Consider the following 144,179-nt stretch of genomic DNA (forward strand, 5'->3'; position numbering starts at 1 on the left):
AGAGGCTCTCTTCCTCTTTTCTTTCTTCTTCTCTAGTGGATGGTAATATCCCACTGGACAATCAAGCTAGTAGACCGTTTCTGGCCTGATAGGAGACTGGAGCACAAAGATAGGAACTGTGACTTTCCTCCCCTTTACCTTTTCTGGGCGAGCATGTATATGGAATATCACTGTATTCGAAATTGGATCAAGTGGAAAGGGTTTCTTGATCCAATTCTTTTTCATTCTGATGACATGTCTTGCTCGATGATTAATATCATCTCCTTCCTCTCTATCAATTTCTGCATTCAGAATGGACCTCTCGCCAACTTTATCTGTATTGAATAAGGGATCTAGTAGCTCCTGTGAATCTTGTAGCCTTATCTCATCTGAGATGGTCAAATGGAGAGCCTTCTCTGCTAAATACAAAGTCATTCTACAATAGTCCCTGATATGGACATCATAGTCATTTGTGGAATTCATCCAATGATCTTCAATGGCATCCTCGTGGTAGAACTCTTTTCCTACCAAATTTTCCACTTTACCAACACTGTCAAAGAATGGTCAGGGAGAGTTATATTCCTCAAGAGGATAGTTCCCCCACTGCCACTCGAAAGTCAGGATATCCTGCTTTCTCTTTGCTTGGTATGCCCCTATTACAAAAGGCCAATCCCAACAAGGCCTTCACTATTTCTTGATCCTCTCATAGGCTGACTCAACCTGTCAAGAAATTTCCATCAAAACCAACTTGTCACTTGGGTACCTTGGGAGCTTCTTTGGATGGATAGATGCACCACCAACCCGAATGTATGTGAATGTCCGAAACTGGATAAAATATGCACCGAGAGTTGTGATCTGTGCCTTGGCCTCATCAGACAATCTCTTTCCATAGTCGCCTTCAATGAATCAAATGATGGCAAAGATAAAGGCATCATTCACAATCCTATACTCTTTGCTTTACGGTGAGAGCTTTTTCTTAACTAGCTGAGGATAAACTATATACGGCCATGCATTAGGATCCTACATACTACCCTTTTTGTACAACCCGAGATAGTCGGTGGCTCTTGCTGCAAGTAGATATATCACATAAGAAGTCATATAGAACTTCTTCTTGTCCTTTATTGTCCGCAACTGATCACACAAGTTCTCACTAAGTGTGGTAGCCCAATCCAGTGGCATCTTTGCATGTCTGATGGTTTCAATGAAGTTAACCATGAATGGAGCGAGATGACCTGCTACAGGCAATCCCATAACTCTGCTCAGGAGAATGATTGAATATCCAATGTCATCCCTCATATATCCTCGAGCCATATCTACTTTTCTGATTGTCTTTCCTCGAGATGGCTTCTTAATGAGGTATGAGGAATATATGATGTCCATGGCCTCTTGGTGATGATCCTTATGCCACCTCTCAGCTGCTTCATATGAAAGCCTGATAAACTGATCAGCTCTAGCTAAGTGAAAGACTCTCTCGATATTATCAAGTCGTAGATCCAAGACTACTTCCCCAATGACACTCTTGACCACCCTTTCCTCGGGAACAAAATGTCGGGATAAGGTCATAATCAATTCAGCTGACTGAACAGTCCCAGGATGTGATGCTGCATTTACCAATCCAGACCGTATTAAGGCGGATCTCAAAGAAGATCTTTCAGTTGGATTGTTACAAACCCTCAACAATTCTCCCAAGTCCGTGTGTCCAAGTTCTGTGTCTTTGATCTCACAGTGTTCATTGTGCAATCGTGACTTTGGGGTTATGCTTTGGAACTTGTATACAACTGGCTTTGCTATTGATCCGGAAGTGGACGCCATTTGATTATATTACCTGCACGTCACAAAAAAAAAAAAAAACAATTAATTACTAGATACATAAAACACATTAAAAAAATGATACTCAAAAACCAATTTTATTTTACTTATGATTTTTTAATCTTCTTCTTTTCTTTTTTTTTTGGATTTTCTTTTTCAAATATAAATTTTTTTTTAAAAAAGAAGAAAATGAGGGTGAAAAGGGCGCCTCGACGGAGTGCCATGCGTGTGTAGCCTCAAAGGCTTCGCAACGCCATGCACGCGCAGCCTCAAAGGCACGCGCAGCCTCAAAGGCACGCGCAGCCTTAAAGGCGCGCGCAGTGCTGCAGCGGCGCGGTGCGCGCATAGCCTTAAGGCAGGCGCGGCGGCGCGCGCAGCGTGAATGGAGAGAGAGAGAGAGAGGGGGGGGGGGGGGGGGGAGGGGATTTCTCCTCACCTTCCTCCCTTAGCCAAAAAACAAGGTAGTGGAAAAATGAAATGAGTAGGAGGAAGGAGGGGGTTTTATAACCCCCTCTCCTTGTTTGTTCTTACAAAGCGCGGGTGCCTCGGTATGCGCGTGCGAATTTATTTATTTTTAAAAATTTTTTTTTCCTGATTTAAACGAGAATTTCTCCTTCTTCCAATTTTCAAACTATGAGCCGGGGAGTCGAAAGAAGGTAGGGGGTCCCCATTCCTAGTGAGGAATAGGGCGTGTGTTGTGGATACCACAACAGGAAACTAGATTTTTTCTTTTGAAGAATGTGAGTGAGTTCGTCAATCTTCTTATGGAAACATTTATGCTCATCATGTCCTGGCTTTTTGCAATAAGCACATTTATCTCTCTTTATTCTAGATGTTTCCTCTCTTGAAGAGGACTTGGATTCAATATTATATTGTAAAGGAGAGTCATCATCTTTGTCATGTTGCTTAGGATTCTTGTATTTTTTCTTTTCCTTTCCTTTGGGAACCTTTCAAGAGGAGTCATTTGCAACCAACGCTTAATACTTGGAAGGCTTCAATTGACCCATGTGTGCTAACTTTGCTCGTTCCCTTGTGAGCTGAGCTAGAAATTCATCAAGAGAAGGCATTTTACATGCACTACCAAGAGCATTCATAGTAGCATAGAATGTGGAAACAAATATTGAATATTTAGGACATAGGTTGGAAAGAATAGATAATATCAGTTACTCATCATCTTTAGTAATGCCACAATTAGAAAGCTCCAATCTAATAGAATTAAACTTAGAGAACAAGTCTTGAATATTGTCAAAATCACATGTACTTAGACTTATAATCTCATTTTCCAATTTGAATTTTCTCATTCTATCAGGTTTACAAAAGATTCCTTCCAATGTTGTCGAAGCATCATGAGGATGTGTGCAAGATACAATATGATATAGAAAATCATAAGATATGGTGGATCTAAGAGAGCTAAGTGCTTTATCCCTTCTATCAAACCATTTCCTTCTTTCTACAACACCTATAGCTGGTTCTAGATCCTATCCAAGAATCATTCTAAGCAATCCAATACTCATCAACTAATTAGAAACTACTTGTTTCCATTCGTGATAATTATATGGAGTGAGTAGTGAAACTTTTGAAAAGTTCCTAATGAAATCAAATGATAAGTAAAATAAACTGATGACTCCTTCAAATTATTGATTTAATTAAGAAAATTGAAATCCAAGTATTCACCAAGTGCAAATATAACCAAAAAAGACCTATTTTTAAAAGTGATATGTCCACTCCAAATCACTAAAATCTAATTACAGATCTAGAAATTAGAGGAAAAATCATGCACTTTAAAAAAAAATTGCACCTGCAAATGTTACCAGATGTGCCCAAACAAAACCTAAAAAGTTGCAAAAAATGGGATTTGTGATTTTCAGAGCAAATCAAAGACAAAGGTCCGAAATCACTTGCACCATTGTGTGGCTTGCAAAATTCTACCCCAAAACAAAACAAAAAAATTGCTCAAAAAAAGGAGTTCGTATGAGGGAGATATCGTTGTTTGAAAATCGCCTCTGAAATTATTTTTTATAAATCTCCACTGTCACACCTTCAAAAATAAAATGGCTCTAAATTTGGTCTCACATGTTCAATTTGGATGAAACAAAATTTGATTTAGGGGTTTTTGAACCTCCTCTATATGATGCCAACCTTTGATTTGCACTAGAAAGCTCTTATTTTCACTTGCAATAGAAGGTCACAAAATACGACTCCCAAAATCTCCTCCAAATTGTGATGTCCAAATTGTCAATGTTGTATAAACAATGAGTCAAGCCAAGATTGCACTTCTTGAGAAGAGTTCTTCACACCATGAGAGCTCTGATACCATGTTAGAGTTTTAGGTGACTCTACAACACCCCTAGGATCAAATGAAAGACCGAGATAACTTCCACAAGAAAATGGCAAGACAATTGCATGAAAATGCAACAATGTTATTATTGATAATGGACTTGATTGAAATCTAATGAATTGATTTTTAAATGTACATAATAGGCCTCCTTATATAGGAGAGGTGATAAGAGATAATGATAAGGAGAAGATAAGCTATCACCCACACAAGGTGGAATCACATGTCCACCAAAGGTGGATCATCCTCCATTATGCAATGAAGTATGTGCAATGATGAGGATGATAATGTGCTAAATGCACTAAAGGTGAAATGAGATAACAACTATGACCACCTAGAGTGGAATTATCCTATGCCACATGTTTAATTGAGTTGCAAACTCCTAAGTGTCTTAATCACAAACTACTATATAATGCATTATCCTAAGGAAGCTTAAGTGTAATTAGTGAATATTTAATTACACCAACAATATTGGCATCACAAATGAATTATCCCATATCCATAAACAACATCTAATCTTCTGTAAGTCTCTCTCCTCTAAAGACCCAATAAATGGAGCCATTGTCATCATGAGTACACTCACTCTCCTCAATCGAATTCAATCAAAACTATTCATACCAAAGTAAGTATGCATAAATTTGTACTTATAGATTATATTATCTCTTGGTGATTGAGTAAAGATCAAATACAATTTTCCAAGGTTATAAAATTGCATATGTAGATGCAAATGTATGTATGCATGTATGTATGTATCTCTACATCACGTCGTCGTGCCCTGGTGATCTTTGTATATGTATAGATGTGTATATATACATGTGTACATACATACATAGACACACATATGTGTGTGTATGTATATATACACATACATGTACATAAAGAGAAGATTCTCTATATATACATACATAAATACATAATCACACACACACACACACATGTGTGTGTATGTGTGTGAATGTATGTATATATACACATAGATATACATAAAGAGAAGCTTTTCTAATCACCTATTGGGGGAAATATAAAGAGATAAATTTTTAGAAGGAAAAGAAAAGAACATTTACATAGGTACCTCTTCTCCCCTTGAAGAAAATTGCAAAGCACTACTACATTTGTGCCGCTATTGCAAATTGTCATCGCAATTTGGCTGCAAATGTTGTAGTGCAAAGGGTACAAAGATCACAAGGGCACAACATGACAATGAAATTTTAGAGCAAGGGCACATAGATCACAAGGGCATGGCAATGAAATGTAGAGATCAAAAGGGCATGACAATGAAATGCAACGATCACAAGGGCACAACAACAAAATTGTAGATCTCCACTTATCTCCACCAAGGGCACAACAACAAAATATAGAGATCACATCAATGAAATGCACCAATGACAAGGGCATGACAATGTTCAAAGCTCTCCACCCTCTTTCGCACGTAGCTCTCCATAATCAAAATAAATTGGGAATGATGTGCTTGATCCTTGATAGCTTTTATTTCAGCATTTCAACATTCAAGTTTTCAAGTTCCATCTTCATTATATAGTCCTTTCCACCATAAAAACCACTTTGTTACTTCATTAAAATCAGGACTTGAACAAAGTCAATGATACAAAACCTACTACCACTTTGGAAAAAATGTTGCCTCCAACATTGTATCCATATGATAAATGGGAATAACACATGCCTGAGCCACAACCCAATTAAACTAGTCTAGTTGTTGATTAGCTAGGTTGATTATAACTTCTTGTAGAACTATCATCAAATTAGGTATGATAAAATGAACAATCAACTATTCCCAACTAGCAAGATCAAATATAGTTCTCCAAGGTGATAAAATTGCATATGCAGATGCATCACTTGAATGTCACACATGAAGAACATTCCCAACCTTGAAACACTCTTATAATCAATGGAAAAGTAGATACAAATGCAATACATGAAAAATTGCACAACTTGTTATGTTTATATACATAAAGAGATATTTTCAAAGGTGCTTATTACATATTAGCCACAATAGAAAAATTGATCTAGCTACATATATACTCCAGAATCCAACTAATTAAACAATAAAACTCACTCAACTCGTGCTAAGTGACTTAGCTCAAGATCCTGCACAAAAAAAATGCAGACCAAGAAAAATGAGCAGAGTTAGAAAGAAATTTTAGAAAAACATATGATAGTAGATATTTTTAGAAAGAAACAAGCCATAACCTAGTTAAATTGGTCTAGTTGTTGATTAGTTAGGTCGATTACAAATTCTTGTAGAATTATGATCAGATTAGGTACAGTAAAATGAATAATCAATTGTTCCCAGCTACCAAGATTAAATACAATTTTCCAAGGTGATAAAATTGCATATGCAGATGTATGTATGTATGTATGTATGTGTATATGTATGTGTATATGTATGTATATATGTATGTACATATATATACATATGTATATGTATATGTATATGTATATATATATGTGTGTGTGTGTGTGTGTGTACATATATACATATACACATTTGTGTGTGTCTATGTATCTATGTATGTATATATAGAGAGATCGTGTGGATTGTGGAGATTAGTGGAGATCTAGGATTTCATTTTCATGCCCTTGTGATAGCTACATTTTGTTGTCATGTCCTTGTGGTCTCTGCATCTCGTTGTCATGCCCTTGTGATCTCTATATATATATATGTATGTATGTATGTATGTATTTACATATATATACATATGTATATGTATGTATATAAACATAGACATCTTGGCACAACAAAAATAAATAAAACTCACTCAACAGGTAGCATGGCCACAAATGCAATGGAAACGCCTATTGGTAAGTAGATTCCTCTTTTTCTGTCTCATTTTTCATGTGTTTATTTCACTTGAACTATTGTTTATTAGGGGAGAATTTTCTAATATAGGATTCATTTTATGCAAGACGTAATGAGGACATTCTTGGATCAAGCTTACATTTAATAAAAGGAATATGTGCTTCAAAACCAGCTTTTAAACATAACTATATAAGGAGTGAGTTAGGATGTATATAGGTTAACCTTACATTAACTATGAACTACAACACAAAGGTTGCACTACGGTATTACAGTATTGTAATTATAGAAAATTGCCTAATTCACTTGAGTGGGTGTATGATGGCAAATAATTTTATTAGGTGAGTAAAGCTCACCAATGGTTATAGGAATATAGCTATATCAAAACAATTAGAAACCATAACTACATATTCATTAGAGTGAGTAGTTCCAAGGGTCTTGATCTTGTGGATATGGGTATGTAGCCAACCTCGGAGGTGAAGTATGCCTCCAGTGTGCAAACACCTTGGACATAGTTATGTAGCACTTAACTATTTTAAGACATTATATGTTAACTCACCTGGCTCATTCCCTTGCAAAAGCCTCTGCCATAATGGCATTACCTCTAAACCATGCAAAGGATGTTGAAGTGGTTCCCAACCTTGAAACACTCTTATAAGCAATGACAAAGCAAATGCAAATACAATACATATATTACAATTATTTATGTATATATATGTATATGCATAGGTATATGTATATGTATATATACATAGAGAGATCTTGGCACAATAGAAAAATTGATCCAATTGCATACATATTACAGAATCCAAATAATAAAACATTCTTAAGTAGACATTTCTGAGCACTAGGTGTGTGAAGGCTCCATGCAAAAAGATGTAGAAGCAAAAAAGGTCATGAACATTTTTCGATGACATGTTTGCCAAGAGCATAAACAAGTTCCTCAAGATGACTTCCATTATTAAATTTCCATATACATTTTGCTTGTTATCATTCATTTCTTTATTAATTTTATTATAAGAATCCATCACATTTTGTATTAGGTGATGAAACCTATGGGTATGGTTATATGTTTAGAAAATGGGAGTATTATCATTTGGTGTTGTGGGTTATAAACGAAAATCTCTTTATTGTCTAACTATGGAACTAATTTTGAATTGGTGGGTATGTTGCATTTCATTTGTAGATTCAATAAAGCTTTTGGTAGTGTGGGTTGTAAATGGATTTCATGTGTATGATTTGCTAATGGAGGTGAGTTTCTTAATTGCAACTTTAATTGGTACATATGTGTGCTAGTTATGAAAGGATTAGAAGTTCCTGATGATCTAACAATGGAGATGAGTTTCATAAAAGTTGAAATGGTTCATATGTAAATTATAAATCTTTTGGCACAGTGAAGTAGATAGAGATTTCATTTTATGATTTGTTGTGTATGTTGTAAATTATCTTTTGAATTTTGTTTTTGTGGTCTCATTATGGGTCTGACTTTCATATATGTTGGATTGTTACTGGAAATCATCTTTAGACTTGAATATAGATCTTTTGGTATTGTTTATGTGGACTACTCTAGCAATAACCTTAATTAAAACTAGTCATCACCCTTAGTTTGCATCCTACAAGGGAATATTTCTTGTATTCTACCATGAGATTCTCCCTTTTTCAACCGACCAGAAAGTGGATAGAAATGCACAAAAACTGATAAAAATAAATCATGTGCTCTATAAATGAAGAGTATTCAATTAGAGGATTATATCTATCCACTAATGGCAGATGATTAAACTTCGTTACTTCAAGCTTTCATTTCAACATTTCAGCATTCAAGTTTTCAAGTGTTCTCTTCATTATGTGTTTGGTTTATCATTGATTTCCTTCAGTTTGATTACATTGCATCTCAACTAGCTACTCCAATGATGCAATCACCCATCTATCTCCAGATTGTGCAAGCACTTGCTGTTTTACAGAATCTGTTGCCACTTTGGTCTACTTGTTGATCGATTGGGTTGATTACAAATTCTTGTAGAACTATCATCAACATCAGGTGGAGCTAAAAAAACCCAAAAAGTTTGCATTTTTGTTAGAGGTTTGCATAGACCTATTAAATAAATGTAAATGTGTTGGATTTTTTCAGCTCCTTCTATTGTCCATGCACATAGAACGTAGTTGCATGTACAGTCTCTATTTGAAGTGGCAAAATCTTATTTTTGATGTGACAAAAAAATGACGTGCACCAGAAGATGGGAAAATGATGTCACTTTTGCAGTCTGGAACTTTTTTGTACTTTAAAGATTGATCCTTAAGTATTTTAGATATTAATGGTGAATCTAGATGTTAGGGGAGGGAGTGGGGCCAAATGAGCTTCCACCTTCACCTAGTTGGCCCTGATTAGTAGAGAATATTAAACTATTCTTGAAACCAAGTGTAGCTCAATATAAACCTATGATTTTATGACAACTAACTATGTGAATCTATTGTGAGCTATGAGAGCATCATAGCTATTCAATGTTTGTCACGATTTTTTTAAATTAATATAGCATGCTATTGCAATTGAGACAACCACTTTCAATGGCTAGTCGTCAATTGCACAACATTCTTCCCACATGCCTGTCACTATTGGGATGGACATTTCTGATGGCTTACCATGGGTTCCATAGCATTTCTATCACAAAAACATTGCCACTGTGATGGTGTCTTCAACAACTTTTCATCACAATTGGGACAATGAAAATGAACTCTTTGCTAGTGACTTGGCCCAATTTATGATAATTGTGTCTATCGCAATTGTGACAATCGCCCTTGCCATTGCAAATTGTGATGGTAAAAGTCTGATGCCCATTTGACGAGATCCAATTGCTCTTTCTATCAGTTGGGTGATGTGCACTTGTCACAATTGCAATGGCTTTCCATCGCAATTTTGTTCCAAATGTAGTAGTGGGTGTTGTAAATTCTTGAGCACTCTTGACAAGCCACTCGCTTATTCTATCTTTGACAAGTGGTCATTCTTGACCATACAAAATCTAAATCTAAAAATCTTTATTTCATCCTATTAGACTAAGACATATCCTTACATGTTGGTTGCAACTAGGTTCCAAGTTGGTCAAGGAAGTCGTCCTTCATTCACCTTTGAACAATTGGTAACTCCAACTAGACATCCTCGTAGACAACCTTGTGAGGAGGATCTTGTCTCTAATAAGATGGAAGAGGCCAAAACTTGGAATAATCCACACTACAGCTTTGAGAATCATTTTGGTACTCCCTTTGATGCACCTAAGGCTAAAGACAACATGTCACTCACCATGCATCCTAAAGAGAGGAAACGCCACCTAGAAGAACAAGCACACCTAGAAAAAGAAAGACTACAAGAGGCTATATGCATGGCCACTAGAGAGAGATCTTATCATCAAGCTAAGGCTAATGCTCATGCACATAACACTAAAAATAGGCATGCACATCATTACTATAGAAATCCTTTTGATAACAATCCTCTTGGTGGCAATGATGGAAACAACATACCACCTAGATCTCCTAGAATAAACACGGAAGCATGTCCATCACCACCTAGACACTCACAATTACATCATGAAATTGAGGTCAATAATGAAATCACTAGTGAAGATCTTATGAGATTTCACCAAGATGAGGTTTCCCAAAGGATGATGCTAAAAGCCTTAGAATAAAATGGTGACCAATATTTTCAATATATGACAGCTAAGGGATGGAAACTCCCTCATGAATTTGATGTACAAAGAATCATCCAAAAACAAGAACCTACTAAGGTTGAAATTGTGAGAAATGTGAGAGCTCAAAAACCAACTTGCACAACAGCAAGTCTCCAAAGATCAACCTAAGACTTCTTTTGTAGAATCTATATGTGCTCTTCCATTTGATATAAGTCTATACATGATCCCATTTCCTAGGGATATAGAGGTTCCTAAATATGACAAATAAGATGGAAATGGAAATCATTGTGATCACGTAAGATACTTGTATGCTCCTAGTATGGATTTTACATACACAGACACTTATCTCATGAGGTTGTTTCCTAGGAGCTTGAGGGGCCAAGCTATGGAATGGTTCACAAAATTGTCACCTACCCTCAATTCATTTGACGAGCTTGTACAATGATTCATTCAACAATATTCAACATACTATCATTGTGCTAGACTTGTGCAACAATACACAAAAACAAGGTGAGAATTCTGCTACATACCTCTGATGTTGGAGATCTTTACACTCAAGGTACCCTTGGTAGATTCTTGAAACTAAGAAGATTGACATATTTGTCCACACGCTTATACATGAACTATACTTTGACCTTAGAAAACAATTGTTCACATCCTTCAATGACATGATTGAAAGTGTTTACAATATTGAGGATTTTGTCATTAAGAAGGGTGACATTGTGCTAAACAAAGACAAAAAAGACAATGGAAATGACAAGGACAAGAATAAACCATGGAACAAGAACAAGTATGTTGTCAATGATGGAGTACTAGATGCTCCTAAAACTAAGGAATCAACCTTCAATCTCTCGAATGCTATCTATGCTACCAAACAGCAAGAGACTTCAAAGTCTCAAACCTTTGACAAAACCAAAGGTCTTCTAAACCAAAGTGTTTCTATACACCAATAGTAGAATCTTATGAGATGGTCATAAAGACCTTGCTTGCAAACAATCTAACAATGCTACCAAACAACTCTTGACCCTATGACCCACTTTTTTAGCCTACTTGGTGGAGGGATGACTGCTTTTTCGATTATTATAGTAGTAAGGGGCATAACACCAACAATTGTTTCAAGCTCAAGGATGTTATTCAAGACCTCATTGATGGATGCAAGGATGTAATGGATGGCTTATTTAAAAATTCTAATCATAAAGCCTTCAAAAAATAGTTACCTGATTATGAAAAAGGGGAATCATCTCATGCTAATAATAAAAATCATGATGCAAAGGTCAATTACACTTACACTTATGCAGACAATGTCTTGCTAGAACCTGTTGAGCATGTTTGCATGATGGGTCCTAAATTTGACAAGAAACCCAACTATGACAATGATAATAAAAAACCTAAGGTAGTCTTAAGAAGTCAGAATGCTCAACAAAACCATAGAGACACTAGGCCTAGAGTAAATCTTAAGGTGGCGGAACCATCCTCTTCACATGGTGAGACACTTAATGTTGTCACTAGGGAAAATCTAAGGTTGTCCTCAAAGTAGAAAATGACCCTGAGAACACCTCCTCATCCAAATAGGTAGCTACTCCAACCATATCCATTTATGATCTTGTTAGTTAGTTGAAACAAACCCCTGAGCAAATCTTCATCTTTGAGTTGTTAGAATTATCTCCTTTGCACAAGGAGATTCTTGAAAAATCTTTACGCACTACCAACATTCCTACGAATATTGATGTCAAGTGATTCCAAGCTATGGTCAACCATATTTCCTCACTTCACTATCTCACATTCTATGAATAAGATGACAAGGCCCTTAGTCATCCCCACATTCTATCCCTCTACATCGAAGCCCAAATCTTTTGTACTCGCATTTGTCGATTCCTAGTAGACAATGGTGTTGGGTTAAGTATTATCTCCTTTAATGTCATCCAACATCTTGGCATGTCTAAATTTTCTATTGATCCTCGATGGAAGATCACCATAAAGGAATATGATGAAGTTGAATAGTCTTCCAAAGGCCTAATTGTGCTGCCTATCTGTGTGGGTCTCATAGAAAAAGATGTGGTCTTTCAATTCTTAGACATCCCACTCACATATAATATGTTTCTAGGAATACTATGGATCCATGATATGCAAGTTGTGCCATCAACATACCATCAGTGTATAAAGTTCCCATTCAATGGTGTCAAGATCATTATTCTAGGGGATGATTCAATGTCTATCAATATGCTCATTGATTTTGAAATGTTAGTTCCTCATAATCACTCTTCTTGTGAGCTCAAACCATCCCTCAGGGCATGTGAATAGAAACTTAAAATGATGAGCCTTGGCAAGGGAGAATACACTCTATATTCTATTGTTTCCTTGTCGGCTTCCCCAAAATCTTATGGGAAAACCCTTGAGAGAATAAATCCCTCAACTTCTACCATGACCATCTTTAGGACCTTTGTTCAGTCTTTTATTCCTTTAGAAGCAAAAAAATAAGATCAAGCTATAAGAGACTAGATTTATAGGGAAGAATAATATGTTGAGGAGGTTACTCTCATTTCTCCCAAGTGTTATGGAAAAGCTTATAAACTCTTGAAAAACATGGGTTACCATGACCAAGGATCCCTAACGGGTGACAAAAAGGCTCTCGTAGAACACCTAAGTCATACTTAGGGACCAACAAAATATAGATACTACCAACTTAGGCTTTGAGGTAGAGGACGGATTACCAAGGTTTGATAGAAGGGCTCCCATGACTAGTGAATCAGAGGATGATGATCCACACCTTATTACGTCTGCTACTTTAGAAGAAGACTTTATATCTCCTCATTTCCTCCTTTGGGGAGAAGAACTAATGATCACAAATAATGATGTTGAAGCTTCTAAATCTAGGCAACATGACTATAATGAATCTAGCCATAAAGATCCTAACAAAGGAAGGATAAGTGAAAACATTGCTCAACTGCTAGCTCAAAATCAGAGCATAGATTCTGGTGGATATGAATGGGAATATCTTTCAGTCACTCTTTGTGAATTAGGGGTGGATGTCATACATACCTATGTCACCTAATCAAATGTAGTCAATGATTCAAGTCTAGGGTCTGACAATTTTGGCTCACAATTTTCTCTAGTGGATCATGTTGATCCCTCTAGATCTCTTCCTAATTTGGATCCCTTTAAAGAGTTCTTTATAGGCTTGACTTCTTGTGTCACAAGAGATAATTCCTTCCACATCAACAATCTCAAAGCTTCCACTTCCCTCTCATTAATACACCTCGATCACATAGACTAGTCTGTTAAACATCAAAGACCAGAGCTACCATCTTTTCAAAATGAATATGTGATTTCCTACTACCTAAATATCATCGAACCCATGATATCTTCCACTAGTGAACCAATGATTAACATGACAAAAACAAATATCAAGCACCTTAGTCAAAAAATCAAGAGAGAAATGAAAAGTAAGTGTTCAAATGATGAAAACCACCTTGTAGCAGTGTCTAAACCCCAAAATAGTAAAAATAAAGATGCATCCAAGGGTAAAACCTCTTCGAGGCACTTGAGGATGATGTGCTTGGTAGTCTTTTGAGCTATTTTTGGGACATATCTTCAATTCTCATTGAACCTACATAGCCTATCAATCTTGGTATATAAGAGTCTCCTAAGATTATTCATGTTGTTCAATCATTATTAACTAAGAAAAAGAAGAAATTCACTAAATTTTTCCAAGAAAAGAAGATCAAATTTATATGGTCTTATTTAGATATGCCTAGATTAGACACTGATCTTATCATGGGTCACTTATCTATTTCTCCTGGTGTCAAACCCATCAAGAAAAAATTGAGAAAAATGCACCCTTATGTAACATTGCTAGTAAAAGTTGAGCTCAAAAGACTATTAAGTACAAACTTCATCCGAGCTATTGACTATGTTAAATGGATCTCAAACATTGTACCTATCACAAAACATGATAAGTCCATTCATGTATGCACAAATTTCAGAGATCTGAACAAGACATGCCCTAAGGATGGTTTTCCACTTCCTAACATAGACATGATAGTGGACATGACTACGGGTTATGAAATGTACTCCTTAATGGATGGCTTTTATGGATATAATCAAATTAAAAATTGCCATGGGATCAAGATAAAATGTCTTTCACATGTGCATGGTACTTTCTATTGGAATGTCATGCCCTTTGGGTTAAAGAATGTAAGATCCACTTACTAAAGATCCATGACTACTATCTTCCACAACATGATGCATAAGAATATGGAATATTATGTTGATGACACATTAGCTAAATCCAAGAAAATATATATGCATCTTAATGACTTGAGTTTGACATTGGACCACATGGAACAATTTCAACTTAGGTTAAATCCCAAGAAGTGCACTTTTGGTGTCACCTTATGAAAGTCTATAGGCTACATCATATATACAAAAAGGCAACGTAGTTGAACATCGGTCAACTAAGAAGTCTTTAAGGATGTCTTCAATCTATTAGGAGGTTTATATCACAGTTAGTTGATAGAGCACAATCATTCAACAAAAACTTGCACAAAGATTCCACATGTATTTGGAATGAAGAATGTCAGAAGAGCTTAGATCAAATAAAAGAATACTTGGCCAAACCTCCAATATTGATGCCACCTATACCAAGGAAACCTTTGATTTTATACATATCAGCTATAGATTCTTCCTTAGGAGCATTACTGGCAAAAAGTGATGAGAATGGAAAGAAACATGCTATATACTACATTAGTCACACTTTGGTGGATTATGAAGTCAATTACAGCAACATTGAGAAATATTTCCTTGAAATGGTATTTTCATCCCAAAAACTTAGACACTACATGCTTGCCCACATAGTGCATCTTATTGCAAAAATTGATCATCTCAAGTATCTACTAAGTAAAGTTGAACTTACTAGATGACTTGCTAAATGGATGATGATTCTCTTAGAATTTGACGTGTAGTATGTTGAATGTAAAGCCATTAAGGGACAAGCTATATCTGATCAACTCGCTAAGTTTCCATTACAAGACCACACTCCAATGCAAATTGATTTTCTTGATGCTTCTATTATGTATGTCACTAAGAGGACATGGAAGATGCTCTTTTATGGCTCATACACCTAGAATGGAGCTGGTGTGGGGATCTTGTTTGTCACAACTCATGGTTATACAATTCTGAAGTCTTACAAACTCTTGTTTCCATGCACCAACAATATAGAAAAGTATGATTCTTTGACCAATGAGATTAAAATGGCTCTAGAATGGAGGATTACATAACTACACATCTATGGGAAGTCTTATCTTATCATTAATCAAGTAAATAATGTTTATCAAACTAAAGATGACATGGCAACCTAATTCATGCTCTTGGGTGAGAGATTATCCCCTCTGTCACGTATTGGCCTTTTCAACAATGGGCCTTTGATTTGATGGGTAAAATTCATCCAAGCTCATCCAATGGACACAAGTTCATCATTACAATAATTGAGTATTTCATGAAATGGGTTGAAGTTATTCCTTTATCTACTGCTCTAGGAAAATAAGTTGCCTTGTTCATACTTAACCATATCATTTGTCACTGTGTTATCCATTCCTCTATTGTCACTGATAATGGAGGACAGTTCAAGAATAAGAACCTCGAGCAACTCTACAAGAAATTCAAGATAAAACAACATTGGTCCTCTATATATTACCCTCAAGGGAATGGCCAAGTTGAGGCCTCTAACAAAACACTTCTAAAGATCCTGCATAGAACAGTCCACAAATCAGGTAAAGATTGGCATTTGCAAATCAATCCAGCATTATGGGCTTATAAGACCACTATACGTACTCCTACAGGGGCTAAACCTTTTTCACTAGTATATGGTTCTAAAGTTGTCCTACCTCTAGAAATTGAGACTCCCTCCTTGTGAGTCTCTCTACATGGATTAATCACTAATGAAGACCATAGAGCTATGAGGATACATGAGTTAGAAACCCTAGATGAGGGTCACAAAGCTCCTTTTGATCACATGAGGGCTTATCAAAAAAGGATATTTACTAGCTATAGCAAAAAGCTCAATTCTTAGGAGTTCCAAGTGGGTGAGCTCGTTCTTTGAGAGAATGCCAAGAATTAATAGAACAAGGAACATAAGGGAAAATTTGAGTCTAATTGATTGGGTCCTTACATCATCACAACAACATATGGCTCTGGTGCCTATCAACTTTCTACTCATGAGGGGGAACAATTTGAGCCCATTAACATCCTACATCTAAAGAAATTATATGCTTAAGGCTCTCATGACTCAATTATTTGTACGTACCTTATGATCCTAAAAAATCCTAAAAATCAAATATGATGCTGAAAAAATCCTAATAAGTAGAAAAAGTCCTTAAATTTTGATCATCTTAGTGAAAACCTAGCAATAGGCACTTTAGTGCATCACCCAAAAAAAAATCTCGAAAAAAAACAAAAAGTGCCAAAAAAAAATTCCCAATGGTGAAAACCTAGAAATAGACACTACTTGAGACACTTACACCTATATTGTCTATCAGTCTTGCTTTGCACTTATTTGCTCCATTTTTTGTTTTTCCTTGCCTAGCTTGGAATTGACTGTCGCATATAGGTCTAGGGGGCATAATCTATTTTGCTTATCATGGTCTCCTTGTGCATTGGTGTTTCTTTAGCAACTTGTCTAACAATGTTTCTCAACACTTTCCCTCTTGACATCGATGTTTCTTAACACTTCTCAAATATCTTACCTATAGTTTAGGATGCTATGATATTTCTCACTATCAGATGTGAGTCCTAAAGAAATGGCCATGTGACTTACACATACACACTTAAACATTAAAGTTGTTGAGACATGATGAACTTTATCTTCTTTATGTGTCGTCTATAACATTTTCTTTGCTAAATGTTCCCTCCCTAATAAGTCTTTCAAGGATGTCATGGACTAGAAGAATGAGGGAATGGAGCATGTTTTACTTATTTTCTACTTGTGGGTATACTTTGTTGGTCTAAGGTTTTGAGAGCCTTTGTGCTTGTCCTACTTGACACTTTAGGCCTACAATGTACCATCCTTGTATTTTTTCGCAAGACTACACTCAGGGGTTATCCTGGTACTTATGCCTTGATACAAGTGTAATCTTGCTCTACTAAACTTAGGGGATCTAACTGCATTAGTCATCTTTACCTACATGTCTTTAATGCTTAGATTGGATTCCCACATACCTATCTGACATAGATCATATTCATATCCTCATAGTTATACTAGTGAGCATTTTATGATCCTTGATGTCCCTAATAATGCTCAATGATGAAATTAGAGTGTAAATGTTTTTCATCCCTTGAAAGTAAACCATTTTGCATACTAGCTTTCATTATAGGCTCATTCTAGCTTAGTCTTTCATTTTGCATATGGAGAGAGCTCTCTCTTAATCTTTCACGAACATGTCAGCTAACTGCCTTCACACCTTCTAACTCTTTCTCTCGATCATGTCTTTCATTACTTTTCAATCACAGTCACTTTCTTGCTTCTTCTATACATGTCATAACAAGGGATTAATCTAATCATCATATCTAATCTATCCAAGTATCACATTTTCAAAACATGAGTCTACATCACAAACATGAGAGCTAAAACATCTATGAGAGAGATCCATGAGCATATAAACATGAACACAAAATTGAGCATACATAAACATGAGCAAAATATCACATAGAAATATAAACATAAAGTGCTAAAACATTCATGTAAAACATCAATCACACGAGCATAAAACTAAGACAAGTACACAATGAAGATTGATCAAATCTAGTATCTCACATATATATATATGTATATCAAATGAATCATAGTACATGTGCCATATGAGATCCAAAATAAAATACATATGATACACCAAACAGTGTCGCAAGGACATCAACCTAGACCTAAGACTGACTCCCACCTCCTAGGATGGAGGTGGTCATGGTGGCGGAGCTTGTCTCCTATCTAGCAGTTGTATCGCGCCCTTTAATTGCCCTGCTCACTCTAAGTAATCAAGGAGTCCCTATCCTGGTAGTACCACATGCCTGTATGTAGCATAGCAATAAGTTTTTTGTGCTCCATGGTGCTTCACCTCACACCTCACTCCATCCTACTCCCTACAAAGCTCCTCGTTGTGTGCTTGCTCATCAATGAGTTGTTGATCCCACATGGCTATGGTGATATGTGTTTCCTCCACCTCTACCTCTAGTGCTCAGATCTGCACATCCCTAGGATCCTCTCCATCTCCTCCTATAGGCTACTCCTACTGTGGCTCTTCCCTCACCACTCTCATGTGCCTCAGCGGTCACTCTGCCTCCTCGAGATCCTCCTCCTCCTCCCTCTTGGATGAGGCCCACATCCATCTCCCCATATTCCTTTGGGAACTACTCCTTACCTTCATCCATCTCCCACTTCTGCCTCTATCATCTTTTCCATCACCTCCTTGTCCATCTACTTGAAGAAGTGCATTTGAGCATGTAAATCATGGGAATCGATGACTCTGCATCTCATATAGATACATCAGATCTACACCTGCATCTTCCAAATTAGGCTGATAGTCCCAAGGCTCTAAATTCAACGTCATTATATCTCTAAGCATTGTCTAATAGTCTACCATAGGAAACCAACCCTGATCCTCCTCCTCCTTAGAAGCAGTCGTATGTGGTGGTCTCAGTAAATATCACCTGCCTCTGACCAAATTGCCTCCACACTTGGTTGATAGCAAAGTGCTCTACTATATCAGAGTACCTCTCGACAAGTGGCCTACTATAACACATGTACTCCAACTCCTAGGTGTCTACCCAACTCTCACACTAATATATAGTCTCCAGACAAAGGATGTCAACTCATCAAACTATCTCTTATAATATGTCACATCCCCATTGTGCATCCGGCAGATGAACCCTGTGTATCTATATATGAATGGATGAATATGCTCTTGTGGCTACACCTGGGGTCATATCACTGCTGTATGCTCCCAAGCTCAAATATGGGCTAGAACTACACCACATGCCCAGGTCCTACCCTCTCAATATGCTATCTCATACAACTCATAGTACATGTCTACAAGAATGGTTGGTCCCCATGCCATCCATCTCGATCATCCCACTAGTTCTACAACCAATCTACCCTAACCTAAATGGAAGCCCTTTTGGCTCCTATCTATGACAAGGGCCTAGGCAACTAGTGAGAAAATGAGGCAGGGTAAGGGATATTGATCCTCATACTTTTTTATCAACCTTTCCCAGCTAAGGTAACGATCTAGGATGGTCACATCCTTAAATGATTATTGTATTGCTAATCTCCCCTCTGTTAGGATCTGATCATAGTAGATATGTGACATGCAAAAGCTCATATCAACACACCTCATATGGAAATTATAAACCTCAATGAACAAATCTTAAGACATATCTATCATACTCACAAGGTCTCCATGACATGGCACATGTAGGTTACAATACACATCCTTGAGGGTGATCATAGCCTCACAAGTGGGAAAATAGAAATTATTATGCTCACTATGCCACCTCTTGGCTAACACTATCAACAATCCATGGTTTGCTCGAATATAGGGCATGCGTAACAACCAACTGAAACCCATGCTCTCTACTGTTGCCTTTCCATCTCATCTAGGGGGCAAACGACACATAACCCCCACCTTAGGGGCTCTGATAAGTAGTGCTAGAAAAACTATCTACATAACCAAAATGAGCAATAATAAAACATCAGTATCAAACATAGTGGATCAAGTGACATCATAAATAGATAAACACAGAAGAAAACAACAAACACATGCTCAATTCTGACTCTAAACATTACAAAATGCTTAATAAATAGTTGTGCAATACTTCTTTTAATATTTGTGTGATATATTTTGCTAATAAAGTATCGTGTGATACTTTTTCTAATACTTGTGCAACACATTTCAGTAGTGTGATAGTTTGCACATCGTCATGCAAGATTTGGGTGCATCTGATACAATATATCTTATAAGAGCCATGTGATACTTTTTGGTCATAAGAAGTATTATGTGATACTTCTCAAATTAGGCGTGTGATAATTTTTAAGTATCACAGAATATTTTGTCCAAAAACATTAAAACATGTCAAAAAGTGCATTAAATAACAAAAAAAGCACAAAATTTTGAGTACATACCAGGGCCTCATAGTTTTTAGGTTGGTTGTGCAACTGACTACTCTCAAAATGATGTATGTGAGTCATAATGCTTGTTGAAGCCATTGTTCTCTCTCAGATCACTCAAAAGCTCTCAAATTCACAAAAGACAAAATGAATTGAAAATGACACTTGGACCCTTTATATAGTCCTTCGACCTAATTTTGACCCGTTTTCAAACTACTCAAAATTCTGCAAAAATTGCATCCCTAGCTAATTTTGACATTCCAGATCCATTTCTAGGATCAAAATCAAAATCTGAGATCATCTTACTGGTCAAAATCACATTTTTCTATCTCCTTCTATGTAGGTAGGTGACCCTTTGAGATCTAATCTTTGAATCTTCACTGGGGCATCTTCATTTCTTCATGTCCTCATCACTTCTATGCTTTGTACCTACTTTAGTTCACTCCAATACACCTAATATCATATTTCTACTTTATTTGACCTAATTTTCATACTTTATCCTTCTTGGTCAACTCTAGTCAAATTGGGGCATTCTATCACTTCCTTGTGGTCACTCTTTGGTTTTAATCAGATATCTGTGATCATGGACATTGCTCTATCTTGATTTGATCATATCTTGTTCATTTTTGCATTCTCATTACCTCATTTAGATTTTGATCCTGAGGGGGCAGGAATATTCTATCATGACTTGCTTGTTATAGCTATCTATTCCTTAGGAGCATATGCTTGACCTTTCCATTTGCTCTCAATCTATCTACTTTGATTGATGTTAGTACTCTTCTTGAATTATAATATAATCTCTCTCTCCTAGTGTTCAATACTATTGCTACCATGTTGTACATTCAGGACTTGCTATCTCGCTCTGCATTTCCTTCTTCAGAGTCATATCTATCTATTACTCCCTACTTGGCTTCTTTATTCTCTGATGTAATGTGTTCCCAGATCGATCACACATTAGTCAAAGAGGGGAAAAGACTATTAACCCCCTTCTCAACATTTTGGCTAAATTATTTAATCATTTATCTAAGTTGAATTGCTAAAAATCAATTTATTTGATTTTAACCTATGGTTTGACTATAATATCCTAAGTCCACATTTTATTACAAAAACATGTCCCCTTTCAATAAATAAAATAAATCATTCTTCTAACCCACTCAATGTGCACACATAAAGTCTTTTTCCTATTTACAAATTAAAGGAAATGACTTTGTCTCACATGAAAAGTCAACTCTTTCTCATTGGTTGACATGATCTTGCACATGGATAATGCTAAAAGTCAACTCCCACCCTTGATCATCCACTTCTTGATCTTGATCTCAATCATTTGTATACTTTTAAAAGGGAGAGCTCTCTCCTTCTCTGAGGATCCCATTTTTTGAGCTAATGTTATGCTACAAGTTTACTTATAGGTTTTCTTGGAGCATTTGTGGAGAATTTCTATCTTCTTGTCTCATTCTTGCATCTTCATTCTAGTTTAGATTCATTTTCAATAGCTCACTTTCCTTTTACAATAGCTTAGATAACCTAGTTTAATTAGAATGGCTTGCTAATACTCTCATTTTCTTTGCTTAGTTGCATTGTGCATTTCATCTTAGGATAGTTCATCTATGCATTGCATACTCAAGAGTTCCTTAACACTGGAACTCTATGCTTATGCACACACCTCTGCACTCCATGACTAGGGAGCTCTAAGCCACCATTCAAGCTTTCCAATCTATGAAATACCTTAGATAGAAGGGTTTAGAGGAGTGCACTTTCTTAGAGTACAAAGAATATAAGTGAGATTTTTATTTCATATTGCATATATTTTACATGCAAAATACTCTATGAAAATCCACTTTCAATAAATTCTAAGTCCCAACATCATTAAAAGTGTGCTTTTTAAATGTGATTGCATGCGTAATTGTGTTTAAAATTCATTTTTAATAATTAAATGCATGTGTTTTTAAATCACTAGTTAAAGTGGGTTTTTGAAACTCATTTATATGTAAATGTAAAATCAAGATTAGTTATTTATTCATTTTTAAGTCAAAGTGGTGATTTTGGACCCAAATACATATGTTTTTAATTAAAAATATGTTTCCTTTAATTTTAAGTCATAAGTGAGGATTTTTGAGTCAACTGCATATGTTTTATAAAACATGTAAATGCCATTGAAATGTGTTTGGACTTGTAAATTCCAGTTGGAGAAAAAAGTGGAAATTTTATATCATATTACATATATTTTCCAATAAACATATGCTTCCTAAAAACATGTTTTCATTGGCAATTGAAATGTTCAATTAAGAGAAGTGATTTTTGGTGGATATGCATGTATTTTATAACATGTGTTTTCTCCCAAAAGTTGCATTTTCTTCTATCTAGGGCAAAGTGGCAATTTTTTATGGAAGAACACATTGTTTTTTATGTGCATTTCATGCAAGAAATCTCATTTCTCAATTTCAATGTGGATTTGGAGGGTCATTGTGCATCATTTTTATATGCAAACACTATCTAAATGTGTCTCCAAGTATTGGCAACCCTTGGACACATGTTTCCACTCAAAAAAGTCACATTTTGAGCTCAAATAGAACTTATTTCTAGGCATTTTTCAAAAGTGGCAATTTTTGGAGTGATTATTTGTCATATGTTACATGTTTTTGGTCAAAAACAACCCATCTAGGGCACATTTTCTACCAAAAATGTTGTATTTCTTGGTGGATTTTTGTCTCCAATATTTCCAAAGAGTTCCTTGGGGTATGTATTTTATTTTCAGCTTGCTCTTCATCATTTCCAAGTTAAAATGATGCCCTAGATGTCATTTTTGAATGCATTTGCAGGTGGCTTTGATTTGGCCAAAGTTTGCTCCATTTTTGGGGCATTGTATCTCTTCAACTATTTGCACATGTCCAAATTCGAACCATTTTGTTTGGATTTCAAATTCTATTTAAATCTTTGGCTTTGGACAAATCTTAAATCTTAAATCTCTTGGATTTATTTTAGATTTACTCAAGCTTTGGATAAAGACTTATTTTTCTCATTCTTGGTGGAGTTGAGGTAAATTTCCTTGGTTATTTTCATTAAGAAATTTGTATGTATTTGCTTTGTTTGTTCTTGCAAATCTTTCTCATTTTCATTTTCACATTTGCATCTTTTTCTATGTGCATGAAGTTGCTCCTTCTATCTTTTGTCTTCTTCTCCAAGTTGCATGTGCAAGGTTCCATTTACTTGGATATGTAGTCAGGTGTGAAATCTTGTTCTAAAAAAATGAAAGATCATCATTTTCCTCATATGTGAATGGAAGATAAAACCCCACCACCATGCCCTGTGGTTGAAATTTCTTTGACATGCTTGTTAAATAGAGTATCACTTTTCGCACTTATTAAAACATGCTATGTCCAATGTGTTACTCATTTTTTCTTCTCATTCACTTAACTCCAAGCTTGCTAGTCGTATGGGAAATGGACCCTAAAAAACTAGTTTTTGGTTTTTCTAATCACTTTTTATCCATTTTGAGCTTGACCTATTTGTTCACTTGCTATCCTCAATAATTTCATCTGTTCTCTCTATCCATACCTTGCCTAAAATTCATGTTTTTACATCAAAATCTTTCCATTTTGAGCTTGACCCATTTGTTCATTTGCTATACTCAATAATTTCATCCATTCTCTCTATCCATAACTTGCCTAAAATTCATGTTTTTACATCAAAATATTTCCACAGACCCTTCATATGATGATGTTCATACACTATGGAACTTTCATGTGATAGTTACATAGGCACACCATTCAACAATGTCAAGAGAAGTTACACCAGCAAAAGGGAAAGAAACTACTACTTGATTGAATGACATTCTCAAGTCACTCAATCATCAACTCAAGTTGTTGGATGAGAATCTTGGTGCCTGGAACAACATGATGGAGATTGATTTGGACATCTTATGGGAGTACAAAGTCATCATGTTTGTTGAAATGTACCATGATTATGCACATATGATGACCAACAAAGAGCAATTTTTACAATGACTTGTAAAAGATGCAAAGGTAGCAACAACCAAGATAATTAACCAAGAAGGAATGAGTAGAGAGGAATTTAGAGGGCTATCATGCAAAATCATCACTAAAGATAATAGACTCAAGAATTAAGAAGATATTCTCACAAAGTTCGCTGAGGCCATCCAGTTACAACTTGAAGTGGATGACTTCAACATTAGTGTGTTGGATACATTGGGAAGTTGGAAGTATTCATTAAACAATATGCAAAATGTAAGGAAACTTGAAACAAAGAATATATCCATTTCCACATAACCCATAATAGATCTGAGATAAATATGCAATTAAAAATCCACATGCAAGAGAATAGAAAACATACCCACAAAAATTGTGACACAAGATATACCCTGAAAAACTCAACCTCCAAAAGCATCCATCACCATGTATTATTAAGCAAAAAACACCATTACAATACAACCATGGAGGCCTTCAAAGTCATAGCCACCACTGAGCAATCTATGTGAACAAGCATGAATCCACACATCCCATGTCATGCTTCCAACCTTCACAAATGCTCCCTTGGCTAACTATCAAGCATTGTCCCATTCAACTCTTTTCCTTTTTTCTTTTTGTCTTCTCACATACAACAACTACCCTTATGACTGCTTATATAGTAGAAAGTCCCACAAAACCACCAAGCGGTATTACATAAACCACGTGCTACCTAACCCATTGAACCCACATTTAATATTGGAATTTTAATTCTTTTCCCTAATATTAAATAATTACATGAAATATTATCACAATGTTACAATACAACTTATCAAGCTTATCACATGGGAATCTTTACATGTTGCACGTCCATCTAGGTGCAACATTACATAATAAAATAAAATAATACAATATAACAATATTATGCAATGTGTGCAACACCCATTATGTCAAGACAAAATCAAATGGATATTTTTAACAAAGAGACATCTAGAATAACAAGCATACTCAAGAAGGTTATAATGATCTCGTAACACAGCGGTAGATGTTGCAGTTGTATGTGAGTCCCTATAGAAGTTTGGGGAGCTGGTTGATACCATGTGAATACTTGAAATCAAATTTTCATATGCTTTAATTAAATAGAAATAGTACAGGATAACATGCCATTGTACAATCATCTCATGTAGTCAAGTTGCAGCTGCATTAGGCATGCAACTTTGAATAAAGTCAAAATAGTTAGTTAGAGATAAGCCAAGGTGGTTGAAGATTTCCTCTTTTTCCTCCACCTTTTTCTCTCCTATTTTCCTCTATAAAGGAGGGAGCTCATTGTAAATAATTATCTTTTGGCAAGGCAAGAAAATTATGTCAATTTTTCTATGCACTCTAAAACTTTGTGCTTGGATGTAAATCTAAATTGATATCAATAAAAGATGCAAGTTGTTTTCAAAATTTGTGTTTATTCAAGGTGTTGTGTGATGACATTTTCTAGATATTTATTGTGAGTTTTGGAGCTTTGATCAAGAGGGATTTCAATTTAATCTTGTAGATTTTGAGTTGCCTATTGCATTCAGAGTCAATTTGAACTTTTGAAGACTTTGTGTTGCAGGAGGATAAATTGTAATACATACTAGTGGTTGTAATCACTTAGATTTGAAGACTTTGGGCTTCAATTGTAAGTGTTTTTATTGAATTTGAGGGTATCTAGAAAGACCCTTTGTGCCTTACTAGTTATTTTTCTTGAATCTTCATTCAAGACAAGTGCAAGAGACTTTGGGTTCCTGTTTTTATTTCACAAAATATTAAAAGTAAATTGTTTCCCCTAGTGTTATTCTTACATCAATTCCAGGGTCATTGGTATTATCGTAGCAATAAGGCACTTTTTGTTAAGTTGGAAAGTTATAGTTGTATACAAATCATTCTTGAAAAAGAGGAATCGATCAAAAGAACCATCCTTTTTGTAATTTTAGCTAAGCTCCTATTGAAGCCACCTACGGTAAGAAGAGAGTCTCCCCTACTATTGAGAGGAGAAAGAAATCTCATGAAATGTTATCTAAAGTCACAATTTTGTAAGTCATAGTCAGTGGCGTACAAAATTTAGCCAAAAAAGTTATACTGATTCTTTGCTTAATTCATACTCTATTCAATTTACACATTATTGGACATACTACTTATCTCCAATTGATTTATGATACTTTTCCTTCAATCATCATGACTTTAGTTGTTTCTAGAATTGATTTGTTTGTTTGCTCAGCAATGTCATTCTATTGTGGGGTTTACAAAGTAGATGTTTGTCTCTTAATCCCATGTCATTTATAAAATATACAATTCACTGGATGTGAGTTCACTTCATATATCTTATCTTAGGAACTTCTCTTTTCTTCTAGATTTAGTCTCAACAATTATCTTGAAGATTTGAAATTTCTAAAAAGCTTTTGTTTTTTCTTTCAAAAATATCACTCACGTCATTTTAGAGTAATCATCAATGAAGAGCATAAAGTATATATCTCCATAATAACTTGTTATTCTCGTAGGACCATGTAAATTTGTATGTGTCATATCAAACAAACCATTCGAAGTATACATCTTATTTCTAAAAGTAGATTTGGTCATTCTTCCCAATTGATATTCTTTGTAGACATAAATTATTAGGCTTTATCAGTTTAGGAAAATCTTTCACAATATTACTAACACTAACCTTTACCATATTATCAAAGTTTACATAATAAAATCTTATGTGCCACAACCAACATCAATCTTTAAAAAACTAGTATGTATTCCCAACTACTATTGATTTAAATAAGCTACCTTCAAACTATTGTTCCAGATGCAATTAGTTATGTTAGCCCCAATTGATAATGTTTTTAATGTATGTGAAAGAGTCATACTAGTTGTTATGTTGTCATTAATGTCAAGCCTTAACTGGGGAGACATTATGCTAATTCAATAGAGTGCCATATCATTAATGAAGAGGATTTGATTAATGAAGAGAATTTGAAGAAAGTATAATGATGATGCAAGTGTTGATAAGTGTATGGTATTCAATGGGCACTTAAATGAGTTAGACTTTGACCATATAATATTGGTTTGATTGTATTACATTATTTCATTGAGTGTTGAGATCAGCCACAAGCAAGCGAATTTGGTCAATGACCAAAGAATCATAATATTAACTAAGCTATTATAGTTGTCACTGAATACCTTATGAAGAATCAAAGAATGTGTAGTATTGACCAAGAAAGAATAGTGTTAAACAAGCCTTTGATTGACCAAACAGATGAAGTGTTAACCGAGCGATGAAAATAAAGAATAATTTGGAAAAGATTTAATTTGAGGATGACATTTGATGAAAATAAAGACTGTTCAAGAAATTTCAAAGATAAGGATGAAGTTAGTTATGAGATCGACTACTAGAGAAATTCAAAGAAGAACTGATGAAGGATATTTGATGATTTGAATTGAAGCATACAATTCAAAATGAATGCATGGTAACCATATGTCTATATTCAATAAGTCTTAGTTGGATGAAGATCTGATGATTGTGATTAAGTGGCAAAACATGGAAGAATCTCGTGAAGTGGCAAAAAGTTATTTGTTTAAGGGATAAACACATTATTTCTTGTTGTTGAACAAGTTGAAGAAGAAAGGTGATAGCAAGAGGATAACTAAGTAGAATTGCATTGTGAAGATCAACCAAGAGAAAGTGCTAAGTTGATGTGTTAGTGAGTGGATCAAATAGAAGGGAGTAAAAGGAAGGAAGATGATGAACAGAGGAAGGATATTGAGTAAACCAATGATCTTAACAAGCAAAATTAGTACTAAACCTAATAGATCATTTCATTGTTACTCTCTAACCATTGTAGTAGAGAATCTCTTAACCAAGTGGAGCTAATAGTCTTATTTGTAAATCCATTATATGGTGACATTCAGTTAAATATTTTGTGATTTCGTTAAAGAAGGCCACTCTACAGATATTCATGAGTGATAAAGTCTAGATGATCTTTGGTGAAAATCCTCTAACAAGGTCACATTAATAATGTGCTTTTACCCTTTAACAAGGTTGGCTCCTAACAAAGCTCACTTCTAAAGAGTGAAATTTTTGGGTTGTCGATTCCCAGGTAGTTTTTCTCTTAATAGGGTTTCTACATTAAATATCTATGTCAAAATTCTATGGATGCTTATTGTGTTTTATGTTTACTATTTATTGTTGCAACTCGGTATACAAGCTGAAAGTGTAAGACCCCTCCTTGTATGTACTTATTTAAATATGAATTTCTCTATTAAATCCTTTATAGGAGATTTGAATGGATGTTTGAGTAAGACAAGGCAATGGTATGGCGTGATGTTGTTTTGTCTAGAAACCATGTAGAGGATATTATGATGATTATGGCTATCTTACATATAATGATTTGATGATTATTACAATAATATAATGTAATATGTACCTTCTTATGATTCATTTGAAACTTGAAGACAAAGATTATCAAGTCTCTAGAAGTTCCCTTAAGTAGCTTAAATTTTAACTATTATAAGTACATTGTGATGTGTTAAGGTTGTTAGTGTATTGTGTACAAGAGGTTATACTTTTGTATTGGGATAAGTTATTTGGTTACTCGAAATGATGGTTTAAATCATAAACATTATGTACATTCTCTAGGATACATCTGCATGACTAGGTCGTAGAAAGTTATGGACTTATATGATTGTGATGATGGATATGAATTAAGGTTTTATGGTTTAGGTTTCCTAATGGAAATTGAGATCAGTTGATATGTTTATGTTTTGATACCCCGTGATTTGAGATTGACTACAAATTTTGCTTTGTTCAAACATTGATTTGTACTAATGATGTTATAAGGTGTTTCGCCTTATGATGATGATTAGGTTATATGCATTCAGATAGTTCAGTGCGCTCTATTGGTGATGTCTATGATGTTTTAGGTATATGGATACATTGCAATGATTATTTCAACATTTTAATTTGAATTGATGAATATGTTATGATGATTCAATTATGATATTAGTGATGTTAACCTATGTGCATAAATGGGAAAAGTTTATTTAAATGAAAGTTTTAATATTTTGATCAAATGTGATTATGCAAATTTGGTTTAAATATATGAATTTGATTTTATTAAATTACTGATATACAAATTGAGTGTGTAGGATAATTAACCATGGAATTAATCGGAGAATTGGTAATTGACCCTATGTGCAAACTATAAGACCAAGGTTGAATCGAATAAAGTGATTCAAACCTCATTCTCAAGTGTTTAATTTGTATCATAATTTGAATATATGTGTATCATTTTATATTTTGAGATGTGTCAAATGTTATGTCAAAGTAAATCTTATGGTGTCATTGACAGTCGTTATATGCATATGTGTACTAACATGTCAAATAGGGTTGACAATATACCTCGTTACCTAAAGATTGATTTAGTTAGTAACCTAAATTAGTTTCCCTTAATTAGGGTTTAGTGGAAAGATTATATCCTTAAGTTCTTTTGGAGATCAAATATTTAAAGCCACTTGTATAGGTCATAAATTGATCCTAGAAGCCAAATTTAATGTAATTCAAGTGCCCAAGTGGTATGTGTATGGGTTGGGAACCTTTTCCACCCTTTTAGAACTTCCTAGCAACATTTATGACCCCTAAAATATCCAAATTTCCCTTTGTTGCCAAAATAGATCATCTCCACAAGGTTACCCATGTTTACACTCTTACAAAAGGGTTGTTTTGATGGAAGAGGCAAGTGGGAAGATCATAGGAGACTTAAAGTCAAGATTGGAGTTATTGTTATTTTGGGTAGATAAGTTTATAGGCTATTTAGTGGCCATTTTGAAGAGTTAGGGGTTGTTCACCCATTCTCTACATTTAAAGAAGTTAAGTTTGGAATTGCAAGAAGGAGAGTATTTAACTAATCTCAAAACTCAGTATTCCATAGCCTTTGTGAAGGTAGGTTATCCATTGCCATGGTTATGTGCATTTATTCATTTCTTGTATGTGTAAATTTCTTGTATATTGCAACATGTTGGTGTTTTGTATCATGTGAGGGATGGGTCTTGTGGGTTTTTACTTGCTTCATTTCATGTTTTTTTCTCTCTTTATTTTGTTGAAGAAAACTTTGAAGGGAGTGTTGGCATTACTCACCCTCAGATAGGGCAAAAGTGACCATGTATGGGAGAAGGGTTTAGTTGGACTCCAGGGCAATGCAAAGTCTCTTCTCATGATGCAAAGAGGGAGGAAGCAAGGTGTTATGGGCCCTTTCCTGTCAATGCAAAACTAAGTTTGTTTTGGGGAAATAAGGAGAGAAATAAATGAAAGTTTATGTGATTTGGCAGCCTTGGAAGAGGAATATGATTTGTGTTCTTCATTGACTTCTCCTACTTGGAAAAAGCCACCTTCTCCCTAGTCATAGGTTCAATATGAAACTTGTTGTGCATACCTTGGATGGGAATTGTATGTTGAGTTATGTCACTATGTTTAGATTCTAAATGTCACTAGTCGGTTATTGGTTCTCCTAGCTTGGTGGTTGGCCTTTCGGGGCCAAGGTTGGGAGGTGAGCTCACCATGGTTATTCTTGTAAAATTGCAGATTGCTTGGATAGTTCCTTATGATGGAGCATCCTAGAAATTGGAGCCTTACTAGTGTTCCTTCAGTGTTGTTGGAGACTTCTCCTTGTGATGATTTTCAATGTATCTTGTTACCTTTGTATAAAAATAATTTTGTATCTCTATTGAGACCTATTTGTTTTCAATTTCATGATCTAGATGTGATTGTAATATGAAGAATTATGATCTTTATGTATAAAATGGATAGTAGAGAAGAGAAGATGACAAATAGATTTCATTTCAAATCTCTTGTAATTGCTTTGATTAGTATGAATATAAAACTAGTTGTTTCATAATTCAACTTCTGGTAACCCTAGATTTCAATTCTGAATGCAAGATGATTTATTTTATTGTAGTTATGTTGATGCATGAAGAAATCCAAATTAGATTATGGATATATTTCCTAAAGTTATTAAGATCAAATTTGATGTTCAAATGATATGGTTTCTATAGTTGCATTTAAATTTGTCAAATAGATATAATGGATTTATCAAAATATAGTTAAATAATTAAAAAAATAACTTAAGCTAGCACACCACTAACATACGCCTAAACACATTAAAAATATCTCTAATGTCACTATAGAAAGTTGGGACAATACCTATTAAACCACCTTCTAAAGTTCTCACAAAAAAAACTAAGTTTCAAAGACAAATTCCCAAATGAGCATCTACAGGATTGTTGTAAAATACATGGGAAACATTTAGATTTTAAAAAGGTGACGGAGAATATTCCCTAGGTACTCTCTTAATTTCATATAGACTTTATTCAAATAAAAACAAATGCAAAAAGAAATATAAAATAAAAATCTATTTTATTCGACACTTATCCTTTCCTCACAAACTCACAAATAAATCTTTAAAACATAATTACATTCTCCTTATCCATGCATTCAATCATGCTGATGTCACCTTCCACTCACCTCCATCCCATCCACCAAGGAAGATACCTACATGTGGAGTTAGGATGAGAGAAGTCAACTTGTCATAACTATTTCAAAGGAATTGGTTTAAACATTAGTTGCAAATGCCATATACGTTATTTTCTCACAAGAGACATTCAAACATGATGACATCACTTGTTTCTCTCTCCCATGCATACTAGGCTGATGACTTGGCATTAACTTGATAGGAGAGGAGAGTTTAAAAATTTGTTTAAACCATTTTCCTTTCCCCTTTATACACCCACTTGCCCTTGAATCCCTTTCATGCATTTCATATGGGGGGAAGGCTTTTCAAGCCTTGGGCAGTGTGTGGCAGGTGTGGGAATCACGTACCTGCACTTGGGAAATTGGCAAACCTTGGGGAATGAGAGGGGACGAGGGGTAGGGTCATGTTAGGTGTTAGGTGTTAGAAGAGTGTTAGGGGTTAGTTAGGATTAAGTTAGTATTTGCTATTTTTTATTAGTAGTTAAATAGGGTTAGTTAGTGTTAATAAAGTAAGGAACATATGTTGTTGTTTAGGATTTAATTAGTGAGGTTTAGTACTAAAATAATAAATTAGTTTAAAAAGGTTATTAAAGGTGAAGTATTAAGATTTTTTTGGGTTAGTTTTACTTCATGTGTTACATTATTAGGTGAGTCATTCTATCAAGGAAAGTATGTTATGTTATTTAGGTAAATATTTTTAAGTGTATTAGTTTATTAATGTTTTATAATGTTATAATTAATCCAAATTACTAAGATCACAGGAATCAAAGGTAAAAGAAGAGGTCTTAAGTAGGTAACTCGATAGTAAAATAGGAAGGTGTTGTAGGTATGAGATGTATATCGTATGTAATTGCATGATGAATATTCAAATGTATTAATTAGTTTTATCATTAAATTATGATTAATTGGGAACTGGTATAAAGGTTTCGAAACACTTCCTAAGAGATACATACTAATTCACCTACGAGTTTGACCCGACATACTGAAACTAATAGAAGATGACATAATAACCTAATGCAACTTATGGAATTTAATGAACCTAATAATATGAAACACAAAATGATCAAGTAAGGTTGACTAAACCATCAGTTAGGGTGAAAAACTGAATGTGCCATTGTTGTGGTGTTATTCCGTGTGCATGTCAGAAAATGAATTTATATCAATCCAACCTTACTCAACAAAAAAATTTTAATTCAACTTTAACCAGAGAACTATGGAACCCTAATATTTTCTTGAATACGATGTCACACTTTAACTAGAGTTTTATCAAACTGAATTGTGTAACCTGAACTAGGTGTTCCTGTAGTACTAGAACTTAAGGTTTCATAATGGTGTTGTACAGTTGAGATGTCAACTTTGCATCATTATGAAATGAAATCAAAACCCACTTTTATTATTTGTCAATTTCCTGTAACATGTTCAATATAGTATGTGATAGATATAGTGGTTTTAAACTTTTAAAACAAAATTGTGTTGTGTTTTTGCCCCAATTTTTGGGCATGACAGAAAGTTTACTTTGATTGGGTATATGAAGTTGGCATTATATTGAATGATTAAGTTAAATGTTAGATTTGGTTACTGAGCTAGTGATGTAAAATTTTAAAGAATCTAAGATTGTGGAAAAGTGTATAAAGACCTATAAGATAATTGGTTATAACTGATTCACACCCCCCCTAGTTATCTAAAAAATGGTATCAGAGTTGGGTGTTCAAAGAAGAAAGTTTGAAGGAACTTGAGCTAAAGATTTGAAGATGTAGAATAGGGAGGTTCCTAAGTTGAACAAGGAGAACTTCAAATTATGGAAAAGCATAATGAGAGTGTAGTTGTCAAGCACTAGAGACATTGTATCACATTACCTAGATAATCAATATGTACCTCCTACCCACCTATGATTGTTGATCTGATGAGGGAAAAACAAGATCACAACAACCCAATGATAGACATTGCTTCTTCTCTTACTACTGCTGATTTTGATGATATAAAAGACACTACCACTACAAAAGAAATGTAAGAGAAGAAGCAATTTCTATGATTTCATCATACTTTCCTCTTAATATTTCACCAAAATATTAAAAAAAAATGGTCTATGTTCAAGATGGTGCACTTGATACTGCACCGATGCACTTGAATAAGTCATTACAATGGTACACCAAGCAATGACAAAGAGCTATTGAACAACTACTACTTTACCCAATCTATGGATATAATAAACCGAGCAGAATGTTAATCCCCAACCAAGTGATGATAATGTTGGAGAATGAAAAAACAAGCCTATTTTAGAAAACTATGTGAGAAGGCACCATTCACAAGGTCAAGTCATTGGAGACAAGAGTGGTGTAGTCATGACAAGAAGTAAGTTGAAGGATAATACATGTTTGATTGTTGAATTTGAGCCTAGAACTGGGAGAGATACACTTAAGAATGATGATTGGATCAATGCAATGAATGGGGAGATAGATCAGATTGAAAAGAATAGTACACGAAAATTGGTACTGAGACCCAGAGACAATGATGTGATTGCAACTAAGTGGATATTCAAGAACAGATTGAATGAGAAAGGAGAAGTTGTGAGGAACAAGATCAGTCTTGTTTGTGAAGGTTATGCACAAGAAGAAGGCATTGACTATGGAGAGACCTTTGCACCTATTGCTAGATTGGAAGGAGTCTAAACATTGTTGGCATATACATCTTACAAAAGATTTAAGTTTGCTCTTCTCAGTGGAATTTTGGAGGAAGAGATCGACATTGAACAACCTGAATGATTTGTGGAGCCAAATTAGAAATGCATGGTATGTAAATTGAACAAATCTTGTGCATGGTATGTAAATTGAACAAATCCTTGTATGGATTGAAGCAAGCACTAAGAGCATGGTACAAAAGATTGTGTTCATATTTGATCAAAATTGGATTTGTTAGAACAAGTGAAAACAGTAACCTATATTTGAAAAATGAAGTTGAAGATAACATACTGATTGCAGAAATATTTGTTGATGATATAATATTTGGTGGAAATAGTTTTTTATGTAAGTCATTTACTGATCAAATGAGTATAGAATTTTAAATTTTTATGTTTGGTGAGATTAAGTTCTTCATTAGTTTACAAGTTCATCAAACAAATGGAGGAATATATGTGACTCAGTCTAAATACATAAAGGAGATATTGCAAACATTTGGCATGGATGAGTCAAGGATAGTTGGCACCCCTATGGTCACTAGATGCAAATTATCTAAAGAAGAGAACTTGGCAAAAGTGAATGAGACATGACACAAATCAATGATTGCAAAGTTGTAGTATGTGTTAAATAGCATACCTAATATTGTACATGTAGTTGGTATAGCCGCAAGATTTCCAACCAATCCTAAGGAGACACATATGGTTACAGTAAAGATAATATTCAAATATTTGAAAGGAAAAAATGACCATGATTATGGCATAAGAAAGAAGGTGATTTTGAGCTAGGAGTTTGTATAATTGTTGATTGGGCTAGAAATGTTGATGAAAAAAAGAGTACAAGTGGTGGAGCTTTCTTTGTAGGAGAAAGGTTGGTCACATGGATAAGAAAGAAACAAAGTTGTATTTCTGAGTCTAATGTTGAAGCTGAGTATGTTGTTGTTGTTGTTAACTGTTCAAATACTATATGGATCAAGCAATTATTGGAAGGTATGCAAGAGGAAGTCACCGAACTTATTATTATCTATCATTATAATACAAGTTCTATTAACATATCAAATAATTCTGTGATGCATGCAAAAACAAAGAACATATCTATCGAGTATCAATACTTGAGAGAGAAAGTTTAAGAAAAAAAAGTTAGATTGGAGTATGTGAAGTCCAAGGAGAAAATTGCAGATATATTCACAAAGTAATTGCCCAAGGATGCTTTTGAGTATTTGAGAGGCAAGTTAGGGGTCCTTCCCCTATCTAAGATTTGTTAAGCAAGGATGCATGTTGCATCAATTCATGGATGATTAGAATATCTATATAAAGTTGATGCAAGAGTTCACTCTTTAGGATTGTTCCTAGATATGTGAAAGTGATTGTAATAAAGTAGGTGTATTTAGTACATGCAAGCTACAAGGTATAACTACAAGGTTTTATAAGTTTCTTATTGAAGATTATAGTTACCTTTGGCATTCCTGTCAAAGGGGGAGTGGTTGCCTATGGGATAAGAATGACAATGATTTCCTATGGGAGAATATTAGTAAAGGAGATGATACCCTTAGGGGGGAGTGATTGGTGTAGTGCATGAAACAATGAAGCATTGTATATTCAAAGGGGAATGAAAAGTGAGTGAGAAGTTGCCAATGTAAGGAGTTGAAGCTGAATGAGGAGATATAGCAGAAGAGAGAATAAGTTGAAGAAGCTTATGAAGTATGAAGATTATCCAGGGGGTGGGCATATGATGTTGTAGACCAAGCAATGATACATAGATCATGAAGTTGCAAAGAACTTGAGTGTAGTTGGAGAGCTAAAAATGTGTTTGGTATTTGATGATGGATTATTTTATAATATAATGTATGTATGTGTTGCCATCAATGCCAAAGGGGGAGATTTTTAGCCCCAACTGATAATGTTTTAAATGTATGGAAAAGAGTCATACCAATTGTTATGTTGTTGTTGATGTCAAGCCTTAATTGGTGAGACATTACGATAATTTAATAGAGCACGATATCATTTGATTGATGAAGGGGCTTTGAAGAAATCATAATGATAATGTAAGTGTTGATAAGTGTATAGTATTCAATAGACACTTGAATGCGTTAGACTCTGACAATATAATGTTGGTTTGATTATTTTACATGATTTGAGCAAGTGTTAAGACCATGTATAAGCAAGCTAGTTTGGTCAATGAATGAAGAATCGTAGTATTATCCAAGCTATTGTAGTCGTCACAAAGCACCTGATGAAGAAGTGAAGAATGTGTAGTATTGACTGGGTAAGAACAATGTTAATAGAGCCTAGTATTGACTAAGTGGATGGATTGTTAATTTAGCAATGAAAAGAAGGAATAGTTTCAAAAAGATTTAATCTGAGGTCGACATTTGATGAAAATTAAAAATGTTTGAGAAGTTTCAAAGATAAGGATGAAGTTATGAGATTGATGGATAGAGGAGTTCAAATAAGTTTTCATGATTTGAATTGAAGCATAAAGTTCATGGTGAAGGTGTGATAACAAACTGTCTAGATTCAACAAATCTTAGCTACATGAAGATCTGACGATTGTGATTGAGCAAAAAAAATGGAAGAATCTAGTGAAGAGGCAAAAAATTATCTATTTAATGGATGAATGCATTGTTCATTGTTGCTGATTAAGTTCAAGAATGAATGTGATAGTGATATGATAACCATACAAAATTGCATTGTGAAGATTGACCAAGAGAATTACTAAGTTGATGTGTTAGTGAGTGATTAGCCATAAGGGAGCAAAAGGAAGAAATAAGATGACCAATGGAGAGAGATTAAGCAAAACAAAGGTATTAACAAGCAAATGTAGTGCTAAACCTAACATATCACTTCACTATTACTCTCTAACCATTATAGTAGAAAATCTCTTAACTGGGTGGACCTAATAGTCTTATTTGTAAATCCATTATACGATGACATTCAATTGAATGCTTTATAAGTTATTTAAAGCAACCCACTCTATAGATATTCAAGAGTGACAAGGTCTAGATGATCTTTGGTGAAAATTGTCTAATAAGGTCACATTAATAACGTGTTTGTAACCTTTAACAAGGTTGACTCCCAATAGTGCTCACTTCGAAATAATGAAGTTTTTGGGTTGTTGGTTCTTAGGTGGTCTTTCCCTTAATAGGGTTTCCACATAAAATACTTGTGTCAAAATCATGTGGATGCTTATTGTATTGCATGCTATTTCATGTTTATTGTTTATTATTTCAACTCAATATATAAGATGAAATTTTACTTTGATACTTGGTATATGAAGTTGACAATTTATTGAATGATTAAGTTGAATATTAGAGCTGGTTATCGAGATAGTGATATGAAAGTTTAAAGAATTTAAAACCATAGAAAAGTGTTTAAAGGTTTGTAGGATAACTGGTTATAACTGATTCAACACCCCCCCACCCAACTCTTAGTTATGTAATAAGCTATCCATTGCTTTCAAGAATTTTACATATACCATCCATGAATTCTAACCTATAAGCTTTAGTTAATAATTGAACAACACTCAACAAGTAATATTTCAATCCTTTAAGATATAGATTCTAACCTCAACACATAACACAAGAACAACAAATTTATTCTTGAGGAAACCCATTAACAATTTAACCTTGGTGGGAATCTAATCCATAATATGATGTACTTTGCGAAAAGTATTTTCCAATTATGAGCATATAGATAGAGAAAAAAGGTGTGCATACACTTACAAGCTTACATCCAAAATGACAAGGCTTACTGCCTAGAGTACACTACTCATATTATAATCTTAGATATGTCCCTCAATCATGCTTACTAATATTAATACAATTACTTCAAGATGGAAAAACACTCCATTACAACCAAACTAACAAATAATGTCTTTTATGCCTATATAGTTCCAATGAAGTATAATTCTCTTTGCTCATATCATCCTCAGATACTCACACACATCCACATCTCTCAGATTCTCCTTACACACTCTCAATAACAAAATGATCTCTCGTTTATACAAATTATAATGAACAAACATCCACTAGGTGTACTAGTCGACCTAACATAATAAAAGATATAAGAATATGCTCAATCACCAATGTGATATAGATTAAGTAGGTTAGGATTTAGAGAGGACCCAAAGCTTCAACCACAAATATGCTACACCATCACTAGTGCAACACAAATAATCACAACACATTACTTCATCGAATCAATTATGACTTGAATGAAGAAACACCCACACACTACCAAAATAGCAATTCCAATATCCTCGATCAATGTGGACCACCAACACAATAATCACATGATCCAAGAATACCAACAAGTAGGATGAATACCATCTAAAACCTCTACAACATTTCCAACATGACACTCAAATTCATCTTTAGCATCGATCATCAAGAACATTGAACTACCAAACTAATCAAGTCAAAAGATAACTTGTTGTACTCACGAACAATTGCACTTGAAGACACAATGACAAGGCGTAAGGATAATACCAACATTGCAACCACTAAATCATCAAATCCAATTCATACAAAACCAAATACCTAACCCCTACACACAAGAACACTATAACACTAGTAACTGAAAAAACTTGATAAAAACTCATTCACACAATCACATGAAACTCTATAGGCCAACAATCATCAACTACAAACATCTTAGAGTCTCCAATAAAAATATTATAAATAGATCTTCACTGTAATAAGCAAATTATCCAAATTACCTAAATTGGACATTGCATAATACACTCCCTTCAACAAAAAATAATATGTTGACATCAATGATAAACTTTAATGCCAACTTTCCTCAACAATGCACATCAAACATCTCTTCAACATCTAACACAAACATCTAACCATGTTCTCAACATGCAGCAACAACATCTAACACAATCGACCCTTATTGGATTCCTCTTATATAGATTAGGTAGTAACAAAGGTTCCCCCTAGTTCGAAATAGGTTAAAGCTAGAAAAGGTCAATTAAATTTGTTAGTAATAAAGATAAAATATTTCTTTTGTATAAGTAAGTTACTACTTTGTCATAGTAGTGTTTGTTATCTTTATTGTCAAGAGAGACCTCAAAGAGAGATCTCTCAATATTTTAATCAAAAAAATTATTTTAATTACTTTAAAAATATTTATATCAACATTAATCTCATTAATTAGTCCTCATGGAGAAGAGAGTTCTTTATCTCCATAAGGATGATATTTGGACAATGATAAGACATGGATGAAAAGATTGATTATGGGTTAATGTTAGGCGTTCATTAGAAATAATTTACAATGTAAAAAGTAAATAAATGTTTGATATACTTAAATAATATTATAAATTTAAAGATAAGAAAAATATTAAGATAAAATCAAAGTACATAGAGAAACAATTACTAACTCCATCCAAATTTATTCAAGCCAGACTATTTATTCTTAACAACTAGCTTAATAATTAGTAGACATTTATATTCATATAACATATTTTAAAACCATCTAGTAATGAGAATGACAAGTAGTTTTTGAACACATTTAAAAGACAACAATTATATTAGAGATTGTCAAAACATAATATAAACTTAATAAACAATAATTATATTACAATATTAATAAAAGAAAAATCATCCTATAATAAGGATTGTGGTCACTTATAGCTGATTTAATCATCAAGAAGTTTTTCTCAATTATTTTAGTGCCATAGATAATGAATTTAATGAAAATTGTATGCAATAATAAAAAAAAAAGATTTAGTTGCAATTATAAGTCTAACAAGATTGATAACAAATTCTCACATTATAACTTACCTATGATTTGAGAAAAGATTATGACTACTTTCACATTCTCTCGATTTCCAGCTTAGAAGCATCTCTGAGTGTAGTACCATCTTGACCAATATATATATATCTATTTATGGTGGTTAGAAGTAAAGAAAATGTCACAACAAGACTTGTGTGATTTTTTTCTGAAAAAAGCCCCCAAAATATGACATTGCGGTGTCCAGTTAAAGAGCTCACCTGCCCCAACGGCCAAGCACTTAGTAGCCTCCGTCCCAAGCAGCTTTAAGCATAAAATGACACCACTAACACTCATCTTATTGTAATATCCGTCCTCAACTATTCCTCCTAGCCATCCTCCACCGTCGGATGGACTCAGCAACTCCGAATTTTAATTAGACATTGTTTCTGTCGACCATGCTTTCAAAATCCCCGCTTACAACCATAGGCTGAATGCACTTAAATTGTATGTTGCATCAACATTCAAGTAAGTGGAAAACATTGTCATTCAAAATGTCTACAGCGATTTCAGGCGCTTTCACCCCTATCAACCTGCGTTCTGCAGCATCCATGTCATCACCATCTTCTTTCTCTCTAGCACCTTGTAATAGAATTTGCAATGCTCATTCAGTGAAGAAGAGCACAAGTTCATTAAGTTTAGAGAGTGGGAGGGGTCTTAATTTGAGATGGGCGGAGAGAAGGTCCTGCTTAAAGGTGTATATGAGCTCTGCAGTGGGAGCACAGACCTCTGTTAGCGATTCCCTCTTTGCTGACTTCAAACCCAGTTCAGCTTTCCTCTTTCCTGGCCAGGTATGCTTGTGATTTATTTCATTTAAAATGGTTAGTAGGAGTGCCATCATTTAACAGGCGATTGGTAGGATTACTGCTTCTGTTGGATCGAATTAATTTCAACGATAAATTGATTGAAATAGAAGATATTGGTTTAAAAAATCTCTTCTTGTTTTTGTTAGTATTCGTTTTTATGGCTTCATGATGCTGGGACTAGCGAGACCCAAAATGTGGGTGCTTTTTATTCTAGTCAGGTTGATCCGGAAAGCTCAAGTATAAAAACTATCAATTGTAGCTGAAATTAAAACTTAGTTCTGTGCTGTCACTGGAAGTGGTTTGTTATAGTTTTGCTGCGTGGTTAATAAGGATTAAATTTATAGAATAGGTTTGGGGTCTTATGCAGTGCAAAGGTACCCAGGCCTTATGCAGTACAAATGTAGCTTTAACAGTTTAACTTGAGGATCGAGTCTTTGGTTGTCTTCGTTGAAGAAGCGAGATCAGGGAGGAGCAAAATGAACTTCTTGCAAAACCTGATAGCAGAAGAATGAACCTTGAGAAAGAAGTGACAAATTGCAAAGTTTATCTCGCCAGATGCTGCACAGTTGGCATATGTGGCATAGACTGTAAGCTAAATACGTTTGACTACCTAAATTTTAGATGATAGTTGATGCTACACATATATTGCTGAGTATTGTGCAATTTGTTATTCTTGTGGCTAGATTTAGCATCTTGATTTCATTAATTAGGTTGGAATTGGATAACAACTTCAGGATTTGTATTGAGGTTGTTTGTTTATCTGGAGTGTAGCTCCAAACACGGATTAGCCATTTCATCATTGGAATCATGTGTTGTTTCTTGTTGAAGTAACTGTTCCTTTCAAATCCTGTATAGGTTTTTGCTTTAGCCAATGCAAAGGTGGTGTTCTGTTGGTTGTGAGATAAGAGCTGTTAGTTGTCCTGTGTTTGTACCCGAGACAAAGGATATGCAGATAGTTATAAAACCAAACCCGAGGCATAAAGATGGACAGATAGTTATAAAACTTCTAATAACTCCTGTATTGTGTTAATATTTATATAGTTTGTCAATAACTTAGTGTCTAGTGTTACTTTACATCTCAAGGAGCTTCCCCATAAAATTTGAAAAGAAGTTGTACCTCATGTACTCTTCTAGTTTGAGTTGTCTTGGAAGAGGCAAAATACATTATGCGAACATTGTTCAAATTGGTACATTATGTGATGGCAGTAACTTGCTGGAGACAGAGAAAAATCCCAAACACATCTCAAGGTGAATAATGACAACCATTATTCGACAAAGAATAATTGACTTAGAAGCAAATGTTATACATTGGTCTTATTGAACACACCAAAGATTATCAACACAGATGAACTAATAACATTGTCAGCAACGATGTAATTGGAGAACACTAGTGTATACACATACTCATTTTGATTTGGGAGAATATTGTCACCTAAATTAAGAAGTTTGCAAAGCCTCAGAAATGATAGACAAACATGTTAGTGATTTAGAGAATTCCATACATACTTATCGTGACTATGATTGCAAGATGTATGACTCCATACAATTATACAAGCCAACCGTATTAGGACAAAAACAAGCAATAGTCAATCATCATCAAGTATCGATTGGTCATAGACAAGTGAAATGCATATCAATTCATATGGGAGGGTCATGTCGGCATCAATACCGAACAAATCATAATTAAGTTATACAAAGATTATTAGAAAATGAAATTCTCAGTGATGAATATATTCATTTGTCATTGATTCTTGGCTATTGTGTTTCATTTGCAATGACATATGATTATCCATACGATCGTATTGTTAACCATTTACAAATGGCGGTTAACGATAATCATACAAATTGTATTTGTTAACCATTAGCAAATGGGGGTAAATGTTAATGAGGTTTGGCAACTGTTCATCGTGCCTCTTGGGAACTTTAATATACCAAAGCTGATCAACTATCAAAAACATGATTTGAGAATTGATTTTATAAACCAAACTCTCTTTGTGGATTCCGCTTGATTAGAGCATAATGGTTGCTGGCACAACCTTCATAAAGTGCAAGCATTATCGCAGATCAGAGATGGCACCAATCAAGAGTATACATATATGATATGTCAGAGACGGCGTCAGGACAGAAGATTGCATAATCTATAATAAAACCTCAGTGATGGCATTTCATCTTGTATTTGCAGCATACATTATATTGTCTGTCAGAGACTGCTCACAGGGTAATGTGCATATTTCATATTGCTAAAAAAATGAGACAGCCAGTTTATATATATATATATATATTGAAATATATATATTTTTGAAGTGCCAAGTATGCTGCAGTCATAGAATTGAATTACCCATTGTATTCCTTTGTGGCATTGGAACTACAGTTGTATATATATTTGTTTCCTTCTCCATTATATAATTCATCCGTGCACTTCCGTTATCATTGCATATGTACATTGGGTCATATTGTTACATCATAATTCATTAGTGCATTTCCATTATCATAGCATTTGGAATTACCGGCCACATGCATATTTCATTAAGTAGCATTCATAATTCAATACCCTGTGTCATATATCTGTACTTGCACTCATTAGCCTACATAGTGTCCTAGTATTCTAAAAAGTGGACATTACATGATCATTTATTATAGATCTTCCTAGTGAATTTGTTTATATACAAGTGCTGTTTTCGCACTTTATCAAATTATGTGTTGCTTCTTGGATGATGTTTCACAATAAGCCTCTGAATGGTTCTCTCAGCACTCACTGCATCTAGGTGATGCCCATATTTATCAACACTGCAATGTAATGAGAGTTTAACCATCCCAGAACTGTTTGTGCTTAATTGTGCTAACCACCTAATTTTGCCAACAATCAAGTTTACTTAGCTTGCTATCTCATTTGCAGCATCTTGAGCTAGTATTGTTCCTAGATGAGGTAATGTTAGTGTGAGCCAAGAATTGACCACAAATAGCTAAGCCAACATTTTTTGCTTGTTCATAGATTTTTCTCTGGTTAGTTCTCATTATTGTTGTTTTTAGCTCACTTATGCCTGCTGCATGTTGTTTTGCCTAATTTGAGTTTATTGCGAACTTGGGCATTTCTTTAATTTTTTTGATTGTCTTACTTTTAGGAGAAAACTTGTTCTTTTGAATTGATAATATATTACCAAAAGGGAACGTGGGAGTACATTCAGTCACACCAAATAACAGTTCATGATTACATCTCAATAATACTGGAAGAGCAACCAACAGACTTAACCTGTATCATCTGAATGATAGTATGGAATTGCAACCAGACTAAAATCAGGAGAGAAAATAGTATCTGCAGATGGAATAGTCCAAACTCAAGAGTATGACAAACTCTCATAGAACCATGCACTCGTAGCTGTCATGGGAACATAGAACCACCATATAAGCAAAATCTTGTACCGCATAGCTGCAAGCATACCCACGTCTGAAGCAGCCCGCTTTATATAGTCTGGTACAAACAAAGAACTGCACCTATGTGTACTGTCACCTGTAGAATGCTTGTTAGGTATCGTGAACAAATCATTGTCACAGTATTCTCTGCAAACAGTGGTGTCAAAATGCAAGATCTTCACCCAAAGTCTCTAACAACTCTGTCACTAAGAACATTCATATCAAAACAGTCACTGGGAGGCTCAGTGATAAAATCATCTTTGTTAGGAGTAAAATCTTAATTTTCTGGAACTTCATGAAGGCATTCAAAAAATCATCAGTACTCTTCCTTGAAGCAGTCTAATGACTATTAAAAATTTCCTCAGATCTGCTTGTAACTGAGTGATCAAAGGCACTCATCCCACCAAATCTGTCTCTGAAGGTTTCAAATGTGAAAGTTAACCAGCATGCTCACAGTACTGAAAATGTGTCTTCTAAAAGACTCAATTAAGTTTCCTCATCCGGCCTTGATACCAATCATCATTCCTAACCTTCCATAAAGCCCACAGAATTTCAATAGAATGCTTGTTAGGTATCATGAACAAATCAAAATGGAGATGGCCTGTTACAGTATTCTATGCAAACAGGGCATCAAAATGCAAGTCTTCACACCCAAAGTCTTTGACAACTCTGTCACTAAGAACATCCACATCAAAACAGTCCCTGGTAGGGTCAGAGATAAAGTCATCTTCATTAGGAGTAAAAACTTTATTCCCATATCTGATTATCCAATTTTTTGACAAAAGTGACCTGGTGCTTCTTGCTGTTCTGGTTCTTGAACTCCATGAAGACATTGAAAAAATTGCCTCAGGTCTGCTAGTAACTGAGTGATCAAAGTCCCTCACTCCACCAAATCTGTCTCTGCAAATAGGGCATCAAAATACAAGATCTTTAGCTAGAATCTCAACAACTCTGTCACTAAGAACATCCATATCAAAACAACCCCCAGGAGGTTCAATGATAAAGTCATCTTCTTTAGGAGTAAATTTTTTATTCCCATCTCTGATATCCAAGTCTTTGAGGACAGTGACGTGGTGCTTCTTGTTCTTCTAGTTCTGGAACTCCATAAGGCATTCAAAAAAATCATCAGTATTCTCCCATGAAGCAGTCCAATGACCAGCAAAATTGCCTCAGGTGTGCTAGTAACCAAGTGATCAAAGTCCCTCATCCCACCAAATCCATCTCTTAAAGTTCCAAATGTGAAAGTTACCTGCATACTCACAGTCCTGAAAATGAGTCTTCTAAAAGATTCAGTTAAGTTTCCTTATCCAGCCTTGATACCAGTCACCATCCCTAACCTTCCATAAAGCCTGAAGAATTTCAATAGAAATTAAGATCTTTAATACATCCAACCTAAATTTCAGAAGTACACTGACTATAATTAAGAGGCTAATCAATTAAGCTAGACAAGAAAATGGATCAAACTTCTTTTGCAAACAAGCACTCAAAAAAGGCATGCTCACCATTTTCTGGAACCTTTCATAATGGGCAAAGATTGACATCCGATTTATACAAGGGATGGTTTTTCAACGAGAGAAGCCATGGTTTTTCAATGAGAGAAGCCATTTGAAACTTGCTTTCTTTGGTTCTACAACACTACACCACAGATGAATAAGAATCTTAAACTCTTGGGAAGGAGTAAGGTTCAGATTCCAGCATTCTCTGAGGTGTCTGTCATAGTACTAACTGTGTGCTAAAATGTTGTCACACTTCTATGAATCATTACATGTAAGAAAACTCAAGAATGAGCCCTCACAAATCGATCCATAGCTCTCTACTCATAGAGTGCAAGGGTTTGCAATGGAGGCCCTCAGTTTGACCTATTTTTGTGCCCGTGCAAGTACACCATGAGATGAGAGATTCAACGAGGAAAAGCAAGAATGCTAGTCTCCATGATCTTCAAATATGCATGAAAATAAGATCTAATCTATGAAAGCAAAATCTAATCTATAAATACAAGATCTAAGTTAAAAGCCCATGATGGGTGAAAGAGAGAAAAAGACAAGAAAATAGTTCTCCACAAAAAGCTTTTGTATTCAAACTCCTTCAAAAATTGGTCTTCAAACCTGCAGCATAACGATAGCATAATCATGGGTCTCTAACATGAGGAGAGGGCTCTCCCTTATAAAGGAAATTATGGAGGTGAGAGGCTTCTCACAACCAATATGGGATAATAGAGCTTGATCCATGTGAGACAAAATTCCACCAATGAGAAAAGAGGAGTGGTTGAGAAGAAAGTGGTGATCCATGTGAGACAAGATTCCACCAATTAGAAAAGAGGAGTGGTTGAGGAGAAAGTGGAAAGATAAATCCCACTTAGATCACATTTTTAAGTGTAGAGAAATTAAATAAAAAGAATTTATTTTATTTCCTTTTTTCATCAAAAGAGATATTTAAGTGGGATTTTTATTTAATTAAAAGGGAGCAAGTTCTTTTTAATTAAATAGAAGATATTTAATTAAATTAAAAGAGAGGTTTTTCTCTTAATTAATTAAATGTGGATGAACTGTTTAATTAAAAGAGAGGTTTTCTTTTAATTAAATGGGGATTTTATTTTATTTAATTAAAAGAGAAGATTTTCTTTTAATTAAATAAGACTTGGAATAAAATGATCAATCTTAGAAATGAAATAAATCGAATTTGATCAAAAAAATTGATTTTAATTGATTTAATAAAATATTACAAACCACTGATTCAGAAAATTTGATAAATTGAATAATGGGGGCCCATAGTCTGGGCGACCATTTTTGGGTGCATACACTAACATCCACCATGGAGCTGTTAATCGATTTTGAGGTTATTTTGTTCAGCAAGGTACCATCACTTCTTCTAGCATTATTGATTTTCTCTTATCAGAGGCAGACCTAATAGGAAAATGTTGTAGTTTACATGCTTCTCTTATCATGGAATATGTCCTCCAATTGGACTGTGGAAGCTCTTTCTAGGTGCTCAGATTGGACCAAGATGTCAACTGTGAATTGTCAAAAATACGTGCAAAACTTTTAATTCCTTTGAACTACCAAACTTTAGGAGAGCAACCCTGCAATAAGGTAAGGGGTTTGTCCTTGTTGTAAAGATTCCACCATACTGATCTATTAGTAAAGATTTTGGTATTCACATTGTTGTAGAAACTACAGCCGTTAATCGTTCTCTCTAATACATTCCCAAGTCTTCCACTCCAAAACATTAGATCTAGCAGGGACAACAGAGAAACTGCCAAACAGGTAGTCAAGATAGTCAAACCATTCTAACCTTTAGTATGTTTAGGTGAGGCCATCTGTATGTCCTCCTTGACAAGGAGTTTCCATGGCTTATTACTTATTATCCTCTAGGTATTTTATAGTCCCCTTGACTGGCAAGCAGATACCATGCATCTTCAGGTCTTTGAGCCCAAGACCTCCTTGCAATTTGCTAGCACAATGCTAGCCCCACTTCATTGAGTGCCTTTTATTCTTGGCTTTACCATCTGATAATATAAAGGACCTGACTTTTTTCTGAATTTTATTTGCTTGATAACTACAAAATAGCTAAAATGAAGCTTGAGGCTATAAGAAGATTTTTTTTTTTTGATAAACTCGAAGGCTTCTTGCCAGAGAAAGATAATTCTAATTCCACTTAGCAATTTTTGTATCAATAACGTCTTTAATCCAGTTCACATGCTTTTAGGACAAGGATTAACCGCAAATTACTAGGCCACCTCAGTGAAGACTATTTTATCAAACCAGTCAGGAGATTTGTCCTTCAACAGTAACACCATTGATTTGGCCATAGAGATTTCTGTAACCAAGGCTTAACGAAAGATCTCAAGTCTACTCATTAAGTTGTCAACATTCCTTTCGTTCAATGTAGCAACTCTAAGTAGCCGATCTTGGTTCTTGTTTGGGTTTGGATACATAATTGGATTTGGATTTGGATTCAGATTCGGGGATTCAAAATGCTTTTTTTGGGGCCGATTCTGTTACCACAGATAAATATGTATATATCAGTGTATGTCTATATGTATATTCATATATTCATACATGTAACATGTCAATGTTTATCTATCATTGGTTCAAAACTTCAAACATATAATAATAAGTTAGAAGCATGATTCTGGTAAAATGATAAATCCATAATTGTCAATATATGTTATATCATAATCATACTTTGCAAGAGTCTCAAAATGTCATTACCAATTTTAATCACACGCAATATTCATGCTAAATCCATGCGATTGCGCTTAACCGAGTGGATGGATAATGCACTCCAATTTTGCTCAGCTGATTTTTTTTTTTTGTATCTGTTGAGTTAGCAAACAATGTTTAGATTTAGTATTTTAATTAAATTGAATACAATAGCATCACAATTAAATGAAAATTCAAAATTGAAGAACAACAAAAAAAAGAAAAAAAAGAAACATACTTGGGAGAGAAGTTTAATTGCAAGAAGTTGCAAGAAAGGGAAGCGTTGACCATGTACATACCGCCATTCATCAACATCCATCCTATATTGAGCATGAAGAGCGGTAGTGTCATGATATTTGGTAGATGCGAATCGGGCAAACTTGGCGAGGACAATGTTTCATCATCATCATGATACATCTTTGAAAATACGGCCTTGTAACTAGCAGCAACCTCTACATCTCTATATGGTGCCACCCTATTTGGTTGTGAAATTATCTCTTGGCTATAAAACCGTAGCAACAAAGCATACACCAAGAGATGTAAGGGGATGGTCATGTTGTTATAATGGTCACTAATAATTTTTTCCACTTCAAAAAGAATCTGTATGTACCATGTTCCTTTCCCACTATTATTCTTTTTATGTGCTCCACCATGGTGCCCATGTCATCATAAATTTCACCCAAACACGGGCTATCAGTTTCAGAAAGTCTAATTGGGCTTATGATGGAGTTGGTGAATTTCAAAACATATTCCGCACATTTCCACCATTCATCATCAAGGATCAATGCTGTTACTTTTTTAGCTTTTTTTGTGTTTGATTACCTCCATACACTTCACAAAGTGTTGATAACCGCACTTAAGGCCTCTCGTGCCTTCACAAGTCATTTTAAGACGATTGTGTGAGACGCAAATTGTGTTTCAGCAACCAATGATGGCACAAAACATACATATCATATTTCAAGCTCATCTATAAAATTTAACATAAAAATAAAAAAAATAAAATCAAATTTAAATTACCTTCAACAACTCTAATGAAGAGAAGGTGCTGAATGTGGCTTGTGTCATATGATGATTAGTCATAAACATTTATAACTCCTTAGCCATTGTGTTAATAATATTAACCCAGTCAATTTGAGTGCCAATCTTTTTCATGATTAAATTAAGTGGATTGAACATGGTGTCCACAAAACGTGATTATATGTGGCCCTGACTATAGCCCCAATTGCCCTACAACTTTTAGCATTGTCCATTATGGCTTGGATAACAATTGCAGCTCCCATCATCTCAATTGATTCCATAAGGATTTTGGCAATGAAACTTTCATCTTTCGCTTGCCACTCACAATCCACTACCTTCAAGAACATCGTCCCTTTAGGTGTCACTGCTTTAATATTTATCAAGGGGCTATTGTTGCAATCTTTCCATCCACCAGAAATGATGGATACAATTGTTTTCACCCATGTATTCTCCATCACTTTCAATTGTGTCTCTATTGAGGCTTTCTCTTTCGACAATAAGATGGCTCTCACCATTTTGTACCCAAGACTTACATAAGCAGTAGGTGCCTTGTAAAGGGTATTCACCATTTCTTGCCAATAAGGTGAGCTAGCAAAGTTAAATGGAAGCCCATTTTTATATAAGCAATGAGTAATGTTCTGATCAACAACATCCCTTATTTCATTTTGGAAGGCCATATCCAATGGGCATCTTTTCCATGGAACATTTTCCGGTTTAGAAGGTGGTGGCGCTGACAAGAACAAATGTGGGCCAGCAAATTTTACCAAGTTACTAGGAGGCCTCCTTGAGTCTGTCTAGCCATGGGTTGGAGCAGTCAATCTTTCCTTTATTGGTTCTCCTATTGGCTTCGTCTTGTTCTATAGCATATTGTAGGATTAAGTAAGTTGGCCGCCCATTCCCATTTTTCTCCTTACAAGTTTTCATTCCTTTTCTAGTGTTGTGAATAAAGTGAGGTTTCAGTCAATAGTATTAGCTGGAATACTCTACATTGGAATGGTTACATCACCAAAGGTAACGCCCACGACTAGTCACTGCCCCAATCGTTGTTGTGTAATGCCAAAATGGTGAACTTGCATCAATTTTAAAAGGGCTTGCCTAGACAACTGAACTAGAGTTTCCACTTCCACTTCCAGCCATTTTGTCAAACCTTGAGTAATGAACTTAAAATTGAAAATAAAACTCAGCACACTATTGGAAAAAAATCAGCACTATAACCCCTTAATAAGCATAAAAAAAACAATTGAAACTTCTTAAAAAACTTTATAAAAATGAACATTGACTTACCTTTGCCTACTAAATTTGCCATCTCCAACGATTCCCAAGTCTTGATGTGGTCTTAGTCCTCTATAGTGTTCGCATAAGAAAAATGCTACAGCTCTAGGAGAAAACCAAAATGGTGAAAAATGCTTTAGAGATGAATGAGCATCAAATGCCTTTTAGGTGATGTCACAGGATTCGATGAATTTCATCCATGAGGTTCAAATTTAACCACTTTTCATGCTTTCTGAACTTCATTCAAATTTTATGATATTTAATATAATATTGTTATTTATAATAATATTATTTTATTTTAAAATAATATTGACTTATTTAGATTAATTATTGAGCAATGTCTGATTATTTTGACAATTTTTTGGATATATTACTTATATTAAATCAATAATTTATATAACTTTATTTCAATGTCGATTTTTTTTCCGAATTTTTACCCTTGCCCAATTTCCTCCGAATTTAATGATCGACGAACTCAAATTTGAATTCGAACCTTGTGACTTAGCTTTTAGGTATGCTTGACGGGTCCAATCAGGGTTAGAAGCCTTCTAAAGAAAATTGCAATGTGGGCCCCATTTTTGGGCACCCACATCCTTGAATTCCCTTGGATTCTGCTTGGATTCCAGAATCCAGATTCTTGTCTGGAATCTTGCTAGAATCCAAGCAAAATCTGGGTGGAATCTGTATATGAGCTGTACCAGAATCAATATCCAACCTTCAACAGTGGAATCCGGCAACATAGTGGCAAACATTGTAGTGTCATTTGCAAATTGTACATGTAAATTATCTTGATTAGGAAGTGTAATACCTTGCACAGAAGGCCCCAAGCTTGCATTTTTCCGAAGGTAATAAATAGCATCAAAGGCTTTGACAACGAGGGTATGGGCCAAGGGCACTTCTTTCTAGCAAATCTATAAACGCTAAATGTTTCAGATAGGGTACCATTCACATCAACTTGTGCCAAAACATCACGAAAGAGAGTCTTGGCCATGTTGAAAACATTAGTTGCAAAACTAAAATCCTCTAAGGTCATGACCACAAAAGGCCATTCCACTCTATAATAGGCCGTTCCAAAATCTAAAAGTAGCATACTCAAATCATGGTCAGGAGTTTTGGCCCCACTCTATTGCTTCCTAGCTTGTGATTAGGTTCTCAAGAATATATCTCTCAATAATGAAACCATTTTGAGTCTTACTAATGGAAATAGGAAGGACATCAATTAATCTGAAAGCTATTACCTTAGCAAGAATCTTGTATGGGACATTAAACAATGTTACAAGGTGCCAATTCTTTATTAATGACTTACCACCATCCTTAGGTAATAGTCCTATCGGCCAATTCTTTATTAATGACTTACCACAATTCTTAGGTAACAGTCCTATCGTACCTCTATTGATATTGCTACCAAGAGAGCCTATGTGTGTGGCCTCCATGTATACCTACAATAGGTCCTCACTTATCTGATGGTGTTTTTTTGTAGAATTCTTAAGAAAAACCATCAGCCCCAGGTGACTTCTTATTCTTAAGTGACAAGATTCCATGTATAATTACATCCTTAGATATGTTTCTGTAAAGTTGCTCTACTACATCACTAAATTTTTCTCAAGTGTGAATTTTTTGCAGCAGTCCCTAGCCTTAATGTTTTTATAACCATTTCCCTAAAAAGAGAATTTTTTTGTATAAAAATGAAAAAATTGATTGACAATTTCTTTTGGCTCTTTTACCATCTTATCATCATTCCAAATCCCATTGATTCTTTTTTTGATATTTCTCCATTTGATATAATTGAATTAAAAAATAGATCCTTTGTCACCATTTGAAGCTCAACTCGGCAATTAGGACCTCATTAGCAGGTTCATCTTGTAAAGATTGTTAAAGAGAACAAAGCTTATTCTGAAGGGCTAATTTTGCTTTCCTTTCCTATAATACTTTTTTCTTCTCTATGCTTTGAAACAAAATAGACTAGCTACTGACATTTGTGTTCCATGTTTCAATAGGAGAACATGTTTTTAGGAGAGGCCTATTAATTTCTCTTGAAGTAAATATGACATCATTACCAATTACAGTTCTCTATGTTCAATACTAAAGTATTTAGCATGAAAGAGATTGCTTCTTTTAAAGTTAGAAGATCTATCATTATTACTTAAATTCTTCACCTCAACTGGGTGGTAATCAGATAGAGTTATTAGTTAGATTTGTCCCCTCAATAGGGTTGTGATCAGATAGATTGCTAGGGTGGACCTTCACTTTGCATTCTTTTTCCACTAAGTGAAATGAGAATAGGTCTATATTTGCATAAAATCTATCAGGTCTACAATAGATCTGTTGTTGCCTTATTTGAAATTACACCATGTATGCCAAATTCCTTTACTTTCCCTTTTTAAGCCCCTCTAAAAGATCAAATAAATTCAGCTTTTTTTTTCCTTTTGATACCCAAAAAAAACTTTTCACTTCCCTTCCAATCAGTGTCTAAACCAACAGGCTTATATTCACTGTGATCTATTATGTCAAAATCCCCCTAAAAAATCTAGGGGATATCATGAAGGTTACTTCGTTAGAGTTTTTGTTGTCATTGATGCCAAATTTGAGTTGTGATCTTGTCAAAAAAACAAAAACAAAACAGATCTACAAAAGGTTTATACAAGCAGATATATGAGAGATCTTAGTAAGGCCAAGCTCCCTTTATGTATGTAAATGTTAATGTTAGTAAAAATTCCGACCTCCTTTGTTATCTAAACCCATTTTGGGCAAGGGATTTTTGATAACTAAATGACGATTTCTTACCTGGCCGACTTGCACTCAATGCACAATAACCATTATTTGACAGCGCATAAGAAATATTAATTTTTTTGAGCAAACCTTTCTAGAATAGCAATTGATATTGAAGGGTCATTAGGAATGGTTTTTTTATTAAAATACATTCTCCATTCCCGTGGCATGGGCAAACTTGAAGAACGAATAAAATAATAAAATATATAATAAATACTTATTAGTCAACCTCTTTGGAATAAATCGTTATTTGCAGCACTTGAAAGGAAAAGTAAAGGGTTCTTATAATCCACGATATCAACCATTTGTTTTTGGGTCTTTATTTGGTGACAATAATATGGGAGTGCACTGTACTCCTAACTGTGCTACAAATGAGGCATACATACCTTAACCCTTGAGAAGTTTGAACTTATTGTTTACTGCATGGGGTAAATAGATTAATGCATTTAGACAATGAACAAGAACAACAGTACTCCTTTTATTATTCGCACATGCCAAAGATATTACATTATGCTTATGATGATAATTACAATGATCCTGGAGGGTGTATAAATACTTTCCTAAGAACCTTCTTGAAGGGCCGTCGGCTACATAACAAGAACCTTCCCGAAGGGCCCGACGACATACATCCCGTCGGCTACACAATAATTACCGATGATACTTATAACCTCTCTTTCAAGAGCACAAGTTCTCCACCTCTAGGCTAACTTAGGCTGTGCGATTGATGGATATAAAAGAAAGGTTATTGTGGTCATTTCTGTTAAGCGATTCATTTAAAGATTCTTCTGATTCAGAGCAAAGATAAAATGTAGAAAGAGAAGATCTAGGATGAAAAATCAGACCTGCATGTTAGTTGATTTACAAGGTTAATACCTCACCGAGAGGGCGAAATGATGCAAGTAGGGAGAGTATTTTCATGAAGATTATTGCAGACCTAGTGTAGATTTATTGTGGAGGAAGATATTCGATTTGTGATGACACTATTGAAGATTAATTTTCAGATCTGAGTCATGACTTTAGAGCAGACTCTCAAGGAAAATTTGTGAGAAAGAGTAGGCAAATTCTTGAAGTCCTTAAAAGGATCTATGCTAGATCCAACATCATTATCACCCTTTTGAAGGTTGGAGCCACTTGGTAAGATATGAGTTTTGGAGCCTTTTATTCAAGAGATGGGAATTTCTTGCCGAGTCGGAGCTTAGTGGACGGGATTGGTGTCTATTGTGGGTTAGAGACTACAAAGTTGCAAGGAGTTATATATAAAAAACAATATTGTTGTGGTTTCTCCCCCAAGGGTTTACATGAAAAATTGTGTGCATCATGTCTTCTTTTGTTAAATTTTAATTGTGTGACTGCTTTGTTCATTGCTTTGAGACTTACTAAAAGTAAAAGTTGATTACTCCGTCTCGTTGTATATGTGTGTGTTTTCTTCATAGTCAACCACTTTAATGATTTAATTCTTCCCAAATAGTGATTAGGAACATATATTGAGCTAACTCCAAACGTTCTCTAATGGAGTGAGCCCATTTATTGTTCAACAAAATGTCAATATCTCTCTGCCTTTTTTCATGTTTTGTATAGAAATGGAGTGACTCCTAGATCATGTTCAAACTGGTATCAAGGGTAACCTCATGAACCATGAGGATATCAATATTACCAAATTGTTTGCACATTCTTTTAACATTAATTTTTCTATGAGGGGACCCCAACAGTTACCTGATGAAGCATGAGGTGATACCAATATTACCCAATTGTTTGCACATTCTTTTAACAATAAATTTTCTATGAGGGGACTCTAGTCCCCTTATATTCTAGCTAATGTAATTTGATTTCATTCTCATTTAAGTTAGGTTCACCCTCTTTGCTACTTCTAAACTTGTTAAAACATCTGAAAATCTTGCCTTCTTACCTATCTTTTTACATTTTTGCTCAATCTCACTTTTACGGAGGTAGTTTTATCAATCCCTTTCATATTTCCATCTTCAATTGAAATTAGGGAATTATCTTTAGAGACATTTGAAGTGTCTTTATCTCATTTAAGTTGGACACTCCCTCCATCAAACCATTTGGAAATCTTGCCTTCTATACCCTTCTTTTTACTTTTTTGCTCAATCTCACTTCTATGAAGTTGTTTTCTATTATTTTTTCCCTCTTTTCCATAGAGGAGATAGTTTTATCAATTCCTTTTATATATAAAGGAGATAGTTTTGTTAATCCCTTTCATATTTCTATCTTCACTTGAATTTGGGAAATTATCTATGGAGAGTTTTGGAATGGCTTTACCTATGGCTCCCTTGTTGGGTAAGGACTCTAAAATCTTGTTTGTAGCTACCGGATCTAACAGATCTTGAGGGTCTTATTTTTGGCTTAATTCACCTTATTTCTAATCATGTCCTAGGCCAATGCTTGGGCATTCTTTGGCCATCCAATATTGGTTCAGGGCAAAGAATTAAATACATTTGAAGTACTTTTTGGCTAGTCTTTTAGTTTCTTTGTATCATCTATAGTTTTTTGATCTTCACATTTTGGATTTTGTCGATTGAGTTCTCTTTAGTATTTACATTGGTTGGAGAGAACTCTTATGACATAGGCACAATAGAGTTATCAATGGGAATCTCCAAATGTTTTTAGGGCTATATGATGGATTCCCCAAGGAACTTAATTTTAAGACTTGGTGATTCTTCTTTTGGCATCTCTTTTTTTTTTTGGAGAAACTCTGAATTTGAACTCCCCAAAAGGTCAATGTTGCAGGCTAATTCTAACTTATGTATGTCCATACTAGGAGAAAGTGAAATTGGTAATCTTGCACCCATATTTGGCAAGGTTCTTTTGGTGTTTGCAACTTTTAGAACCTTGCAAGCCGAGGTAATGAGTTGTGGGAAAAGTGCCCACCATTAAGCTGAAACATTTTTCACAATAAACCATCAACAAATAGATATGGGTAGAACTACTTCTTAAGAATATTAGGGGATTATTTCGAAGTCCTAAAAATTGTGTTGCCCACACTCCAAAGCTATTTTACTAGGATATGCACTTGCATAACATTGTAAAAAATATGGGAAAAAACCCTTTTTGTATCATACGAGGGTGGGTAGCATGTACCCCCAAATTTTTATCCCAAACCCCCAAAAGCCATTCATCAAGAAACTTTAAAGCATACACATTATTGCAATCTCAATAAACAACAAATATTGCAACAATCTTCAACCTTTGTTCTTCTTTAGTCAATGTCTCAAGCTTGTCATTATTTTGAATCGTTGATGTGAGTTCAATGACCACTTCAACATGTAGAATCAAATACTTAGTATTCCAATGAAACACAAAATATCCAACTCTCTCTTGAACAAGAAAGCTCATATGCTAAACAAAGTATATGGATTGTGTGATCAAATGAGACAACCCCAAGGTTTTTTTTAATTGTGGATTCTCTCTTAGTTGTAACGATGTGATATGCTGGTATCACAAAGGGACTTACGTTGTTCAATCAATGGGTATCATCTTTGCAATTGCGAATGATTGAGCAATTGGATCTCTTCAACTACTACTAACAAAAAATTTGCAAATAGATAAGGGTTTAGTAATCTAATATGGCTCTAACAATGTAAGAGTCTATTGACGGTGAGATGAAACATTTAACCAAACCTTGCTTTGCTGTGTTGAGTATGCATAGGAGGGTGCTTGCTTCTATGGGCACGAGAATGATTTTCACATTGTCAACATTCATTCAAATATCTAATGACGGTGCAATCCAAATGAATATCTCCAATTGAAGTTAGATGCTTGCAGTAAGGCCCAAACTATCCTTGCACTACATTGACACTAGTTTCATCATAGTTCACCATTCAATAATATCTTCCATTTAACTGCTTCTTCTATTCAACACAAACTAAAATGCTACTCTAAGTGAGGAAATGTAGAAATAGTACAACAGTCCAAAATGATACAAGTAATCTACCATGAAAACCAACAACGAATTAAGAACAAATTGGTAGTATTATAGCAACAATTTCTCTAGATCTTCCTAAACAAATGATGAGAGCAATCCTTATATAGCAGGCTCGAGTACAATGAATGACCAAGATTAATGTGAGATCAAGGCCTAAGATTATGCCAACAAAGCCCTTGTAGAACTACCACATACAATCATTAAATGCTTGACCAATTAGAGTAAAGAACCAGCTTGTGGGCTGATGAGAAAATTACATTGCTTTTGTTGACCAATTAGAAAATGGGTTAGGTAGAAGCATGTGGACTCCACATGTACACTTTGCATGATTTGATTGGATGATTTTGGACATGTGCAACTGAAGTCTTATGATTGGTTGAAGATGAGTGGGCACCACCTAATCATGTTATCTTATAAACTTTCTTAATTCCTCATCATGTTATCTTATAAATTTGATTAATTCCTTTGGGATCTTGGTACTTAACATTATCAAGCCTTGGATTGATGGGCCAATATTTATCTAAATGAATATCCTCTACTTCTTTCCTTCAAAAATCTTCTTGTTGGAGTGGTATGATTTTGAACTTGTAAAACTGATGTAGACTTCATTTAATTGAATCTTGAACTTGGATTTTAGAAGGAAATTCAAGTTGATGATAACTTCCTTCACTTCTGAATTTGTTCATTTTCTTTGTTCTTTGTTCTTTGAATTACATCTTGGTCTTGATTAAGAACTTGCATTATTGCTTTTGATCTTCAACCTCGGACATCATCTCGCATGTTTGTCCTCTTTTATAAATAACTCATCATTTGTGTAGACTTGAATTCTCCAAGTTGCACTTGCTTGATGTCTTGAAGTGGAAGCCGACTTTTCTTCTTTGGTTATCTTCTTTGATCATGTGCCATAATCTTTCTTGCCTTCGAGCATCTTCTTTCCATAGTCACCTTGCAAAAGAAAAGAATTGTGTTAAATCCGTGCAGCAAATTCATGAAACTTCTTATGAACTTTGCAGTTTTCAATTCAGACAAGCTCTAATCATCAGCTCAATTCTACCCCAAAATCTTAAATAGATTAAAATCAACATGAGAATATTCATATTTAAACCTGATTTTAAGTGACTCCAACATGTAATTGTTTACAAAAGTTGAATTTGGGGGAAGAGGATCCCATTTCAAGGTGGGCTCAAACAGCCTTGTCCAAAGGCAGTGTGGATTCTGCACTTGGACAGCCCCTTGTTAGTCTATGCATCTTTTCCGGCCTCCCTTTTATTAAAAAAAAATTCTATCTTCCTTTCGTTTTGCATTGCTTCATCTTCTTGTTACACTTGAAATTTCACCTTAGGATCATTATATGTTGTGCTCTATAATCAAATCTGAGTTTAGCCCATGAATTTCTCACCTTGAAAATCTGACTCTGATGAAAAACATTTCACCAGAAGCCTGAATCAGACTTACATATTCAAAGTTGCCCTTATTCATGCTTGAAATTGCCAAAGAATTGAAATGGAAGGCTTATTTTGAGGGCGAAAGAGTGGGGGTGCACGGACATTAGTGTCCAAGACAAGTGCGGATTCCATCCTTGCCTTGGACAGTCCTGTCCAAGGCAAGTGCAGAATCTGTACTTCCCTCTTTTTCAACCTTGTTTGAGGGAAGAGCGGATTCCACCATTCATTTGGACAGCTTCAACATTTGGGAATTTTTCTCAAGTGTTGCATTTTTCCTTCAAAACTTGAAATTTCCTCCATATCGTCTAGGCAACGCCCAATTTTGCCTAAAGGTGTTTTCAATCACTTCTTATCTTAGTTTTGATGGCTAAACTTTTTCAATTTTCAAGTTCTTATGCCAAAACTTCATTTTCTCATATTTCACATCCTCATCTTGACTTCACATTTGGTGACAATCTCCATCATTCTTGTCCTAATTTGGAGGGAAGGGTCGATTCCACCATTCATTTGGGCAGCTTCCACCTTTGGAAAATTTTCTTAAGTGTTGCATTTTTCCTCCAAAACTTTTTTTTCCTTATTCAATTTGTTTGAGAGACCCCCAATCTTGCCTTAAAGTGATTTCGATCACTTCTTATTTTAGCTTTGATGGCTAAACTCTTTCAATTTTCAAGATCTTATGTCGAAACTTGATTTTGTCATAGTTTGCATCATCATGTTGACTCCAATTTGGTGGCTATCTCCATCATTCTTGTCCTAATTTCACATTCACTTAGTCTTTTTCCCATCACGCTTCTTTGATTTCAGCTCCTCATGTTTCCATTTGGACTTTGTCCTTGTCTTCCCTATCAGCTTGGCTCCTAAACGGGTAAAAGTTGCTCAAACTCATCTCTCTGCTTGGAGACTCCGAAATTGCCACAAAACTAAAGCAAAGTAAGATACCTACTCCTACCACCAAGCAAAAAAAGAGGGTGTCCCCATTTGCAATGGGGTGATGGTGTGAAAAGGTCAAAACAAGAACCACAATCATGGTATTAGGGTTGGAGGAGGATCACTTGCATTCCACACCTCTGTCATTTCCTTTTTCACAGTGAATTCTATTATTGTTGACCTTGAACTCCTCTATGTCCGGAACCCTCTCCCTATCTTCTCTAGAGGCTGCCTTCTTGAATGTCTTACCACTCACAATACCATTCTCTCGAACATGGCCACCATTTTTCACTTTGGGTTGTCATGCCCTATACAGCACTAAAAGATGATCATTAAATAATAGTTAGAAGGTAATAACAGCTAAGACCAACCTCCCTAACCTAGGCAACTTAAATAAGTAAAACAAGATCAACTGTTGGGCTGACCTCCCGTGGCATTGGCACCCACTATTTAAGAATTTACATTAAATAAATAGATTAATTGTTGGCGAACCTATTAAAAGAGATGCAGCTGGTCAGTGAAAGGGTGGGTGCAATAGTCTACATAAAGAGGTTATGGGGTTCATTTTGGGCATGCATGAAGGAATATTTTATTCTCACCAAGAGCAGGTGTAGGAAGTAAGGCAGTGACAGCAGAGATAAGACATCTGAAATCAGATCAAACCAATAAGTACAGAATCTGATTTTATACAAACAACCTTGAATTAGTTAAGTTTATAGATAGAGATCAAAGAAAGATATCAATCAGCATGGAAGGAGGATACAATATTTACAAGCATTGACAGGCTAATCCAGCAAACAGTATTCATAAGACCTCTGCGAATTAATATGGGATGATAATAGTAAACAGTAAATAATGCTTGTCATGAAAGGATATCAGAACCTTAGAAAAATTGTGAAGTCTTGAAAGGAGACGATTTTTTCAGAAAGAGCTATCTGAAAACGTTATTAACAGGCAGCGTGGATTAATGGAAAACAACAATTAGATTAAAGTAGAACACTGGTTGAAATATAACAATAAAGGTGATGTAAGGTGATCTAAGTTGGCATTAATTGCTCTGACTAGACCCCTTAAGAAGCAGAAGGTATATCAATTCAAAAAGGTTTAAAAATAAATGAAAACTAAACCTAGCTTTGGAGCACTAACGAAGCAAACAATCACATAAAAACAACATCCAAAGCCCATCAAAAGGAGACTACAATGGTACCAAGGTCGTTTAGGTGGCATTGGGCAATGATAAACCAGAGAGCAAAAGCAAGAATGAATCAGGCCAGGAATGGATAGTGGCTTTTCACATCCCAAGGAGATGAGAGTTCCGCTCCTCTTTCTTGGCTCCGATCACAGAAAATGTTTTCCTAAAACATTATTATCTATGTATTTTTTCAACTGGAGTGAGCAATTATAGGTCAGAGTAGTCTCAGGAAATCATTTCCACTCTAGCTAAACCCTAGGTTAAAAAATGGCTTCAAATGCTATGGTGGCTCTACAATCTGATTTTTCATTTTATATGATGGGTGACACTGCATGCTGCTTTACACCACATGCCACAGGAAGGGCAGTGTTGTTTGTGTGTGTGGGAGGATGCTGCTAAGATCATTCAGGGTGACTTCGGGACACTGTTGTTAATTTGTCACAAGTCATTTATCGTACAAATGCTGTGGTGTGTTAGTCACGAGGGATGTATGCATGCTAGTGCAACACAGTCTTACATTACAAGGAACTTCATAGTGTCAGAGATTTTTGAGTGAGTCAAGTAAAGCTAGTTTGAACTTTGAAGTGCCTTCTATTCTTGTTATGCCTGTGATGATTTCTATGCACGGAGGACATTTGATGACAATAGATACTGTTCATGTTATGGATAATGGTCAAATGTTGTGAAAGTATCATTTTCATTTGTGGTAATTATGAGCACAAAATTGCAACTAGTTTTTGCAAACATGGGTGTGCCAGTAAATATAATGTTAGTTTATATCCATCTATATATAGAAACACATCAATATTTTTTGTGTCATGTCTTTCTTAAGGATTATTGTGTTGTGTTTTTTAAATTAACTTTGTTTTAAGCAAAAAAAAGCTGTACTCTCAAAACTGATGTTTATTGCAGGGTGCACAAGCTCTGGGGATGGGCAAAGATGCCGAGAGTGTGCCAGATGCTGCTGATTTATTTTCAAGAGCCAATGAGATACTAGGGTGCGCCATTTACTTCTTTAATTCAAACAATTGAAGTAGGTTAGATTTACCTAAGCCAGTGAAAAAAAACATACAAGTCTGCCACAAATTTATTTTAATAGTTTATCTTAAATGAAGAAAAAACAACCTGGTAAAATGTAAATCTTGTACATAACATTTTCTGCAATCAGCTGGTTATGGTTTCAGCTGGCCAGGTTATACGTCTTTTCTTGCATTAGCCATTTTCTTAAACCTGGATTGAATAACAGGTACAATCTTCTAGAGCTTTGTCTCAATGGACCTAAGGCAAAACTGAATTCAACAGTTATAAGTCAGGTAAAAGAACAGATATGCATTTGATGAAACTTGCTGCCATGGGCTGATGCTTTTCCTTGTTCTGACTTCAATTCAATGATTTTGTGAAGTGAATGAAGTGTTTTTTCGGAACATATTCAACAATTGACGGTGAATAGTTTAATGACTTGTATTATTGTTGAAACCTGATTATCAATTATTTGTTTTTGTTTGGGACAGCCTGCATTATATGTGACAAGCTTAGCTGCAGTTGAGGTATTGCGTTCTCGTGATGAAGGCCAGGATATCATTGATTCTGTTGATGTGACATGTGGGCTAAGTCTTGGCGAGTATACAGCACTCACTTTTGCTGGTGCTCTCAGGTGTCCTTAACTCTTAATATATAGCTTGAAAATACCCATGTTACTTGGATTTTTTATATTTTTGCTGCTTTTATGTTAGATTTTTAAAATTAAAATTTCAAAACAGTTCACTGAAATTACTGTTTGGATTACTTTCATGCTGAAGTTTTGAGGATGGACTCAAACTTGTTAAACTCAGAGGCGAGGCGATGCAAGTAAGTCATTAAAATTTTATTAAGAAGTTTCTCTATGTTTGTATGATAGGCCTTAGTTATAATAATCTTCTAATAACAATTTCTATCGTTTCCGTAGGAAGCATCAGATGTTGCTCAAAGTGGCATGGTCAGTGTTATTGGACTTGATGCAGAGAAGGTTCAAATGCTTTGCGATGCAGCCAATGCAGAAGTTGATGAGAAAGAAAGAGTGCAGATTGCTAATTATCTTTGTAATGTATGTGAGATGGAGCCTTTGATGGCTATTCTGTCTTGTTTGAGAGCAAGTGTATATGGGTCTCATTCAGTTCACGCAGTTCTAGTCTCCTGTTAGATGGTGGTGCTTCTGAAAATCAACTATTGATATAATAAGTGTCTTACAGGGGAATTATGCAGTTTCAGGGGGGTTGAAAGGAATAGAAGTTGTGGAGTCAAAAGCTAAATCATTCAAAGCACGGATGACGGTATTGCACTGTTTGCCTGTCTGTATGTCAGCTGTGTTTTTGTATCTTCCAAGCATCCTTTCATTTGTAATGAATGGAATTGTCTGTTGATTAATTATTAAAAACTCTGAAGCTTGCACTTTTTTTCAGTCACTGGTGAGTGTTTGATCATTCTAGATTACAAACCTTTAAATTCCTTTACATTCAGTTACTTGAAGTCTCAAAGTATGTTAGTTTTAAAAAGGACAACAAGTGAATACTTAGCTTGAGAAACAGAAATAGATACAACTTGTTACATCTTAATATCTCAAACAAAAGAAAGCACAAAATAAACAGTTGATTTGGATGAAGCTGTTAGCTAGCTTTCTTGATTGTTGATAGGCAAATAGTATGATCAAGATTCAATTTATTTTATCAGATAAGCTTTGTTCCTGAAAAAGGATTCTCTTTTAAAGCCTTGAATTGTTAGATACAAGCTATCATAGGAATGATACAACATCATATAAATTAACTTCAACCACTAACACATGAAAGTTGAGAACACACACATCACAAGCAAATTTTAGAAGTTGTTCTCACAGATATTTACTTCATAATTCTTGCAAAAAATTATACAATTTAAAAAATGTTGACCAATTTTTATTCAGTAATGATATTGTCCTATTTCACAGGTGGAAGGGCAATTCTGACAATAAAGCAGTAGTCATCCGTCACAATATAGGCAACAGATAAAAAATGAGCACATCTGAAATTATATGTGAGCAAAATGCTGGATATATCGATCATTTAGTTATGAAAACAAAGGCACTTTGAATATGCAACCTCCCAAGAGTACTAGGCTAAGAAATGCATTCTGCAATTCATGGTCTCCAATTTCATCCCTATTAACTATGTATACAACCTTAGACCCCTAAGGAGACCGACTTGAAAAATAGAAACTTCTGGAAGACTGTTCATAGGTTATCCCTGCAAGTTTGCCACTTCACATCTCAATTAAACAAAATGATGCGGGGAACGTTAGAGGCATATTAGAGACCTTCCCCAAGAATGCCATTTGTCATTTTCTACTCACAACTGCAATAGTGTCCATATATGTCGCTCTGGTTACTCACCATAATGCTGCCAAGAGCACAAAGAATAATTTATTTTTAGTTAGCACTCGAGTCTGGAAATTTCCTTTTTTTGCGATCGATAAATTTCCACCCCAACTCAACACCTGTCCTCCATCATAGATGCAGGTGCTTTTACATGGGATACTCAAAATTCCATGTCCCTTAGAATGCACTTTCGAGAAACAAGGCATTGAGATGTTTGGTGGATTGGCCAACACAGCCCAAACCAATGCCACACGACCCTTAACTAGCCCTTGTGTATGTAAATCTTCCATTATGAATTTCTCACCTAACCTTTAGTAATATTAACTGATTCACAAGTAATAACTACCATTGTAACATGGGGGCACGCCCCCCTCTTTTTGCCCCACGCATCAGGGACAGGGATGCATCGGCAACTTTGGGACCCCATTCCCCTGTCCCCAGCGGTGCCACCAGATTCCAACACCTCCCCGAGGATGGGGGGGCATCCCGATGTTAACTATTTGCTGATTTGACTGTTTATGTTCAATGTTCGATGTTCCAATTCAATGCAATGTTCAAGTATTTACTCTTTTACATCTTTATATCTTACATTGCAACACATCTTTTCATAACTAGCATTTTAACTAGTATATTACAACTCCCTTGGTCCCCCGCCACCATCCCTCCTCCGTCCCCCTACCATCCCCAAATTAAGGCCCCTCTGCCCCCTTGTCCTAGAAACTTGCGTTCCCCAGAGTGGTGTAACTATGATAACTATCAATGGAAGCAACCATAATGATTGTAGAATCACCTGTTGCATCTCACATTTCGTAGATTTCCATGAATTGTCCTCCACGTCTGACCGCCTCCACTATAACTTCCACCCCATCCCAACAAGGCAGCACCTCTTGATGTACTTCAAAGTTGATTGGGGGCCATCTGGCTGCTGAACAACCCTCATGGCCTTCTTATCAAATTCACCGTAATTATGGACTAACCCTCTAAGGGAATATAGACTTTAGTTTGTGTCATCATTTAATCCCTACAAGTGCCACTGTGAACTCTGCATCATTTTTTACCGCATCTTGAGTAACACGCCCAACCCCACTCGGGCTTGGATTTGCTTTAAAGGTGCCATTAGAATTGATTTTGACCCAGCTTGGTTCCGGGGTTTCTCACATCACTTCATCCCTTGCATTTGGGAAAAGATTAACCTTTCAGACCACATTAATGGGGGGAGGGGGGTGTTAAATTTGGAGATCTGATTTATTTTGAAATTAAATTTAATTCACTGAATTGTATACAAGGGTTCTTAATCCTTTTGATATATATATATATTCCTAAAGTTTGAATCACTTGTAATCAATACATATATTGATGTGATTAACTCCTTACACGATGGCAGCTCTTTGTCTTATCCTTGATTTGACAGACCGTACTTGATATGAAAGGGATGACTGTAGATGTTTTTGACTGATTAAAGAGGGGCTGTTGACCAGTAACAAATGACTTGAAGACTTTGGTAGTAACAATGTGTTTGTTTGTCATTTGAATACCCATCGATTGCATATGTATATGGGTTAGACTGTTGTTTGGAAACCTGTCCATTTTTGGAGACCTGTCCCCGAATGGATGTGTTGCCTACGTGGGAGGCATGTCCGTTTGGTGATGTGTCTCCCTCCTTTATGAATAATGTGTCTGTTTGCAGGAATAACGAACTTTAATTGCCCTCTCTGATTTGCATTTAACCACACACACATTGACTTATGATGTTTCATATTGCATTTGATTTGTCAGTATATTGCGAAGGTTAATGATTTTACATTAAATAATTATATATATGATAATGTAGATAAGATAGGTAGGTGTATACACACACACATACTCTTTATAAATGTCAAATCATATAATTTCAAATATAATATACACATAAGATAGAGTTATATATTATATTTCATTTGTAATCAAAATTTATGTTTATCTGACTAAACTATAACATTAGCACTCCCTCTTAGCTAAGAAGGATAAACTTATGAATAAATATTACACCATTGGTAATATTAGGAATAACAAATCTTAAGGAAATCTTTGATCAGAAAATCTATACAAATAGAGTCTATAGAGTTATATTGCGAAGGTTAATGATTTTACATTAAATAATTATATATATGATAATGTAGATAAGATAGGTAGGTGTATACACACACACATACTCTTTATAAATGTCAAATCATATAATTTCAAATATAATATACACATAAGATAGAGTTATATATTATATTTCATTTGTAATCAAAATTTATGTTTATCTGACTAAACTATAACATTAGCACTCCCTCTTAGCTAAGAAGGATAAACTTATGAATAAATATTACACCATTGGTAATATTAGGAATAACAAATCTTAAGGAAATCTTTGATCAGAATATCTATACAAATAGAGTCTATAGAATATATTGATATTCTTCACAAGGAAGAGATGAGAAAAAAAAAGAATCAATCACATTGCTGGCAAGCATTGTGTGACAGTAAATTATGCTGTAATGTATGAGTTTAATATTCATTTACGAAATGTTAGATCTGAATTCTATTAGGGATAAGGAACACTTTATGGTCTAATATACACATCATATATGCTTGTTTTTTAATTAGGAAACCAGGTTTTGATGGGGCCCTGAAACCCATTACATCCAGATTTTAAATGGGATCTGTGACCCATCATAGATGAAACTCTACCAAAAGATATTCAACAAGAAGTCAGCAGTAAAAAGCCAGCCAATTGCCACCAGAATGACAACAGCTGAAAGATAGGAAGAATAGAGCATGTGCAGCAACCACAGGCCCTAGATCCAAGACCCACTAGATCATTGTGATAAAGGAGGGATTCCCTCCCAGCGTCCAAGCCTAGTCAACATCTTGAAACACAGTCTGATCAGCCTTCTGAAAATACATGCTGTTAGCACCAACTGAAACATTAAGGGAAAGAAAGCATCTCTCATCCAATCTCCTAGCCAAATCCCTTCCATCACAGTTGAAAGGGAAGCCACCTTGAAAGGATCCACTTCAAAACCTCCCCCCCAATCCAGTCAAGCAATAGGCCAGACCTGCAGCTGACATTACCAACATTAAAGTATATCACTACCTCAATAGGTGATACCTCCACCTCAATATGAGTTGGATACTGAAGAAGCAGAAGCCAACCCTCAGACTTGAGTCACCAAAATGAACTAGAAAGGCCACTAGGTGAACTTCATCTCAATAGAAGTAACCAGGGGAAGGAGTCAAAGAGAAAAAAAAGACCTGGCGAATATAGACAGTCTAATATAGACAGTCTTAGGCACAAGTCTTAAAAAAGGGAAGAAGCCCCAATAGTAATCCTTAACCAAAAACAAAGTAGAGCCATATAGGGCCTTTGAAAATTTTCAGCATCCTCCTGGTAGAAACCCATCAGAACTCACAAATGAATCTGGGCAAAGAACATCCATAGATTCAAGGAAAGGACACAACTAGAACAGCTGAGGGCTAAAATCTCCAGAAAACCATAACAACACTAGAACCCTCTAAAAAGACAACAGGTCCAACCTAGCCAAGAGAAAGGCCAAAAAACAAAACAGTACAGATTTTGTCTCAGAAGGGGAGAGAGGATTTGAACATACCTACCACAAAGAGCCCTATGTCTTAGAGGACTAGAATCGAAGTAGCTCTCCAAAGAAGAATGGCAAAGCATCCAAGACCAGTTGACCTTGACACCAAACACCCAATGAAGGTACAGATCAAGCCTCAAGTTTGGAATGCCCAGATAAACCCTCCACCACTTAGAGAGGGAGTCCTCATCCACACAGCCTGGTCGCCCACCAGAAGATAGAGACCCCACAACCTTCCTAAGCCCATTTAAGTCATGCTCAACTCCTTCACAAAAGTCTTCGACGTTGGGACCCCATGGACCAAGATAGCCTTTCAAAACTTGTCGCCCAACCAAAACAGACCCGTCATCCACAAAATGGAGACAACCATGAAGGTGGGAATCCAACGGAGGAGGCACAGACACGTTCCTCCAACCAACCAGGTTAAAAACAACAAACTTCTCACAATCATCCTCCACAGATGATGTCCTAGCCGCACAACAACCTCCAAATCCAGAAACTGTTGATCCCCAAGAATAGGGTTGAGCCCACACACCACCACCCTCATCTGCTCCTCCCACATTGTCCTCGCCATCTGATTCAGCCTCTATCTCTAGTCCCCTTGCAACCCTAGTGGCAGAATTTGAACTCTGTTTACCGTACTGGTAAAGAAATCAACGCATACAGACAATAATAGCAGAATAATATTCGCATATGCCAGAACATACATTAGGCTTCATAATATTCGCAATAGTAGATGAATGATGCTTTACAATGATCCCAGACGGGATATAAATACTACTGACGAACCTTCTCGAAGGAGTCTGTCGGCCACAAATATTCTATCCGTTACAAACTATTTACCGACGACGTCAGCTACAGAATACAGAAACACCGCCGGACCGTCGGCTACAGAATACAGAAACACCGCCGGACCGTCCAGTTAGCTAACACCATCCCCCCCAAAAAGAAAAGTCATCTCCTGACGACTGACAAAATATCTCAGACAAATTAACAAACAAAATACATTAACAGAGTGACTACAACAAGAGAAATCTGCTTCTGTCACATCACTTCCACATTCATCCCGTTACATCTGTAGCCTCTGCTAACACAATACTGTCTCCTCAAGCTGACCTTGATAGCCACCTGTGCTGCTTTCTCTGTTTTCAATTCCTCGGTACCCTGAGCCAAGTGTCGCTGCACTACCTCCAACTGGATGATCAGCTCCTCCCGAGCTCTCTACGCATCCACCAAGACAGCCTCACAGCCAACACCTGCTCCCACTGCCTCTGGTACACAAACAATCCATGCCTACAGCAACTTCAACTCTTTTGAACTGGTCAGACTCCCACGAATGATATCCGCAACGACTGAGGGTCCAGGGGGCAACGCCCCCGACGAGGTCGAGGGGCAGCACCCCTCGCCGCCAAGACCAAATTAGCACTTCGAAACCCACACAAAAATGCACGGAACACACCAGTTCTATCATTATCTGCCGATTCTGCACTCTTTCTGGCAACCACGGATGCGTCCCCTTCCCTTTGGCATCATCTGTCACTCATTCTGAACAACTTGATTCTGTTGTTATTTTTTTATTTTTTTTATTTTTTCACTGCTTCCTCTACAATCCACCACAAATCCCTCGGCACATAGAAATTCTTCTCCTTCTGGCAGAACAAGCACTCTTCTTTATGTCTCTGTTTCTCCGCGGAAGTCTGGCTGGAGGAGGAAATGGAGTCTGAGGCTTGCGTTTAGCTTCATGCGTTTCAATGCCTCCGATGCTTTGTTCAGATGTTTTCAGTGCCTCCTCATCCCAACTGATCCGTCTCAAAATCCTGTGCAATCCTTTTGTGCGGACTCTTGCGGTTCTTTCTCCTGGCAGCGAATGGCAGTATGGAACAGAGGACCACGTGCAGCTCCAATGGAATGACAATGTGTTTGAGACGGGGAATAAAGAAGTCTATGCCCGCGGACCTTTCCTTTACCGGTGGAGACTGTTCTAAGTTTGGAAGAAATGATTACAAGCTCGCGGGGCTCTCTTCGGCAAGAAAGTGTTAAAAATTTTCACGCCTGCGGACATCTGCCCGCGGGGCTTTTAATAGCCCGCGGACAAACTGTCCGTGGGGCCTCCGCTTCTGTGCCCGCGGACGGGCTGTGGTCCGGGGGACTTTCTCTGCCCGCGGACAGGCAGTGGTCAGCGGGACTTTCGCTGCCCACTCCCACTTACACTCCCACCCATTGTATGTTGCAAACTCTACCAACTATTCTAATACATCATATATGTTTGTTAATAATAGTAAAATTGAAATTATATATATATATGTGAGTTATTGGGTTTAGGCCTTGCCACTTGGATTCAAGTCCGGGTTCATGTGGGTCCGGATTCACTTTGGATCCGGGCAGGGTCCAGATTTCAAACTGTGGGTTCGTCCGTGTCCATGTTGGAGTGAACCCGTGAGGACCTAGGGTAGTAGGGTACAAAATATGAAATAAAACAACTTTAAAGAGTTTTTTAAAATTGATTTTTTTGTAGTCCTAAAACAAACCTAATAAAAAACATTTCTCTCATATAATCCCTCATGTTGAGGAGGATGATATAGCAGCGTCTGGGACTAGTGGCACTGGTTTGGGTTCCAATGATGAGGATATAGATATAGTTGCAGCTGGGGATAAAGCCATTGATCCCTCATTTTTTGATGACCCATTTGACCCTTGAAGGGCATTTGATACTATGATCAATGATAAACCACTAAACACTTGTCATTTATCATTATGTTTCAAACTTTATTATTTGATGAGCTAGTCTATGTTTTGCAATCTACAAATCTAGTATTTCTTTACAATCATGAAGATAGATTAACGAGCGAGTATTTATTGTTTATCTTTGACAATTGCCATTGATCAATGATCAAGCAACATATATTCATACTGTGAAATGACTTAGTTTTGCAATTTTGGAAATTTTATCTTATTTTGTTGTGTGTGTGTGTGTATATGTGAATATATATGTATGTATATATATATGCTTAGTGACAGGGTTTGCCAAATTTTGGCCATGAGGTTCGGAATTCTGGTTTGGGTTCCAATGATGAGGATATAGATATAGTTGCAGCTGGGGATGAAGCCATTGATCCCTCATTTTTTGATGACCCATTTGACCCTTGAAGGACATTTGATACTATGATCAATGATAAACCACTAAACACTTGTCATTTATCGTTATGTTTCAAACTTTATTATTTGATGAGCTAGTCTATGTTTTGCAATCCACTAATCTAGTATTTCTTTACAATCATGAAGATAGATTAATGAGCAAGTATTTATTGTTTATCTTTGACAGTTGCCATTGATCAATGATCAAGCAACATATATTCATACTGTGAAATGACTTAGTTTTGCAATTTTGCACATTTATCTTATTTTGTTGTGTGTGTGTGTGTGTGTGTGTATATGTGAATTTATGTATGTATGTATGTATGTATGTATATGCTTAGTCACAGGGTTTGCCAAATTATAAAAAATTCGTTGAAATTCGTCTAAGATTCGTGCAAGAACAAAAGGGAGGTAGTTTTTTGGTGTCCTTGTCTGACTTAGACGCCGCTTTGAGCTTTGTGAATGATCACACGAGATTTTGAGAAGGTTGTTGCGGTCGAATTTGAAGGCCTCTTTTGTCGTTGTCAACATCTCTGAGAAGATCATAAGGTGCAACTGTAGATCGTGTACACCAAACACAGAGCACTTTCGCACATTCACGGACATGCAACCCTTCTGGGAAATTCTTCAGCTTGAGCAAGCTTGATCGATGGCCAAATTTTGAAGTCTATCCCTAATTAACGCACTTCAAAATAGGGTTATTCCATTAATATTTTTAGTGCTAAATAATATTTATTTATATTGCATTTTAAAATGTTTAGATAATATCAATTTATATGTTAATAATATTTGTTTAATTCATACGGTGATATTTGTTGTGTTGTTTTGTCTTTTCAAATTTTAATGTTTCCAACATTATTATTATTTATATAGTGTTTTTATATTTATATAATATTATGTTATAAGATAAATAATAGTAGATATAATTTATCAATTTAAATTACAATATTGTTCTATATAATATTTATTTATTTGTAATTTATTACTTATATTTAAAAAAAATTAAATTTATATAAGCGAATTTCATGTTGAACTTTTTTTGATTTTTTTGCATTGTTGAATTTTATCCGAATTTCATAGTTGCCGAACACGAACTCGAACTCGAACCTTGTGACATAGTATATATGTATGTATGCATGTATGTATGTATATAGACACACACACTCACGAATCCACCCATGAACCCAAATGGGATTTTTTTTTGCCCAAACCCGAATTTGAATCCGAATCTGCCCTGAACTCGAATTGACAACTTATACACACACACATGCATGGCCCATTCCCTCATCACTTGCTAATAATCTTAAGAGGATAGGCTGGTTTTGTCAGGGAGAGATGGAGTAAACCTTGTATTGTAGGATGAAAGTCCCAAGATGGGGTAAGGACATATATCACAAATCCTTGAAGGAGAAATCCCGAAATTGGTGATTGTGTCTAGTAAATCTTGAGGGAGTTTACTTGTAGATTGATGTCCAAGTGCCCTAAGGACAAGCAAAAGTAAATCTCGATCCTTCTTAAGGTTATTAATTAGGAAGAAGCAAGACAATTAGGGCTTAAGTATGTATTATGAATTAGTAGTCTTTGAATTTAATCTGATTTGAATGCATAGTGATGTATGGGGATCATTGGTCACTGGCAACCTTGGAGTAGGGAACGTTACAAATTACCATTTCTAGGCACATTCGAAACCCTAGCCGGGAATTATAGGGTAAATAAAGTGAAGATTCAATTGGGGACATTACATCTCCTTATCTTGCAAGATTCTCTTGTTTCGTTCTTTCCATTTTTCCCAATCACACATGAAGGTAAAAGTATCCACAAATGGGCAAAGGGAGAGTGTTTCCTCGTTAAAGGCTATGTCAAATGCCACAATTTTCCTCAATGTCATCCTCTTCTGTCTCCTCACTTCATACTCATTGGTATAATCTGCCCAAAGATCCTCTAGTTATGGGATGTTATGGAAATTGGGATCTGACTGCAAATTATTTTTCACAAAATCCTTGCTGTCAAATGGGAATCTGATCTTGTAAAACTGCATAATATAGTTAACCAAATCCCTTTCAATGTTGAGGGCATCATAATGTGATTGACAAGAGTAAAATCCAATTTTACCTGTGGATGCATTTCTAGCATAATTTGATCCTTCTTGGAAATGGTGTCTCCCCACAAACTCGGAAACTTTCAGAAGCCCATCCATTGGCTGTTCCATAAAATTTATTCAAATGAAGTTTGAGTTTTGGTAATTTGTTTGACTTCCACTCTCATGTGAACTCATTGTTTAGCACTTATATGTTAGGTTTCTATAATATGCATTAAAATATTTCCCTATTTTTTATATAGCTGTCCACCGATCCAGGGAAAAAAATCAGACCTGGAAACCCATTTCCCCATCCCCCTACTTGGGGTAACTTAGGTAAAAATCTATATCAATAGGAAAATGTGTGCCAACCTTCTTACTCGCCTGACATTTCTTCTTTACTTCAGCTACCTGTTTGCATATTTCTATAAGGACAAGTTTATCCACATGTTTATGTGTCTCCTATGGAAGACCGTTAAAAACCCTTTACTTTGATGCAGGTGAACCATTGGAGTTGGATGAAGTGGTTGCCGTATGTATTTATCAACTTAGGAGAAACTCTTAAACCCATCTCTCCTTGTATTTCCACTATCACATTTATTGTGAACACATTATTCACTCTCCTAAACCTTTTATAGCTATTTTGCAAATGTTATTGAGTATAGCAATCATATATTTGATTTTTAGTGTCAGACTTCTACGGGGTGTAGACGTGATGACTGCCTTGTGGAAGCCAATGCATAGAATAAAGAAGAAATATAAAAGTTCTTGTTGTGTGAATAACAAGATATCATGAAATCTAACTGGTCATTGATGATTTATGACCAGTTCAAGCATTAGTTTTTCATTGATAATTATGTGGATGAAAAAGTTAAGCATGTTGGTTACATTTCAATCCATGCGAGAGAACAATTGTGTCAGTGTGCTCTTCTGTAAAGTGGGACTTATTTATTCTCTTGAGAAACTCTGATTTCCCTTTTCTAGAACTGGAAAACCACTTTCTTGCAATCACATTCCGATACAAACTTTTTGTTTCATGAAAATGGTCGTAAGAGAGAAGGGAATTGGAAGTATGCCCTAATTGTGTCTCTGTTTGTGGTTATTAGTGAGTTGAATCATTAATTCTTATTGCTTTGGTATTTGGGCCATAGTGGTTCAACTTTATGCATTCTACAGGTACTGGGAAACTAATTGCTGGCAAGAGCTCACTATCAATCATTCTTTGTATTACCAAGGGCCTATTATCCTTGTTAATTTTTTCCTAGAAATCATTTAAATTCACGTCCTCACCCAGTGTGTCCAATTTCAGGCATGGTGCTAGTTAGACTAGACAAATGCGCATACCCCAAAAATAAATACTTCATATTGGTTGGATTCAGTTGTAAAGGGGGGCAGTTTGGATTTTGGGGAAAATTTAGTAGTGTTCTGCTTTGAAAAAGGCATTTTCCTCCTACAAAAATGATTAAAAACCCTCTTTATACTATTCTACTATAGTAAAATGAACTGAGAAAATGTAATGTCCCCTTCTCCGTGCTAGCCTTAATGGCACTTGGTCTATCTTTCCATCCGGATAGGCTAACGGCATATGTTTTAGGATGCCAGCCAGTCACAGGAGTTTGGTCTTCAGTTGAGGGGATTTAAATGGGAAATCCTAAGCTTTTAGTCACTTTATTTTATTGGATTGAATGTAAAGTACTTTATTATTTAAAGTCACTTTAAGGCAAATTGACTTAAGTGACTAAAAAACGAAAGTCTTTTATCCCACATCGCTAAGTTGTTTGTATCTCCCCACACTTCGAGGTGATAAAAGGAAGCTTTTTGCATTGGGATTAAAACAACGAATATATGATATTTCTATGAAATCCTAATTTTTGCTTAAACGTGACAGGATATTTCCTAAGGACGAAACCCCTTAAGGAAAAAGGTGTCTGGACGTAAAACTAGTACTCACAGGATACTTTCAGAATTAAGGAATGGAAAGATTCATGGATATTAGGAGATTACAGCTCTAGGACAGGAAGGGTGATTGAAGAGTCTAAACATGAGAGGGACACCAGTTATTCCATGACAGTAGAGGTTCATTCTAGATGTAAGTGCTCTTTCCTCTTCCATCAATTGCATCATGTCATCTAGTGTCAGGTGATATATTGATGTGTAGCGGCTAGGTGGGATTGGACTGCCCTCGACGCTCTCTTCATGGCAACTCTTCATGTGACTACCTCAACCGGGAGTAGTAGGTTGGGGTCACAGTAGGGATAACTCGCAGCGAGGGGTTATCTACAGGGACAACGTATTTGCATTGGCCGTGAGTAGGAAGTGGACTCAGGAGGCTGGGCGACGTTAATATCATGCCACAGGGCCACATAACAGAATAAACAAATCCGCAGCGAACACTAGTGTGAAAACAGGAGTAAGTACAGACAGTGTTGGCGTAGTCAGGTGGTAACTGACATATAATATCAGACAGCTAAATGTGGGCATTGGGAGGACGTTGGAGCAGTCTCAGACTTCCACAGCGATATGCACACGGCTAATAGACCTGTATGTTAATTACACAACTCGCTACCAAATCACTGTATGTTCTTTTATATATCTGAACTCAAGATCTTGTCATTCGCAAAGTGTAAACCTGTTGTTGGTTAATTATCCTGGTTATAATTCTTGATTGTACATTGTGTTTCGGAGTACCATATAGAACTTACCGAAGGTATAAATTCATAAGTTTATAATAGTGTTTCATATCATTTATGAGGCCAAATCAGCATAGTGGCATAACAGTAGTCAGTTTGCTTAAGAAACTATTTACATGACAACTGTTCGACAAAATTATCATTAGACCAAGTCCCATATTTCTGATCAAACGCAGCAGAGTTCATTACATAAAATAGGGACTTATTGCACCTTAGCTGAATTATAGTTCTTATGCTTCAATTTTCTCCTCTGAGTAACCCATGACCTTGCCCTTTTGTGTTCTTCACATTATGTTGTAAATCCTTTCCTAAAATGATTTTTTTTTGACTTCTTATGAACCTTTATGTGCCCCTGTACCTACCTTTTTGGTGTGGTAGTGGGCATTAATGGTGAGCATTGATTGTGCTAGGTGAGCTCTTCTTTGACACTTCGTTCTAAAATTTTGAAAAGTAATGGTTTGAAAAGGATGGGCGATGTGTTCATAGGTTTTGAAGACCTTGTTGGGCTCTGGATGGTTTCAAAAACCTCCCTTTATAGCTGAAGTTTATAGAATCACCTTTGTAAAAGGATAAGGCATTTTTGAAGTTGTGAGTTTTGCATGCCTTCTTGAGTTTTGAAACTCGTACTTTCTTCAAGACCAAACCTTGCAACGGTCTAGGAGTTTCCTTTAATAATAGTCAAGTGCTTATGAAATTGTTAGTTCTATGTTGAGATTTGACAAGGTTTTCAAATCATTGTTGGGCCCTGACAATGATCTTGAAACTATCTGTAAAGGCCAACAATAAATATATAATGAATTTTGAAAGGCAAAGGTTTTGTTGGAGCTAAAGGTAGTTGTGAAAATCTCATTAGATAGTGTCGAGGTTGTCAAAGCCATGTCAGGTCTGAAGATGGTTGTGAAATTGATGTAGAATGTTAGAACAAAGGAGAAGAGGGTTATTGAGACTTTGATTGTAGGCTGACATAGTTTTGAGAACCTAAAAAATATTGCTTTAACATATATTCAAATTTTATAAAGGGGGCGACAAAAGCCAAGGGAACATGCAACAAAGGTAGTTTATGCTACTATATCGACCCCAGAAAAAGAAAAGTTGGCTTCCAAGCAAGGGAAAAAAATTCAATCAAGTAATATTAGATGAAATGTTCCAAACTTGTGATGGCTAAAGAAAAGGGTCTTTGAGCCAATGAGTCACTTAGGTAACCATGATACCCCAATCATAGCTTGATTGTTCCACAACTAGTCAATGTCCCATGATGAAAAAAAGATGCAAATTTGTAGTGATGGTTTTAAGAAGTAGAAGGGAAACTAGAGGAAACTTTGATAATTAGCAAATATCCAAATCTGGACCACCATATGGAGAATGCACTTGCTAGTGGCCATATATTGTAAGGAATAATGTTGGAGAACCAACAAACAAGGAGCCTAATTTGATTGCATACTGGACTCAAAGAATGTTTCAAGTTGATAACTGAATCCAAACAATACATTAGGTATCTTCAATTATATTCACATCAAGAAAATCTTGTCTAGTACCCATTTATGTTAGGAATTTGTATGCTCCAAGCTCACAAAATTGTAACGATGATTCCTACTTTCTACCAAATTGAGTCTAGGGAAGGGCTAAGTACAAAAGCTGAACAAAAGCAATAGAAGGTTATATGTTACTTTAATAGGATACATAGACTGTACAATAGTAGGTTAAGGGTGGAAAAAATGACAAGATTGTTGATCACACATGGTAGGATATGTGCTTGTCCAAGCTCACCAATTTGTAGGAATGATTCTTGCTCTTTACTAGATTGAGTCTGGGAGAACCAACTACAAAAGGTTGAACAATTTCAATAGAACATTTAAATGTTGTTTCAACAGGATACATAGACTGTGTAATAGTAAAATAGTAGAAATGACAAGACTATACATCATGATAAGCAACATGTATGATACAAAATGTGGGAGCAATTACATGGTTATAAATTGATAAAGGAGCCATATAGAATATATTGTTGGTGGTCATATGGTCCAATATAGAATTGCTTACAGTAGTTGTGCAGTGGAAAATAATTGCCAATAGTATTGTACGTGGAGTGTGGAACAAAAAAATGCATATAATGGTAGGATGAATTTGAGAAAAGAAATTTATTATAGTAGATTTCAATATGCTCTTCTTTTGAATATTATACAATGGGGTACTTTGCAGCTTATTATATGGTAAAAATTAAAATAATTGGGATCTTTGTTAAGTTTAATTTTCTCCTTCCTAATATGTAGTACAACATTATGATTTTTCAATTTTGGGAGGCTGCACATTATGAAATAAATGATTTATTATTATTATTATAGTTTTTTAGTTTTTTCTGTTCCCTCATCACATCATCCATCCAATCCACAAGGCTTGGGCGGTGTTCGATCCCAACAATTATATGACTATCATGGTGAGTCACACACTCGCCAAATTGTATGCTATAGTTCTCCACACTTCTTTCTAGGGACTTGATCTTCGCGGTATTTGTATTAGTGCACAAACGGGCTTCAAACATGATTTCTAGACAATGGATCATGTTTTAACTCTTTGTGCTATCATTAAGGAGGCTCGTTGTCACTCCTCCAAAGTTTACTGTTTTATTGTGGATTTTTGCAAACCCTTTGATTCCGTGCCGAGATCTGCCTCTTTGAGAGGCTTAAAGACATTGGTATTGCAGAGATCCTTTTGAGTGCAACCATGCGATTATACGAGGGTCCTTTGTCATCTCAATACCCCTTGTAGGATCGCTAACTTCATCACGAGTACTATTCGGGTCAAACAAGGTTTTCCCCTTTCCCCCATTTTGATCAAGATCTATATTGATGAGTTAAAGACTTTCCTCCAAGAGTACTCCGTAGGGGACGTGTGCCTCCCCCACTAGGTTCTGATATCTATGTTACTTGTTGTGGATGATGTGATCCTCTTGGCCGCTTCTCCTGAGGGTCTTTACCATTAACTTGATGGTCTTGCTTTGTTCTACGATCAAGGACATCTCATAGTGAATCTTGGGAAGACTAAAGTTATGGTCTTCAATGGGCTCAAGACCTCTCAGTGCCACTTCTTTAGGGGCGCAGAGGTGGAGATCTCTTCGTCCTACACCTATTTGGGGGTCAAGTTCTCCATCCTTTGCTGCAACATTATACCTGCCCTTCAGTCGTGTATTAGTAAGGCTTATGGTTCTTTGGCCCTCCTTGAGCAACAATGTTTCTAACATAACTTTCAAGACACCATGTCCAAGATGACCCTCATGGACAGTCTCATTAGGCCCACTATCCTCTATGGTTTTGTTGTTTGGGGGCCTCTCTGTTGGAGTTAGATTGGTCTTCAATGGAAAGGGTTCATGTTCTTCTTCCTTGACACGTCATCAGGTGTAAACAGTTGAATCTACATAATGTCATTCTTGTAGAGTTCGGGGTCTATCCTTTAGGCTTGAGGTTATCTTTGATCTGATTTGGTTTCTTCACCATCTTTAGTGTCTTGCTGATTCTAGTGAGGGGTGTAGTAGGTATCCCTTCCTCGTCCTCTATTCCTTGGAGTTTATTGTTGCCCTTGCCTCTTCTGAGAGGGCCCATTGCTGTTTTATGGGGACTGTCACCCTTCTTAGTTCCATAGATATCAAGATTGATCGTCTTCATTCTTTCCAGTACTTGCTTGCCCCCCTCCTCCTCCCTTGTAGGCAGGAGTTGAACAGGTGTGTTAGGACCAACATTTACAGACAATTCATGCATATTGCCCGAGTGAACCCTCGTGGGAGCGAAGATGGCTTTTTATGCGGCACACTTTTTGGAGATTCAAGACGGGACCGTTGTCCATCCCTTGCACCTATGCTATTGCTAGAGGTTCTCATCAGCTTCACATAGAGACTGATTAGTAGTTGCATAGAGAACACATGGTTCACTTTATAGTATTGGCGAGCCAAAGACCAAGGATCATTTCATCTTCTGGTGGCCTATTTGCTATGAGATCTAGCTGAGCTTCTACTGCCCCTCTACGGAGTCTCAAGATATCTTCCAACTTCTTTAGATATATGGATCTGCAATGTCATGCCCTTTACATTTACAAGGCTACTATACTTCAACACTACACATGTCAGCTACAGGTTTCTACATGGTCACATGAACTCTTGCTGACTTATCACTTCCTTCTTCATGGGTCTCCCTTTGGATTGGTATACCAAGTGCCAACTTAGCCCTTCGCTAGAGTCTGCTAGATCAGTTAGGCCTTGCAAAGAATGCTTATAGCAGCAACATACTTCATCCTTAAAGACTACCAATGGCAACCGTCCTCTACGACTTCTCAAAGACATTTTGTTCTTTATCATATCCCTTGGTCTCCAGTTTCATTCCTATGGCTTTAGGTTCCTAGGTGTGGGTGGTCTCTCTTTGGTTCCTCAACCCATTCTCGTGGTCTTGTTGCCCTAGTTTCTATTTGTTTTTCTACTTTGCTCTTGTTTTCTAGGGTACCGTTTGGTACCCTTGTTGTGGGCTGGCCTCTTGTTGCATTTTTGGTAGTCCCTTTGACCTGTTTTATGGTCACTTGTTGGACATTAATAAAGTAATCTTATCTTATCTAATGATTGCTGTGTGGTCGTATAAAATGTTGTAGTTTCATAATATAATTTTCTCATTTCTCTTTTCATTGGTGGTCGTGCTTTACTCTTAATTATTTTGTTTTTTCTAACCTTGCAAAGTAATATTTTGCTCTTTTTTAATTTGTTCTTATCATGTGGGACTAGTTATTTTCCTCTTTGAATTCCTTATTTTCTTATTTGACTTATTGTATGATACTTTTGCCTCTTCCTATTTTTCTTGTGAAGTTTACTTTGATTTGACTTTGATGCTGATTTGTGTCCCATGGGAACGCATCCCCTATGGTTTTGGGGTCGTACTTGTACGAGGGACGGATTTTGGCCATCCTCTGAGTCGTCCCCTTTTTGGCAAATTTGGAAACATCCCCAAAATGGCCATTTTTTTTGGCAAGTAACTTGGGGATGACCAGTAGTACCAGGGACAGTTTTGCCATTCCCTATCCATCCCTGAAATTGCTGAACGTCCCCTTTTTTCCAACCACTCTGGTAAAGGCAAAACACCCCCAAAAATTCATTTTTTTCTAATTTTTGTTGTCCGCACGGCCCTTAGTCGTCTTAAAGACATAATAAAAATATGCAACCCATATTTGGTCCATTAAAACACTAACTCTTCTACTCATTTTTAGATTTGACATACTTGCTAAGAGGAAGAAAAAAAAATATAAGAGCAGTAGCAACAGTGAGGAAAGATTATGTTTAGTGAGGAAAGATTGCGTTTAGTATTTACTAACTATTTTAGTTGGACTTCTCTTTATTTCATTATGATATCAGCCCATTTTGATTTTTTCTATATATGTATGTGATATTGTTATAATAGAAGTACTTAGTATTTTCCATTTGATTATATTCCATGTATTGATCTTCAAAAATGTCTATGGTGAATGGTTTATCAATGTTATGATACACATATTTGAATTCTATCTCTATATATATAAAAATCCCCTATGTTTTTAGTCGCCGTCCCATGAGGTCTCGTCCCCTAAATTTTGGCTTCGACCTCTACACGTACCAAAAACATGTCCCCATCCCGGAGACTCTGTGGAGCATAGATGCTAATCTATTGGATTCTTGGGTTCAGGTTTGATCCAAGTTTGGGTTTGACCTTGGGTTCAAACCAAGAAATGCAGGTCGAATCCTAGGTCAACCAAGGCAAACTTGGACATTCTTGGTATTATGGGTGTCTAAAAAATGGCTCCACAAGTAAAATAAAACCATTTAAAATGAATATGGACTGTAATTTTAATTGTGATTGTGTAATGACATTTTGAGACTTGAATATTATCTTTTTTTGCAAATTCTAAAACTGATATTACGAGGTATTCAAATTTATTTTAATTATGGATTTAGTAGTATTCACTCTTCATACAATTATGTAGTAGTTATAGGTTCTTGTATCCTTGACTGATTTTGAAGTTATGGATTTAGGAGTAGTTGAAATTATGGATTATGGTATCCTTGCCTGATTGACCTTTGGAGAGAGATAGGTTATGACAATTCTCCATTAAATTCAATTACAGTGGAGGAATCTTTGAATAAAATCTCAATCCATTTACAAAGATAAGTTGGGAAGCCAAATGCTTTAAGCATTCCAAATCACAAATGGCCATTCTATCCAATCATACGCTTTTTCAAAGTCTAAAAGAATTATTGTAGAGTTTTTCCATCTTGTTTTGCCCAGTGAAGTGCTTCCCAGTTGGTGATGAGGTTTTCAAGATTGTATCTACCCTTGATGAAGCCAGTCTCAGTAACAGAGACAACTTCATTAAGGATTCCAGCTATTCTTCTGGCAAGGAGTTTAGCTATAATTTTGTAGGATAAAGTTAAGAGAGTTATGGGTTCCAGTTCTTTACTTGAGATTTATGCTCACTTTTAGGGGTAAGTTTAATGACTCCCCTATTAAGGTGTGGACCCAGAGTCTCTTTTTCAAAAGCTTCATTATAGAGTTCCAAAAGTTCAAGACTAACCCAATCAATGTTTTTAAATATAAATTCAGCCGACGATTGATCAAATCCTAGAGATTTGTCATTAGCCATATCTTTTATAGCTGCTTCTATCTCTTCAATATTGATACCAGTTTCCAAGGATTTCTCCATAATCTCAGGGACTTGTTTTGGAATTAATCTCAAACACTTTCTAAGGGCATTCTTGTTTTGAGTAGAATATTTAGTAGAGAACAGATTTGGGTAATATTTGAAGCAAATGTTGTCGGTAGAAACTGTGTCAGCCGACTTGATTGTCGTCAGTGTTTTTGTATTCTGTAGCCGACGTCGTCGGTAAAGATTTTGTAGCCGACAGGTAAATAGTTTGTAGCGGACATAATGTTTGTGGCCGATGGACTCTTTCGGGAAGGTTCGGCGGATAGTATTTATACCCCGTCTGGGATCATTGTAAATCATCTTATTTTATGAAGCATAATGTAATGTTCTGGCATATGCGAATAATCTAAGGAGTTCTGTTGTTCGTGTTCATTGTCTGTGTGCATTTCTTAATTAACCTATGCGGTAAACAGAAAATAGTCTTAATTTCCTCTATATATCTGGTAAGACCCATTATCTCTTTGAATTCCCTCAATAAGTTCCCTTTTTTTGTTATGGTCTAAATCAGATTGAAGAAGTAACTTGAGCCTTTGTCACCCTCATGCAACCAATTCATTCTGGCTCTAGTTTTCTGACCTTGAAATCTATAGTTTTGAATTTTCCTCAACTCCATTGTGGCTATATATTGAATTCTCCCATAACTCTTAAATCACTATCATGTCTCTGCAAAATGTTTTCTAAGGATGTAAGCTTAGACTGCAAAAAAGATTCTTCTTGGTTTCCCATGATTTGAAACATGTTTTTCCATAACTTAGTGAGGGTGGTCCAACATTCTCTGCGATCCATCTTCCCATTCCAAAGTTTGGATAATTGACTAGCCATTTTGATGCCCTCAACAGCATCTTGATCCTTAAGCAGAGAGACATTAAGCTTAAAGAGGCCTTTCATCCTATAATTGGAATAAGCACCAGAATAACCATCAATTATGGGATCAAAGAAGAATGATCTGAAATAGAAGCAAGAGTGACCCTAATAGGGGATAAAACCATTTGAGGAAGGAAAAGAGAAAACTGAAGCATCAGCATAAACTCTGTCTAATCTGCAGTATACTCTTATTTACTCGATTATTTGACCAAGTAAACCAGATATCAGAGAATAAATCTTTTTGCCTTAGTTGCCAATTCGTGACACGAATCCAATTCGGGCACGCGAATCGGATCCGTGGATTCGGGATTTATTTTTTTCCCAATTTGGATTGGTGGAGGATTTGTGCATATATATATATATGCATTATATATACTAAAAAAAAGAGAAATATATATAATTCTAAAACTAAATAATTTCATAGTATGAATCTATGATTCTAGTATGCATCTTTGAATTTAGTATACTTGATAATTAATCTATTTTCACGATTATAGAGAAAATCAACACATTCACATTGAATTACTGAAAGTGAAAGTTTGTAACATTCAAAATATAGATCATTAAACTTAAAGTTTGTAACATGATTTACTTATAAAAGAGTCAAGAGTCAAGTTTTTGATTTAATCATCAAATGGATTTTCAAGAAAATCCGCATCAGAGGGGTACTGATGAGCTGCAAGTGCTGTATATGTATCAGTAGAGGAACCCAAACCACTAATAGTAGAGGGGATTGTGAACTCATAATCCTCCTCCTCATCATCGACATCAATCAAAGTGGATCTAGCAAGATCCCGAATGGTCATATCTAAATCAGGAGTCTCGAGTGCTACATCCCAAAGCTTTTCGGGCCCCTTCTTGTACATTGGATCCTTCTGTGACAACAAGTGCAAATTGTTGTGAATGAACACAAGGTCTTCTGCTTTTTTTGGAGCCAACTGGTTGCGTTCGACTGAGTGGATAAAGGAGTAAGTACTCCAATTCCGCTCAGCTGCAGAAGACATGACAACCTAAAGAGAAATTAAAAATTATCAATACAACAATCAAGAGAAATAATCAATTCAAGGAATTGGGAGTGTTAACCTTAAGCTTAAGAAATCAACTTAGGTGATAAATTTTACAAACTTACTTGGGATAGGACCTTTAAGGCAAGAGGTTGGAGGTACATGAAGGCTTTCCCATGAAGGTACCACGATTTGATGGCATCCATCCTGCTTTGGTTTGCTATGGCAATAGGGTGGAAATTCTCACTTGAGATGAAGGCAGAAAATTCACTCCTCATAATTGCCCCAATTTTTAGATCTTGAAAATTTTTAGCTAGTGCCCTCTTATACCCATTTGCAACCTCCGCATCTCTAAATGGTGGCACTCTAACTGGAAGGCGAAGTACATCTGCACTATAGTACCTGGGGATAACAAAAACAATTGAACACTATCAAATGACAAATATCAATAGGACAAACATTGGATAAAATAAACACAAGCATTTGATAAGCACTGCAGTACCTCGGGGATAGAGCATATGCAACGAGGTGCAAAGGTGTGGTTATCTTGTTCCATTGACGATGAACAATTGTTTCCACCTTGTAAATTGTGTCCTCAGATCATTCTCCCTCCTCTTTATGACCTAGGATATGAGATATGAATAATAATTATAATTAGTGATTATGTCAATTTAAACTTTAGAATCTAGATATCTCTCAAATAAACAATTGTTGTAAAAGAGCATAGAACTTACCATTTTAATTTTTTCCAACATAGTTTCCATGGAATCATAAATATTCTCAAGGCATGACACATCACTGTCTGCAAAGCGAAGCAAAGCCATTATTGGATCGATGACTTCCAATACATAAGTCATAAGACCCCACCAATCCTCATCAAGTATCATTCTTCTCACATTTAAGGCCCTTGCTGTATTGGAATTCTTACAAGCGCCCCATTGGGGGCTAATAACCATATGTTTCAATGCTTCCTTTACCTTCACAAGTCGTCTCAAGACGATTGTGTGAGAGGCAAAGCAGGTTTCAGCAACCTAAGAACATGTTAAACTCAAGTTAGTAATATATTTAAAAATTAAAACATGTTAATGTAAACAACAAAAAAAATTATGGAATCCAATGATATATAATTAAATATTAAATATACAAATTTACTTTCAATAATTCTAAGTCCGAGAAATTCCTAAAAATTGCTTGTGACATGTAGTGATTTGTCACAAACATTTGAATCTCTTCAGCTTCCTCATATATCTTTTTCACCCAATCTATTTTGGTGCCAATTGCTTTCATCACCAAATTGAGAGAGTGGATAGTGCATGGTGTCCAAAAGATATGAGATTTAGACTCTACAATTTAGAAAAAGGGGTAAAAATTTATTCAATCAAAGCCAAAATTACAGAGGGCCTCAGGCCCAAAGGAACCAGACTCAAACACAAGAACAATTAAATTCTATCCTTTTCCACTAATTGCTCAAAAGTCCCAATATACTCAGTAGGAAGTCCATCCCTTCCTGAAATATCCCAACCATCTCCTTTCTCCGATGCTCATTTTGCCAAGACCTTAGCCACTCCATACCATTACATAGGAATATGACAGAAAGAGATCCAATCCAAAAAGCTACTCAGATAAAGAATCTCTCTAATAATAGAGGCTAATTGCCAGTTAACATCATCCACACTCTGGTTATTGATCATGTCCACAACAAATTGAGAATTTGACTCACACAACATTTTCCTCCAACTTAAAGAGCATCGCCACTCAATAGCTATCTTAATAGCGAGGGCCTCCATCAAGTTATTGGAATGAACTCCTTTATAAACAGAGAACAAAAAGATAACATTACCATCTTTACCTCTTCCAATCCCCCCCACACTTGCTTGCCCAAGGTTCTCGCGGGAAGATCCATCAGTATTAATTTTAAGGATATCCATCGGCGGCAGTCTCCATCTCCCCACCCTACAAACCTTTCTCTTGAGCAGTTGAGATCTCTTACCACTTGTGCATCCCAATCCTTTGTCCACCAGTCCCAAATTCCTGACCATACTATAGTCACCAGGGTCCATAGATTCAGTCATATCACACTTGGCATAGATAGTTTCCTGGAGTCTGCTCAGAATAATCTGCCACAGTTTAGTGGCTCGCAAACTAGAGTTACAAAAAATCCTGTGATTATGTTCCAGCCAAAGATTCCAAAGAATAAAAGTAGGTCCAATAGCCCAAGCCACCTGGAGGAGCGTTGTTTTCACCGGAGGTCTGCCAAGGCTATCTCAAAATTCAATAAGAGACTCAGCATAAATGCACCCATGACACCACACCTCCCACCACTTATGCCAGATTTCTCTAGAGAGAGGACACAAGAAGAATAAGTGAGAAACACTATCTCCATTCAACATACAGAAGGAACAAAGAGAAGGGCCTTGGAATCCTCTTCTCTGAAGATTATCCCAAGTAAGACATTTCTTTTGAGCAACCAGCCATAAGAAAAAGTTACACTTCGGCTAAGAGAATTTATTCTAAACCTTCTTCCACTAGGGAACTTCAATTATTGCATGACATTGCTTATCCAACCTAGCATTACCTTGGGCTACACTGAACTTGCCTTTAGGACATGGACCCCAAGCAAGGATATCCTTGTCCTTAGAGGAGCTGCACAGCCTATTAGAGAGGAGACTAGCCAGATCAGCTTGAATCTCCAAGGAACCCCCCAAAGGCCGCTCACTTGGATCCTTCCAACAAGCCACATCCATCGATCCACACCATTTAACAGTCTTGAAGTGAGCCACCTTGGTCCATCCTATAGCAGTAAAAATCTGACAAAGAGGCTGGAAGTGGGGGTAACTGGAAAGAATGAGAGGATGGCCATCCCAAGAGTCCTGCCAAAATAATGCACTTGATCCCTTATTACATATCTAGAAAAGGCCTTCCTTGATAAGAGGAGCTCCCTTTTTAAGAGTATCCCAAATAAAGGAACCCTTTCCATCTAGAGCCAATTTAGGAATATCTTGATACTCCACTCCCAGAAAGTACTTTTGGGCTAGAATCTTAGCCCAATCCCAATCTTGATTATTTCACCACCTCCAGTATAACTTAGCAGCTCAAGCCTTGATGCCAAGAGCCATACATTTAAGGTCCAAACCCCTTTGCAAATATCAGCAAGCAAACCGTGTCCCAATTGACTAAGCTCCACTTAGAAGAGAGAAGATTGCCTGACCAAAGGAACTGTCGAGATAGAGCATCAAATTCTTTCATAACCCCAATGGGAGGAGCTTGCAAAGACACTTGTAAATGGGAAGAGCCCGAATCACTGTTTTGAGGAGGATAACTCTCCCAGCGGAAGAGAGCCACCTATGAGTCCAATGGCTCACCCTGCTACGAAGTTTGTCCAAAAGATTTTGCCAATATTCCTTCAGCTGAGTCCCTAGAGCTAAGGGGACTTTAAGATAAATCAAAGGAAGAGAGCCAATTTGAAACCTGAGAATCTTGGCAATCCTGAGCTGGATCAGCTATGGAGTATTAAAGAAATAAATAGATGACTTACCTTCATTAATTTTCTACCCGGAAGCTTTCAAATAAGTGTCTAGAATCATTCTGAAATTTCTTGCCTCATTTATAGTAGCCAAGCCCATCAGTCAAGTATCATCCACAAATTGGAGGTGTGTGTACGCTGGAATATTGTTGTTCCACTTCCACCCATGGACAAGCCCTTGCTCGGCTTGGAATTTTATAAATTTGCCTAAGCCCTCGGCCATAATAATAAAGAGATATGGAGAGAGAGGATCCCCCTGTCGAAGTCCCCGAGAAACAAAGAATAGCTCAGTAGGTTCTCCATTAAAAAGAACCTAAAAGGATGGGGAAATCACACAATTGAGAATCCAATCAACCCATTCCATATCAAATCCGAAAGCTAAAAGCACACGACCCAAGAACTCCTAGCTAACCTGGTCGTAGGCTTTTGCTAAATCCAACTTAATAAACATAGCCTTTTCCTTAGATGTGGCCATAGAGTGGATAACCTTTGAAGCAAGAACCACCCCATCAAGAATCTGTCTGCCACCAACAAAGCCTCCCTGTTCCTCGGATATCAAAGTAGCCAAATAAGGCTTGAGCCTTTCAACAATCAATTTGGTGATAATTTTGTAAGTGACATTGTGTAAAGCAATAGGTCTGAACTAATCCAAACTGTTAGCCCCGTCAATCTTGGGAATGAGAGCCAGGAAGGTAGCATTCAAAGACTTGAATATTTGTTTGTTCTGATGTGATTCTTGGACTACTTCAAGAAGATCAAATTTAATAATCTCCCAAAATTGTTGGAAAAATTCAATGGGAAAACCATCCGGGCCCGGGGCTTTACTTTTCTTCATACCAAAAACCACCTTCTCCAACTCTTCAAGCAAAATAGGCCTTAATAGATTCTTGTTCATGTTGCTAGAAACAAGTTGGGGAATGCAATCTAAAATAGTCCTTGTCTCCACCATTGAACTAGTTTCCTCCTTAGAGAAGAGTTGGGAAAAGTATCTAATGGCCTCTAGAGAAATTGCCTCTTTGGAGGAGAGTTGATCTCCAGAAGCAGAAACAAGAGAAGAGATAGAATTACCAGACCTGCGAGCTTTAACCGTGTTATGAAAGAAAGCAGTGTTTTTGTCTCCCTCCTGTATCCAATCCACACAAGACTTTTGCTTCCAAAAGACTCCTGAAGCTCCCATTCCTCTAATGCCCTTAGAGATGAGGACTCTACAGAACTTAAATCCAGAATCATTCCTTGGTCCCTGATCTGGCGAGTGACATTGTCCAGCCTAGCCTGGGCCACCCACAATTGGTCTTGAAGATTTCCAAAGCACTGTTTGTTCCACTTTTTAACCCTGAATTGCACATGCTGAAGCCTCTTCTGAAAGGAGAACATGGAGGTGCCATGAGGAGGCCTGCCCTCATGCTACCAGGCTATCATGAGATCCTACAGAGAGGGATCCCTCAACCACATCAGCTGAAACTTGAAAGAGGAATTTTTAGAAGCCTTAAAAGGAGTGACAAAAAGCTTAATAGGCCAATGGCTAGAGCCTCTCCAATCAAGAACTTTTGCTCTGGTAGACCATCTAATATCCATCCAAAAACAAGAAACAAGGAACCTATCCAACCTTTTCGAAATGGCTTCCGCCTTGCTCCTTCTGTTATTCTAGGTGAATGTACCAGAGCTAGGTTTAACATCAATGAGTTTCAAAGAACCAATATTATCTCTAAGCATACTTGAAGAAGGGCCCAATCGAGCAATCTCGCCTCTCTTTTCCTCTAAACTAGTAACAACATTAAAGTCTCCAGCCACAATCCAAAGGAGGAAAGGATCTAAGGAGCGGACAAAGGTGATATGTGACCACATAAGAGATTTACCCGCCAAATCATTAGGAGCGTAAATATTGGAGAACATGCACCTTTCTCCCGTCTCAAAGTGAGAAGCCATTGAAGAGATTGAGGACCTGCTCGAAATCCACCATAGAGGAGTCACCTTACTAGGATTCCAGAGACAAGTGAGTCCACTCGAGCTACCTTGAGCACCCACTCCCTGCCAGCTACCATGGGTCACAACTTTGGCCCGTAACTATCCAAATCATCAACTGTAAGCTTAGTTTCCTGAATGAACACAATATCTGGAGAATCAGAATCTATCAATCTACGAACAACCTTTTGTCTAGGGATGCTGTTCAACCCCCTCATATTCCAGGAGAGAATAATCATTTGGAAGATTGCGAGAAGTGGGAATTAGTGGGCTTCACAAACCTTGCCTCAACTAAAGTCTCTCCCATCATCTTAACCTTCTCCTGATCAGTCTTCCTTCCACTCTTAGCAGACTTCTCTGAGGGCCCTTTTTTAGAGGGCTTTTGCTGTAAGCCTAAAGAAGGTGCAACTTTAGTACCTTTTGTGATGTCTGGCATCCCTTTCTAGCCAGGGAGCATAGAAGCTATGATATTTGGGGTGCCCCTAGGCTGTGACGCTCTAGGAACATCATAATTTTTCTCTCGATCCAATGCATCCAAAGGAACTGGTAGACCTTGTTCCTCTTCTCGTACCTGGGCTAGACTCCTTACCTCCCCCGCTTGGGGACCTTGAAGAGATCTATATCTTGAGGGCAGCTCAACTGGTATGCCTTCCTCTTGTACCAAATTATCTAGAACATTAAACTTGTTAAAAGTGCCATCATTTTGTCTGTCCATCCAGGTTCTCTTCTTCCCTTTTCCTTTAGTGCGTGGCTTAACTGGGATAAAACCCTCCTTGTCTACAGGTCCCTCTGGCATAGGGGCCTTACCCTTATCATCCTTAGGGGCCGGCTCAGTAGAAGCCAATGGTTGAGAAAATTTATTTCGGGACACTTGCGTTGTAAGTGCCCATACTCACAGCATATCCTGCATCTAGAAGGTAAAGTCTCATGGTCCAACTGTTGAATCCATGAGGTAGGGCCCAAGCAAATTTCCATAGAATCAGGCAACGGATTATTAATATCAACCTCTACACAAATTCATGCATATGAAATTACCTTTCGATCTTGAGTTTGTGTGGTCGACCCTACCGGTTTCCCAAGCAAAAGTGAGATCGAATGAAGAATATCCTTTCTCCGAAATTTCAGAGGAAACCGTGGAAGATGAATCCACACTGGGACCCGAGAGGGAATCTCCTCAGCAGAGTTAAACCCGATGTACCAGGCTTTGATAAAAAGCCCAACCTAGTTAAAGAAATATGGACGACCTTCAAACACCTTATTCTTGTCTGTCATATTTGAAAAAATAACCATAAAATAGTTTTTGGCCGCAAGAAGAATCTCCATTTCCCCTTAAGGATTCCAAATTCGATGCACCCACAATTCCAACATAGGAAGAGAAAGATGGAGACCCAAAAAATTACAGATGAGCGCATGCTTGCCCCAATATTCTACATCCTCTGAAATCTGCTTTGGTTGAATAACCAATACTGGTTGATCATCAGATCTCTCCAAACACCCATTCATCTTCTTAATATGGACAAAATCCTTCGACGATGAAGCATTCACCCCAAATGGGAGACTGTTAGTCTGGCCCTTAGCCCCCACCCGCATCAGTATGGAGGAATCAACCATCTCCATATCAGCGGACAAAATTTGAGACACAAGAATCTCCGATTGCCCCATATCAAAAACCCCAGAAAACTCTATCCCCAATTTGAAAACTTCTTACCTTTAGGCACCAACAAATATCCATGCACAAAGCACAACAGAAGAAAAGAGGCCACACACTACAAGTAGCTCCAGTCGACCCCAAACCCACTCTATAACAAAATCCCCAAATCCCCCAAAAAAAACCCCCACACCAACCTACAGACACTCCTTGACCCCCGTCGCAACAACAACAAACCTCCGTGTTTGCACGGAAGGAACGATCTCGTCCAAAAGGAGAACAACAGCGAAAAGGAACAGGCCTCAGGCACGTAGGCCCTAGCCGCACCAGTCTTGATCTGTTAGGAGAGCCATCCCCGCTCGACGTTTTCTATAAATCATAGACTCTACAATTATCCCTGCAGCCCTGCAAACTTTTGCATTGTCTGTGACCACTTGGACAACATTATTTGGACCCATTGACTCTATGGCATCAATGAGAATGTGTGAAATAAATTTTGAATTTTTCACTTGCTCTTCACAATCAATTGCCTCCAAGAATATTGCCCCCTTAGGGCATACAACAATAACATTGATCAATGGACGGTTTCTATAATCTTTCCACCCATTTGAAATAATAGACACCTGATTGAATCCAAGAATCTCTTATTGGTTGAAGTTCAGCCTCTATAGATTTTCTCTCATTATGTAATATGGTAGTGCACAACTTCTTATAACAAGGTGGTTTGTAACCATGGGGGTTCTTCATTTATTGCTTCCACCATCTCCCTAAAATACGGTGATCTCACAAAATTAAATGAAACACCATTTGCAATTAAAAAATGTCCAATTTTGTGATTAGCAATGTCTTTCTTTTCATTTTGGAATGCCCTATCTAGTGGGCCTCTCTTGCGGGTGAGTGGAGAATGGTCTTCATCTTCATCATTTGTAGTTGGCATAGGCAAAAAAGGATGTGTTCTTTTGCTTGTTTGATTGGATGGTGGTGTTGGTGTATTTGTTCTTTTAGAAGCACCACGTTTTTCTTTTGCAACTGCTCTATCAACATCTTGTTGCTCTTTTGCTAATGCTGCTATTTGTGCAGTTGGTAATCCCTTCTTATCACCACCCTAACACATGTTAATTTCTTCACCTGTAGGGCCCAAAAAATGTAGTTTCACTCGGGAATAGGAGCTTCTATGTTGTACATTGCAATACTTACATTTCCATATGTATGCTCAACCCCCAAGACATTGTGTGACTCCTGTTGTGTGTCTCCATAAAGGAGACCCCTTATCAATTTTGAAGCTTGGTGATCCAGCCCCACACATTGAGCCTTGACTACTCTTTGTTCTATTCTTGCAATCTAGAAAAAAAATGAAATAAATTATGCTTCACACTTGCACAAAAACTTGAAAATTTGGAAAACTAGAAATAAATCAATAATCTATGAAAGAACTCAAGAATATGGTTGAAATGCATACTTTAAACACTTCTTGCAAGGCATTTGGAGCTCCACAACCGATCTCCTTCGAATCCAAGCACATTACTTCAAACTAGCAACTATGAGAGAGCAAAATAGAGAGCAAATGTGAGTGTATATGAACTTGCATAATGACTTAGAGGGTCGCTTTTAGGGTTTGGACAAAAGCTATTAAAAAATTTGATTGTGAACACTTTTAAAACCTTTTTATGCCTCTTTTGACGCGGATCCACGGTGGATCCTCGAGGATCCAAGTAGGATCCTTGATCTTGCCTGTGGATCCATCAGGATTTGTGGGCCGCAGATCTTGACGGATCCACATGCAGGATCGCGGACCCTGCTCGGATCCTAACGCATCCACGTGCGGATCCAAACCTGAATCCGGATCCGGGGTCCGATACGCGAATCCGGTAACTAAACTTTTTTCCTACTAATCGTGTCCACAAGTTTCAAACTCCTTTTGAATTTAGCCCAAAAGAAATGCTTATTACCTTTCTAGAAATTTATTAGTCCTCTACACTTGTCTTCACCATAGTCCACCATATTAAAGTCTCTAGCAACAATCCAGTGAGCTTTGGCGAGAGCCATGTCAAGCCAATCCTAGAGAGCTGCTCTTTCTCTATGATCATTAGGGGCATATACTTTGCGAATGCCAAAGGTTTTATTTTGTCACTTAAGAGTGACCCCAACAGTCCTATTGCAAGGTGAAATACCACTGACAATAATATGCTCTTCCTTTTTGGGAGCTATAAGTATAGCAACACCCCTTTTCCTTTCTCATGAGAAAAAATTAAGTGTTTGACTTGACTTCATATGAATTTCATGATATTTGGGAGCTATAAGACTAACAACACCCCCTTTTCCTTTCACTTGAGAAAAAATTAAGTGTTTAACTTGACTCGAGATGAATTTCATGATAGTCAAAGAATGATAACCGGTTCCTTTAATTTCTTGTAAAAAGACAAAGTTAATGTTCCATAGTTTATGCTTCCGACCTCTTACTACATATTTTCTCTTAGTCATCCCAAGGCCTCTTGCATTCCAGCTTGCAAAATTCATCATAGAAATAAAGTAAAGAGGATTTTTGGAGTTTGTAAAGTCAGTTGAAACAATTAGGCACCTTTGGCTTTTTTGACTTATTAGTTTGACTACTAGATTTGGAGAGAGGATTCCTATCTATCATCTTCCTCTTTTTGGCTAATCATTTCTGTGAATCCATCCTCATTGCCACCTTCCAAAGCTTAGTTCCCAACATTTAAATGCTTATCAATATTTCCTTCATCGATTACTGTTGACATATCAAGAGGAATGTCTTTATGTTTCAAATTTATAGTTTCTCATTTTATCAGCTCTATCATTAATAGTTGTTGGGCATTCTTCCATGCATGGGCTTCCTGATCCTTAGGAGGCAAAGACCTAGGTTAAGAGACATGGGAAGAGACTTGTCTTGATCAATGTGAACAATAACCTCATAGTCCTCCTCAAAGAGAGGATTAGTAAGAGAGACTATTTTGTTCTTTATATTAGAGCCATCAAGGGTTTCTGATTTTAAATCGTTACTCCCATCAGCCACAGGTTTATCGATATCTTTAAAATGTAGTTCTTGTCTTGACATCTCTTTATTATTAACGTGTGTAGTCTTATTAGGATTAACATCTTTTGAATTTTGATTAGCCATTGTGTCAAAACCCTTTTGATTAGTACTGAGATAAAGGGCCATTCTTTCTATTATGGCTATGCTTCTTTCAATTAAAGCAATCATTAAGGTTACCGAGTATGGTAAGTTCCCATTCAAAGAGGTTCCCTTCCAAAACCAGAGAAATCCTATCTAGAATGCGAACTTCAGGCGCTGGGGCAATAAGGATTTGAGCATTTATATGAGCCAAGATAACTTTGGACTCTTCTATTTGTAAAATTGAGCCCAGGTTTAAGAATTTGTGAGATAAATGGCCAAAACTTGAGTTGAAGACCTTTAAGTTCAACCCAGTTAGGTGAAGAATCGACTGAGACTTGCTCAATATTAACCTCAAGAGGCCGCGAGAATGCTCCAAAAATAGGTTTACCCATGTTCCAAAATGCTTCTTTTAACACCCTTTCCTGCATATTGTGGTTCTTAAGAAATACAACAAAGAAACCCATTTGCAACATCCTACAAAAATTCATATGGATGCCTAACTTCTTACACTAAACATAATTCAACTAATCCTCAATTTTTTTTCTTGATGGAAGTAAATTAGAATCTATGGCATTAAAGAGTATAGCAATATTTGTAAGCTTGCTATCTCATTTTAATGGCCGTCCTCGTGCTTTCATTTGGAGAAAGAGCAAGAGTTCTAGAAATTTAAGAAGGGAACTTACCATCTCCTCCTTCTCTAGAGTCTGCAGGGTCGATTTTGCTACCATTTCCACTTCCATTGGAGCAGGACCCCAAAAATCCTCCTTGTTCCACTGCTGCAACCATGAACAATCCATCAAACTCGACAGAGAGTGGGTAGGATAAACCAAAATCTTCAGTGAGCACTAACTTATAAGAGGGCTTTTCAAACTCTTTCTCCTTTCCTTCAGACTGTATGGGAAGAGAACTCAAGTTTGTATGGTTCTCAACAACGAAATTCTCATGCTTATCATCCTCAACCGTTTGTAAACCATCAATAATTGTCATGAAATACTTAAGCACAATGAATTAAAACCAAGCTCAAAGAATCAAACTCCAAGGGGCACCAGAAGGGCACATACATGCGGAGGCATCAAGAGGAAAAAGAAAGACTACAAAAGGATTAAAAGGAACAAAATAAAATCAAGAAAGCAAACACGGAAGTCAATGGCTCATCATTCAGTTTGCAAGCAAAGCCAAGTCCAAGTGTATCAGTATGACACCCAAGAGTTTCTCTCAGGGTTGTACCAAGTTGCATACCATCTTTCTTTCCTAGTAGCCTTCCACACACCTTTAATGATTAATTATTAATAAAGTCACCTTTATTAAAATTTAAATAACATAACTTGCACAAATACCATTATTCCCCAAATTAACTAATAATTGGGATCAACATTGAAGATGCCTAAACTCTAGGTGCCCTACTTAAAATAATAACAATGGCTAGATGACTTATTATAAATAGTTAGTCCTTGAATATTTGATTAACTCAATGGTGCTAGGGATCGACACTGCAAATATAACCTTTGCAGGTGCCTTGCTATAATTAGAAATCTTGAATTTTCTTGAAATAGGGACTTACTATAAATAGTAAGTGTGCCAAACAGCACCAAACAAAGAGCAATCGCAAACACTTTCGAACTCCAGAATGGGAATAAACCTTCGACACTACCAACTAGGACCCTCTAACCATCAGTTTTAGCTTACGGGGGCCAATAATAGACTAATCTGATCATAAACCATTCCAAAAGGGGAGATTACATCTTCCAAACACAATTGTAATTCCAAAGTTCCTTGGTGTTTGGTCCTTTGGACCTTAATTACTCTTCTCTATCCACACTTGTCTCAAGTTCTATTTTGATTTCTTGGTGGAGCTTATTCTTCATTGCTAGGTTCTTTAGATTAATTATGTATTTTCAATCCTCATTTTAAATTGTCTATTCTTTTTCCTTTTATGGTTGGCTTTGGTTGTTGCTAGCTAACCTTAATCCAACAATGCATCTATTCTTTCTTCCATAACGTGATCAAAAAATTCAATACAAATGCTCGAGTTTGTTGGCTAAAATTTTTGTACATCACTGGCAACGACTTACAAAGTTGTGACTTTAGGTAACATTTCATGAGATTTCTCTCTCCTCTCAACAATAGGGAAGGTTCCTTTCGCAACGTAGGTGGCTTCAATAGGAACTTAACTGAAATTACAAATAGGATGGTTCTCTTGATCAATTCCTCTTTTTTCAAGAATGATTTGGATACAACTATAACTTTCCAACTTAACAAAAAGTACCTTATTGCTACGATAATACCGGTGGCCCTATAATTGATGTAAGAACAACACCAGGGGCAGCAATTTACTTTTTATATTTTGTGAAACAAAAACAAGAACCCAACATCACATGCATTTGTCTCAAATGAAGACTCAAGCATAATAACCAATAAGGCACAAAGGCTCTTACTGGATACTCTCAAATTCAATTAAAACACTTACAATTGAAGCCCAAAGTCTTCAAATCCAAGTGATTACAGCCACTACTATCAATTGCAATTTGTCCTCCTGCAACACAAAGTCCTCAAAAGTTCAAATTGGTTCTGAATGCAATAGGCAACTCAAAGTCTGCACAATTAAATTCAAATCCCTCTTGATCAAAGCTCCAGAACTTACAATCAAAATCCAGAAAATATCGTCACATAACACCTTGAATCAACACAAAGTTTGAAAGCAAGTTGCCTCTTTTATTGATAGCAATTAAGATTTACATCCAAGCACAAAGTCTTAGAGTGCACATACAAACTGATAGAATTTTCTTGCTTTGCCAAGAGATGATTATTTACAGTGAGCTTTCTCTTTTATATAGGAATAAGAGAGAAAAGTGGAGGGAAAAGGGGAAATCCTCAACCACCTTGACTTATTCTGTAACAAACTTGTAACTAGCTAATTTGATTTATTCAAAGTTGCATGCCTAATGCTGTTCCAACTTGACTACATGAGTTGTTTGTATGGGGACATGTTATCATGTACTTACAACATAATTTCTCTTTACACATAATCTTCCTATTGTTATTTACATAAAGCATAAGGAAAATTTAAATCCTTGAGCCGAACCAGGCAGCTAAGCAATGTGATAAGATCATTGATCTCCTCCTTGAACTCTGACCTCCGCATGCCTTTAGGGAAAGATTGGGCCTCCTTTGAATCAGCCAATTGTCATTAATGAATTTGATGTAGTAAGAACTATCTTTGCTCCACCACTCCAAGGCTTCTTGTCTAGTGATGCTTGTGACAAATGGAGTTTGAGGAGCATGAAAAATCCGATCAATAGTCTTTGTAGCAAGATTAATGATGGTATTGCTGTCTTCGTCCTTGATAGTTCTAGAGGTTGCATCAATATGTGTGGCGCATGCAAGGATGAACTCAGGTTCATGAGTTGCCACAAGGAAAGGTAGATAGCAAATGAATATGATTTTGTTTGATCCAAGTCATATTCTCAGTGGCTTCAACATTGACTCTTATGAGAAAATCTTCCATATTCATGTGCATTACATTCCATATTCATGTGCGTTACATCCGTGTCTCAAACCTCATCTGTAATGGTCACCTAGGAATGCCCAAAAGCTGAACCAAGGCTGAAATTTTATTAATGCTGAGAATGCTGCAATCAATTACAAAGAGATGTATTCCAAAGGCCAAACTCTAAGGGAATGACGTCTAGAATGTTACAATAGAGAATGAATGTCCTCTATTGCCCAAAAAAGAGTGTGATTCACACATCCAAGCTCTTATCAAATGCAAGTCATAATCATCCGTTTATCAGCAATGAAACTTTCAGCCCTATTTATCCTTTTCTTCATCCTTCTGGAAGGAACTAAACATTAATTAATTGCAAGAGCTAGAAGCTTCTCCTTCTAATAATTAATGCATACCCCAGAAATTCCTCCCTGGCAATAATTAATTAAATCACGAGAGGCTTCCATCCTTCCAATAATTAATACATACCCTAGAAGCTATTAATACAAAGTATCCTCCACTTAGACTTTGGAGAACGTGAAGGCCAAAAGATGGGATCATTACATCATCACTGTAGGAAGTTGTGATGGTGGGATGTAGTTGTGATACTGATCATATTGGTACTTCATCTTTTTCTTATCTTTACCTTTTGCTGATGCAAACTCTTGACATTGTAGAGTGATGTACCTATGCAACTGTTATATGAAAGATTCATAGTTTAAGAACATCATCATATGAGGAGTCCATAGCAAGCTTTTACTGTGTAAAAACATAGATTTGGGCAAAGTATGAATAGGGAAAGTGCATGAGATGATTGCGGATAGTGAATGAGCAAATAGGTCAAGCTCAGAATGGCTAAAATATGGCTAGAATAGACAAAACAGTTCGTTTTGGAGTGGATTGCATATGCGGACAACGAGTTTTAAAATGTGCAAATGAGGAGTAAAGTGTAATGAAATGGAAGCATAGCATGCTTTAATAGGCATAAGTCATGCTATGTATTCAACAAGCATGTGGGAAATTCTTTTTCAACCATAGGGCAGCCATAAGGAGATTCATGGAATACATATTGATGGGAATTACGCTTGCATTTTAATGAGGGAAAATAAGGGACTTGCTTCCATATTAGAACAAGATTTTACCCTGACTGCATATGTAAGTAAATAAGACCTTGCATATGCAAGTTGAAGAAGAAGATGGAAGAAAAAGAAGAGACAACATATATACAAAAACATGCAAATCAAAAATAGAAATTGAAAGACTTGCAATAAGAAATTTAACAAGACCAAGATGCCTTAAGGAAAATAAAGGAAAAACATACCTCTCTCCACCAACCACACAATAACAAGTCTTTTTCAGATCTTTGACAAAATTGAAAATAAATCCAAGAGATTTTGTATTAAGATTTGTTTAATATCACAAGACATATATATTTCAAATTTTAAACATTGGGGATAGTCAAGGTTCGAATTTGGACATGTGGAGATAGTTAGAGAGATGAAATGCCCAAAACTTGCAACAAACTTTGACCAAATCAATGTCATATGCAAATGCAAATAAAAATGACATCTATGGCATCATTTTAAGCTTGGAAATGATGAAGAACAAACTGGAAATTGACATACATACCCTAGACGACTTCTTGGAGTGATTGGAAGCCAAGAACCATGAAGAAATACAACATTTTTGGTTAAAAACGTGCTCTAGATAGGCTGTTTTTAACCAAATGCATGTAGTATGTGACATGCAATGTGTCCCAATTGCCACTTGCAAAAAAGCCCAAAAACGTCTCGATTTTTGGTCAAAACGAGATTTCCTTGTGCAAATGCATATATTGTAATGCATGCAATGTGCTCTAAAATCGCCATTATGCCTCTTGCGTTCCAACACTGCCATTAGACATGTTTTGGGAGAGCAAAAACATGTTTTAAATGTCATGCAATAGGGCATAAAATTACAACTTTCTGTTTTTCACGAAGGACTTAGTGCAAAATGCCCTTTTGGAGACCATTTACATGTTTTAAAATACATGTAATCAAGCCAAAATTGCCACCTTGAGTTATGCACTTTTGGTGACCAATTGCATGCATTTGAAAGATGCACAATTGGGCAAAAAATCGTCACTTACCCTTGATGGAATTTAAAAAATGAAAACACATTTTCAGATGCATTAATTGGGCCAAAAAATGCCACTTTGGCTTAGGCTAAGTGAACTGGATTTTTAAATTTTACATACATATGCAATCAGGTCCAAAATCGCCACCTAGTGCATTTACATGTTACTAAAACATGTATTTTAACTTAAAAAGTCTACAAAGTAGCGATTTTCAAAGATGTATATGTAATGGGTTAGAAAAACCTCGTTTAAATGCATTAATAATTAAAATAAACTTATACGTGCAACTACATATGTAAATGAGTTAGATTTTCCCACTTAAATAAAATAAAAAGTTTAAAATATGTAAATACATATTAAAAATCCACTTAACACATTAAAACGTGTTATTGCATATAAAGTATACATTTAAATTAATGCTGAGACTTATAATTTATTGGAAATGGGTTTTCACATAGTCATTTGCATGTGGATATATGCAACATGTAATCAAAACCCCACTTAAGTGCATTTAAGTGTCTTATGCAATTAAATGTAATATCTAACAATAGGTTTTAATAAAGTAACATGAAAAATAGTCTTGAAATAGGCTATTTTCGTAAAACATAAAAAAACTATGGTCAAATCAACTCAGAATGAGTGGAAATTTTAAAATGGACCACAAAATCAACTTATATCAAATAAAATTTTATCTCATGGTTTCACCAATATGAAGCCCACTTTTATGAGGTTTTTTCAAAGTAATGAGACTCGGACTCGGCCTGGACTTGGCAAGGGTACCTCAACTCGTGACCCATCTCGGATTCGACAGTGACTCAACAAAGTGACAAGAGCCTTGAAATTTAGAGATTTTTTAGGATTTCAAGAAATTCCATGCACCCATTATTGAATAAAGCTTAAAGACACAATAACATCATGAAATAGAATGTAGTTTGATCACTTACATAACATACATCGATTACATAAGTATAAAGGTAAATTCTAGATGTATTAAGAAAATTTTGAAAACAAAAATTAAAATTAGACGAGTCAGATGAGTCAGCCGAGTCAGCTGAGTCGGGCGAGTCACCCCACTTGATCCACAGAGTTAGGGTCACTGGTCATTTTGACCCAACTAGGGTAATTTGACTCGCTGACCTAGACGACACGCCTGACTCACAATGAGTCTCGTTACTATGGTGTTTTTAATCGAGATATGCAGTTGTCTTGAAAAACCCCACTTTTTTCCCTATAACTTGAGCTAAATAACTCTAATTTCGACCTAAGTTAGCTCGAAACAAGTGAAATTCCAAGGGCTGTTCACCGAAGGCAAAAAAAAGACTGAAAACCATTTACAACTTAGAAAAGCAAAGAAAAGACATGAAAGTTTGCCAAAAATTGAGTGTTTGCAGTTAGAGAAGAAAAACTCTTATTAGCAAACAATTTGGAATTTAACTTGACATAAACCTTCAAAAAGAATGCAGAGACAGGATCACATAGAGTACAATTCAGCGATAATGAATTGTTCCATGACACCTTATTGACACATTAAAACAAAGAGCATCACCTGCAAATCTAAAGAAAATTGTGTAGGGTTGCCCCAATTTTGTGCATCCAAAATTGAGGACAACAAAGTTCCAATAAGTATTTTTTTCCCCATAAGGATTCCAAGCATGTCAAACCAACTAGAAAGTTGAAGGCCAAATTGTTGACTTGCCAAAATTTGTTGTAGTGTCTTACATGAGTATACGCACACTAGACACAAGATTACTAATTATGCTAATGAGATTTCTTTGAAGGATCTCAATGGTGCTGGTTTCTTTGCTATGTGAACTGTCAATAACATGGGATTGATCATTTGGTCTTTCTACAATGAAGGCTCGAGTATGAGGTCTTGCCAGATTATAAATTGTTATTAGCATGCATCCCTCACAGATACAATGTTGGTTATAACATTTTTGAGTTTGTGAATACCTTGTAATAAATCCATTACTTTAATTGTACGATCTTTGAAATTTTTGCCTTGCAATAGCTTTATCGGATTGTAGTTGATTTGTAACCATGCTAGCATTTGTGTTTTAGTTGCAATATTCATTATCTGCAACATGCTCTACCTTGGCTGTTGCTTCATGAAGCCTTTCTTTGTTTGTGCGTGGGTTATGACTATGGGCACACAACCTTTTTTGTTTGGTATCATGCAATAAACAATACTTTGTTATGCCTCTTTAGATCAATTATATTGATATTTGCCTTTTGTTTTAGATATCTTGCATCAGCATGATCACTAAGTCCACACCATTTACAAAATAGTTCTAGTTCATTTTGGTATGGTAAATAAGTCATATAAGAACATGAAGGTGGCCTCAGAAGATAATAGCAAGCTGGGCATCTAGTATGTGCCACCAAATTGAGATCTCTCTCTCTCCCCCCCTGCAAACAAGAGAAAACAGGGTTCCATTAAATCCTCAACCCATTGTAGTTCTACAAGAATACATGGCAAAAAAGTTCTATCTTGGATGCAGAAAGAAAAAAAGAAGCTGCCCCATAGAGTATAGATTGGAAAATATTGTGTGAAATTGTCCCAAGATGGTGTTCATACGTCATGAACTTCTACTCAAATCAGAATAAATAGTCATGAATTGATGTGGGAATAAAGCAAGTCACATCCTGGGACAGCTGCCACACTGAATTAAGACATTTGCTACTTTTAGGGGTATTGAGTATTGGGTATTCTAATTTCTGATTAGTAATAAGATATTCAAAACTTAAATATTCATTGTTCAGAACTTCAATGCTCAAGTATTTAGTGTTTGACATTTGCAATGATCAAGTATCATTCTATGAAATGATTTGGTTTTACACTACGGTATATTTCTGCTTTTTTTTTTTTTGTATAAATGACTCGCACATGTATATGCCTAGACCCCTATAAAATATTTTCGTGTGCCCACGTATTGGGTTCACTTACCCACACCCGTCCTCAAACACAAATCGGTAACTTAAATATTTTACTATTTTGCCAAATCATTTAGCCATACACGTTTTGATTCGTGGCACACTAATTTCCTTTCATTATTTACAATATGTTATCATCATAGTCACACGGGGACGCATCCTCGCCCTTTTCCCTCGACACACCTGAGACAGGGATGCACCCGAGATGGGTGGATGATGTTCCCAGTTCCCCAACGATGCCACCATTCAGCCATTGTTTTGTCGAGGACGGGGGTGCGGGAACAAGTCCCCTATCCTCTCTAGGGGACAGTTGAGTGTGCCCTATCCAACCTTAAAACAACCTAAAGTAACCATGTTTTAATATTCTATTGGGCGTATTAAATATCTTATCATGTTGCTCAATGTAATCATCTCGATGATGAGATACTCATACTCTTTATATCTATTACTTATTATGTATATAATAGAAGTTAGAACTCTTTCATTTGCTCATTTGAGTATTTAAAATTTTGATATTTATTGTTCGAAATTCTACTTTCATGTTCAATGTTCAATGCAATGTTCAAGACTCAAGTATTTAAATTTTATTATTTTAGTAAATTAGTATTTTACATCTTTATGTCTTATATTGTTATACATCTTTTCATAATTAGCATTTTAAGTATCATATGTATAGTATATACTATATACCCCCCACCCCCTCCTATCCCCCTCGCTTCCCCCCAGCCGTCCCCAAATTGAGGTCCCTTTGTCCCCTCATCTCAGAAACTTGTCCCCCTTCCCCCCGCCCCCAAGGCGGTGTAACTATTGTTATCATAAACAAGAATAAAAACGCACACAACCAAACTCAGATCAAAATCACCAAACTCAAAAACATTACCATCCCTGAGAGTCCAAAACGTACATCACTAACCAAACAAAACGGAAATATTAGATCAGATTCAGGTTGGGATATTTCAGGACAACTTATATGTCATATGTTTAGGCGAATGTGCCAAGGGGGTATTTTGTTAGTACTTAGTATAATATAAAGTGACTATATGACTTCATTTTATTATTATTTTATTTAAATCAAGTTAGGAAATTATTTAATTATTTCCGATTCTCATAAACCGATCATCCAGTCTCTAAACTGAAATTTGATTGATGCCACCTGCCCCTGGATGATATCCGACTGCTACAGGCAAACTGACAGTCTCCCCTAAAAAATAGGGGCTGCAACCAAAGTCTCCAGAATGATCCAGAGGTCCATAAATCTCTCAACAAGTCCCCTATGCATACTGTTGACCTATGAGAACTCATGTAATAGGCCAAACCTCTGCTATCTGCTAAAGGGTCTAAGGAAGGGAGATTACAAGTTCCTTATTACTATCACCATATGTAGACCCAAAAGCACATGGTTGGTATCGTGGACTATAAAAGCTCCTTCCCTTTCCTTTTTGTTTGAAGAATCATTTGCACAACAGCTTTATGTTAACTTTTAATGGTGGGAGATGCATACACTTTTATTTTAGTTGTTGAATTTGTTTTCTAGATGCATCTAACCATCTCAATCTGCATTTATGTAAAATGTTTTCTGATTTCTTTTGTTTTATTAAAGACATCATAGATTTATTTACCAACTTAAATGATATATTCCAGGAGTGATGGCATTTGTTTTATTTATAACCAAGCTCACCTGTAAATCCTGAATGATATGTCTAATTCGTGACTGTATGATAATCTATAGTTTTTTCCCAAATTCTACATCTTTTAAATAAAAGCATTTTCTTTTTTGGCAGACATATTCCAGACTGTTTTAACTAACAGATTTATGTTCCCTCTGAATTCCCTAAGGGCCCATTTGGTTGCAAGCGTAGGAATTGAGAATTAGAATAGAAAATTTGAATGAGAATGGAGAATGAAGAATAGGAATGGAAAAATGCAATCCAATCTTGTTTATCCCTTGTTTGGTTATGCAAGCTTAAATTGTAATAGGGTTAACTTGCAATTGGCGCCATTTGAAAATATTTTTGAAGATGCAATTGGCGCCATTGTAAAATCGCTGAAATATTTGAAAATATTGAAAACAAAGTTCCAGCGCTCACCCCAGGTCAAAGCGGATTTGAAAATTTAATCAAATTTGAGAAAGTTAAAATGAATGCAAGAATAGCAATTCCAATTAAAGGTATTTTTTGGAATGGACAAAAGCTCATTTTGGGGCTAAAATGAGAATACGTATTCCTATTCCCTATTCCTATTCCACGCACCAAACAAAGAATACAAATCATATTCTAATTTCCTATTCCTGTTCCGGTTGTATTCCAGCAACCAAACAGGCCCTAAAGGCTCATTTGTTTGTTGGAATTGAACCGGAATTGGTAGGAACAAGTTCTAAAATTTTCTAATCCTCAGTTTGGATGCGTCAAACCCAAATTGGAACTGGAATTAAATTAAATTTTTATTTTTATTTTTCCTGCTCAACAAATCCCAATGCTGAATTAACAAATCCAGCATCTGACAAATTCCGGATGTAAGACAAATGCAGCATTTGCTAATGCCAGCAGTAAAGGTTTTTCTTCCAGTCTTGGAGAAACCAGGATATTATTAATACAGACCCCACCTTATTAGTGATTTTGTGTCATTCCAAATTTTGTCTTTAAACTTCACAGGTATGTAAGATTTGACTTCATCGATATTGCTGATTGGAGTCTTTGGTCTTCTAATACTCAGCAACTTATTTGCAAAATATTTTATCAACTAAACAAATGCAGATAGAACTTGATTAGACTTAGCAGTGATAAATTGTCATATGTTCAAAACTTTCATTCGAAAAGATTTTCTCATTTCATAACTAATTCACTTCATCCATATTATCATAAAGTATACATATATTTAGTAGGTAAAATACCTCTTTATTGATGGTTTAAACTGCATTGCAACAATTTGGTCCTATATTGATTTCTCTGAAATGGATTTTCATGGAAGTAAAGATCTTGAATTTTCATAAGTTTTGTATATTTTCTTTGCATTACATGGGTCACGGTTGGTTTGACTCTTTACATTTTCCTTTTGATTCTTAGGTTTTTCTAACATAAGCACAAATCTTCCTCAATAAAACTTTATATAGAGATAAGTGCCTATGAAGTATGAACAGGATGGTTCCAATATATGGACTTTAATGCTTCTCCACCCTTCCCCTGCCCATAAATTATATTGTTTGTAAGAAAGTAGCGTGCTTAATTTTGATGGGTAGTGGTTTTGTGTTTATGGTTGACAGGTTCGTCTAGCTGTTGCTGGTGCTTTCCACACTCATTTTATGGAGCCAGCTGTCTCAAGGCTGGAAGCAGCATTGGAAGCAACAGAGATCAAGATTCCACGAATTCCAGTAATTTCAAATGTTGATGCTCAGCCACACTCAGATCCTGCTACTATTAAGAAGATTTTAGCTCGTCAGGTAGATAATTTGCCATCATTTGCTGCTCCATTTTTTTTAATATTAAGTTAATTTTGATTTGTAACTTATGCATCATGCTATTGGGTGTCTTTATATCTTTCGGATGATAGATTTTAAGCAAATTATTGCTGGGGTTTTCACACTTCATTTTTTTTTATGTCAGTGTGTCAAGGGCATTTACTAATGCAGAATATATTGGAAGAACATGAAGAAGTTTTAAGCAGTTGACAAATTTTGGGTGAATTATGATGGGATAAAGTGAATTGTTTTGTTTAAAATTTAAGATTTCTTCTATATATTCGATCTGAATCAGAAGCAGTTTTTATGTGTTCTAATCCAAATTCTTGCAAATAATGTGGTTCCATCCATTAAGAGTCTGGTGGTGCGCCCATTTCAAGATAAGATCTCCCAGAGTCTTTAAAGGTTCAACACAATTAATGCAGTATTTCAATATTTGCAGGTGACATCTCCAGTTCAGTGGGAAAGTACATTGAAGTTACTTCTAGGCAAGGGGTTGAAGACTAGCTATGAGCTAGGTCCTGGCAAGGTAATTATGTAATTAGAGTGACATAAATATCTGATGCACAATGCTTACATGTTAAGCTTATGTCATCCTTTTCACTGCCACCCAGGTTATAGCAGGGATAATAAAGAGAATTGACAAAAAAGCTTTGATTGAGAATATTAGTGCTTAGAGAAGACAAGTGAGACTTCAAATTTGGAATGCACCACTCTGCATACAGTATCTTTTGTGCCAAATGCTGATAGCATCAAGGAGGAAGTTTCTGATTGCAATCATGTACTGATCAATTCCAATCAGATAAATGTCTTTCTTCCCACATTTTGAACAAGCTCTTTTATTCTGTTATCTCCTTGGAGAATCAATGTGAAATTAGCTCTACCAGTGCATTCTCTGGATAGGCACTCTATTAATTTTAAATTTTGTTTTACCATTTATTTTTAAAACATATTTAGCAAACAAGCCTTTTGGTGCCTGCTTTGTTCTGCGAATCCACTTTGATTTTGTAGAGATGGTTCTCTGGCCTGTCATGGACTTGCACTTAACTTTTATTGTTTGCTAAAATCCAAAGAGAAGATAATACTGTTTGGTTATGATAACATTTTTAACTTCCCCTTTAACAATGCCTCCAGTTATCTCCTCAATTTGATTTTAAAGGTTACGAGAATGTATCAAAGTTTCTCCTCAAATCGATTATAAAGCTCATAAGAATTTCTCCAGTATCTCTCCAAATCGATAACTAATGTTCGTCTTCACTAGGATGATACCATTCTCCAACAGTAGTGTTGTGGTGATTTATTTAGGCTATCTCAAAATTCATTTCAATTTATTTATGATAAACACTACCTTGGGCACATCTAGGACATTCTAAAAATACTTTGAACTTTTAGACTTAATGCGTACATCAAGTTGGCTTGTTCTGCTGCCATGGAAGTTTTATGTGGCTGGATAAGTTTTGACCCTCTGTATACTTCACACATGCAATAACAGGTTGAGCAGAGTGATGCCCAGAGAGCTGGGGATACTGAGTCGCCTACAGTTTCTTGGGCTTGGTGTAAACCACTTCCAGGAAAATGCTTTTTCATTTTGCAACATTGTGGGCTTGAATAACAATGTAATTGGCAAAATTCTGAAAGCACAAAGCCATCTGAAGAATCTGATATCTTGCATAGAAGTTGTTTATGTTACACCATGCATCAGGGCGTAAATGATAGAGGAGTTGTGTCAGATATGGCAGTTGGATCTGCTCTGATAGACATGTGAAATGGGAAATCATAGATAAAGCAAGCGAAATGCTTGAAAAAATGCCTCAAAGAAATGTGCTCTTTCTCTGCTTTGGCGTCTACTGTGGAATCAGAGGAACCATACTTCTTGCTTTGCCCCAGCTGCCAGAAATTACAGTTTTCTGCCCTCATTTCTCAAATTTCAATGGGATTGGGAGACTTGTTTATGATTCAGTGGTTAGAGTTTGTGATGGCTATCTGGGTGCAGGTGATTGCTGGAAACAACCATACATTTGCCAATTATTTGGTGGTTCTGAAGACCATTTTAGGGTTGAACCACCTGCAGCTCAATAACCTTGGCATTGCCAAAGATGTGGGTATAGCTTTTGGTTACTTCTCTATGCCCTCGTCAACATCCTGAAGCACAAATTTTCAAATTTGGCACATAACCTTCCTCCATAATTTGCAAATTGAGTTTCTCTAGCTTTGCACAAATCACCTGTTTTTCAAAATGAAGTTCATCTTCTACACCAAACACATATATTCTGTTCTTAATTTAAATCCAGCTGCATCTTGGGTCCTTTTTCACACCTCATCTTTTTTCTTACTTCGGCGACATCATCCCATCTGCCAGATAAGTATAGACAGTTGCCAACAGTGAATAAGTTCCTGCGTGTTTTGGTTCCAACATAAAGATGCTTTCTGCTGCATGTTATCCTAAATCCACATTTCCATGGACTCCGCAGGAACAAAACAATGCTCCCCATATGGAAGCATCAGGTTTTATAGTGTGCTATTGAGAATATAACACTGTATTTGCATTGTTTATGATGCCACATTTTGCATACATTGTAACAAGGCTGTTACCAACAGACCCATGTGAATTTAATCAAATTTATTTGTGTATTCTCGGACCTGCTTGCCCTTCCCTACATCACCAAGATTGGCAAAAACATTTTGAAAATATGAAATTATAAAATTGTTTAGTGTTGGACCCAATCACAACAGTTCTTCAAAAAGCTTTGTAACTCGATTGCCATCCCAATATTGAACATGTCCTACACGCATTGCTGATCATGATACCTAATTACATCCAGTCATTCTGTCAAACTATATGCCGTGCTAGCATCTTTCCTGCGTTGGCCAAAATGAGAGCTTTGGAATGAGATATTAACATCCATCGAAGTGTTTGTAGAAAAAAAAAACAATTATTTTTAATATTTGATGCAGTACAAGGTAGGAGAATCCCTGAAGGAGATGTCCTATCCACCAACAATAGCCACACAACGGAATATAAACAATAACACAAAGATCAAGATCCAAAACAATACCAATTTTCATTATAGAATAATCAGATTTACATCCAACATGTCCGATTGTAAGGCCTTTTGGGTTATAGCCAAATACATCAGCAATTACAATAACAGTTCTTCAAGACCTTGCAAGATCCAACTTCTAGCTAGCCCAAACCCACAATCTGGTAGAGAACTCCAAGAAGAATCAACCTTTTTGTGTCCCAAGTCCACACTTAGCTTCTAGCTCTACTCAGCTTTGCTTACACTAAACGAAGCCACAAGTTGGCCTAGAAAGTTACACATTAAATAAACATTCATATTAAATACACCCTCAAGCTATAAGTTAGTTGGTAACATATATTAAATACATGATATAACTAAAATACTTAGGACATACCCAAAGTTTACAATGCATAATTAACTCAAAAGACCACATAAGAGTACACACACTTAGACACAGGTCCATGTGCCATCCAACTATCCTAATCGAGTGCACATGCCAACTCTTTGAGATTGAAGCTCGCAGAAACAATCTCTCAGGTCTGCTAGTAAATTAGGAACATGTTACCAATAGTCACCAAAATGACTCTTTTAACTCTAAGAAAATTACTTCAAACTTTGTGTGTGCCTAGGACAAGGTTACCCATTATGCCTCAAACACACCCTCAACTGCGCAAACCATAAGTCCACAAATTTGAGCTTGATTTACGTGCATAGGATTGTCGACTACCCTAGGGTGTTCCTGCATCAAGACATCCCAGGTGCGAAGAAAGATGTTCTTAATAGGTGGAAGAATATCTCTTAGGGTTTAGCACACTTTGTATAGTCTTTCTTTTGTTCCGCTTCTGCAAATCCTTTCTAGCAACAGGGAATTGCTTACTTTGCTTCTTCACATCTGTCTTTGGTGCACAACAAGTTTGTGTTCCATGCTGATCTATAACCCCTTGAGAATCCTTTATATAAACTTGGCTACCAAAACTCAAGGTTGTCCTACCAAGTTCTACATTTTGCAAAGGAATCAAGGAATGCCTCCTGCCACCCTTCTCAACAATAAATGCATTCTTAACACAATCATGCACATCTCTGCAATCATATTGCTAAGGTCTACCAAGTAATATGTGACAACTGCTCATGTCTACAATATCACACAACACTTGATCGACATATTGTCCAATCTGAAAATTAACAAGACATTGCTCCCTTTATTTTAAAACATGTTCATCTTGTAACCAACCTATCCTATATGGACAAGGATGTCTCACTTGCTTCTAACCAAGTTTTTGAACTATCTCCTCAATAACTATGTTATTAGTACTACCACCATCCACAATCACATTCCAACATTTACCTCGACATTTACAATGAGTTTTGAACAAATTCCTCCTTAGATAAGGTTCCGACACCACCTTATCTAGCAACACTCACCAAACCAACAAGTTCTTCTCCACCTTAGGCTCATTCACCAAATCCTCATTCACAACAATTCTTTTATCACCAACCTTTTTGTCAGTATTGGGACACTCAAAAGATCTATGTTCTTCATCACATTAGTAGCACATACCTTTAAATGCAACCTTACCCGTTCTTCTCTTTTGTTCAATAGGTTTTAGTTCATCTTCAACAATTTGTTTATCCTTCTTAGAGTGCTCCTTTTCTTTCCCTCAAGAATTACCTTGATTTATTCTCTTCAATTTCTCTTTTGCCCTCAGAGCATATTGATAAACATCCTCAACTGAAACAATAGTCAACATACCAATTTCTTTTTGAATATTAAATCTTAGGCCATTAATATATCTAATCACCTTTTCCTTAGATAGTTCTCTATGTCTAGTCCGAATAGTCAACTTATAAAATTACTCAGTATAATCCTTTACACTCACATCCTCCTATTTCAGATTCTACAACTTAAACAACTCAAGTTCATAATCAATAGGAATGAACTTAGCCTTTAATTTTGTCACCTTCAATCTCCATCGAGTGATCCTCATTTCACCTCCCTTTTCTCTATCTCTTTGCAATTCTTTTCACCATAAAACAACATGTTCTTTCAACTTAGTTTGTGCCAACCTCACTCTTAGCGGATCTCCAATATCCTCTAACTCAAAGTAGTCTTCTCGCTCACCAATCTAATCAATAAGGTCTTTAGGATTCAAAGTACTTGAGAAATTAGAAACATCCATCTTGTGCTTCAACCTCAACTGAGTTCCATATCTATTCATTCGACGAGTTTTGTTTGCCACAGGTCTCTCCATATGACCAATTTTGTTTTCAACACTAGATCCAATATCTTCAAAATCTTCAACAGCTTTCTTGTAACCATTTTTAGTACCCACATTCCTAGGTACACTAGCTATGGCTCTCTTGTTCATAGTGATCATATGATTCATCATTAATACCATCTTAGATCAACTTTTTATGAAATCTTAGTCTCTACATCATCGCATAGATTTGCAATTGCCGTAGGGTCCAATCTTCTTGGAGGCATCTGCCAAGATCTTCGCAAACCCAAGCAACAAATCCACAAGATCAACTAGCTCCAACCTTTGCTTTGATACCACTTGACATAGTACAAGGCAGGAGAATCCCAAAATGAGATGTCCCAGCCCCCAACAATAGCCACAACGAAATATAAACAATAACACAGATTGTGATCCAAAATGACACGAATTCTCATAATAGAATAAACAAATTTACATCCAACATGCCCGATTGTAGGGCCTTCTGAGTTATGACCAAATACATTAGCAATTACAATAACAGTTCTGCAAGATCTTGCAAGATCCAACTCCTAGTTAGCCCAGACCCACAATCTGGTAGAGAACTCCAATAATAATCTAAACTTGTGCTCGCAAGCCACCAAGCAACTTTCTTGTTTTCCAAGCCCACACTTAGCTACTATCTCTGCTCAACTTCGCTCCTCTCAACTACTCCATTTTTTTACTCATGTCGCATGACAAAACAAGACCCCCTACTTATACTAAACCAAGCTACAATCGGCTTAGTAAGTTGCACATTAAATAAACACTCATATTAAATACACTCTCAAGTCACAAGTCGGCTTGTAACAGATATTAAATACATGAAATAACTAAAATACTTAGAACAAACCCCAAGTGTACAATGCATAACTAACTTAAAAGATCACATAAGAGTACACACACTTGGACATAGTTCCACACAACTTCTAACTATTTGAATCTAAGAGCACACACCAACTGCCTCAAATTGAAGCTCATGGAAACAATCTTTAAGGTCTGCAAGTAAATCATGAACATGTTACTAGCAGTCACCAAAACGACTCTTAACTCCAAGACAATTACTCCAAACTTTATGTGCACTTAGGGCAAGGTTTCCCAATATGCCTCAAAGACATCCCTAGTCGCGCAAACCATAAGTCTACAAATCGGAGCTCAATACTTGCATATAGGATTGTTGAATACCCCATGATACTCCTGCATCAATACTGTAATTAATAGATATGCAATACACTTGAAAAATGCTAAAATGAAGTCTTTAGATTAATGGTACAAAAAAGAGATAATATTTCCATATGTGAAAATAAAATGACAATTTGTGTTGCAATTTAATGACAATGTGTGTTGCAATTCAATCACATTGATTATTTTACAAATATGTGTATAACAAAATTTATATATTGACAACAACAAGATGAGGATTTGAAGGAGGGTGGCATAGAGACACTTTAGGAATTTTAGTTGTATTTGGAATAACAATAGTTTCAAATTTTAAAAGTATTCAAAAGAATAAGAGTTGGATTAATTTAGAGAATCACAAAGGAAGATATCTATATAATAAAATAGAATGTGATATTAATATAATAAAATAGAATGTTACATTCATATTCATAATACAAATTTAAATTGCCTCTTTTATTTACATGTGACAAATCTAACAAATGGTGGTAGAGGTAAACTTGCAAACCTTACATATGGTCCTAAGGGTTAAATTTGATTTGATAGAATAGAATTTTATTTGTATTGGAAATAGCATAGGCATCAAACAAGAGAAGCCAAATCTCATATATCTAATATTTGTTTCATGTGAAAACATTATGATAGAGGATGGAATTATAATTTTGAGAGACTTGCGAGTCAATTGATTAACTTTTTTCATGTAGTCAATTTAAAAATGTTGGAATGTTATCTTGAATGTACATTTGTATACATTGAAGACCAGAAAATTGTTCTTTTGATTCTTATAGTGTACACATGACGTGATCATGCATCCTATGTATATATGGATATTCTACTAAAAGGCTTGAGGAAATAAAATAAAAGTTGTGTACAAATTTGACAAGGTGGTGGTAATAAGATTAAAGATTGTTATATGAGCTCATAAGAATGTTTACAATCTCTCTCCAAATTGATTACTAATGTTTGTGCCTTCACTGAGGATGATATTCATTTTCCAATAAAAGTATTTGTGGTGACTTATCTAGATTGTATATTTGGAATTTCATGGCAGTTTTTGATCAACAAAATCTTGGGGACACCTAGAACATTCTGAAAATAATGGTTACTTTTAGAGCTCAATCCTTGCATTAATTTGGCTTGTATTTTTAATAAATACATCTATATCTTTGGGGTATTTATTTGTTGGCTTTTGATAAATTGATGCAAGTATCTTTGGGGCATTTATTTGTTGGCTTGATAAATTGATGCAAGTAGGGGGAGACAAGATCAAAATACCAATTCTTCTATACCCAAAACACAAATGGTAGTTTTCCCTTACAAGCCTTCAACAAGCCAGTAACCTTCCAAATAGTTCTTTTCCCTCATAATTTTCAAAGCAGATCTGGTACCAAAAATGTAAAAGTCGTTTCTGATACTCATATGACTTTTATTTAACATACCCCAAAATCAGTGGGGTTACTTTGTATGTGACCACTCAAATTTTGATTGCAAATTTTCCAATTAGGCTTAAAAGGAGAAGTAACTTGGTTTTCTTGACCATACCATTAGAAAGCAACTCAATCCCACAATATAAAAACTATTGGATACGCATTATGGAGTACTAAAACATACTTAACATTTAGCCGGCGTTGTTTTGGAACAACAAAGTCAAAAAATTGCTTGTCTTGCTTGACAAAGGCCAATTAGGCTTGCTTGAATGGCTCACAACTAAAAGCCCAACCTCAATCCTTCATGAAAATGACTTAGATACGTGTTAAGTTTTTGTTCGATTTATATGTCTAGAGGATTTTAATTTTTGTTTAGTGTGGTTCAGATGTGTACTATCAATACAGATCAAACATTACATAGTTTGATGACCTTTGATAATTGTTGTTTTCAATTCACAATAACCTTGCAATTATAAGTTGATTGATATTGATCTTCTATGAACTAATATTGAAATGTTGTGACTTATTGTTGCTAGATTAGTATAGATCGTAAGGTTGTATACTTGTGTTGTTCCACACTTGTTGATTTCTGTACATTGCTAAGTATTTGATCAACTCCAAATAAATAAGAAATATGGAGCCACACCTCAAATAGAGACACATCCCTATGTGAGACATGTCAATTGACTTATAATTTGTTATCATAAATAGTCAGTTGATAATATTGTCCCAATGATTTATTATTCATGCTAATCATGCTCGATTGCGTGTGTTTTAATACATATCATAATATATTGATGCTCTTCAACAATTATATGATTAATAATTAGTACAATGTAATCAATTATTTATACACATTTACTAATATGACTATTATTAAATGCACACACACACCCGCACACACTCACACACATGCACACACATGCATACCAACCAGAGATTAATTATGATCACCATGACCATAATAGTTGATTAGATCCACACACACACTAGACATTAATTATGATCACCATGATCATAGTAGATAATCATATCAAAGTAATGTTAGTGATAGAGAATTTCATCAGTTAGAGTAGTTTGATTGACTCTAAAAGACTAGCACTCCCTCTTAGCTAGGGAGGAGTAGTTCTATCCAAGATTTAAACATTATAGATCCATTTATTGTGTGGGAGAGATAAATATATCATCTCATTGTGATATCATGAGTAATGACATGTCCATGAATATCAAATCAAATGATATTCACCATAACTCACAATGCAATATCCATCACTATGCTATGTGCACATGCAACAAGTCACATGATACCTACCATAAGGATATTAGTTCATGACATTAACATGGATATTAAGTCACATAATACCCAACATGACTATCTCAGTAATATCAAAGAACATGGCTTAACCTTAGGTGTCAAGTCTCATGATATTCACCATAACTTGATATTACTTAAGAGATATTAGCTATCATGACATGCCCACGAATATCGTCTCATGATATCCATCATGATAGTGTAATTAACTATTTTAAAGTCGCCATTTTACAATAAAAAACAAAAGTACAAGTGTTCATCATATGTCATATGTTGCTGGATAGACCATGGCAGTTTGATGAGCATGCTATATGTGACAGATGTGCAAATACCTACACTCAACAAAGGATGGAGTGAAACATAAGTTGAATCCATTCAAGGAGAAAAAATAAAATGTATGTAGTGTTGCCAAAATATATTTTGTTGATAGAAAACAGTTTCTCAAGGATATGAGACGTGAGCATGTGTTTTGCTGTAATTCCAAACAATGATAAAGAAGAAGTAGAGGAGGTACTTGCAAAAGTTGTAGATTTATTGGAAGAATTTCCATATATTATGTTAGATAATGTACTTGATGGATTACTCCTAGTGCAGAAGATCAGTCACCAGATGAACTTGATTCTAGGAGCTAGTTTGCCAAATAAGGTAGCACACAAAATGACACTAGTGTAAAGTGAGGAATTAAATAGACAAGTGCATGAGTTGTTGTAGAATTCTACAAGAGCTTGAGTCCACGGGTTGTACCGACAATATTGACAACAAAGAAGAATGAAGATGGAGGATGTGTACACATTCTCGAGTTATCAATAAGATCATAATCAAGTACAAATTTTGATTGCCGTGGATGGATGATATTATGGATTGTTTATTGGGAGCTGTGTATTTCACACAGAGAGATCTTGAGAGAGGGTACCATTAGATTCACATCAGAGAAGGAGATGAGTCGAAGATTTCCTTCAAGACAAGGGAAAGATTGTATGAGTGGTTAGTCATGCCCTTTGGGATAACTAATGTACCAAACACTTTCATACGACTCATGAATGAGGTACTGAAAGAGTTTCTAGGTAAGTTTGTCATTATTTAACTAGAGGATATTTATATCTTTAGTAAGACATTGGAGGAGCATTTGATGCACCTTTGTAAGGTGTTTGATAAGTTGAGGGTGGAAAAGCCACTGATAAATTTGAAGATGTGTAGTTTTGTGAAGGAAGAGTTGGTGTACTTGAGATTTGCAGTTTTAACGGAAGATCTAAAAATAAACTTTGAGAAAGTGAAGGCTATCCTTGAATGGCCTATTCCAAGGAGTGTGACAAAGGTATAATCTTTTCATGGATTGGCTAGTTTTTATAGAAAGCTTATAAGAGGTTTTAGCAATATTTGTGGACCTTTAATTAAAACAATGAAAGGAGATAGGAAAGAATTTAGATGGATTGTAAGAGTAGATAAGAGTTTTAATATGTTGAAACATAAAGTTATATAGAACAACCTATTTTAAAACTTCTAGATTTTAATAAGGTGTTTCAAGTAGACTATGATGCTAGTGGTACTGCAATAGGAGCTATTTTGAGCTAAGAAGTTAGACCTATTGCTTATTTCAGTGAGAAATTGAATGATGCCAAAAGAAAGTATTTTGTTTATGATCAAGAATTTTATGCTATAGTTCCAACATCAAAGAAGTGGAGACACTATCTTCTTCCTAAAAAGTTTGTTTTGTATACTGATCATCAAGCTCTGCAATATTTAAATAGTCAAGGGAAATTGAACCAAAGACATTTGAAATGGGTTGAGTTTTTGCAGAGTTATATATATATTTTGAAACAAAAGAGTGAGAAGTCCAACAAAGTTGCAAATGCTCTTAGTTGAAGACAAGCTTTGTTGACAAAAATGTAGATTGAGGTGGTTGAGTTCAAGGAACTAGAAGATTTGTACCTAGAGGATCTTGATTTTGGTGACTTGGAAAGCTTGTACATAATCTGTTATAGTTGACAAGTTAAAGTGGTTGGATTTTATAATTGAAGATGATATGTTGTTCAAGGGAAGTTAGTTGTGGACTCCCATAAGTTCTATGAGAGAGAATATGATCAAAGAGAAGTGTATTGGAGGATTGGCTAGAATCTTGGTAGAGAAAAACCTGTTGCTTTGGTTGCTGATAATTATTGCTGGTCACAATTACAATGAAATGTGAAGAAGTTTGTGCAGGGTTGTAGAGTATGTCAGATGGCGAACGAAGTAAAGCAAAATATATGGTTATATCAACCATTACCTGTACCTAAGAAACCATGGGAAGATTCTAACATGGATTTCATTTTTGGTTTACAAAGGACACAATGAGAGCATGATTCGATATTTGTGGTGTTGATAGATTTTTAAAAATTGCACATTTTACTCGTTGCATTGCCAAAGAGTATAGTTTCAGATCGAGATACCAAGTTTTTTGGGTATTTCTATTGTACATTATGGAAGAAGTTGAAGATAGATTTTAATTTTAGCTCATCCCATCATCCACAGACTGATGGACATATAGAAGTTTTGAACCAGAGTTTGGTGAATTTGCTGAGATGCCTAGTTGGAGATAAGCCAAAAGGTTGAGATTTGATTTTACTGTAGACAAAATTTGCATATAATCATTTTTATCAATACGAATACTGGTAAATCACCATTCCAAATTGTATATTGGAACAGTCCTAGAAATTCTTCTTAATTGAAGCAGTTGGATAAATGAGAAATAATTATTGCTGAACATTTGAAGAACATCCATGAGGAGGTGGAGAAACACATTACAAATATAAATACACAATATAAGACTAAGACATATGTTAAAAAGAGGTATAAGGAATTTCAAATTGGTGATGAAGTCATGGTTCATTTGAAGAAGCAAAGATTTCCAGTGGGTATATACGATAAGCTAAAAATGAAGAAGTTTGGACCTTGCAAGATAGTGAAAAAACATGATTCTAGAAATACTTATGAAGTAGAGTTTCCTGTTGAATTGAATATTTCATTAGTGTGTAATATTTCAAATTTGACAGAATATTATGAGGGAGGTGGTGGAGATAATGTTGCATAAGCGCAATGGTGTATTCATGCATCTTCTTTAGCTACACAGGAGATTGAGGAGATATTGGACAATCATGAGGAAAGAAGCACAAGGAACAAAACATATGATGAGGTTCTGGTCAAATGGAAAGGGAGGCCAATGAATGATTCATCATGGCTAACATGGGAGGTAGTTGACTATCTCGGTTTTCCTTTGACTACTTGAGACGTGACAGGGTCAGTTCTAAAATTACCTCAGGTGTCTAATGTAGGAGCATCCTGGGTGTAAGGACAATCTTGTATCACCCAAAAATATTTCTATTTCCATCTTTTTAGTTTTTGTGTTGTTAATAAAGGCTTTTCTTGCATAGAGTTGCTACTTGTGGGAGCTTGCTAATTTTAGTAAGTTGGTATTATGTGCTCAAATTGTTCTAATCTTATGTGGAGGTTCATCTTTGACATATCAAACGTCTAGATGAGTTTTATTGTCATATCATATTTATTGGTGTAGTTATTGCAGATTTTTAGTATGAATTTTGGCTATCCATACTTCATGTCCAGTAATGAAGGCCTAAATGTCTCTAAAATGAGGCAAAACCTTGACTGATGGAGGCTTGCACAATCAACTACTATAGATCGCTAGCCAAGGATTCCAGAATGGGGTTCCAATAGCCCATCAAGTCAACGGTTTGCTAGATATGGTCTTAGAAGTGGACCCATCCGAAAAGTTAAATTGTAAATTGTCTTGAGTCAATCTTATGTAATAAAGTGTAATGCAATGATACAATATGAGGTTGATCGACCTCAAGGGTTAGGGCTTAATGTCTAGAACCTTCTTGGATGATTAAAAGTGTCTATATAAGGAAGGCCCATAGGTTTTCCAGGGCAGTTCTAGGTGATAGTCGCAACTCTGTCTTGTCGACTGTTGTAAGGAAGACATCCATGCGGGTTTGCATATTATAAGCCTATAATTTCGCATTTCTGGCGATGAATAAGAAGCCCACATTTTGTTCTGTTAATTTGCCTTGTTCTCTATTTCTGTTGTTTGTTGTGGGTATTAAGGGGAGGACCCTTCATCAAGTGGTATCAAAGTAGGAGTTCCTAAGTATGTAATAGATCGCTGATTGGGAGACAGTTTGCACCAGGACCATGGTTTGGGATAAGCGTATGGAAAGATTGTTGATTGTGAGGTAGTTTGTACTAGGGGTTTCAACAAAAGTGCAAAAATGCCTCCATGAAGTGAGTGTGGTGGAAGAGCTATAGGTGTTACACTTGTGGGTTTTAAAGCCCTCCAAAGATAGATGCAAGCATTGGAAGAACAAATGGGCAAAGGAATAAATCTTCCTATAAGAGATGAAAGTGAGGATGAAGAAGAAGAAGCAAATGTTAAAGAAGAGAACATTTCGAACACAAAAGAAGAAATACATTTAAGGGCCATTTCCAAGATTCAAAAAGACCTAAATTGGAGGTTCCCACATTTTTGGAAAATCTTAACCCAAAGGAATGGATCAATTGGATCAATGGACTGGAGGAATACTTTGAGTATGAAGATATAGAAGATCTAGATAGGGTCAAACTAAAGGGTCATGTGAAGATTTGGTGGTAGGAGATCTAGTTGGAGAGAAATAGAAGAGGAAAGGACAAAATCACAAGTGAGATCGGATGATAGCTAAATTAAATCGATAGTTCATTCCCATGGATTATGAGAATGATCTATTGAAGAAAATGAAAGAGTTGAAGTAAGTGGGAAGATCTGTTTAGGAGTATACTGAAGAGTTCTATCTAGTTCTCATTAGAACATGCCATGCATAAGCTAATAAGGAGAAAGTTCCTCATATCTTAACAGGTTGAGGTCAAGCATTCATGAGGAGTTAAGTCTAGTTCGAATGATCAGTATTGAGGAGGCATACCAATTTTCCTTAAGAGTTAAGTAAAAGGTGAATAATAAATTTGATAACAAGAATAGTCAAAGAGGTCGCAGAGGGAGATTTGGCAGATGGTCTTGTAGAGGCCAAAATTATAATTAAAAGAATGAGGATGAGGCTAGTAGTAGTAGTAGAATCCAGAGGGGAGAAAATTCCAATTATTTCCATGATCTAAACAATAGAGATCAAAGAGGAAGAGGAAGAGGGAAATAATCTAGAAGAGGGGTATTCCGTGGAAAATGTTTTCACTACATAGAAGAAGGGTATAGAGCATTTGAGTGTTCCCAACACCAAAGAAGGACTGATAGAAGAATTGAAGGCTAGGCTAGAGTAGTGCACGTTGATGAAGATGCCAAATAATTACATTTTGAAGAAGCTCAAAGAGGATAAGTCATAGTTAATAGAAGAGTTCTGCTGAGTGGTGAGAATACACCCAATCAAAGGAGTTTATTTCACACAAGGTACAAATGTGAGGATAAGTGCTGTGATTTGATAATGGATGATGGACACACTGACAATCTAGTGTTATAAAATATTCTCATGAAGTTAAAGCTCAAGAGGTAGAAACACCCACATCTATACCATATTGCCTAGGTGTAGGATGACCACAAGGTCATGGTCAATGAACAATGACTAGTGAAGTTTAAGATTGGAAGCTATTTGGATGAGGCACTTTGTGATATCATACCTATGGACATATGTCATATATTGTTGGGCAGACCATGACAATTGGACATAAGTGTTGTACATGACAGGTGTGCAAATACCCACACTCTAACAAAGGATGAAGTGAAACATAAGTTGAAACCATTGAAGAAGAAATACAAAAAGTTATGTAGTGACTTCAGAATATGTTTTGTTGATGGAAAACAGTTTCTCAAGGATATGAGGCATGAGCATATGTGTTTTTCTGTAATTCCAAAATATGGTAAAGAAGAAGTAGACGAGGTACCTGCAAAAGTTGTATATTTGTTGGAAGAGTTTTTAGATTTCCATTATTGTAGTTGGATGATATTATGGTTTGTTTGAATGGAGCTGTGTATTTTACAAATACCATTAGATTCACATCAGGTAAGGAGATGAATAGAAGACTTTCTTCAAGATGAGAGAATGATTTTATGAGTGGTTAGTTATGCCTTTAGGGCTAATCAATGCACTAAGAACTTTCATGTGGCTAATGAATGAGACACTAAAGAAGTTTCTGGGTAAGTGTGTCATTGTTTACCTAGATAATATTTTAATCTTTAGTAAGACATTAGAGGAGCATTTGATGCACATTCATAAGGTGTTTGATAAGTTGGGTTTTGTAGTTTCAGTAGAAGGTCTAAAAATGGACCTTGAGAAAGTGAAGGTTATCCTCGAATGACCTATTTCAAGAATTGCACTTGAGGTACAATATTTTCATGGGTTGGCTAGTTTTTATAGAAAGTTATCAGAGGTTTTAGGAGTATTTATGGACTTTTGACTGAAACAATGAGAGGAGATATGAAAGAATTGAAGTTGACTAAAGGATAAGATAAGAGTTTTAATCTGTTGAAACATAAACCTACAAAAAAACCCATTTTAGCACATCCAAATATTAATAAGGCATTTCTAGTAGATTGTGATGCTAGTGGTACTATAATAGGAGCTGTTTTGAGCCAAGAAGGTAGACCTATTGCTTATTTTAGTGAGAAATTGAATGATGCCAAAAGAAAGTATTTCGTTTATGATCAAGAATTTTATGCTATAGTTAAATCATTGAAGAAGTGGAGACACTATCTTCTAAGGAGTTTGTTTTGTATATAGATCATTAGGCTTTGTGATATATAAATAGTTAGGGAAAATTGAACCAAGGACATTTGATATGGTTTGAGTTTTTGTAGAGTTATAAATTTGTTTAGAAACACAAGAGTGAGAAGTCTAACAGAGTTGCAAATTCTCTTACTAGAAGACAAGTTTTGCTAACAAAAATGCAAATTGAGGTGGTTGTGTTCAAGGAACTCAATAATCTGTACTTAGAGGATCCTGATTTTGGTGAGGCTTGGAAAACTTGTACATAACACTTGATAGGATAAAGTGGCTGGATTTGATAATCCAAGATGATATGTTATTCAAGGGAAGTCAGTTGTGCATTCCCAAAAGTTTTATAAGAGAGAATCTGATCAAGAAGAAGCATAGCAGAGAAATGGATGGACACTTTGGTAGAGACAAAACCATTGCTTTGGTTGTTCAAAATTATAATTTTCCATAGTTATAAGAAGATTTGAATTTTTTTGTGTTGAGTTGTAGAGTATGCCAAATGGTGAAAGGAGTGAAGCAAAATATGAGATTATATCAACCATTAATTGTACCTGAGAAGCCATGGGAAGATTTTATCATGGATTTCATTCTTGGTTTACCAAGGACACAATGAGGCCATGATTTGATATTTGTGTTGGTTGATTTTTTTGAAAAATGACACATTTCATTCACTGCAAGAAGACAAGTGAAATTGTTCATGTGGTGGAGTTATTTTTTAGAGAAGTGGTGAAACTACATGGTCTACCAAAGAGTATAGTTTATGATTGAGATACCAAGCGTGTTAGGTATTTCTGACATACATTATGGAAGATGTTTGTTGTCCTCAATTTTGACATCAAAAAATTGAGGCAACCCTTCATAATTTTCTCATGGATTCACATGCACATCCGCTTTTTTCAATACATTAATGAGGTGTCATGGAAACGATTCATAATTTTTGAATTGTTCTTTGTGTAGTCTTGTCTATGTGTTCTTTTGAAGCTTTTATGTTGAGATTATCCCCAACTGTTTGTTGGTAAGAGTTTTCCTTCTTGCACTGCAAGAACTCAATTTTTGGTGAACTTTCTTATTTTTTTCTTTGTTTTTATTCATGTTGTAAATAGTCTTTGGTCTTGCTTTTTCCTTAGTGAACATCCCTTGGAATTCCACTCGATTCAAGCTAACTTAGGTCCAAATTGAAGTTGTTTGCGTAAAAACATAAAGTTGTGTTACCTTATATAAAAAAAAGGATCTTAGAACTTAAATTGTTCAACTTTAATGACATAAAAGTGACATTTTTTTTTAGATTTTGAAGATGATGTAAACTGACGAAATGTATAAAATTGGATAAAGTTTGTCTATAATTTAAAAAAAAAAAATTGGGTAAGAACTTTTGCATTTTTAAAAATGTTTAAAGCCCATTTAAAAAAAACTAGAAAAATATTGAAATTATAGAGTTTCATTCCCGTCAAACAAATATATTCAAATGATCATATTTTGCTCTGATTTTGTAATATGTTATAGTTGACATGTATAGCTAGTGGACAATATTTTTTTTGATATGTGATGTATATGTTTTTAGTTATAAGTGTTTAAAGTCGAACTTATCAGAAATTGACAACTTTTTTTCCTACCAAAACATTTTCTATCAAATCTACATATTTTTCAAAAAAAATTACATAATCTTCAAGAGGACTCTCCCCTTTAGAGAACATATAAATTTTCAATTTTTTTGAGCATGATTTACTATTTTTATTTATTTTTTGAAGTGACATCTTCCTGAATCTTAAAATACATACTTGTAATATTTTAAAATTATAACATATTATAACTACTCAAAACACTATATAATTTATATGACAACAATCTTGACTACGAGATCTGCAAAAGGGTATTTTTAGTTTTTGTAGAAACTTCATTTTTGATTAGGAAATAAGCCTTCGAAGTGAGAAGATTTTCATAAACTATAGTTTTTCTTTTGTGGCTGCCACATAGGATGCCACATAGATAGTTATGATTGAAACCCTTTCAGTCGTAGCTGTTTCAACCATAACCCTTTTGGTCGTAACCTAGGCCAACTCAACACAACCATTAGCGGTCACATGGTGACTTCATATATATATATATATATATATATATATATATATATATATATATATATATATATATATATATATCATAATTTAGAAACAAGTAAATATAGTAAAAAATAAAACACTTTTTTGGGAGAAAAATATTCTTTGAAGGAATTTTTGTCAATTTTTTCATGGAGTTGAAAGGGGTTATGAATGATCATCCTCAAGGTATGTTTCTTTTGAGTGCAATATTTTTGTACTCTAAATTGAAGCATTTTGAATTGTATTTAGCGGAATCTAAATTAAAATATTTTTTTGTAGATCAAAGCATTTAACGGGGCATGAAAAAGGTAGATCAAGGAAATTTGATAGAATAAGAGACGACAAAATGAAATGTCATAAAAAACATAATCAAAATCAACCTATTGAAGTTCATGAAGAAGATGAGATTCAAGAAGAGGAACAAATTGGTTGTTTTAATGATAGAAACACATTATTAGGCATAGGAAATTTGGTGGATATGGAGAAGGAGCTACTTTTTAGTCAGATTCTATGAGAGCATATGGTATCTGAGAACACTATTAAAAAGCATTACAAAAACATGTGGGAAGAATATTTAAAAAATAAAAGTACATTTGGAAAGGAATAATTATTTGTCAAGTTATTTAGGAGAAAAGAGATGAGGTCTATTTTGGAGTTGTTGGGTGGTGATAAGAGGAAAAACCATGCACATAATGTTAATAAAACAATAGTTGAAAATTTATAAATTGCATATAAAAAATTGACAACACAACTCGAGGAGGTGATTTAAGCACTGCACATAGAGCATTGATGACTAAAATATCTAGTAGAAAGTTGACACAAAAAACAAGTACATGCAATTTCTGATTTACTACATATATCGAGAAGAATTGTTCAAAGATGCATTAGGAGGATATTATGTTAGATGAAAACATTCATAATAATTGGGTGAATATTTGTAGAGTTACTCAAAAAGATAGAATTTCTGAAGATGTAAAAAGATAGGTTATTGAATTTTGGACCACATCCTCTCATGTATGTTCCAATAGACGTAATACTACGAATTTAAGATCAAGAGACATGGACGAAAATTAACATCCAAAACATTTTATAGATATAACACAAAGTGAAATATTTCAATCATTCAAGTAAGAATTATCAAATTGAGAATATGTCAGAGAATGTTTGAGAGCCCACATCCTTCCTTTGTATACATAAGTAAGATACATGAAACTTTTTTTTGTTGAAATTAGGTTGAATTTGGTCTACACTTGCATTCATATAAAAAAGATATGGCAGTAATAATCCAAATTTGGTCATCCCTAGTAGTACAACACAATTTGTTAAGTCTATATTATGTGATAAATTTGAAGCTTCAGATGAGTTCAAAGTACAATGTATCAAAAATTAATGTGAAGATTATGGAGATTTGCATAATTTTCCTTTGCAAGTTGAGAATATTAATGAATCGACGCCAATTTTGTGGATAAGATATGAATATGAGACTTACCAAACTAAGACAAGAGATGAATCCCAAAAAATTGTATTGAAGGAGAGTGAATTGAAGTACGATGAGTTTATGAACAAATTTCATCCATTGATATATCCACATATCCAACATTGTCATGATGACAAGCTAAATTATTTCGTGATTCAAAAAATTGTTTTCCACCTGGTTGTATTCTTTCAGTTGTAGATTTCTCCGAGAACTATATATTTTAACCTCAAATAGAGCTTCAAGGTTAATATTATCATTTTGAACAAGTTGTAATATTTTTTCAAGTGACCTATAGACACACACTATTTTATGTGGACGAGGTAGAACATTTGGATCAAATTGAGTGCATTATCATCAAGGAGGTTCATTTCTATATTAGTGATGATAGAGTTCATGATAGGAGTTAGGTGGCCCATTGTTTTGCAATGTTCTATGAAGATCTTAGAAATCATGGACTAATTGTTCTAGAGCATTGGATTTGGTCTGATGGTTGTGTAGTTTAGTGTACGTACATGCATGTATTTTTATAACTTTATTTAACTTAAATATTTGTGTACATATATTTCAATTATTTCAATTTGACATATAAATGTTTATAAGCTCATTTTATGTTCGCAAGATAATTAAATATCCGAAGATCACCAAAATGTAACATGCTATCACTAAGACCCTATAACACATGTATACATACACATATTTAAGTTAGATTTCAAATCAAGAATATATATATATATCTCCTTAGGGGGCAATACCCTTTGTATTACTGAAAAAAAGATATTACATAGTATGTAGGAGCTATCTCTCCATTTACATAACTAGTTACAAATAAGCTATGCTATCCATTTAAATGAAAGAGATACCCAATCCCTTTGCCAATACAGAGCATCCTTGTTGTTATGTCTGCTGGGATAGGTTATCATTAGCTTGACAGAAGCCCTCAAAGTTACTCATGTCATACTCCTTTGCGACACAAGTCTTAAACAACTCTTGGGCCTTCTTCATTAGTTTCTTCTTACCTTCGGCTTCCAGACAAAATAGGCTCAACATACCTCCACCAGAGAGGTTGGAGTCAATCGAATCCAGGGCAATAGTCACCTCCAAATAAATCTCTTTTGCAATCATTCTTCGTATCATGCCATTTGCAGTTACTAGATGTCCCAATACTTGGATGATGGGCTGAAAAAGATCAAAGACCATCTTCCCATCATGCATATGGCTTCCTGTCCAATAGTCCACACCCAAAAAATCAACCATTGTTGCCTTTTCTTGATCATTGGCATGCTTGAAAATTCTGGATACTTGTTCCTCTGGTGTCTCCACCAATGCCACTTCTTGCAGACACCTACAACTGCCACCCAAGACACTCGCCATCTGTGTGAGGCAAAATAATGAAGAAATTTCTCCTTAAAAATAATTACTACCACAGATTAGGGACTAAAATGTCTACAAATACGGTTTGACATAGGATGTACAAGGGTCACGTGACAATCTTCTGCCAAGCCATTCGATGTGATTGATCTCTGATATGAATCTTGAAAATAGATTATCTCAATCTAAAAGTGGAAGAGAAAGGTCTTGAACTCATGAGAAACTCCACTTCTAGTAGGCGAAGCACCACCTTTTGTCATTATCCAATGCCTTTACTCATGAATGATCATATATCCCCTGAAATAATTTCCTTCAAATACAATGACTTGTGATCATCATACTCAAATGCCATCATTTCATTGCAATCAATCGCCAAATTCACCAATAGGTTTGCTGCCCTGTTACCTTCTTGGTAAACATGCTGAAGCTGAAATTGGCCTATTGATCTCAAATGTTTCAAGATTTTCAAAATCCAATATGCCAGTCTTCACAATTGGAAATCCCTCTTCGCTACTCCATTGATGATGACCTTTAAATCTCCCTCGATGACCAAGTTGAGTAAATTCTATTTGATGTACACCATCTAAGACCAATTTCCAATGCAAAGATCTTTGCAACATTGTTTGAAGTGATGCCAATGAGATTTGCAATTTCTTTGACCAACTGCCCTTCTTCATTTTAAATGGTTATGCCAATCCCACTTCTACCTGAATTACCTCTACTAGCCTTGTCAAAATTTAATTTCAACCTCCCCTGTTAAGGAGGCTGCCAAGTAACCAATTTTTTGACTTCCTTCTTATCTCTCATGAGGTGATCCCCTTTGGATTTGAATGACCATAAAAATTCCATATCATGATCCCATTTAGATTGGTATCTATATTTCAGCCCTGGGGTCTTGATGTTAACAACTTCTTCAATGAAATCTTTAATCTTTTCCTATAGAACTTCAACTCCCATCTCTTTCTCTTCAAAAATACTACGATTTCTCTCCTTCCAGATGTGCCATACTAGCATAGACATACTTACTATCTAGAGAGTTCCCCATTTGGAAAATCTCCTATCCAATGGCCATGATAACAAAAAATCTCTAAACAATTAATTCCTGACTGCATTCCAGTTCAATCTACCTATTAGCCATTCCTAACATTGCTACACAAAAGGACACCAAAGAAGGATATGGTCCACCGTCTCCTCATCTTTTTTACGTAGAATGCACCAACTTGGTCCCTCAATACCAATGCTCTTCAAATGATTACCTATGAGAATCTTGTTGTGAAGAGAAATCCATAGAAATGCTCTTGCTTTTGGAAGCAACTATTTTTCCCAACAAAGAATCAAAGGCCACTCAACATCTTTGGTTTTGAACCTCTGCAACTCATAACCAAGATTGACCTTATAATCCCTTGATTTATATGCACTCTATAATAGTTGATCTTCAAGATATGAGGGAATCACAATTCTAGTTGAAAGGAGATCAGATAATTTCCTTTGATACTCTAGGAATCTTGATCCCACCGATTTCCAACTTACCGAAAAAGAATTCTCTTGACTACTAAAATAATCAGCTACTTTGTCCCCCATCATTGCTTCTGTTTTAGTCACCCAATTAATATCCTTGAAATAATTGATAAGAAGCGGATCTCCATTCTAAGAATTGTGCAAAAACTTTGCTCTACACCCATTTTCTATTTTCCAAGTAAGACGTTTAGTAATGAGATTTTGACTGTTCCAAAGGAAGCACCACATATGAGATCCTTTGTTCGTATTGGCCACTGTAAGAATTCTGTTGGGGTTAGCATAGTCCAAGTGTTTAGCTATCATAACTTTACACCATGGTTTCTCCAAATATTTATACATCTTCCACGCCAATTTAGCTCCCAGAGCACGATTATATACTCCCATCTTTCTCATACCAATACCACCATCTTTTTTGGAGTTGTAGGCCACGTCCCAACTTATGAGTAGGATATTTTTCACTTCCTTTCATCCTTCCCATCGTAATTTTTTAACAAACCATCAATGGATGTTGTTTCTTTGTTAGTCATTTGATAGACTGACATGTAGTATATAGGAATGGCTGATAGCACTGATTTGATCATTTGTATTCTACTTGCTTGAGATAACCACTGATTTTTCTATCCTAAAGCCTTTTGTCAACATCAATTTGATATATCCTTTGATATCTTAGGGTTAAACCTTTCTGCAAATAGAGGGACCCCCAAATATACAATGGGGAATTCACTTGTTACAAATCCCTACACATTAATAATATTATTCTATAAGCTCCTGCTAGAATTGAGAAAATAAATCTTGGACTTCAACCTATTCATGCATTGTTCCAAACCCCTTTCATAACTATCCAACACCTCCCTGATGACCAACGCTTCCCTAACCGAAGCCTCCCCAAAAAGCACAGTATCATCAAGAAATTTGTGAGTGCGAAACTGGTTCAAAAAATTATGGATAAGATTCCCTTTCCACCGACCCAAAATTGTTTGTCATAAAAAAAAAAAGGAATGGAGATAGAGGATCACCTTGCCTCAATCCATTGGTTTCTTGAAAAAAACCACAAAGAGAACCGTTGACAAGAACTAAGAAGTGGACAGAGGATAAATAGTGGATGATACATCTAATCCACTCTTGATAAAAAGCCGAATCTAGAGATAACTTCACATAGAAAAGACCATTTGACTTTATCACATGCTTTATTAATATCTAATTTGATAATCATACCTGGTTTCTTGCCCAAATTCATAGAACAAATAACTTCCCCAGCCATTAGAATAATGTATGAAATTTTGCACCCAGGGATAAAACCATGTTGTTCAGCCAAAATATACCTGTCGAGCTTTGTCTTCAATCTATTAACCATTTTATTAGAAATGATTTTGTATACAAAATTACATATGGAAATTGGCCTAAAATCCAACATTGACAAGCACTCTTGTTTCTTGGGAATCAGGACGATGATCATATTTTTGATCTCTCTCACAAATCTCCCTTTCTTCTTGAAATCCTCCACCACTTTTAAAATGTATTTCCCCATAAAACTCCAACATTTTTGAAATTTTTTTGAAGGAAAACTGTCTGGGCTTGACGTCTTATCTAGTAGATTAAAAATGGTGGTTTTTTAAACATCTAGAATGGAAAAGGGATGCATCAAATCCAAATTGTCCTCTTTCGAAACCACTTACAAAATCACATCAAGCAAATGTTGAGGGTCTAAAAAAAGGAGTCAAAAAATTCCCAAAATAGAGATTTGAAATGACCATCTGCTTCATTTTATAATATTCCTTCATCCTTTAACCAAAGTCCCGAGTCTTTTTGAATATCACTAATCCTATTGCTGGTTCTCCTCGATTTAACCGAAGCATGAAAGAAATTTGTATTGAGATCTCCAACATAAATCTAGTTATTTCTAGACTTATCCCTCCAAAACACCTCCTCTCTATGCATGATTTCCACTAGATCATTTTTCAACCTTTTTCCAGTAGGAAATCTTTGTTAGACATACTGTCTACTATGATGTGGTTGTTAAGCACATCCAATTCTACTTCAATCCTTATGTTCTCTACGAATATGTTTTTGAATGAAACCTTATCCCATCTTTTAATTATTTTTTAGCAATTTCAGTCTATTCGAGAAGCAATAATGTGATGTCCCAATAAAAATATTACTCTCCTGCCACCAAGATTCCAAATTTGGAAAAAAATCCTTATCTCTCCACTACATGTTTTGAAATATGAAGCTTCCTTTGCCCCTTTGAGGAGATTTTTTAATAGAAAGTTGAACTAGGAAATGGTTTGATAGAGAGAATGAAAGAATACAAGAATCCATGTTAAAAGAAGATTCAACCCAAAGAAAACCAACCAAAAATCTATCCAATCTCTCCGAGATTCTGGTGAATTTCTCCTTATGATTAGTCCATGTGAATTTACTATTTTTCGGCACTACATAAAATAAATGATTTTGATGTACAAACATTCTAAAATCCTCCATGATTTGAGAAGGCATCCTTAAACCCCTAGGCTTATCCTCTTGATCTAGTAAAGCATTAAAATCCCCTGCTATAATCACCTTGTTGCTATCAATCAAGGCAAGCCTTTCTAAAACCTCTGTCGAGACCTTAAGTTTGTCACCAGATTTTGTGGGGCCATAGACGTTAGAAAAGAGGAAGTCCAAGTTATTCTTCTAACAAATTACTCTTCCAAAGATCCAATGGGAAGATCTTTCTAATTTTGAGACATTTATGAGATTTGGATTCCACAATATACCCAAACCTCCTGAAGCCCCAACCGCTTCCTGAAAAAAACCTTCCTACTTATGAAAAAACCACAAGAAACTAAGAGCTTTATCAAGATTGATTTTTGTCCCCTGTAAGAAAACCAAATCCCCTTCCATTCTATATAACAATCATTTTACCAAGCATTTCTTTCAAGGGACAATAATCCCTTGAAATTCCATTTAGAGATTTTCATTTCTAACCAAGGGAGTACTGCTCCCTTGGCTTTCCTTAAATAATCAAAAAAATTGATGATCCCTTTCTCATTAGCCATCTCTTCTCTTTTCTACCTATTAGATTTCCTTCCCCTACCACCTTTGGTTTTATCAAGAAGAACATTGGCCGATTGAATTACATTTATTGGATCAACATTTTCTAATTTGTCTGAAGCAAAGAAACTATCATTAGATAATCGATCATAATCTACTTTTGTAACTGATTGCATATGGTCTTGTACGAGGTTCTTCTCAAGGGACGACTTTCTCCTATCCACCAGATTTCCTTTCAATATAGAACATTTCCCCTCTTCCAAAACTAGATTTTTCTTTGGAGATACTATCTTCTATTTCATAGAAACAATTTTTGCAACCATTTTCCTAGGAACCCAAACCTTGTCTGGTTTTTCCTTTGGCCAACGATTACCTGTAGGGATATTGTTGCCCTCTTTCCTATCATCAAAAATAGGCAATTCAATTTCTACTTTTTGCTTCCAAATTTCACTCCCTGATTTGAGATTGATAAGTGATAGGATTCTCTTGACTACTACAATCTTAATCCTTGCATTGAGATATGAATAGTTATTGATGATCTCTTCATCCACTTCTAATAGAGTACCCATTGAATGTCCAATATGCTCCAAACACTCATCCCCCCAATAGTCTATAGGAAGATTATACAACCTGATCCAAATTGGTTCCTTGTATACTGCTAATGGAACCAGATCAAAATTCATTTTCCATGGATGCAAATATAAAGGGGAAGAGTCAAAGAACAAATTTTGTTGCTCTATGATTTTAGTTTTGATTGACTCTTCTCAAAAAATAGCAATGAAGAAACCTTTTGGAATGAATTTCAGAACATTTTCTTCACGCCAATACTTAGAGACCCATTCTCTAATTTGCAATCTATTAAACCTCACACCAATAAAACTATCAATAATTGACATCTTCCTCTAAAGATCAATACCCAACTCGATCTCTTCAAAAACTTCAATGTCAATTGAATCCCCTATCTCCATCGTCTGATTTGCTAGTTCCTTCTAAAAAACACTCTGCCCCCCTCTGAATCCCTGATCTCAGCCTCCATTCCTACATTACTCATGAAAGTTTCTCCATCGCTACATCTCTCCTCCAATCAAATCAAGAATATATGTGTCCCTAGGTATGCATTTAAACTCAAGTACATATAAACATATAACTTGTAAATTATAGTAATAAATAAATTTAAGTTCATAGATATGTTTACTATAGAAATATGTAATTTTTTGTCGATCTGATTGATATTTGAATCGTGTAGTGATATAATAGGATCAATGTCTAAATTGATCATCTCATCTGTAAGCATAGTGGTAAATAGATGTCACTTGTTAAATATGATGCCTTACGACATAATGCATCTACATATGATATAACAAAAACCTCTAGTTGATGAGGTATGTCTATTATCCCACATACATCATCAACTCTTGTACTAGAGGATGCAGCTATCAGAATAGTACCACAAGACCGTAACATATATCTTCTACATTGATCAGATGACATCTCCTAGAACTTTATAGCAACTATAGTGATGCTATAATAGATTTGAGTCCTAACTGTATCATTTGGAACACTCAAACATACATCAATCATCTCTAGAACTCTCAACATAACCAAAAGGTTTAGACCTACGATTTCTCACTTATTAGTAGGCGTAGGGATGTCCATAGGTCTAAACCTATATGATAATCTACCTAGGTCCTACCCAACATGACCTGGAAAATTTGTACGATCTGTATCATATTGTAAATGAAATTTTGCAAACAATTGTTTGTAGAAATAGAGAGGAAACTCATCCTTTTGTGGCCATCAATGATGTGCAACTAGCTAGCAAGGATACATAAATGGTGCAACAATATGATTTGTGCACTTTGTAGCTGATTAACCTCTAACCTGAGGCCTGTCTATATAAAATAGAAACATGATCTTCACCATAGTGGTGGAGACATCTATATCAACTTGTCTATACTTCATAGTGCCAGTGACACTGCAAGAAAGAGAAGACTAAAAAGTATCAATACCGATAACATTATATGGGTTGTATGACTCAACTATTTGAATCATATGATACAACTCATCCCTCATAGAAATAACCTTCTCCCTATTAGGGAGGGTGGTAGAAGTGAGAAGTGTAGAATCAAGGACCTCAACAACACAAGATAGCGTAGCAACAATATCTCTTAATTTTTTCTATCTCTCCTCAAAAGATGATGTCTCTCTATGTCTTGTACTAGACTCAATACTGCCATCCCCTCCTTGAACACTAACCTCCCCAAAAGATGTAGGTGCACCTCCCATACCAGATGCCATAATGTATGATGTACAAAGATGTCTATATGTCTATAAATTGAGAGCCTAAGATAAAAATATATGATAAAGATCTAGATCTACACATGCATACATACACATCTATAAATATACTTGTGCAAATAAATATAATCTTGAATTTTTTTAATTTAAAACATATATTTACAACATTACATTACATGCACTATTTAATCATATCTAAGTTGAATAACTAAAAAATATTGATTTTTTTGAAACATGTATATATATCAACAATGTATAACTCATCTATTTGAACAAAAAATATGCATGTGTGTGAAAAAAAACTCTACTTTAGCTAATTTGAAACTAAGTGCACATATATTTAGGTTATTTACAAAATTTGAATGTAACTAATTTAACCATAGGTTTGAACAAGTTTTCTAGGTTTGAATGTAACTAATTTAACCATAGATTCTATGTTTACTACATGTTAAATTTTTCTAAAATACAATTAACTAACACTAATCTATGTTAACTGAGTTTAGTCTACGACTATAATTAACTAATATTAAATCTGACTATCGTTATCTATATTTAATATTTAATATTTAACTAATAAATAAAAATTCTAAAATTTAAAATACTTAAAAAAATAAATCTAAGTAATACTAACATATACTAACTAAAAAATACATAACAAAAAAAACCAAAAATGAAAAATCTCCTACCTCTTATGATTGAAACACCTTAACCTGCTCCACGAAATCTGGGAATTGCTACAATGAAAATGAGCTGCTAAAAGTGACCGCAATGTATATATATTACCTTATATAGTTTTGGTCGCAATGTTGGCGGCCACATCGACACCACCCAGTGCCACGTATGTACGACCATAATACTTTTGGCCATGACCCTTTCAGTTGTAACTTGTTTGGACGTAACACCCTAGGATATCCTAAAGGGTGACACAATTTGTGCTTTTACCCGTCTAGCTCAAGTTATAAGGGAAAAATGGGGGTTTTCAGGTCAACTACAAATTTTATTAAAAAATATCACTCAAGTGGGCTTTTATTGGCAATTTCACAACATAAATTTATTTTTAATATGTAAAGTGGATTTTGTGGTCCATTAAAAAAATTCAACTCATTTTGAGTTGGTTTTACCATAGTTTTTTTGTTTTATGAAAATAACCTATTTTTGGACTATTTTTCATGTTACTTTTTAAAAACCTATAGTTAGATATTAAATGTAATTACATGAGACAACTTAAGTGTGTGAAGTGGGCTTTTTATTTTATATTATATATATCCACATACAAAACACTTCATAAAGACCCACTCCCAATAAATTTTAAGTCCCATCATTAAAAGTGTGCTTTTTAAATATTACATATGTTATTGTATTTAAAGTCCATTTTTCATAATCAAATACATATATATTTTTAAATTGCCATTCAAGAGGGTTTTTGAAATTAATTTGCATATCTTTATAACATGTAAATGAAAATTTGAGCTAAAGTGGCGATTTTGGACTCAAATACATATGTTGTTGATTAAAATACATTGTTCCCTTTAGCTTACTCCAAAAGAGGTGATTTTGAAGCCTATTGCATATATTTTAAAAGAGGTATATTAATGGTTTCTAAAATCGCGTTTTCCACTAGGAAGCTTATCTATTTCATATAGTGGCATTTTTTCAAGAGAATGCATATATCAAAGCATGTTAAACCCTCTTTAAAACAAGTCATAAAGAGGAATGACAATACTTAGAGGATATACATATTTCCAAATACATTTTTTTGTCTTTCCAAAATGTGTTTTCCTCTAAAAGAGACAAAGTGGCAATTTTTAGTGCTATTACATGGATTTTGGTATATGTATTTGTTCTCCAAAAATGTGTTTGAAGGTAGAAATTGAATAAATCCTCATAAAGTGGCATTTTTTAATGTTATTCCATGCATTTTGGCATATTCATTTATATTCGAGAAACAAATTTGAACCTTTAATGTTTGCGGAGAAGTTTTTTGGGCATATTGTTGCTAGGTATTTTCACTAAGAGATGGGTGACGATTTGTGTCCAACATGCACATGTTTGTGACATGTTAGTTCTCCTCTAAAAAGAATTTTAATTATGCAATTACCCCATTGAAGGCATAGGCAACATGTTTATATGTTTGGAAACAAAAACCCATTTTGGGCTTGATCTCCACCAAGATACCTTTCTTTCTCATGTGTTTTGGAATTGAAAAATTTCAAGGACAGTTCTATGGTAAGAGTTTCAATTTTTAGCTTGTTTTTCGTTATTTTTACTAGCCAATCTATGTCCTAGACACCATTTTTATCTCTTTTTATTTGGAGTTACTAGGTTAAATTTTGTTCCACATTTTGGGCATTGCATTTCTCTAACCATCTCCACACATCCAAATTCAAATCATATTGTGTGGGTTTGAAAATCTATTAAGTATTTGGCTTTGGACAAATCTAAAATCCTAAATCTCTTCGATTATTTCAAATTTGCTCGAAGTTTTGAATAAAGACTTGCCTTTATCATTCTTGGTGGAGTTGATGTAAATTTCTTTTGGTTATTTTTCTAAAAGGCATTTTTATATATTTGTTCTGAAAGTTCTTGCAAATCTTTGTCATTTCCATTTTCAGATTTTCATCTCTTTCGTCTATATGAAGTTTCTCTTTCTAGGTTCCATCTTCTTCTCCAAGTTGCATATGCAAGGCCTCCTCTTTCTTGCATATTTATTTGGGTGTAAAATTCCATTCTTAAAAGAAATAAAAGTTCATTTTCCCCTCACTTGTGAATGCAACTTAGAACCCCACCATTACACATTTTGTGTACTTCCATATGGCTTCCCTATAATTGAAGTTTGTCCCAGATGCTTACCAGATAGAATTGCACATTTCACACTTGTTAAAACATGATATGCTCAATGTGTTATTAATTTTTCTCTTTTCTCACTTAATTGCAATCATGTTGGTCACATATGCAATTCACTCTAAAAACCAAATTTTGGCTTTTTATCTCATATTTTAGCGATTTAGAGGTTGACCCATTTGCTCATTTTCCCTCTCCATACCTTGTCCAAAACCTGTGTTTTTACACCCAAAATATTATTATAAATACTTCGCCTGAAGATGTTCTCGTATAATGGGATTTTCATGTGATAGTTGTGTAGGCATACCATTTTGCAATGTCAAGAGAACCTACTGCAGTAAATTACAAAGACAAAAGGAAGATGAAGTATCAATACGATTAGTATCATAATTCTATTCTTCCATCACTTGTAACTTCCTACTGTGATGAAGTGTGAGATGCTTATATATATCACATGAACAATGAATATTTCTTATCAAGAGTTGATGTTGAAGCTATCTAGAATATGACATGGATCAAGAGGAATCATATTTATTTCTTGTCTACTTTCCCCTTGGCAACACATGAGTCACAATTCATTCTTGCATGTGCTAAACATTTTGATGCGCCTTCTCAAACCATTAGAGATTAGGATGATGATACTATCATTATAAGTCTCAATCTTGAGACTATTAATCATATTTTTTAGGTTCCTCATACTCTAATTGTTACAAACATCAAAAGAAAAAAAGTCTATAGAGTGGTGGAATGAGGATACTACTTATTTTACCAGGTTTGTCAATGATAACTTTTTGATTACTAAGAGGCTCAACCTTGTTAGATGGCCAATAAAGGGCATACACCGATGTGATTTCAAGGAAGAAATCAATGATCTCATTATATTTCTTAGTTACTTGACAAAGCTCAAGGATTCAAACACATTTGAACCTTGGATGTATAAGTACATCTCACTCATAATAAGGTAAAAAATTAATGTGTTTTGGGTTGAATTAGTGAGCGATTCAATATGTGAGTAGTTGGTGAATGTGTTGTCTACTGGTGTGTTCAACATGAACTCCTACATGATATATATTGCTACTGCCCTGGGTACTTTTTTTTGGTTTGTCAACAACAAATGATAGATCTATAGTTCATGTGTGAGAGTAATATGAGTAATTGACTTTTAAGAAAAGTTAGATACATTTTTGAAGGGTTCATGATGTGTTTTTTTGGCATTTCATGTGCTTGTTCAATAAATAACTCCCAAACAAATGAGTCCCTAATAAAGTGTGGAACAAGGTAAATGAGTATAGTTGTATGTCTCTACAATTTCCCAACTTCACATATCTACAAGTTGGATGCTTCAAAGGAGAAACATACACATTGTGAAGGTACCCTACTAATAAAATTATACTCATGGAATTGGAAAGACAACTCATGGAAGTATAGGATTATCAATCCGTTTGCATCGGTTAAGAGTGGGGATCTTATCATGTAACCAATTGAATATTGATAAGTACTCATTGGATATTGTTCCTAAATAAAATACCATAAAGTTTAACTTCAAAGGATCACGTTGAAGAAATTTGTTGATAGGAGTTGTTTTGATCAGAGAGGGTTACATGACAAGATGATGAAGCAATTCTTGCAGATACATCATTTGGAAGATCTGTAGATTGATGTATGAACTGAGACATGTATACATCACATGGACTATATTGCATTAAATATGAAGTAGATTATGTATTTCAACTTTGCATCAATCCCTCTTAGGTTTGAGGACGATGATCAAATCCTAGATCTTGAATATTTTTAGCATGATGTGGAGAAGTTACCCATTCTTCCTCATACTTGGTCATATAAGGAAAGTACTTCAATTTGGGATAGATCCTAGTCTATTCTTTCTAATACCAACAATTGGATGAAAGAAGGGGTCTCAAATGCATCAAAATAAAACTTGAAAAATACTTTGATCTTGTTGGTCTGATTGGTTTGACTTGGAGGGTCTATGTGCTTATGAAGTCATCCCATTTGTTGAGATGTATTATGATTACAAGCATATGATAATTAACAAGGAACAAGTTTTGCAACTACTCATGAAGGATACAAAGGTAGTAGTGTTGAAGATTGGTGAGAAAGAATACATGATCAACAAATGCTACAGGAATGGAGTAATCAATTAGAATGAAAAATTCAAGAAAGAAAAGATATTATTACAAAGTTCATTAAAGAAATTAGCTTGCAACTTGAAGAAAATTATTTCAATCTTAGCATAATGAATACTTTTACAAGATGGAAGTGTTCACTAGATGAGCTACAAAGTAAAAAGGAAGTTTCTATTAAGGAAGTTTCAAAAGTAGCTAGTACATATCAAAGGATCATAATGGTTACTGAGTACATCGGTGAGCTTGATGTCGAGGTTGTGCATAATTCACAACAAAAAATTGCAAATATTGGTGGGATGCTGTAAATATTTCAATTTTTCATATGTTTTAAGTATAATAGTAGTATGGAAGTTACATGTAAAGAGAATCTATGTTGTAAATACAAATAACATCTACCTGTATAATCAATATTTTAGAATTGATAGAATATTATGACGGAGGTGGTAGAGATGAAGTTGTGGTAGCATTGTGAAATATTCTAGCATCTACTTTAACTACAAAGGAGATTTAGGAGATATTGGCCAGTTGTGAGGGAAGAAGGACAAGGAACATAAAATATAACAAGTATCTAGTCAAATGGAAAGGGATGCCAATGGAAGATTAATCATGGCTAACACGGGAGGAGGTTGACCATCTTGGTTTTCCTCTGACTACTTGAGATGTGACAAGGTCACTTTTTAAATTATCTTGGGTGTCTAATACAAGAGCATCCTGGGTGTAAGGAAAATCTTGTATCACCAAAAAATATATCTATTTGTAACTTTTGAAGTTTTCATGTTTTTAATAATGGTTATTACTGTACAGAGTTGCTATCTGCGGGAGCTTGCTAATTTTAGTAAGTTGGTATTATGTGCTTAGATTTTTCTAATCTCATATGTGGAGGTTCATTTTTGACATATTAGCTCGCCAAATGAGTTTTATTGTCATATCATATGTAATGATGTAGTTATTGCATATTTTTGGTATGAATTTTGGTTATCCAAACTTAAAGTCCAGTGATGAAGGCCTAAATTGCTCTGAAACAAAATGAAAACTTAGCTAATGAATTTTGGAATGATCAATAACTGTAGATCACTAGTCGTGGATTCTAGAATGGGGTTATAGTAGTCCATTGGGTCAACGAGTTTCTAGTTATGGTCTCTAAAAGTGGACCTATTTGAAAATGTAAATTGTAAATTGTCTTGAGTCAATCTTATGTAATAAAGTGTAATCTAGTGACACAATATGTGGTTGGTTAGCCTCAAGGGTTAGGGCTTAGTGTCTAAAACTTTCTTAGGTAGTTAAAAGTGCCTATATAAGGAAGGCTCTTAGGTTGTCTAAAACATTTCTAGGTGATGGTCGTGGCTATGTCTTTTCGACTATTGTAAGGAAGACACCCATGTGGGTTTGCATATTGTAATTCTATCATTTTGCATTTGTGGCGATAATAAGAAAGCCTATATTTTTTTTCTCTCAATTTGTGTTGTTTTTTGTGGTGTTAAGGTTAGCACACTTCATCAAGTGATATTAGAGCATGAGTTCTTGAGTGTGTAAAGAGATCATCAATTGGGAGGTAGTTTGCACTAGGACTGTGGTTTGGGCAAAGTGTGTGGACATATTGCCGATTATGAGGTAATTTTCAGTAGGGGTTTTAGCGAAAGCATGAAAATGCCTCTACAAATAGAGCTTGGTGGAAGAGCCATAGATGTTATGCCTAAGGGTTTTAGAGCTCTCTAGAGATAGATGGAAGCATTGTAAGAAAAAATACATAGAGAAATAAATATTTTTGTAAGAGATGAAAGTGAGATGAAGAAGAGGCCGTTTTTAACCCAGAAGAAGAAAATATTTTAGGGCCATTTTAAAGATTGGAAAAAGACCTAAGTTTGAGGTTCCCACATTTTTGAAATATGTTAACCCAGAGAAATTGATCGATTGGATCAATGAATTGGATGAATAATTTGAGTATGAATATATTGAAGATCTGGATAGGGTTAAATTTGCAAAGACCAAAATAAAGGGTTATGCAAAGATCTAGTGGCAGGAGATCTAGTTGGAGTGAAATAGAAGAGGAAAGAACAAAATCACAAGATGGGATTGGATGATAGCTAAATTGAAGTGATAATTAATTCTCATGGATTAGAGCCTAATCTATTGAAGAAAATGCAAGGGTTGAAGAAACTAGGAATATCTATTCAAGAGTATATTGAAGAGTTCTATATAGTTGTCATTAGTACAGATCATGTAGAAGCTAAAACGAAGAAACTTATCTGTTATCTTAATGGGTTGAGGCCAAGAATTCAAGAGTAGTTGAGTCTTGTTCGAATGATTAGTATTAAGGTGGCATACCAATTTTTCATAAGAGTTGAGGAAAAGGTGAATAAGAAAATTGATAGCAAGAATAGTGGAAGAGGTTGTAGTGGAAGATCTAGTGGATGGTCTCATGGAGGATAAAATGATGATCAAAAGAGCATAGATCAGGCTAGCAGTAGAAGTCATAACTAGAGGGGAAATAGTTCCAATCATTTATATGATCAAAACATTTGAGATCAGTGAGGAAGAGGAACATAGAAAGGATTTGGTAAAGGGAGTTTCTGTGGAAAATGTTTTCACTATGGAGAAGGGCATAGAGTGTTTGAGTTTTCCCAGCCCCAAGAAAGGACTAGTAGAAGAAATGAAACCCAAGCCAGAGTAGCATATGTTGATGAAGATGCCAAATCATCACATTTTGAAGATGCTAAAAGAGGAGGATTCCTAGTTAAAAGATGAGTTCTATTGAGTGGTGAGAATGAACTTGACCAGAGGAGGAGTTTATTTGCACAAGGTGCAAATGTGAAGATAAGTGTTTTGATGTGATCATTAATGGTTGAAGTATTGATAATCTAATGTTAGAAAAAAATGGTCACAAAGTTTTAGATTATGGTAAAAGAAACTTTTGAAGGGAACCAAAACCCTTTACAAAAAAAATAAAGATAAACATTAAAGCACCACTAAGTTTTACAAGGACCTAAAACCTAAAGTTTAAAACATTAAAACCAAGTTTTACAAAGACCTAAAACCAAAAGTTTAAACCATAAAAAGTAACCCGGTTTTACAAGGACCTAGAACCTAGAGTTAAACAAGCTAGAAATTAAAAAGGAAAAAAAAAAAAAAAAACCTAGACTAGCAAAAAACACACCCACTCCTCAGCCAACACCTACAATAGCTCTTTGATAATGTTTGCCACCTCTTTACTTGCTTCTGTAGTACTCTAGACTATGTTAGTCAAAGTAAGAATAGGAGCTTCAAGAGCCTCAAAAACCTTTTTCCTTGTGCTCTACCTAGTTCTCTTACTAGGTCCTCTTGGACTCCCCATCCCTGTATTACCAGGAGACGTTATCTCCTCATTACTCTTCTTACCCAGACTGGCCACAACATCACATAGACTAGAAGTGACCTGTTCCATTTTTTGACCACTTTCCTTTATAAGGTAAAAAGCTCCTACTCAGAATCTTTAAGCTTTTCAGGGATTTTACCAATTTGCACTTCCATCTAAATTCTCTTAGAGTGTTCAACATCCAATTCTTTTTGCATAACCCCCATTTTCTTCTTGAGAACCATTATTTCATTATACAACCAAGAATCACCCTGAAGAGAAGTCTCCACTTTAAGCTTAGTAGTGTGAAGAAAGGAAAGTGGCTCATCCCTCTTGTCAACCACATCCCTAGGCTCAGTACCAACTATAGTAGTCACAATAATGATCTAGGTTACAATATTAATATCTAGATTCTTCGTCCTTTCCTTGTTTTCTTCTTTATGCTAGCTGTTGTCCTTACCCATAGGGCCTTTATCTTTGATCTCTTTATTAGTATCCTCCATTTTATACTCATAGGAATTATGGAAAGGGTGATCACTCTATTTTTCATCATCCTTCTCGAGGCCTTTCAACTCAATATTTGAGTTAGTATTTCTATCTTTATTTTCCTCCACATTGTCTTTACCAGTTGACACCCCTTTTCTTCCAGAGTAACTGTCCACGTTAGAACTAATTTCCCCCATTTCTATTTTCTCATCATTAT

General features: G+C 35.6%; 1 protein-coding gene across 1 annotated transcript; it reads left to right on the forward strand.

Annotated features, from left to right (window-relative positions):
* The first annotated feature begins 41,002 nt into the window (after positions 1-41,002).
* Positions 41,003-108,411, forward strand: LOC149549242 (uncharacterized). Its single transcript, XM_089792658.1, has 10 exons — positions 41,003-41,501; positions 62,607-62,692; positions 62,941-63,007; positions 63,206-63,348; positions 63,494-63,542; positions 63,640-63,777; positions 63,923-64,003; positions 107,240-107,416; positions 107,877-107,963; positions 108,049-108,411. The coding sequence occupies exons 1-10, from the start codon at positions 41,145-41,147 to the stop codon at positions 108,109-108,111; spliced, it is 1,248 nt and encodes a 415-aa protein (XP_089648784.1). The 5' UTR covers positions 41,003-41,144; the 3' UTR covers positions 108,112-108,411.
* The last annotated feature ends 35,768 nt before the right edge of the window (positions 108,412-144,179 follow it).

The sequence above is a fragment of the Cupressus sempervirens genome, chromosome 7 (genome assembly GCF_028749045.1).
Source record: "Cupressus sempervirens isolate cs-2001-9-10 chromosome 7, ASM2874904v1, whole genome shotgun sequence".
NCBI classification, from domain to species: Eukaryota; Viridiplantae; Streptophyta; class Pinopsida; order Cupressales; family Cupressaceae; genus Cupressus; species Cupressus sempervirens.

Bases quoted from the DNA above. Each gene is read 5' to 3' on its own strand.
- LOC149549242 (XM_089792658.1), top strand. From the start codon at position 41,145: ATGCACTTAAATTGTATGTTGCATCAACATTCAAGTAAGTGGAAAACA. The intron at 62,693-62,940 runs GTGCGCCATTTA...ATTGAATAACAG, and splicing joins AGAGCCAATGAGATACTAGG to GTACAATCTTCTAGAGCTTT. The intron at 63,008-63,205 runs GTAAAAGAACAG...TGTTTGGGACAG, and splicing joins ATTCAACAGTTATAAGTCAG to CCTGCATTATATGTGACAAG.